Consider the following 144179-nt stretch of genomic DNA (forward strand, 5'->3'; position numbering starts at 1 on the left):
GGCAAGCAAACCTTATCCTACTAATGTCGCCATAGATAAATCTGAGCATCATCAGTCAACTTCATCTATGGCAGGATGCTTCCTGTGGGATCATGAAAGTGCACTCACTTTTAGCATTATATTATATAGAAAAAAGAAAGGAAAGAGATACATAATGTGTGCTCTCACCCTGCATATAGGTTATAGAAAAAGCTAACAGGAACTAGGCTAGAAAGTTTCCTCCCTGCTGGCTAGCTTTCATCCAACCAGATGGTCCTATGCAGACTACTGGGGGAGTAAAAGCATCCATGCTCTTAGCCAGCTGTGCACTCCGTTAGCTATAACACTGACCTGCCAGCCAAGATGTGCACACTGGTACCATAGTATCAGGACTGTTACAACAAACCACTTCCCGATTAGATTTGAAGACTGAATCTTTGAAGACTGAATTAATGTCTCATATTGCAAACCTGGTCAAACTCCTGTGACTAAGGATGTGTTAGGCCCTAAGGAAGGACCTGTTACTTCCCCTTAGCTAAATTAACATAGTGTCAAGCCACCTTCTAAGCATCTATACTATTTTTTATATAATTAAATTTATTTATTTTTATTAATTACAGTTTATTCACTTTGTATCCCCCCAGAAGGCCCTCCCTCTTCCCCTCCTGGTCCCATCCTCCCTCCCCCTTCTTCACGCATGCCCCTCCCCAAGTCCACTGATAGTGGAGGTCCTCCTCTCCTCCCTTCTGATCTTAGTCTATCAGATCACATCAGGAATGGCTACATTGTCATCTTCTGTGGCCTGGTAAGGCTGCTCCCCCCTCAGAGGGAGGTGATCAAAGAGCAGGCCAATCAGATTATGTCAGAGGCAGTCCCTCTTTCCATTACTATGTAACTTACTTGGACACTAAGCTGCCATGGACTACATCTGTGCAGGGGTTCTAGGTTAACTCCATGAATAGTCCTTGGTTGGAGTATGAGTCTCTGGGAAGTTCCCTGTGTTCAAATTGTCTGGTTCTGTTGCTCTCCTTGTGTGGTTCCCGTCCTCTCCAGCTCTTACTATTTCCCACTTCTTACATAAGATTCCATGCACTCTGCCCAACAATTGGCCATAAGTCTCAGCGTCTGCTTTGATAGTCTGCAGGGCAGAGCCTTTCAGAGGCCCTCTGTGGCAGGTTCCTAGGTTGTTTCCTGTTTTCTTCTTCTTCTTTTGTCCAACCTCTTTGCCTTTCAGGATGGGTATTGAGCATTTTAGTCAGGGTCCTCTCTCTTGATTAGTTTTTTTTAGATGTACAGGTTTTAGTAGGTTTATCCTATGTTATATGTCTATATGTGTAGGTATATACTGTGTGTGTTTTTCTGCTTCTGGAACAGCTCACTCAGGATGATCCTTTCCAGTTCCCACCATTTACCTGCAAATTTCATGATTTCCTTATTTTTCATTGTAAGCATCTATACTTTTACCTACAAAGGCTATTCTCAGCCTTAATCCAAGAAACCGCTCTCTGCAGTGATGAGGGACAAATGTCTAGATCCGTGAATGCAGAATATAATAGAGTTATGGACTGAGCCCTAAACAACACATTTTACCACCCATTAAGGCTCAAGGCCATTGCAGAAGAGAGGGCAGAAAAAAATGTAAGAGCTGGAAGATAGTGAAAAGGGTTTCCACATGTCACTTTTTACGCACTACATGGCCTTGGCAATCATGAACTCACGGGAACTGTGCCTACTGGCACTAGGCCCATACAAGTTGAGCCAACCCAACTGTTAGCTATGGTTATGGAAGAGACCCATGGGGCCCTACTACCTACTGCTGAACTATTGGCAACTAACAGTTGCAGGGAGAGAAGGAAATATAGAATCCAGTTGAGTACCTGCTGGTTAGCCCACAAGATTCTAATAAATAGTTTTAACACAAAAGGACATTGCAGCCTGTCCTGATGAGACCTGATAAACTAGGGTCAGATGGAAGGGGAGGGACCTCACCTATCAGAGGACTTAGAGAGGGCATAGGAGGAGATGAGGGAATGAGGGTGGGATTGGGAGGGAATGAGGAAGGGGGCTACAGCTGGGATAGAAAGTGAATAAACTAATTAATATAAAAATTAAAAACACAAAATAAAAAGTTATGAACACAGGAAACAGACATATGGGAAAGAAGAGGAGCTGATTGGAATGAAAGGATGATTGAAAAGGGGGTGGGGTAGAGAGCATAACCAGAATACATCATACATACGTGTGAAACTGACAGTGAACACAACATATTAATGAAAAGAATGTGTCTTCTTTACAAGACTTCTCCAGAAATATTTGATATCACAAAACAGAATCTGAAAACAGCAATAATTTGCTTCGTTTTTTAAGTTAGCAAACCCAGATTTGTTTATTTAAAATGATCAACAACATTGGCAGATATTTAGCTAAATTAACAAAGAGGAAAATAGAGGATTCAGATTTAATTTAAAAAATTAAGAAACTAATAAATTTTTTGAAAGACTGAAAGGATATGATAACACAGCTGCATATGAATTAGATCATGTAAAAGAGATCAATGCATTTCTGGAGAGATACAAACTATGAAAATTATTCTAAACAAAGCAGAATATCTTAGTAGAAAAATATCACACAAAAAAGTTAAATGAACAATTTGACTCACAAAAAAAGAAAGAGCTGAGCCTCTTGGCTTCACAGGTTAATTGCATTACATGTTGTTAAGGAGCTAACATTGGTCTTTGACAAACACTCCTTGAAAGATGGAAGACAAAAGAACACTGCCCAATTCTCTTCAGTATAGCCAAACCAAGCCAAAGATGTCACAACTAAGGGAAACCACAGACCAACTCCCTTATGAACATTAATGCAAACCCCCCCAAAAAAAAACCTACAAAACCAAATCCAGTAACCTCCTAAAAAAGTATTCGGTGTTGTTGCTAGGTGAACCTTATCTCAACCGTGCAGACTTGGTTTGACTCATGAAAAGCTTTCATGTAATATGCCAGTTAAAGCAACAAAGAACTAAAGCACAGTATAGCCCTGTGCCTGCACTCCCCATTCTCATTCCCTTTCCCTCTCTCCATTTACTCTGTGAGAAGCACCATTGCCATTTTCTATGATGTGACATGGGAGAAAAGGATCTCCCCAGAGTTGAGTGCAGTCCATGCTCTGCTCTTGGAACTCCAAAACTGTGAGCTAAATATATCTCTCCATCTTTGCTTTAAAACATATTCATGAAAGAAAAGTATTTCATATAAGACATCCAATTTCAAGTAAAAGTATATCTCAATGACTGGCTTCTTTACCCCCCACCCCTCGAAGGAAGAACAGCCTTGCTAGGCCACAGAGGAGGACATGGCAGCCAGTTCTGAAGATAAGCTAGGGTCAGATGGAAGGGGAGGAGGACCTCCTTTATCAGTGGACTTGGAAAGGGACAAGGAGGAGATGAGGGAGGTAGGGTGGGGTTGGGAGGGAATGAGTGAGGGGGCTACGGCTGGGAAACAAAGTGAATAACCTGTAATTAATATAAAAAAATAAAAATTAATAAAAAAGTATATCTGCACAAAGACCACTCTAAGTCTATCCATAAAATACAAACAGTTCATATTCTTAAACTACAAACAAGATAAAAACAACGTGATAGTATCTTCTATTCAATACTGTGGCAAAGGAAAAAATAAATAGCATTCATGTATAAATGGGAGAAATAAAACTATCTGTATTTACTGATGATAGTCTTTATGAAATCTTAAGGAATTGATGAAGAAAATATATTAATGTAAGCAAATATATTAAAATTGTGATATAAAGTTCAAAATGAAATTAATCTTATTTTTATAGAGTAACAATATAAAATCTGAAAAAGATGTTAGAAAAGCAAACACACTTATAAAACCACTGAATTTAATAAGTTACTTGTATATCTTTAAAAAGAATCCCATGCGGTACAAAGTCCCAATTTATTTCTAATATCAGAGATCAGACCTCTACTCTTGCCTGATGCGTCTAAAACAAAAAGGGGGAACTGTAGAGAGCTGCGGAATGCCGCGCCTTAAAGAAGGACCTGGTTTCTGCCTTCCACCTTCCCGATGGTGAGGATCTGGCTTGCTTCCATGTATGTGGACCTATCTGCATTGCCCATGTGGCACGCTGAGGTTGGCTACCCAGAGGCTATTTAAGCTGTGGGCTGGCTTTCCCCAGGGTCAGATGATTGTTCAAGGTTCCTGAATAAACTGCATTGAGAAAAGAGAAAAAAAAAAAAAAAAGAAAAGAAAAGAATACCATGACAGGTCCACCATAAATCATTACTTAAATAAAGTAATAAAAAATTGAAAAGCATTACATGTTCATAGATTGTAGTATAATATTATGAAAGCACAAACACTTTCAAAATTGATCAATGGATTCATTATAATTCCAATCAATCTGTCAGCTACTTTTTATAAAAACTGTCAGGGTAATTTTAAATTTGACATGGATATAAGGGACCCAAAACAGGAAAACAACAGTCACCTGTAGAAGAAAGCAAAGTTCAGATTTCAATTTCTACTATAACTTTCTATAATCAATGAATGCACTTTGGACACAGTTATAGGCATAGAATTCAGTGGAACCAAATTGTGAGTGCATAAACACTTGTATGTATAGTCAACTGGTTTCCACTGAATACCAAAGAAATTCAATAGATTAGGAAAAACTAGTAAGGGGTAGACCAGAAAGACCTGAGTTTGATTCTGAGTAGTGTATAAATCAGATATTATTTATAGCATATGCCAACAACTCCAACACTCAGGAGGTGGAATCAGGGGAGCAAAAATTTCAAGATCAAACTTACTTAATCGCATAGTGAGTTTGAAGCCAGCCTGGGACAGAGATCCACACCTATAAAACAATGATTACTCAGCAATTAAAAACAAAAAAATCATGAAATTTGCAGGCAAATGGTGAGAACTAAAAAAGATCATCCTGCTCCATCTTTAAGGCGTGGCATTACGCAGCTCTCTACAGTTCCCCCTTTTTGTTTTGGACGCATCAGGCAAGAGTAGAGGTCTGATCTCTGATATTAGAAATAAATTGGGACTTTGTACCGATGTTCATTTAGGTGTCATCCACCCAAAGAGCATCAGACCCATCTGATACCTTTTTCTCAGAGGCGGGACCTGGGGCATCAACCCGCATGCAATCAGACATGCTCTTCTCTGGGTCCAAAGCGGCTGACCCTGAGTGCAGTGCTTAGCCTCGCATCCTGAGCGTATCATTTTAGCTTTTTATGGTATCCAACCATGCTTGGGGAGAATGTCTTGCTTCAATGGCTGTAAAGGCCTGAATGATCATGGCTGCATCACACTGTTGTGAGACTCTAATCTTGCATATATACCACAGGCAAACCAAGGAGACCAACACCAGAAGGCCTGCTAACGCTCCCATGCCCGCCCATTCCTTCAGATGATTTATGGCTGCAATCCATGATGGTAATCCTGTGGCTAGTCCTGCGTCCACTCGGGTAGAATTTGCCGTGACAATGGCCACTCTCAACTCCACATTTGGCTAAGGCCGAGGATCTGGCTTGCTGCCATGTGTGTCGACCTATCTGCATTGCCCACGTGGCACGCTGGGGTTGGCTACCCAGAGGCTATTAAAGCTGCGGGCTGGCTTTCCCCAGGGTCAGATGATTGTTCAAGGTTCCTGAATAAACTGCATTGAAAAAAAAAAAAATGTTGGTAAAATACTTGAATGTTAATGTTTTTCAACTATTTACCTTTTTTCTAGTGTAAATTATATTTTTATAAGTTTACTTGCGTTTTATTATTTTTACTTTATTTTTGTTTAATTTCTAACTTAACTTTTGGTATTATATAAACTAATCTTTTCTTGAAAAAAAAAAAAGATCACCCTGAGTGAGGTATCCCAGAAATAGAAAGACACACATGGTATATACTTAACTCATAAGTGGTTATTAGAAAAATAATATAGGATAAACATACTAAAATCTTTACAACTAAAAAAGTGAAGCAAGGAAGACCCTGGGTAAAATGATCAATCCTCATTCAGAAAGGGAAATGGGATGGACACCAGAAGAGGGATAAAACAGGCAACAGGACAGGAGCCTACTACAGAGGAACTCTGAAAGACTCTACCCAACAGGGTATCGAAGTAGATACTAAAACTCATAGCCAAACTTTGGGCAGAGTACAGGGAATCTTATGAAAGAAGAGACAGTAAGACTTGGAGGGGACAGGAGCTCCACAAGGAAAGCAACAGAACCAAAATATCTAGACACAGGGATCTTTTCTTAGACTGAACTCCAACCAAGAACCATTTGTGGAGATAACCTAAAACCCCTGCACAGATGTAGCCCTTGGCAGCTCGCAGTCTCCAAGTGGATACCCTAATAAGGGGAACAGGGACTGTCTCTGACATGAACTCAGGGACTGGCTCTTTGATCACCTCCACTTGAGGGTGGGAGAATCTTTACCAGGCCACAGAGGAAGGCAATGCAGCCAGTCCTAATGAGACCTGATAGTCTAGGGTCAGATGGAAGGGAAGGAGGACCTCCCCTATCAGTGGACTGGGGGAGGGGCATGGGTGGAGAAGAGAGGAGGATGGAGGGTGGGATAGGGAAGGGACTACAGCTGTGATACAAAATAAATCAATTTTAATGAATTTTAAAAATTAATTAATTTAAAAAACAATGATTTTTTTTTTTAAGAATGAAGTTGCCCAGGCTGAAGTACATAAAACACACACACCATGTTTATGTAAGTAACCTTAATCAAATGCAGTGGGGGGAAAAAACATGTCAATAGGAGCGGACTTGTGTGGAAAAAGAAATTTTGCAGGAGGAGAATGGAAGCTAAGAGAAACTAATGGGGGAAATATAATGAAAACACATAATATCCTATGAAATTGTGAAAGAATAAAAAATTGGTTTTGAAAAGAAGCTGGAGATGTACTTTTCATGGTGAAACTACATCTTTATTGCCATCTTCTTATGCTCTATTTTCAAATAAAAGTTAGAGAAGATCAACAATAAGATGTACATTCTAGCATTAATATTCACCAATTTTATAACTATAAAGGATTGCATAAATTTAAGCCATATTATTATAAAGAATAGAGTTTGATCAGAACTCTGAGCTCATTCTCTCAGTCTTTAGTTTGAGGATCATGCCTCCAAGAGAAGTTGGATATGTAGATCTCAGAAAACATATGTTTAAAAAACAAAAGCCCTCGTCATGATGGACCTAGCTCCTCCATCCCTACCTCAATCACCAAAACCCACTTTTAGGATTCTGAAAATACAGAAATAAAGCTCCTCAGTCTATCAAACACTTCTGCAACTTGTTTATAAAAGCATTGCTGTGACTTCAGAAGGAAGTGATCAAACCAATAGGTGGAATCACAGCAACTAAGTTGTCCAGCTGATCTATCTCAAATGTGAAATTTGTAAGCTCCAATTTCAACAATTGTGTGAATCAGAAGTAAGAACCACAATGAGAGCAGGGAGAAAGCAGTCAGATGTCCACAGGCCAGGTCCAGATATTAATTCTATCTCTCTGGACCCTGAATAAAGGCAAAAGTTTAACCTTCATAGATTAAAATAAACACAAAAACGTGGAGTTTTCAGAGCTTGAAGAGACCTCACACAATATGAAAAGCAACCTCCTTATTTGCTAGAACAGAAAACTTCTGGACAAAGTGAGACAGGGGCAGCTGTGACTCATGTACATAGCTACTTGGCAGTCAGCTGCTTGCATGCAGGCTTTTCGATTCATGGATGTCCATACACCGTCTTTGGCAATCTCAATTCTTCTTCTTTAAAGCAACTGTGAACTGTTTGTGTGCGCAATTTACCCCAAATTTTAATAACTCCACAAAGTGTGCCTCAGGGTGAGCTTGTATGGTATTTAACTTCCTTCAGCAGCAGTGTGCAATACATTTCACAGTTACCCTCGGACCACAATTTGATTTAATGGTATAGAAGCAGACTGGTGGTTTTAAAGACTTAATGCCTGAGATGACAGCAAGAGTCCCTGGGAAATGTCCTTCCTTCCAGAAGCCCAGAACTCCACCTTATCAATGACCTAGAAGTAGTTTTCTCTGTTTTTGCTGTTTCTTCTATTTCTCCTTACTACATTTAAGCACTTTTCCAATTTCCCTAGCGTTCATTCTTTTTCTCTGCTCAAATATACAACACAAAGAATAGGACCAAGTCAGGGATTTGAACAATGAACATTTGTTCTTTCCTTTAAAAAATGATTCTTTCAGCCCCAAATGTGTGAACAAGACACACGTCCTTCCAGTTTTTTTATCAGAGCTATCCTCATTTATTTTAAACTCTCCACAGACTGTATAGACAGGAGAACAAATAGCTAATAACATTCTCTCATGATTTCTGCATTTAAAGCATTCACCAGTGGGAGAGAGGAAGATGGACAGTCTGACAATCTCTCGTAATGGCAGTATTATTGTTGTTTTCCTTTCATTTTCTTTAACAAACTTAAGCTTCGAACTGTTTTGTTTATCACATCAAGTTCTAACCAAAGCATCTGAGCTGGAGTTCATCCAAAATCTATAACTCACCATGTAATGCATAATTTTTCTGTCAGACAGTTGCAAATTTTGACACTTACTTTGCCAGAAAACACAGGTATGGCTATGAAAGAGGCCCCCTCTCGGATTTACAGCTCAGTCTCTTACAGCTCAGTCACTCACCGGTTCCCCGGTCTTCCATTGTCAAAGCTCTGCCACCCACTGCATATTTTCAAGCATATTTCATTGCCCTTTGTTTCTGTTCAAATTTGCTTGAAATCGCCCACTGAAAGGCTTCTTAGTGAGCCCGTTTAATTGTTAATTTATTCTAATCTGTCAAAAAATGAAATGCCATTAACTGCTCCTGACAAAGGAGTTTCATAACAAACATACCTGTCAATAATTTTACAGTTCTCTTAAGATGGAATTGTAGATGTTAGTGGATACTAAGTGTGTAACTTTTTCCTATTTATCCTGTTTGATCTACAAAACACTTTATGCTTTATGCTTATCTGACTCAACATTCTTTGTTTGGGGTGTATAAAAACAGTCACTCACAAAAGCAAAAGGTACATTTTTTTAAACTAAAGAAATATTAAAATTTAAACATTAAAATTATTACCCTAATTTTTTTAAATTTAGATAAATCTGAAATTCAGCATTTCCTGGGTTAAATTAGTGCTCTACTTGAGTATCTGCAATTCAAATAAGTCATCTGAGAAATTGGCCCCATAACCAGTGACGTGCTGCTTAACTGAACAGCTCTCTAAACTATCCTAACAGATTTCCTTCTTTCTTTGTAGAATTATTTCCATCTGGTGCTTAGATATTAAACCTGGAATATGGAAAGGCTCTCCCCTCTCACCCTGTTTGACTTCGAAATGCTGGCACAGAACTTGCATGGTCAATGAATTGAGTGTTAAATTTTGAACTTAACTGTGTAGTCGTAAGATGAAACTTTTAGCAGTAAACAGCTACAGAAGTGAGTTTTTCTATGGACTTCTGAAAGGCTCGCCATTTATACAAGGTCCTTTCAACGTGCTGTGTTTGAAAATAATAACTCAGTTTTTCTTCAAGTAATAAATGTTGAAAAAATGTATGGAGATTGTCATAAGCCATACTGAACATTTTGAAGATGCTTAAATTTGAACATCTAAAACCATAAGGAGCATTTGTACACATGCAGAGGTTTTTATAAATATAAGTGAATAGCTGTTTGCATGCACACGAGAGACACTTGTCACTGATGGGGATTTCTTCCTGGGAACCTTAAGATAACAGTAAATAATGTCCAACTTTAAAGTATGGCAACCTTTTTCATCACATCTTGACTGGAAAGCACAGAGTTACTTCTAAGAAACATAATTGCTTCCAGAAATTTCTAACCCACTAAGAGAATGTTTATATGAAATGAGCAAGAGTCACAAGGAGCGAATAAACCAGTTCCTACGCACATGGCAGCTCAGCCCGGGCACGCACAGGAACTGCAGAAGAGCCATGTGCAGGGCACACACTATGACCAGCTTCTTCCTGCTTGCATTACTCTTGCAGCCTGCACCATCACTTCACCACGCAGCACTGGAGCGCATAGGCCTCCCATAGCAAATGAGTCCAGTTCACTTTCCCAAGTGCTCACACTGGCATCTGTTCTTCCGTCATTTTTTTTCTTCTAGAAGTCCCATCATCCTTTCTTCACATTGTCTCTTATCCAGTTGCTTCCTTTGATCTCTTAATGATGCTGATCTCCCTTGATCTTCTGAAGCAGTCTCATGCTATGAAGCAAAACGGTATACATTCTGCACTTCACAGCTAATGATCAAAAGGGTGCCGAGTTACTGCACAGAACTTGGGACTATTTCTCAGCTCGGCTCCGTCCACATCTAACTTTAAAAAAAAAAAAATGAGGTAGGCTCTATTTTCCCAGAAAGGCTTGGGGTGTTCCATTGTGCCACGTCAGGTTCTTTGTCTCTGAAAATTGGAAAAAGCACTAAGGATCAATAATAAAAGTATAGACTTATTGAAAGTGAGAGTAAAAGTCTGAGTGCAGTCAGTCCACAGGCTGGGAGTGGACTCAGCAAACTAATGCTAATGATCTCAGAGTTCTTTTTCAAACTCTTTGTATGAATGAGGAGATAGAACAGCCCATTCCCAGGATAAGAATAGGATAGACCTTTACCCTGATTGATAGATAGGCTGATATATAACTTTGGTCCAGCTGCTCATGCGTGGGTCATGCACCCCATAACTTTAAGCATCTGTAAGTCCTATCATGTAGACTCATAAGATGGTAGATACAGGCTCTCCCCTGGTAGGTCACATTAAAGTCAGGCCAGCCTTTAATTCATTTGAGCCAAATTCAGATTTAAGCTTGCCTTGTTTATATTTCATTTGGCCATAAAGTTCCTGATCCCCAGATTACCCACAGGAGAAGAGGGGCTGAGTGTTGCCCCCCTAAGATGGGGAAACAAGGAAAGGTGCTCCTGGAGCTGGGCTGTGGCTCTCGTCACCTACCTCAGGTTCATACATACTAGAGAAAGACAGTAAAGCTTATACAACTCCAGCACATTAGTCTTCATTTTGTTAATGTTTAAAGAGATGAAAAGATTAGCCACTGATTTTATCATTATATAATATATACAGCTATCAAATTATTGCAATGTACCCTTTATGTCTGTACAATTGAATCAAGGATTTAAAATCATTTTGATGGCAGAAATCATAGAATCGTGAAAAATGCTCAGAAATGCCTGGGGGAGTCTTTAAGTCGTCTTGGAACAGTTAAAGCCCAGCAAGACCTGGCCACTTGATCCAAAAGTCTCTAGGCACAACAGATCTATTAAAATAAGCGAGAATCTTCCATAAAACTTTAAAATGCCATAGAATAGATTTTTATCATTCCCCACCATGCAAAATGTTACTGTCCAAATTCATAGTATGCAAAGGCTTTCATCCAAAATTTAAGAGAAACAAAGCAGCAATGCCCATTGCAGTTTACAGAAAAATCACAACGTGTGCTTCTGGCTCAAAGCAGCAAACAAAAAGGTCTGTGTTGAGAAGTGATTGATGTAGCTGTTTTGTATCTTTCGTACTCCAGGGCAACAGAAAGAAAGCGAGGAGAATTTAATTTCCTCTGATTAAAAGTTGCATTTTCTTTTCTGTCTCTTTCTTCTTTCTCCCTGCCATCTGCCTTCCACATCCTTCCCCCTCCCTGAGTTTTCTCCATTTGTACCCTGGTGGCAGAGATTCAGAAGAAAGGTGGAGTCTGAACGTTTGGGTGGTCCGAGTAAATCTTTAGTCTTTGGCTAACCTCTCCTTAGACTGGAAAGTGGCCAAGAATTTGCAGTATTAGGGAGAGTCACTTTGAAAGGCTACAGGCATACCTCTGGGGGCATGTCAATGCAGTTTCCCTGGCTTAGTAAAAAAAGTGAACAGCAACTTTCCAGCCAGAACAACTACTTCTCCCCAACTTAAACTGCACCCCTGTATAAGTTATGTATCTTACTAGTTATAATGTTCCTTTATTTCATGGCTTGACTCCTTCTGCTGGCTAAGCCAAGAAACTCGTCATTCTAAAGAAATGACTCCACCCACATGTATTCCCTTTGTTCAGACTCTCTACTCTCTCTTACCCTCACAATGTTTCATTAAGCACAGGCTCAGAACAGATGGGATTTGCTTTTTTGTATCTCAGTATAAATTTAGGAACTATACACAAAAATCTCTCTCCACAGCTCCTCCTTTTTATTATAACATTAAATTAGGTTCAAAAATCATTCTGAAAGAACAGTTGTATTTTTTTTAATTAAAAGGAGAAATAAAATCTCCTTTTTCCATAAGTAGGTTCACAGAGAATGCAGGAGTTGTTCCTCCCAATAATAACTTAACAAAAGAGATTTAAATCCTCTGAATTAGAGTTAGGATTAAAGGAGGGAATCACCTGCATAGTAAGAATACATTATCTCAAAAAGTTAAAGGGGATGTATCTTTCGGTACCTGGCAAAAGCTAATAAATATATCCACAAAGGTAGCAATGATGCTGATATCATTTCAGAGAGAATAACCCAAATTACTGCCAGAAGACAAGGTTCTAAATCCACTTAGGCTCATCGGTGCTGGCCTGGAAATTTCTAACAAAGAACTGCATCAAAGGCAGGTTTAAACATTTTGTGCAAGATTAAACTTGTAAAATTAAATTCAAACTGATGCGATTTTTAAGAGTGACGGATTCCCACTGTTCTAATCTCTCGGCTCTTGAGAAGATTCTCAACTTGTTATATGTCAGGTGGGCTACAAGCAAGAAAATGGATATTAGACACAGAAGACTTACAGTGTATAACTAGTTATTGGTGTGAAGCTCCCTCCAGAAATCCTAGTGCTCAAAAATGTGATAAAAATGGTCCTGTAATATAAACAATACTATATTGTAATAATGCAAATATTTTATCTAGGTTAAAATAATTAAATAAACCTTGTATTTTAAATTTTAAAAAAACTCCAGCAGAAATGATACAGAAAAAAAGGAAACATTTCAAGTTCACATTTGAAGATTTCTTTTTTAATTTATTTATATTTTACTTTTTATTAATTACACTTTATTCACTTTGTATCTGACCTGTAGCTCCTTCCCTCTTCCTCTTCCAATCTCACCATCCTCCTTCTTCTAACAGCTTTAATATGTCTAGTTTTATGTTGAGGTCTTTGATCCACTTGGACTTTAGTCTTGTGCAGGGTGATAAGTATGGATCTATTTTCATTTTTCTACATGTAGACATCCAGTTAGACCAGCACCATTTGTTGAAGATGCTGTCTTTTTTCCATTGAATGGTTTTGGCATCTTTGTCAAAAATCAGGTGTCCATACATGTGAATTGTAGAGGATCGTTTTAGCAATTCTAGGTTTCTTGATATTCCATATGAAGTTGAGAATTTTTCTTTCAAGGTGAAGATTTATTTTATTCTATTTGTTTGTTTGATTATTTGTGTGTGTGTGTGTGCATGTGTGTGTGCACACGTGTGCGAAGGTGCATGTGGAGGTAAGAAGAAGGATTTGGAGTCCCTGGAGCAGAAGACAAGAGTATGTGAGCCACCCACTGGGGTTGCCAGAAGCCAAACTTGGGTGATCCTAAATCTAGCTAGACATCTCTGCAGCCCCTCAAGTTTGCATTTGAAACATCACAGAAAGAAAATCACTTATAGTTTTTAGTGTATTTGCCATATAGCAGAACAGAGCTAAACTGGCTGAGCTACAAAAATGAGCAAGTTCAAGTAATACCCAACTAATGTGTTAAAGAATTACAAACTATTAAATTCCAGATTATACCTACATTTTTGAGTATTTTTATTGGAAATAGATTTTTATATGTTATATTCTAATTACAGTCTTCCCCTTTCCCCCAATTTATACCAGATTCTCCCCATTTTCTCACCCACCCAAAATTACATTCCATCTTTCTTTCTTTCATAAGAATGTAAACAGGCATCTATCATGATAATAACAATAAATAATAATAACAATAAGAGGAGAAGAAAAAGAAGAAGAGAAGGAAGGAGAAGAAGAGGAAGAAGAAATAAAAACAAACAAACCAGAACAGGACAAAACAAACAAACAAAAGAAAAATAGCTAAGGAAAAAGATCAAGAAATACACATGTTCATACCCACAGGATTCCTATAAAAACATAAAATCCAGAGACCATAATGTATACACCAAGGACAAATGACCTGTGTGATGGTTATTCTTGGTTGCCACAGGTGGAATTAGCTAAAAGCCAAGAAGGTAAGTGAACCTATGAGGGATGTTTCTTAATAAAGCATTTCAAGTGGGAAGAGCTACACTTAATCCAGACCTTTCTGAGTTGGGAAGCCCTACCTTAAATCTCTGCCAGACCTTCTGCTGGCAGCCTGTAACATAAAGTACATTAAAGAGAGAAGCTTGTTCTCTCTTTTTTCTGCTTGTTCTTACTCTGGCTATCAAGTCCATTTCTTCACTAGTATTAGAACCTACTTCTTCAGGATTCCACCATATACTCAAGACTAGCTGAGACATCCAGCCTCATAAACTGAACAACTACTTTGGACTTTCTGTTAGAAGATAGCCATTGTTGGACTAGCTGGACCACAGCCTAGTAGCCATTCTAACAAATTCCCTTTATGTATGTATAGGTAGATAATAGAAGATAGGTAGGTAGATAGATAGATAGATAGATAGATCAACAGATTATAGATAAATAAGAAATAATCATTTCTGTTTCTCTAAAGAACCTTGATTAATGCAACATTTAAAGTTAAATGAATAAATAAATTGAACCTCATGGTGGCATAGGGTTGGGGGAGTCTTCCATAGCAGGGAAGTGTGGCAGAGCAGTTCAGTGCATGATGGCAGGGGCTCATCACAGCAGACCCCTAAGCAGAGAGGGAAGCAGGAACCAAAAGTAGATACAAATTAACCTCAAGGGTCCTCTTCTACTGACCCACGTTTAAGGTTCCACAGAAGCCTAACATAGCACTATCAGTTAAGGAGGTAGTATTCAAACCAGGAGCCCCCAGGAGATATTTCAAATTCAAACCATAACATTACGTCCTGAAGGCTTACACCGTTTTCACAATATAAGTTTGTCTGTTCTGCCTGCAGAATGTGCTGGGACTGGAGCCTTGACTAATCATCATCAAAGAGACAAGACAGACTTCATTCATGGGAGCAAATGAAGACAGAGTTCCACAGCCAAACATTAGGCAGTACTCTGGGAGTCCTGCAGAGGAGGCGGGGAGGAGGATTGGAGGAACCAGAGGGACCAGGGACACACAATGAGAACATGGCCTATAGAATCAACTGACCATGATTAAAGAGAACTTGAGAGATCAAGAAACCTGTAGGGGGCTCTGGCCTAAGTCCCCTACATACATGTTATGGCTGCATAGCTTGCTATTCTTGTGGGAATCTTAAGAGTGGGAGTGGAACCTTTGCCTTCTCATGGCACTTGTCTCCCTACTGGGTTGCCTTGTCCAGCCTCGATGGGATGGCATGTCCCAGTCTTATTGTACCTTATTGTGCATTATTTGGTTGATGTCTCTGGGAGGCCTGCTCTTTTCTGAGGGGGGTGTGGAATACGGGAAAGAGGAGAGGTTCTGGGGGCAAGCTGGGAGAAAGGAGGAAGGGGAAATACAATCAGGATGTAACATGTGAGAGAAGAATTTAAAAAAATTAGTGATACTTGTAAGAGCATGAAGAATCTATGAAAAGCATCTTTTTTTTTTTTACATTTAATTAACACTTTCAGAAACATACCAGGACAAAAAAAAATCAACATAAAAACAAAGTCGCTTTCAAGTACAAACAAACAAAAAACCCAACATACAGAAAATTAAGTAACAAGTATTTTGACATAAATTTAACTGTAAGTATTTTAAAGACTTCTACAATGAAAACATAAATCAGTAAAAAAAAAAAAAAAAGCCCTTCAAAGAAACACTAGAAGATGAAAAGGTGTTCCTGTGAATGGATCTGCAGAGTCCTGTAAAGGTGCCATGGTGGCAAAAATAAAAGACAAATATCAAGATTTCAATGGCATTCTTCACATCAACCAAAAAGGAATCATCGGGTTCATGTGGAAACTCAAACAATCCTGAATAAATAGAACAATCCTATAAAACACAGTAATCCTGGAGGTCCCCTACCCTCAAACTATATTAAAAAGCTACAGTAACATAAACTCCATCAAGCTGGTACAAAACAGACATATGTGTCAAAATGTAAAATTAAAGAGTCCAAAACAAGCCAAGTAATTACAGGCATCTGATTCCTGACAGAAATTCCAGAACATACATTGGTGAAAGAAAAAAAAATAATAATGGTCCTAGACATTACTAAGAAGAAAGTTCATAACACTAAGTGCCTTCAGAAAGAAATTTGAGACATATCATACAAGTAACTTAATGGCACACCAGAAAGCCCCCCCCCAAAAAAAAAGGAAGCAGACATGGCCAAGAGGAGTAGATGGTTGTAAATCATCCAACTTAGGGCTGAAATCAATAAATTATAAACAAATAAAACAATTCAAAGAATCAATGAAACCAAGAGCTGACTCTTTGAGAAAATAAAAAAGCTAGACAAACCCTTAGCCAAAATAAGTAAAAGGCAGAGAGAAACTATCCAAATCAGCAAAATCAGAAACAAAAAGGGGGACATAATGACATACACTGAGGAAATTCAAAGAATCATTAGGTCATACTGCAAAAGCCTATAGACCACAAAATTTGTAAATCTACATGAAATGTAGATATACATGAAATGGACAATTTTCTTGATAGATTCCATTTACCAAAGCTAAACCAAGATAAGGTGAATAGAGTAAATAGTCCTATATCCCCCAAAGAAATAGAAGCAGTCATCAAAAGTCTCCCTACAAAAAAAAAAAAGGTCCTGATGGTTTCAGCACAGAATTGAACCCGACCTTCGAACTATTCCACAAAATAGAAACAGAAGAAAAATTACCAACCTCATTCTATGAAGCCACAGTCATCTAGATACCTAAACCAAACAAAGACCCAACAAAAAAGGAGAATTTCAGACCTATCTCTCTTATGAACACTGATACAAAAATACTCAATAAAATACTCTCAAACCTAATCCAAGAACACATAAAAGATATCATCCACCATGACCAAGTAGGCTTGATCTCAGGCATGCAAGGATGATTCAATATATGGAAATCTAGCAATGTAATCCACCACATAAAAAAAAAAAAAAAAACAGAAGAAAAAAAACACATGATCATCTTCTTAGATACCAAAAAAGCATTTGACAACATCCATTCATGTTAAAGTTTTAGAGAGAGCAAACATACAAGGCACATACCTAAACATAGTAAAGGCGATATACAGCAAGCCTATAGCCAACAAAATAACTAAGTGGAGAGAAACTTAAATTAGTCCCACTGAAATCAGGGACAAGGCAAGGCTGCCCACTCTCTTCATATCTCTTCAACATAGTACTTGAAGTCCTAGCCAGAGCAATAAGACAACTAAAGGAGATCAAGGGAACACACATTGGAAGGAAGAAGTCAAAGTATCACTGTTCCCAGATGATATGATAGTGAGTTCTACCAGAGAACTCCTTCAGCTGATAAATACCTTCAGCAAAGTGGCTGGATACAAAATTAACTCAAAACAATCAGAAGCCCTCCTGTACACAAAAGACAAAAGGGTTGAGAAAGAAATTAGGAAAATAACATCCTTCACAATAGCCACAAGTAACATAAAGTACCTTAGTGTGACTCTAACCAAACAAGTAAAAGATGTGTATGAAAAAAAACTTCAAGTCTCTGAAGAAAGAAATCGAAGAAGATATCAGAAGATGTAAAGATCTCCCATGCTCATGGAGGGATAGGATTAACATAGTGAAAATGGCCATCCTGCCAAAAGCAATCTACAGATTCAATGCAATTCCCATCAAAATACCAACACAATTCTTTACAGAACTTGAAAGAAAAATTCTCAATTTCATGTGGAAAAACAAAAAACCCAGAATTGTGAAAACAATCCCGTACAATAACAGATCTTCTGGAGGTATCTCCATCCCTGATCTCAAGTTGTACTTTAGAGCAATAGTAATAAAAAAAATGCATGGTACTGGCCTAGGAACAGAATGGTGGATCAATGGAATCAAATTGAAGACCCAGAAATAAACCCACACATTTATGGATATTTTACAAAGAAGCCAAAACAATACAATGGAAAAAAGATAGCATATTCAACAAATGGTGCTAGTTTAATTGGATGTTTACATGTAGAAAAATGCAAATAGATCCATACTTAGCACCGTGCACAAAACTAAAGTCCAAGTGGATTGAAGACCTCAACATAAAACCAGACACATTAAACCTGTTAGAAGAAAAAGTGGGGAGGAGCCTTGAATTCATTGGCACAGGAGACAACTTCCTGAACAGAACACCAATAGCACAGGCTCTAAGACCAACAATCAATAAATGGGACCTCATGAAACTGAAAAGCTTCTGTAAAGTAAAGGACACTATCATCAGAACAAAACATCAGCCTACATATTGGGAAAGGATCTTCACCAACCCAATATCTGTGGTTTAATATCCACAATATATAAAGAACTAATATCCAGAATATATAAAGAACTTAAGAAGTTAAACAGAAACAAACATAGTAATCCAATTTTAAAATGGGAAACAGAGATAAACAGAGAATTCTCAATATTGAATATTGAGTGGCAGAGAAACACCTAAAGAAATGGTCACAGTCCTTAGTCATCAGGGAAATGCAAATCAAAAAGTCCCTGAGATTTCACCTCACATCTATCAGAATGGCTAAGATCAAAAAATCAAGTGACAACACATGCTGGAGAGGTTGTGGAAAAAGGGGAACCCTCCTCCATTGCTGGTGGGAATGTAAACTTGTACGACCACTTTGGAAATTAATCTGTCACTTTCTCAGAAAATTGGGAATAGTGCTACCTCAAGATCCAGCTATACCACTCCTAGGCATATATCCAAAATATGCTCAAGTATACAACAAGGACAATTGCTCAACCATGTTCATAGCAGCTCTATTTGTAATAGCCAGAAGCTGGAAACAGCCTAGATGTCCCTCAATGGAGAAATGGATAGAGAAAGGGTGGTACATTTACAGAATGCATACTACTCAGCTATTAAAAACAAAGAAATCATGAAATTTGCAAGTAAATGGTGGGAACTAGAAAAGATCATCTTGATTGAGGTATTCCAGAACCAGAAAGACACACATGGAGTATACTCACTCTTAAGTGGAGATTAGCCATATAGTGTAGGATAAACACACTGAAATCTATACTTCTAAAGAAGCTAAAGAACAAGAAAGACCCTAAGGAATATGCTCAATCCTCCTCCTGCTTCCTGTTTTCTCCTTCTTTCAAAGTTCATCCTGTTTGTCTTTCTGAGTGAGGACTGATCATCTTACCTAGGGTCCTCCTCCTTAGCTTCCTTGTTTTTAATTGCTGAATAGTATTCCATTGCATAAATGTACCACAATTTCTGTATCCATTTCTCCATTGAGGGACATCTGGGTTGTTTCCAGTTTCTGGCTATAAAGCTGCTACAAATATGGTTGAGTAAATATCCTTGTGGTGTACTGGCCTCTCATTTCTAAAAAATTAACAAAAAAAGACTCAGGACATTAATGTAAGATCCGAAACTTTGAAAACACTACAGAAAACCATAGAAATAACACTTCAAGATCTAATGTAAGCAAGAATTTTCTGATCCAAAATCAGCTCAGAATTTAAGTGCAAGAATTGGCATCAAAAGAGCAAGAATAGTGCATCAACTTAAAAGGCTTGTGCTCAGCAGAAGAGCAACTAAGAAAGGAAAGTAGCAGAATGAGAGCGAAGATTTGCCAGGGGACTAATATCCAAAATATGCATGTTAAAACTCAAAAAGAAGACAAAAGTAAAATAATCTAATCAATGAGTGGACATTGAATTTGGACAAGACAGAGATCCAACTCTATCTTCTTAGAATGGCTATTGTAAAAACATAACCAACAAATGTAGGTGAGGAGGCATGTGGGGGGTGCCGCCTTTGTTTAATGGTGGTGGGAATGTATATTTATTCAGCTATTATGTAAGTAGGTAAGACTATACTTCAAAGAACCAAAAATATAATTTTCCCATCATTCAATCATAGTACTACCAAGTCAGCTTACTATAGAGATATCTGCCTATCAATGTTTATCAGAGCATTACTAAAATCAACAAACTATGCAGTCAACCAAGTATCCATCTGTGGATGACTGACTAAAAAAAAATGTGGAATATACTTCCAATAGAAATTTATTCATCCAAAAAATAATAATTTATGTCATTTGGAAGAAATAAGTAAAACTAGAGATCACCAACTTAAGTGAAATAAGCCAGACCCACAAAGAAAAGTATCATATGATTCTCTCATATTTGTGATCTACAGAGGAAAAGAAAAAGAATGTGAAAACAAGGCAAGGGGGCACTAAAGATATGAAGGGGAATGGAAAATTGGAAAGCAGCTAAGAAAAATTAAAAGAAGGAATGGATAAGATCGAAATAAAATATATGCATGCACATGAATGCCAGGGTGTAAGTCATTACTTTGCACAATTAAAACTCACTAGCAAACACTTTAGAGAGAAAAAAATGCTACTAGATGAATAAGACACCATTTCCCACTTCTTACATAAGATTCCCTGCACTTTGCCCATCAGTTGGCCTTAAATCTCAGTGTCTGCTTTGATAGTCTGTAGGCAGAGGCTTTCAGAGGCCCTCTGCAGCAGGTTCCTAGGTTGTTTCCTGTTTTCTTCTTCTTCTGATGTCCATCCTCTTTGTCTTTCCGGATGGGGATTGAGCATTTTAATCAGGGTCCGCTCTCTCGATTAGTTTCTTTATATGTTCAGGGTTTTAGTAGGTTTATCCTATGTTTTATGTCTATATGAGTGAGTATGTACCGTGTGTGTCTTTCTGCTTCTGGGACAGATCACTCAGGATGATCCTTTACAAGTCCCACCATTTACCTGCAAATTTCATGATTTCCTTATTTTTCATTGCTGAGTAATACTCCATTGTGTAGATGTACCACAATTTCTGCATCCATTCTTCAGTTGAGGGGCATCTGTGCTGTTTCCAGCTTCTGGCTATTACAAATAAAGCTGCTACAAACATGGTTGAGCAAATGTCTTTATTGTAAGAAGTGGGAAATAGTAAGATCTGGAGAGGACAGGAACCCCACAAGGAGAGCAACAGAACCAGAAAAGTTGAACACAGGGGTCTCCCCAGGGACTCATATTTCAACCAAGTACCAGGCATGGAGATAACCTAGAACCCCTGCACAGATGTAGTCCATGACAGCGTAGTATCCAAGTGGGTTCCATAGTAATGGGAAGAGGGACTGCCTCTGACATAATCTGATAGGCCTGTTCTTTTATCACCTCCCCCTGAGGGAAGAGCAGCCTTACCAGGCCACAGAAGATGACAACACAGGCACTCCTGATGAGATCTGATAGACTAAGATCAGAAGGAAGGAGAGGAGGACCTCCCCTATCAGTGGACTTGGGAGGGGCAATCAAGAAAAAGGAGGAGGGAGGGTGGGGCTGGGAGAGGAGGAGGGAGAGGCTTATGGGGGGATACAAAGTGAATAAACTGTAATTAATAAAAAATAAAAAATAAAAAAGAAGAAGAAGAAGAAGAAGAAGAAGAAGAAGAAGAAGAAGAAGAAGAAGAAGAAGAAGAAGAAGAAGAAGAAGAAGACACCATTGTTAGGTATGGTAGTACTTGCCTTTAATCCCAGCACTTGGGAGACAGAGGCAGGCAGATCTTTCTGAGCTTGAGGCCAGCCTGGCCTACAGAGTAATTTCCAAGACAGCTAGGTCTGTTACACAGAGAAACCGTGTCATGAAAAATAAAAATAAAATAAAATAATACAACCCATATCTTAATTGAAACATTTACAAGTTTTATATCTGATATTTGCCAAAATACATAAAGAACTCAAACACAATAGAAGAAAGCAAACAACCTATTAAAAGATGAAGACAAGAAATTTAGATAAGCATTTAAAAGGACATTAAAAATATGCTTGCTAACTTCAGCTGGAGGTGTAAATAAATAGCATAATAAAGTCCAGTTTTACACCTATTAAAATGACAAACTTGGTATATACTCGCTTATATAGACCTACAAGATATGATAAACATAATGAAATCTACATACCTGAAGAAGATAATCAAGAAAGTGGACATGGGCGAAGATGATCAATCCTCATTTAGAAAGACAAATGGGATGTGCATTGAACGTATGACAGGAGTCAACCACAAAAGTCATCTGAATGACTCTACCTAGCAGTGTTTCAAAGCAGACACTAAGACTCATAACCAAACCCTCAGCAGAGTGCAGGGAATCATATGAAAGAAGGGGAGTTAGTATGATATGGAAAGGATAGGAGCTCTAAAAGTACCAAATATATCTGGGCACAGGGTCTTTTCTGAGACTGACACTCAACCAAGGACCATCTATGGATATAACATAGAACTTCTGCTCGGATATGGCCCGTGGTAGCTCAGTAACCAAGTAGTTTCCCAACGTAAGGGGAACAAGGACTATTTCTAACAGGATCTCAAGGGCAGGCTCTTGACCTCCCCCCCCCCCCCCCGGGGAGGAGCAGTCCTGTTTGGCCACAGAGGAGGACTTTGCAGTCAGCCCTGAAGATACCTGATAAAACAGGGTCAAATGAAAGGGGAGGAGGTCCTCCCCTATCAGTGGACTTGGAAAGGGGCAGGGAGGAGACCAGGGAGGGAGTGTGGGGTTGGGGAGGGAATGAGGGAGCGGGATACAGCTGGGACACAGAGTTAACAAAATGTAACTAAAAAGAAAAAGAAAAATTAAAAAAAAAAAAAGATGACTGCCCAAGTTCTGCATAAAGACACTAGAGCTTTCCTCTGTTGCTGGTGAAGATGTAAAACAATAAAACTTCTCTGAAAGGCATCATAAGCAAATAAAAATGTTCACTCTATATGATCTAGCCATTCTATTGCTAAATGTTTGCCCAAGAGATTTAAAAATATTTTCACACAAAACACTTGCACATGAATGTTCTTAGCAACCTTATTTCTAACAGCCAAAATGAAAAAGAAGAAGAAAACAGCAAGAATGCCCACTGCTGAGATGGACACATAAACCAACATACCCAAATAACTGACTAGTAATCAATAAAAATTAGTGTTCTATTGATAGGTATTACAGAGTGAATCTCAGAGTACTCTGAATAATCAGCCAGACTAAAACAAGTGCATTCTGTGTTTCTAATTCAGGGGCATACAATAACAGAAAGACCAGTGGTGGCATGGACAGTTTCATCACAGTAGCCCTTTTGAAATGAGTGAGAAACCTACTGCAGAGAATTATAATACCAAAAAAATACTAATGTTAGCAATGTATCATAGCACTAAAATTTCTAGTTCATCTAGCCAAAATGAGAGACAAAGAAAAGCCAGAAAAGTGGTAAGACCTTCCCTGGAGAAGTTTGCCAAACGAATTAAAAATGAATGAGATAATCATGAAAGCACCATTTTCCACCTTTAATATAGTGATGGTATTAGGGAAAATCAGTAACTGGTGCAAAAATACCTTTTAACTACATTTTGGTTTGTTTTCCTCTGAACTGAAATATGCCTCCTGGAGAGAGGGGGAATCTTTTTTTTTTTTTCAATGCAGTTTATTCAGGAACCTTGAACAATCATCTGACCCTGGGGAAAGCCAGCCCACAGCTTAAATAGCCTCTGGGTAGCCAACCCCAGCATGCCACGTGGGCAATGCAGATAGGTCCACATACATGGAAGCAAGCCAGATCCTCAGCCTTAGCCAAATGTGGAATTGTTCCTGACAGAGAGCACTCACCATCGGGAAGGTGGAAGGCGGAAACCAGCTCCATCTTTAAGGCATAGCATTCCGCAGCTCTCTACAGTTCCCCCTTTTTGTTTTAGACGCATCAGGCTAGAGTAGAGGTCTGATCTCTGATATTAGAAATAAATTGGGACTTTGTACTGATGTTCATTTAGGTGTCATCCACCCAAAGACCATCAGACCCGTCTGATACCTTTTTCTCAGAGGCGGGACCTGGGGCATCAACCCGCATGCAATCAGAAATGCTCTTCTCTGGGTCAAAAGCGGCTGACCCTGAGTGCAGTGCTTAGCCTCGCATCCTGAGCGTAACATTTTAGCTTTTTATGGTAGCCAACCATTCTTGGGGCAAATGTCCTGCTTCAATGGCTGTAAAGGCCTGAATGGTCATGGCTGCATCACACTGTTGTGAGACTCTAATCTTGCATATATGCCACAGGCAAACCAAGGAGACCAACACCAGAAGGCCTGCTAACGCTCCCATGCCCGCCCATTCCTTCAGGTGATTCATGGCTGCAGCAATCCATGATGATAATCCTGTGGCTAGTCCTGCGTCCACTCTGGTAGAATTTACTGTGACAATGGCCACTCTCAGCTGCTCCATCGTAGTATCGAATTCTCCAGTCCAATTACCTAAAATATAGCTCGACAATTGTTTAGACAGATTTGCAGCACAGGAAAAATTCTCATGTTATATGCTAGTGACTCAAAGTCCAGCATATTTTCATTGACAGCCAAGTTGAGGGGGAATCTTGTAAGACTGTGAAAACCTAATTCTCAGAGAATTAGGAAGCTTGGAAAGCCTTGAGAACTGCCAGACCCCAGGCAAGGTTGTGAAATAGTTGTTAATTTCTCAGAAAATTAGGCTCTCTCTGGAGGAGCGGCCTGCAAGTTGGGCAGAAAGCTCCAGAGATGTAGGTTTTATGAGTCATCACCCATGCTTGGGTGAGATTTTCAGGGATGCAGCTGCCTTGGAGTCATCCATATACCTGTAAATAACCCCAACAACCTCGTTGATTTAGCAAGCTAGGCTTGGGTAGAATGATTTCTCCATCATTGGTGCCTGATCTACAGTGAACAGATTTGTTCACATCTTCCCAGAAAAGTCACAGAACAATTCTGTATTTATTTTTTAAACACATTAAGAACCATTATTCATCTTCAGTGAATATTTATATACATGTATATATATATATATATGCATGTATATATTTGCCATTTCTTGCCCACACCTATCTCCACCCCATTTCTTTTGCATGAACTCAACCTGGTACACTTCTCTTGGAACGCACAGCAGTTCTGTTTAGCATGTATGAAACTATAAAAGGATGGTGGCATTTTCCAGAAAAAAAAAATTTGGTGCAGAGGCGGGGCAAAATGGCAGTGCTGGGAGGACTCTCATTCTGACCAGCAGCACAGCAAGATCGGCACAGTAACCAACAATCAGAACTCGCGGCCATAAAACACAGACGATGTGTTTCCCAGGTGAGAGGATACCCCATGGTAGGGGATTCAATCAGCTTTTAACTCACCCAGCTAAACCACAGAAGAGATCCCGGTTCTGCCAGACACTTGACTGCCAGCCCAGAGCCACACATGAGTGTCTCTCGTCACGGTCCCAGACTGAACCATGCACACCACACTATCAGAGACTGGAATTTTCAGTCGAGAGATAACCCAACGGTACAGGAAACGATTGGGACCGACCTTAGGTCATCCAGACATCCCCTGGAAAAGACTCGGGTTCCGCGGGCACACCAAGAGCCAGCCCGAAGCCAGAGCCGGGGACCCAGGCGCCTGCACAGAGCCCGGCCTGATTCGCTACCTTAGATAGAACTGTGGGCCCCAGGGCACCAGGGCACCAGAGACTCAGTTTCACTGTCGGGTGCAAACCCACAGGGAGGGAAACGGCTGGTCTGATCTCAGAGCACTCAGCTGATACCACCACCCCGAAAAGGTCTTGGGAAAATTACCCAGTTTAGGCAGACACCCAGGCTCCCAAAGGCCAGAAAGGCAGACACAAGCAGTTTCTGCAAGCCAGCTAGCTGACACAGATGGAGCGGTGTGCCCCAGGGCATAAAAAAAGAGACTGGGAGTCCCTGTCTCCAGAGAATCCACAGGGAAGGAAGGAAACTGTACTGACTTAAATCACCCAGTCCTTCCCTGGAAAAAGTCTCGCAGACCTGCGGGGCCAAGCCGCCATCACTCTGCTATGCTCCAGACACAGGCACAAACAGTTACTGACGCCAGATGTCCAACTAAGTCACAGCAGCTGATCATTAAATTTACAGCAAGAAACCCAGAAACAGGGCAGCTGTCTTCAGGACTTCCCTGGGCAAGAGGAGAACACTCTCGACTAACAAAGACCACAGTTACCACTCAGGTCTCTATCCCTGAGGTGAGCAGCAGCAACTCCTAAAAAAAACGCTAGCCATCCAGGGACTATACCCAAAAAGCTGAGAAGACTTCCTTCAGGAAAAACCAGCTTTCTGAAAAGGGGATTCTCTCCACCACAGGATCCCCAGGAACCACCAGAAAATAACCCCAAATGCCTAAGATAGCACAATGGGTAGAGGCCAGCATAAAAGCTCAAGCAACAAAAGACAGAGCAATATGGCATCTCCAGAACCCAGTTACCCAGGGGCAAGTAGCCCTGGACACCCCACCATAACTGAAATCCAAGAAGATGACCTAGCAACTATGCTCATGAAGATGATAACAGAGGAAACAAATAAGATACGTAAAGACATAGAAGAAGATAAACTCAAAAAGAATATTGCCATCTGTAAAAAAATAGAGGAAGTTGCAGCCAAACAGTTTATGGCCTTTAGAAAGGAAATGCTTAAAGCACTGAATGAAATAAAAGGAACAGAGTTGAAGGAACTAAAAGAGAAACAGGAAAGTACAATCAGACAGGTGAAGGAGGTAAACAAAACAACTCAAGACCTGAAGATAGAACTGGAAAAATTAAAGAAAACACAAATGCAGGAAATAATGGAGAGGAAGAATCTAGGAAAGAAAACAGGAACTACAGAGGTAAGCATAACCAACAGACTGCAAGAGATGGAAGAAAGAATCTCAGGTGTGGAAGATACAATGGAAGAAATAGATGTATCTGTCAAAAAAAATGTTAAATCTAAAAAATTCCTGACACAGACCGTCCAAGAAATTCATGACAACATAAAAAGACAAAACCTAAGAATAATAGGAATAGAGGAAAAAGAAGACTCCCTTCTCCAAGGCCCAGAAAATATTTTCAACAAAATCATTGAAGAAAATTTCCCCAAGTTAAAGGAGAGGCCAATAAGAATACATGAGGCCTACAAAACACCCAACAAATTTGACCAGAAAAGAAAATCCTCCTGCCACATAATAATCAAAACAGTAAGTATACAGAACAAAGAAAAAATACTAAAAGCTGCAAGGGAAAAAGGCCAAGTAACATATAATGGCAAACCCATTAGAATCATACCTGACTCTTCAACAGAGACTATGAAAGCCAGAAGGATCTGGTCAGATATCATGCAGACCCTAAGAGAACACAGATGTCAACCCAGGTTACTATACCCTGCAAAGCTCTCAGTCCTCATAGACTGAGAAAACAAGATATTCAATGACAAAAACAAATTTCAACAATACCTACACACAAATCCAGCATTACAGAAGACACTGGAAGGGAAAATACAACCCAAAAGAATTAGCTTCTTTCAAGAAAACACAGGAAATAATTAACCTTACTACAGTAAAACAAAAAGCAACCAAGCACACAACCTGATGACCACAGCCAACAACAAAATCAAGGGATCTAACAGCCACTGGTCATTAATCTCTCTCAACATCAATGGACTCAACTCTCCAATAAAAAGACACAGATTAACAGAATGGATACATAAACAAAACCCAGCAATCTGTTGCATACAAGAAACACACCTAAGGCACAAAGATAGACATTACCTGAGGGTAAAGGGTTGGAAGACAACTTTCCAAGCAAATGGACCCAAAAAGCAAGCAGGAGTAGCCATTCTAATATCTGATAAAATAGACTTTCAACCAAAATTAATAAAAAGAGATGGGAAGGACACTTCATACTCATCAAAGGAAAATTCCACCAGGAAGACATCACAATCCTGAACATCTATGCCCCAAATACAAGAGCACCCACATTTGTTAAAGAAAAATTGATAAAATTTAAACCACATATAGATCCCCACACATTAATAGTGGGAGATTTCAACACCCCACTCTCAACAAAATACAGGTCAACTAAACAGAAATTAAACAAAGAAACAATATCTCTGACAGAGGTCATGAATCAAATGGACCTCACAGACATTTACAGAACTTTACACCCAAACACAAAAGAATTTACCTTCTTCTCAGCACCTCATGGAACCTTCTCCAAAATAGACCACATAGTTGGTCACAAAGCAAGCCTCAACAGATACAAGAAGATTGAAATAATCCCTTGTGTCTTGTCTGATCACCATGGAATAAAGCTGGACCTCAACAATAACAGAAATGGCAAAAAGCCTACACACACATGGAAACTGAACAACTTGTTACTAAATGACAGCTGGGTCAGGGAAGAAATAAAGAAAGAAATTAAAGTCTTTCTAGAAATCAATGAAAATGAAGACACAACATACCCAAACTTATGGGACACAATGAAAGCAGGGCTAAGAGGAAAGTTCATAGCACTAAGTGCCTTCAAGAAGAAATTCGAGACAGCTCATTCAAGCAACTTAATGGCTCACTTAAAAACCCTAGAAAAAGAAGAAGCAGACACACCAAGTAGGAGTAGACAGCTGGAAATAATCAAACTCAGGGCTGAAATCAATCAATTAAAACAAATAAAGCAATTCAAAGAATCAATGAAATCAAGAGCTGGTTCTTTGAGAAAATCAACAAGATTGACAAACTCTTAGCTAAGCTAACTAAAAGGCAGAGAGACACCATCCAAATCAACAAAATCAGAAATGAAAAGGGGGACATAACTACAGACACTGAGGAAATCCAAGCAATCATTAGGACTTACTTCAAAAGTCTATATGCCACAAAATTTGAAAATCTAAATGAAATGAACAATTTTCTTGATTGATTTGACTTGCCAAAGCTGAAACAGGACCAGGTAAATCAATTAAATAGTCCTATATCCCCCAAAGAAATAGAAACGGTCATCAAAAGTCTCCCATCCAAAAAAAGCCCGGGACCAGATGGCTTCAGTGCAGAATTCTACAAGACCTTCAAAGAAGAGCTAACACCAATTCTCTTCTAACTATTACACAAAATAGAAACAGAAGAAACATTACCAAACTCATTCTATGAAGCCGCAGTCACCTTGGTACCTAAACCTCACAAAGACTCAACAAAGAAAGAGAATTTCAAGCCAATCTCCCTTATGAACATTGATGCAAAAATACTTAACAAAATAGTTGCAAACCGAATACAAGAACACATCAAAGATATTATCCACTATGACCAAGTAGGCTTCATCCCATGTATGCAGGGGTGGTTCAATATACGGAAATCCGTCAATGTGATCCACCATATTAACAAACTGAAAGAAAAAAACCACATGATAATCTCCCTAGATGCTGAAAAAGCATTTGACAAAATCCAACATCCATTCATGTTTAAAGTATTGGAGAGATCAGGGATATAAGGCACATATCTAAACATAGTAAAGGTGATATACAGCAAGCCTATAGCCAACATCAAACTGAACGGAGAGAAACTTAAAACAATCCAACTGAAATCAGGGACAAGACAAGGCTGCCCACTCTCTCCATATCTCTTCAACATAGTGCTGGAAGTCCTTGCTAGAGCAATAAGACAGTTGAAGGAGATCAAGGGGATACAGATTGGAAAGGAAGAAGTCAAATTATCACTATTTGCAGATGATATGACAGTATACATGAGTGACCCCAAAAACTCTACCAGGGAAATCCTACAGCTGATAAACACCTTCAGCAAAGTGGCCGGATACAAAATTAACTCAAAAAAATCAGTAGCACTCCTGTAAACAAAGGACAAAAGGGCTGAGAAAGAAATTAAGGAAACAACACCCTTCACAATAGTCACAAATGACATAAAGTACCTTGGTGTAACCCTAACCAGGCAAGTCAAAGACTTCTATGAAAAAAATTTCAAGTCTCTGAAGAAAGAATTACAAGAAGATATGAGAAGATGGAAAGATCTCCCATGCTCATGGCTTGGCAAAATTAACATAGTAAAAATGGCCATCTTACCAAAAGCAATCTACAAATTTAATGCAATTCCCATCAAATTGCCAACACAATTCTTTATAGACTTTGTATGGAATAACAAGAAACCCAGAATTGCTAAAACAATCCTCTACAATAAAAGATCTTCTGGAGGTATCTCCATCCCTGATCTCCAGCTGTACTATAGAGCAACATAGAGCAACAGTTATAAAAACTGCATGGTACTGGCATAGAAACAGAATGGTGATCAATGGAGCCGAACAGAAGACCCAGAAATAAACCCACACACTTATGGACACCTGATTTTTGACAAAGATGCAAAAACCATACAATAGAAAGTAGACAGCATCTTCAACAAATGGTGCTGGTCTAACTGGATGTCTACATGTAGAAAAATGAAAATAGATCCATACTTATCACCCTGCACAAAACTGAAGTCCAAGTGGATCAAAGACCTCAACATAAAACCAGACACATTAAATCGGCTAGAAAAAAAAAATTGGGGAATAACCTAGAACTCATTGGTACAGGAGAGAACTTCCTGAACAGAATACCAACAGCACAGGCTCTAAGAGCAACAATCAATAAATGGGACCTCATGAAACTGAAAAGCTTATGTAAAGCAAAGGACACTGTCATCAAAACAAAGTGACTGCCTATAGATTGGGAAAGAATCTTCGCCAACCCTTTATCTGACAGAGGACTCATATCCAGTATATATAAAGAACTAAAGAAGCTGAAAAGGAGCAAACCAAGTAATCCACTTAAAAAATGGGGAACAGAGCTAAACAGAGAACTTTCTGTAGAGGAATATCGAATGGCAGAGAAGCATTTAAAGAAATGCTCAACCTCATTAGCCATTAGGGAAATGTAAATCAAAACAACCCTGAGATTTCACCTTACACCCATGAGAATGGCCAAGATCAAAAACTCAAGTGACAACACATGTTGGAGAGGTTGTGGAGAAAGGGGAACCCTCCTCCACTGCTGGTGGGAATGTAAACTTGTACAACCATTCTGGAAATCAATCTGGCGCTTTCTCAGACAACTAGGAATAGCGCTTCCTCAAGATCTAGCCATACTACTCCTAGGCATATATCCAAAAGAGGCTCAAGTACACAAAAAGGACCTTTGCTCAACCATGTTTGTAGCAGCTTTATTTGTAATAGCCAGAAGCTTGAAACAGCCCAGATGCCCCTCAACTAAAGAATGAATGCAGAAATGTGGTACATCTATACAATGGAGTATTACTCAGCAATGAAAAATAAGGAAATCATGAAATTTGCAGGTAAATGGTGGGACCTGGAAAGGATCATCCTGAGTGAGTTGTCCCAGAAGCAAAAAGACACACACAATATATACTCATATAAACATACAACATAGGACAAACCCACTAAAATCGGTACATCTAAACAAACTAAGCAAAAGAGAGGACCCTAAGTAAAATGCTCAATCCCCATCCTGAAAGGCAAAGAGGATGGACATCAGAAGAAGAAAACAGGAAACAACCTAGGAACCTGTCACAGAGGACCTCTGAAAGCCTCTGCCCTGCGGACTATCAAAGCAGATGCTGAGCCTGAAGGCCAACTGTCGGGCAGAGTGAATGGAATTTTATGTAAGAAGTGAGAAATAGCAAGAGCTGTAGAGGACAGGAACTCCACAAGGAGAGCAACAGAACAAGAAAATTTGAACACAGGGAACTTCCCAGAGACTCATACTCCAACCAAGGACTATTCATGGAGATAACCCAGAACCCCTGCACAGATGTAGCCCATGGCAGTTCAGTGTCCAAGTGAGTTACATAGTAATGGGAAGAGGGACTGCCTCTGACATAATCTGATTGGCCTGCTCTTTGATCACCTCCCACTGAGGGGGGAGCAGCCTTACCAGGCCACAGAAGATGACAATGCAGCCACTTCTGATGAGAACTGATAGTCTAAGATCAGAAAGGAGGAGAGGAAGACCTCCCCTATCAGTGGACTTGGGGAGGGGCATGCATGCAGAAAGGGGAGGAAGGGTGGGACTGAGAGGGGAGGAGGAAGGGGCTTATGGGGGATACAAAATGAATAATAATAATAATAATAATAATAATAATAATAATTTTAAAAAAATTTTCCATGATGCAAATCAAGGATAAAGAAGTCATTTATAAGTCCTGGTCTTGTGAAAAATAACTTAGATGTCTATTTTAAACCATTTTCACAAACTGAGGCACACACGTATCCACAAGAGACAACAAAGATGCTTTTACACTGTGTTACTGAAGCTTTCGTGCTAACGACAAGGATGGGTATAAAATGTTCTTCAATTTCAACATGTTTTCTAAAATAGCGTGGAAGCAAAGTGGTTAATAACGCTCATCTTTTATTCTTTTTTCTGTCTTGACAGCTGGTATTTCTCTTTTCTATAGAAACAAAACCAAGTTTGAAAAAAGACTCAAACACTGCTGATACAATTTCAGCAGCTAAGTGTGCATTGGACATTTCGCCTCTAGCAATTTCCTTATTATCTTATTCCAGGTAGTGAGGGAGCTACTGCTTCAGACAGCTCCAGGTATACAGAGCGGTGGAATCCCTCCAGTGACTGAAGCAACTCTCAGTATCTTGCTAGGATTTTTAACACATATCTCTTCCTCTCTCCATTAGCTGTAAAATACGTGGGGGAATTATATAAATTGTGGAATGTTCTCATTATCCTAAAATCCATCCATAGCTTTGTAATTAAAGTGTTACACTACTAGAACATTGCACTAGAAATTAAGACAGAAAAGTAAAATGGTGATTTTTAAGCAAGATCGTGATGTCTGTTTTTGACTTGGCATATTGTAATAATTCTGAAGAAAATAAGAGATTCACTGACTTTTGGCATGTTCATTTTATTTTAGTTTGTCTTCTCTTCATGACAGGATATTGGTATATCCTAAGTTTGCCTTTAAACTCATCATGTTGTCAAGAATAACCTTAAACTTGTGACGTTCCTGCTTCCATCCACCAAGAGCTGAGATTACAGGTGTGCAGTAACAGACCCAGCTGGGTTTGTTATTTAATCTATAACAGAAAACAATTTTTAAGGTGTTAAGATTTCTCTTTTCAAGCATGTGAGCAACTTGCTATAGTTTGGATGCTTCTGCACACAGACAGCTGGAATGTCATTCTGCATAACTCTTGCATAAGAGTCCTGTACAATAAAGAATGAGATTCAATTGAATTGGAGATCACAGAAAAATAAACAGAAATATCTATTAAAAAAAAAGATTTCTCTTTTCTTTATTTACCACGTTTATACCAGCTCCTGAATTTTATGACTTCTCAACAAAGGAAGCTATAAATGTTCCCCCTCTTTATCCTGTGGAAGTTACTTTCGCCCACACAGCAAACCACTGTCTGCTCATCCAGAATGACCCCCATTCCTCCCTCAAGTTCTGTATACACTAGAACAAACCACAAAGGCAGTAGAGTATTACACTTATTACCACAGTGGGACTACAAGGGATACACATAGGAGTAGCAGACAAGTGAAGAGACTTAAAGTAGTGAATTCAGTTTTGTGTTTTGTGTCATAGAGTCAGAGTAATGCCATTTTTTTAAAAAAGGGCATAGAACACTGAGGGGTTATTTTTGCCATGAAGCAAATTTATTTGTGCCAGCCTTAGCTCATTGTATTTCTATCCAAAAGTATTTTTCCACTAGCACAGTGGAGTTTTGCCTTATATACAGTTTTGGCCTTTTTGTTCCTCCAATATGGTAACATAGATTTTTAGTGGTATTTTATGTCTATAGAGCTCTGACACTAAAAATACACAGATTCCATAGGCATCTGTGACCTTAGGACATTGAAGGTGTAAGAGTGAGATAGGATTGCCATGAAACTGAGGACAGAGTAATGCTATAAGGTGCACGTTTGTACTGACACGGAGTAAGTCACATTCAGTTCTCAACATTTTCTAAAGAGGGCCTTTACACAGGAGCTAGTGAGATAGTTTAGCATGTAAAGACACTTGCTGCCAAGCCTGATGACCTGAGTTTGATAGCTGGGACCTGCATGGTTGAAACAGAGAACAACCTTCTGTAGGATGTTCTCTGTCCTCCACATAAACACTGTGGCACATACATACGCCTGTGTGTACACACAAACACACATACACACACACACACACACACTCAAAAAAAGGAAGAAAGAAAAGAAGCAAGGAAGGAAAAAGTAGAGGAAAGAAGGAAGGAAGGCAGGAAGGCAGGAAGGCAGGAAGGCAGGAAGGCAGGAAGGAAGGAAGGAAGGAAGGAAGGAAGGAAGGAAGGAAAGAAAGAAAAAGGTGCTAAAAAAATCTTCATTTACATAGGCAAGATTGAGCCAGTCACTGGAGGCCAGGTGAAGCTCAGTCCCCAACTACCTGCTATCCTTTGAGTTCCTGTTAGCAGTGTTCTACTAATCTTCTAAGGTGCCAGGGTGTTAGGCACCATATTATCCTAATTAAAAATACTTCTGCCACTCAAGAAATCCATACCAAGGAGCTAGAACAAAGGCCAGACAAGTTCTTTATTAAGCTACGTGTGCTCAGCTGGTCCTAGCACCTTTTATTAGTTAAAAATCTGTGCCTGTCTCAACCTCTTGCCTACTGTCTGCGCTATGTAATTCCATAAGCTCCAGATCTGGTTCTCATCCTATAAGCTCTGTCTTTCTTGCTGCTCACTTCACAGGTAGGTCATTCTGCCTACTTGTTCACATTACACACCTGTTTACGTCCACAGCTTTGCCCATCCCAGAGCTTTTCATGTTACTTCCTTATCTTTCCTGCAAAGGTACGATTTCTTCCATTTAAAGGATAAAGTTAAATCTTGAGATTAACAAATTAACATCTTATGAAAACAAATTAGCTACAGCTAAACATTCGAATATTAATGGGATCAAGAGAAAAGACATTCAACAGGAATGTGATCTTCCTAGTGTAGGGAAAACTTACCTGGTAAAATAATTGCAAGTATCTAAAACTCCATGCTATTTAATTAGATCCCCCAAATGTTCATAATGAGTAAGTATGTCCTCCTGAGAACAGTGAATAGCTCAAATGGGTGAATTGCTTGCTTCCCAAAGGTTGTTAATTATCAAGATTTACTTCAAAACCTTCACTTTGCTGTATCCACTATTCTTAAAATATTATACTATATACATTTCCCAATCCCAACAAGACCTCATTATTGAAAGATCCACCAAAAATCCAGACTCCAAAGTTTTGTAAATCTCTGACCTTTATTTCTCCAGCCCAAGATATTACTAAGGTTCTTTCAGAATCTACTGTCATTTTCTGTAGATTTCAGCCTGCTTACTCAGTTTATTTCGGTGGCATTTTGAAGAAGGTTAGTATCCATGGAAACCTCATTTCTTCTAGGATTTTTGTAAGGATAAGTTTCCTCATATTGACAGTTTGACCCAGTCTCCCCCCAAAAAAATAGTTTGATATGATATATTGTTGATACTCTGAATAGTAAACTGACCTTTCTGTGACCTCAACAGTCTGTGTCTTCAGGTGAAACTTACAAACAATGTTATAGTCTAATATTTTAGATTGCAAAAAAATAAAACCTTAGATCCTTCATAGTGCTTGACAAGCTGTTATATTAGAAAATAAAAAACACATGTGATAATATTCTTAACTGGCTTTTAAATGAAAGGGCAAAAAGAGAAAATTCGCTTGACAAATATCCAGTAAGCCTTACTGCTACTGGATCAGAAATTTGAGTTTAAGTAGCATCCCACACTTGGGGATTACAATAGAAACATATCTACAAAACATAATCAAAACTTCCATTTGATCTTGGAACTCCCCATGCTAGAACCCTGAGGAAAGAGACATATACTCATGTTGAAAAACACAGGCTTCATTCCATTAGTCTAAGACAGGCAAGAATTTTACATCAATTTTTAGGAAAATAATAATGACATATAATTAAAGTATGCAAAAAACTGTACCAACTGATATCTTACTAAATGTAAGAATATATTTTAAATGACCTTGTTTTTTTCATTTTCTATCCTAAGAAAATGATCTTTATACTGCATTGTCAGAACCTCAGTGTGCAGCAGAGTGGGGAAAGTGAACATGTGTGAGGAAGAAAGTTAAGCATCATAGATGGAAGCTCAGTATAAAAAAAGAAGTAATATTTTTTCCTAGCAGCTGAGCCAAGACATCAAAATCCCAGTCTTGTTATGGTCAGATGAGTCATTTTTCTTTGGAGGTTTGGGCACTCGTAAGTTATCTGTGCTCCAAAGGATACGATACCTAAGTAAAAATGGGCACCACTGATTGGATTCAGTGGGAAAGAGGAAGAGGAAGAAGTGGAGGTGGACATGAATTGGGAGTGGGTATTTGGGGAGGTCTACAAGAGGATTTGGAGGAGGGAAATGAAGAACTGTTTATCATCAAAATGTATTGCATACATACATGAAATTCTCAGAGGATACAAAAAGTGTTATTACAAGTCTTTGCTTTCAACATAGACGAGATAAAACTGAAAGCAGATCTGTCTGGAAAGACTGTGACAGAACTGTGATACAATCCCTCAGAGTTTGGTTCTTCCCTTTATCTCATATAATCATTCAAATTTTCATGTTTTTTTTTTTTCCACCTCTTTTCAGCCAAAGTCTTTCTGGTCTTCAAAATTCTATAACTCTCATCTAATGTGTAATCTTTTCCTAATCCATCACAGTTGTTTGGCTGATTCTTTCAAATTGAAGTATTCTCTCTCCGGGATGGAGGTGAGACATTTCTAAAGCTCCAGATGTAAGTAAACATACAAGACCCAGGAAATAAATAAAACTGAGAAGACTAAGGAAGCCAAAAGAGTCAGAAAACCCCTCCCCACACTATATAAGCAGCAACAATTGAAAAGGAGAGTCTACTATCACCTGTGCTCCCTTGCAAGCTGCAGAGAGCTACAGGGAAGCAGGTCTTAAGGTTTGTCGCCTACAGTGGGTTGGATTTTCAGTGATGCCAGTGCTTTTGAATCCCATATCCTCCTATAAGAAACCCTTAATCTGTGATCCTGTAAGTAAATCCCTGGCTCATTCAGCTAGGTTTTCATGGAATTGTTTCTTTGGTCTGTCACTGGTATTCTATCTTGAGTAAATAAACATCTGCTTACACCTCCCCAGGAAAAGTCACACAACAGTGATTTAGATAACTCTAGTTTATGGGTCCATAACACCATCTAAAAAAAAACTTATAGTATCCACAGTGCATCACATCCCACCTCCCACTCTTAAGCTGAGCAGCTTTCTCAATGACTGACATTTTTTATAAGTACACCATTTTTACTTTGATAACATGTCTATAATAAGTGTTCATTCAAATAAATTTAGGTTATAATTCTAATGACACATTTTTAAGGCCTCACCAATATGGTTATCTTTTGTACTTAGGCTAGATTGCCTGATTTTCTTTTTTAACACAATTCAAGTACTTAAAACTTCCTAAGGAAATCCCACCTTTTTCATGTAAATTCATCCAAAGAACTCTCATTTTACATGTAGACAATTTCTTTGTTTTTCTAAAACATTATTTTTATGGAGATGATTTCTTCCCTTTTTTTTTTCATTATTTAGTTGGAAATGCAAGGATTATTTTGGTCCTGATTTATACTGCCCATTAATTGGCACATTTATCCTAATCCTAGAATAAAAGAATCAAAGAGATATAGCAGTCCTCAGAGACTATAACAAAGAAATCAACAGGCTATCACACTTTCCCTTGTCTTCATGATAATGTGGTTGGCAGAAATCAAAACAATTGCAAGCAATGTGACTTAATGAATCAAAGCAAATTTTTTTGTTTTGCCTTAAAATTGTTGTGTTGAATCCAATGAAGCATCCATTCTGCTGCACACCTGTAATTTCTCCAGTCTATGCAAAGGTGATTGTATGTATAGCATGGTGGTGAGACCTGGTATGGAAACAGGAACTTTGATTCTTGTTCCTTGGTCACATGCAGAAATGTCCTTGATTGCATCATCTCAGGAGGACATAAATGTCAAAAGTGTTTATGGGCTTTCCTTCCTGATCTGATTTCTTGTTATCATTCCCTTTATTACGCTTCTCCTTGTATTCCGTTGGCTGGAAGCTGTCCATGGGTCTGCGACTGAAACTATAGTCCCAGCACTTAGAAAGGAGCTGCATCTGTGTCTCATGAGTTTAAAAACTAGACTGACAAGCTCATCCTCCATCCTCACGCAGAAAAGCCCTAGGAGTCTTTAGACAACATCTTTTTTTTTTTTCCAATGCAGTTTATTCAGGAACCTTGAACAATCATCTGACCCAGGGGAAAGCCAGCCCACAGCTTAAATAGCCTCTGGGTAGCCATCCCCAGCGTGCCACGTGGGCAATGCAGATAGGTCCACATACATGGAAGCAAGCCAGATCCTCAGCCTTAGCCAAATGTGGAATTGTTCATGACAGAGAGCACTCACCATCGGGAAGGTGGAAGGTGGAAACCAGCTCCATCTTTAAGGCGCGGCATTACACAGCTCTCTACAGTTCCCCCTTTTTGTTTTAGACGCATCAGGCAAGAGTAGAGGTCTGATCTCTGATATTAGAAATAAATTGGGACTTTGTACTGATGTTCATTTAGGTGTCATCCACCCAAAGACCATCAGACCCGTCTGATACCTTTTTCTCAGAGGCGGGACCTGGGGCATCAACCCACATGCAATCAGACATGCTCTTCTCTGGGTCGAAAGCAGCTGACCCTGAGTGCAGTGCTTAGCCTCGCATCCTGAGCATAACATTTTAGCTTTTTATGGTAGCCAACCATGCTTGTGGAGACTTAGACAACATCTTTCCATGGTGTCCATTCCTGGTACTTGCCTTAGGTAAGCACAGGTTCTGTTGCTTCTTAAACTCCTGCCAGAGAACTTAGAATATTTTTTTATAAATCTCATTCTATTGGTTGTCTGAGAAACTCAGTCTTCAAGTTTATGAAACAAATGACCTAGAAGCCAATGGCCTGGGATAAATTTCATGGCCATTGGTTTTCCAAGATGCTAGCCTTCCAACTACTGTTCACCTCCTCCATTGTAGCTGAGAACCCCACTCACTTTGCCCCTTTATCAGTGGAAATTCCAATACAGAATAAAGTGAAACCTTAGTACAACTTATCTAGTGATGCACTAAATCTTAAAAGTGTAAACACAAAAGATAAAGCCTAGTGTAGCTATTCTCTGAGAGGCTGTACCCAGAAGGGGATTGAAACAGATGCTGAGACTCACAGCCAAACATTAGGCAAAGTGTGGGGAGCCTTGTGAAAGAATGGGGTTGAGGACAGAAGGACCTAGAGGGGACAGGAACTCCATAAGAAGACCAACAGAGCCAACTAACCAGGGCCCAAGAGGGCTGGAGGAGACTGAAGCCCCAACCAAGGACCATGCATGGACTGGACCAAGGCCTCCTACACATATATACCTGATGAGCAGCTTGGTCTTCATGTGGATTCTCTAATAAAGGGAGTGGGGGCTGTCTCTGACATGGACTCTGTTGCCTGCTTTTTGATCACTTCCTCATGGTGTGGCTGCCTTGCCAGGCCACTGTGGAAGAGGATGCACTCAGTCCTGATTAGACATGATATGCTGGGGTGGATTGGTGGAGAGCTCCCCTTTCCTGTGGAGTAGGGGAGGGGAGATAGGGGAAGAAGGATGGGGGTGGGACGGAAGGAGAGGAGGGAGGAAGCTATAATTGGGATATAAAGTGAATAAACAAATTTATTAAAATCAAACAGTAAAAGATAAGACTTTAGCTTTTATATGGTATGCATATAATCTAACCATTAAATGTTTGATAGCCCTTTTTCTTTGAATATTATTATAACATATACGTGTGTGTACAGATATGTGTATACACAAATTAATACAACCTACAGATCTGTTTTAGTTCTTTGTGTGTTGTGGTTTCACAGTTTCCTGGTATTCTGGCTCTCACAGTCTTTCTCCCTCCTCTTCCATGATGTTTCCTGAGCCATAGATGCAGAAACTGTGATGCATATATATCCATGGAAGTTGAGGTCCCCACAGTCTGTTGATCTACACATTGAGGTTTTCTGTGATGGTCTCAATATGCTATAAAGAGACACTTCATTGATGAAGGATGGTAACTTCATGTAGTAAGGAACTATGCAGCGCTAGCAAAGTAGCAGCCAGAGATTCTTTTCTAAGGACCATGACTTTGCCAGCATCTGGGGAGCTGGTTCTTTGTTGAATGTCAGGCATCACCTCCATCCTGTTAGTGTGCTTTAAGTCAAATTAGAGAGCTATTGGTTGACATCAGCATGTGCAGTCCACTCATTGCATTTTTATGTATATCTTACCATGCTACCAATTTCCTTGGCTCATCAGTATTGCAGTTGAGTAGGAGTATTTAATTGCTTCCCTCTCTTGGTAGGTTGCATAGTATTTTCTGGAACCATGGAAGCTAGATAGTGATTTTTAATCAGATCCAGCTCAAATCATCAGAATCCTATGTCATATGTGTGCACTGTCTTAAACAATAGGGACTCACCCACAAACACTGAGAGGGAACCAAAGGCCACATCTATAATCTATATTGTTTGGGTGTGGCTTGAAACTACACTAACCAATGATCCCAGCACTAGGGTAACAGGCATTCAATCCCTCTGTTTTTCTATGTGGATGCTGAGAATCTCAGCTAATATCCTCATGCTCATACAGCCTTCACTCTTAACCACTAAGCCATCTCCAAGCCCAAATTTTTGTAGAAGAATACAAATGAAGGGAATAAGTGAAGGAAAAGTTACAAGCTATATCTTTACATACAATGGAGAAATAGGTTTAGGTGTACTTAACCACTTCTGGGTGATATATTTGATGCATAATATTAAAAAGCCTACGAGACAGCCTGGGAATCCATTGTCACTTCTCTACAATGGGAAAATTAACAGGAAGGTTTATGGAAATTTGGGGGAAAAAGTATAAAAAATTATTAGGATGGTATCAAGTACCTAGGCAATTTTCTCTGTATTTATCATCCCTTTGTCAAGTCTAATGTTGTTGTAATGACAGTGTAATGGCATGGAGATTTTTAAACAAGTGAGTCTGTGTCTGTTTTCATCTGTCTAAGTACACAGGTACATACTTCCAGTCCTCGTGAATAATTAACTAGTACTTTTTATTTTTATTTTTTATTATTAATTTATTTTTTATTGATTATAATTTATTCCCTCCTCCCCTCCCATCTCCACCCTCCTTCCCCTTTCTCCCCTCTCGCCCCTCCCCTAGTCCACTGGTAGGGGTGGTCCTCTTCCCCTTCCCTCTGACCCTAGTCTATCAGGTCTCATCAGGACTGGCTGCATTGTCCTCCTCTGTGGCCTGGTAAGGTTGATCACCTCAGGAGGAGGTGATCAAAGAGCCAGCCACTGAGTTCATGTCAGAAAGAGCCCCTTTCTAGGGAATCCACTTGGACAATGAGGTGCCATGGGCTATATCTGTGCAGGGGTTTTAGGTTATCTCCATGAATGGTCCTTGGCTGGAGTATCAGTCTCAGAAAAGACCCCTGTGCCCAGATTTTTGGTTCTGTTGCTCTTCTTGTGGAGTTCCTGTCCCCTCTAAGTCTTTCTATCTCCCCCTTCTTTCATAAGATTCCCTGCACTCTGCCCAAAGTTTGGCTATGATTCTCAGCCTCTGCTTTGATACCATACTGGGTAGAGTCTTTCAAAGTTCCTCTGTGGTAGGCGCCTGTCCTGTTCCCTGTTTTCTCCCTCTTCTGATGCAATCCCATTTCCCTTTCTGAATGAAGAATGAGGGTCCTCCTTGCTTAGCTTCTGTAGGTGTACAGATTTTAGTATGTTTATCCTATATTATAGGTCTACTATCCACTTATGAGTATATACCATGTGTGTCTTTCTGCTTCTGGGATACCTCACTCAAGATGATCTTTTCTAGTTCTTACCACTTGCCTGCAAATTTCATGATTTCTTTGTTTGTAATTGCTGAGTAGTATTTCGTTGTGTAAATATACCACAATTTCTGTATCCATTTATCAGTTGAGGGACATCTGGGTTGTTTCCAGTTTCTGGCTATTACAAATAAAACTTCTATGAACATGGTTGAACAAGTGTCCTTGTTGTATACTTGAGCATACTTTGGATATTTTGGATTGGTATAGCTGGATCTTGAGGTAGCACTATTCCTAATTTTCTGAGAAAATGCAAGATTAATTTAGCTAGTATTTTTTAAAGTAGCTTTAAGAAACTTCCTATTCCTCCACATCTTTCTAAGCCCAAATAGGACTATTATATTTGATAATTTGCTCTATACTGTTTACTTCTTCTCTTCTTTCCCCCAGTTAATGGAATGCATAATCCTCCACACATCTGTTTTCAATGAGCAGTCTGACTAAAAATGCCTTCATTTCTCCACTCTCAGTGATCCACTGAAACAGTTCCCTATCCACTCTGGCTTTTAGGTTTTCTTTCATATCTTGTATTCAAGAAAAGATGAAGCTGACTTTTCCATACATGTTGCAAGGGATTTTCCTCCTGTCCCCAAGTTCCTAAGGAATAGTAACTCATGAGACTCAAAATATGTTTAAAAATACCTAGGCCATATACCTAGGATCTTCTCTGACTAGCTCATAACTTAAAAATATTCTATTTATATTAATCTACATTTTGCCATGGAGCTGGTTACCTATGCTCAGGTACCAAGCATCTATCCTCCTTACATCTTGCTAGCTGAATCTTCTGTACCTGGCCCTATCCCAGAATCCCTTTTTCCTATGTCCTACCTCCTTCCTATTTTCTGCCTCAGCTATAGACCATTAGCTTTTTACTGACAGGTGATGCTTTCGTACAGACACAAGAGACTACTACTACATATACATATGAGTTGTTTCTGCTCTAGCCTGAGCACTCATCTCTGGGTATTACTCACTGTTTAGTTTTGGCTGTATACTGTTCCTGGGCAAATCAGTGACTTTTTTGTAGAAGAAAAATTATCTCTAGATAAATAGTTGATTGCTTCTATACAAAGCTTTAAGAACAGCAGCAGTTTTCAAGTGTCTTAAAGTTTAGATTTAGAGTTTATTGTCCAATCTGCACTGTTGTAGATTAAGTTCCAACCCCAGTATTGTAACAACTGAGATGTTAAGAATATGAAAAGTTCTTTTAATTATTAAATATGTGTGTTGTTATTGTTGTTTTATTCATCCTAAATTTCATTTAGCTATATTCAGAAGCCTCTACCAGCCTGAAGACTCATACATTATTCCTGTACTGATTCTAATTTACATACATTATCATTTGGCAGGTAAGATGTATTTTTCATTTCATTGATTACACAACAATTTATATCTTTTATTTATGTTTGTAATGCCAATCATCTGATAGCCTGCCTTCCAGTAGCACAGAAACATGACTAATCACTGTCATAACACTCTTACACAGTCTTTTCAAGTAGCTTTCATTGGCTTTCCTCACCATGAGTGAGGCTGTGGTCATTCAAAACCACCATTCCAATTGGAATTTTAACTGGACTTCCTCAGTTTGAAGTCAGTTGAGAAGTAGAACAACTGGTGAGATGCTCAATGCCTCTTGCTAATAGGAGAAGGAAAGGACAGAATTAAAATGTGGATATCATTTGGTCAGGGCATCTCAAACAGACCCTGGATAACTACAACTCTACATTTTTCAGTTATAATTTTGTCATAGAACTGATGAACATTTTATCAGCTGCTGCCTTATAGAACATTCTCAGGAATGTCTGCAGATATTGGACAAAACAAAGGGAAAAGTGTATTGAAAGTTTAGCTATAAATTATGAACTCAAAATAATACAGTTCATTGACTCCCATAGCAAGGTTTCCTGTTATTCTAGAAACCATAAAGATCAGTGTTTAAAATATATGGATGCAGAAATTGTGGTACATCTATACAATGGAATATTACTCAGCAATGAAAAATAAGGAAATCATGAAATTTGCAGGTAAATGGTGGGATCTGGAAAGGATCATCCTGAGTGAGTTGTCCCAGAAACAAAAAGACACACATGGTATATACTCACTCATATAGACATACAACATAGGACAAACCCACTAAAACCTGTGCATCTAAAGAAACTAAGGAAGAGAGAGGACCCTAACTAAAATGTCCAATCCCCATCCGGAAAGGCATAGAGGATGGACATCAGAAGAAGAAGAAAACAGGAAACAACCTAGGAACCTGTCACAGAGGGCCTCTGAAAGCCTCTGCCCTACAGACTATCAAAGCAGATGCTGAGCCTGATGGGCAAATGTTGGGCAGAGTGAATGGAATTTTAGGTAAGAACTGGGAAATAGTAAGAGCTGGAGAGGACAGGGTCTCCACAAGGAGAGCAACAGAACAAGAAAATTTGAACACAGGGAACTTCCCAGAGACTCATACTCCAACCAAGGACTATTCATAGAGATAACCCAGAACCCCTGCACAGATGTAGCCCAGGGCAGTTCAGAGTCCAATTGGGTTACATAGTAATGTGAAGAGGGACTGCCTCTGACATAATCTGATTGGCCTGTTCTTTGATCACCTCCCTCTGGGGGGGAGCAGCCTTACCAGGCCATAGTAGAGGACAATGCAGCCACTTTTGATGTGAACTGATAGACTAAGATCAGAAAGGAGAGGAGAACCTCCCCTATCAGTGGACTTGGGGAGTGGCATGCATGCAGAGGGAGGAGGGAGAGTGGGATCGGGAGGGGAAGAGGGAGGGGCTTATGGGGGATGCAGAAGGAATAAAGTGTAATTGATGAAAAATTAAAAAAAAAACAAATATATATATATAAATTAACTATCAATATCTATGAAAATCCTTAGATCCTTAGAATAATGTGACATAGAATAAATTATTCCCAGTTGATAAAGATACTTTTTAAGCTTACTTTAGTAATCTTAAAAAATATCATTATGTGAGGCAGAAAGAGGTCTCAGCAGTGAAGAGCACATACTGCTCTTAGAAAAGGCCCAAAGTCAGTTCCCAGCACCTATTGCCAGTGGCTTACAAACACAACTCCAGCTCTAGGGAAATCTGATGCCTCTGGCTTCCATAAGCACCTTAACTCACTTGCACAGATATATACATACATGCACATGAGTGAACACACACACACACACACACACACACCACATGAGAGAGAGGGGATTGATCTAAAATAAATGGAGAGGTAGCCTAGCAATTAAAAGCACTTACTGCACATCTGTTCATTCACTTGTCAGCACCCACATCACAGCTCATACACAACTCCAGATCTAAGAGACCCCTTGGCTTCTGGCCTCTGAGGGCACCCGTACACACGTGGTAAACAGAAACTCGAATATTCTCACACACACATATCAATAAAAATAATAAAATCACCTCTAAAACACAAAGAAGACCATCTTTTTTAAATGTATGCCATTACATCTCATGCTTATTTTTAAAATCTGTTTTCTGCTGTCAGTTTCTCCTGCCAAACTCGTTCATTTCTCTTTTTGAGTTTTGATGAAGTTAAGGCCTCTGTTAGGTCCTGAATCTCAAGTAGTCCCTCCTCTCCCGTTCCCACGATCTCTGTTAGCACACTATCTCACTACCCTCATCATGTAATACTATAGTTACACATTTCTTTTTCCGCCAATTTCACAAGCGTCGACGAATTATTGCTATTGGCATCAATGTTCACATGCATAGTTAGAGGCCCAACATGTGTAGATGATACCTGGAACTCTATTCATAGCCAGCACCTGGGACTTCATGATAAACTGCAAAGGTGTCATTATAGCCTCCATGGTATTCATGGTTTTGTCAAGAGTTTAATCAGAGGCAGGATCAAACTGAAAGACAGTTTGTAAACAGATTTTGTCAGACATCGATCACATTATTTTTAAGCTAAATTTTAAGTTTGTTTTGGTGTGTGTGTGTGTGTGTGTGTGTGTGTGTGTGTGTGTGTGTGGTGTGTCTGTGCGTGGTGTGGAAAATGTGTGGTATGTACTGTGTGGTGTATGTGTGTTTGTATACTGTGCTCTGTGTGCGTGTCGCGCGCGCACGCATGTGGTGTGGTGTGGTATTTTGCTTTGTTTTGTTGGTAAAGCATCTATGACTGAGTTCTCTCATCACCCTATTTTTTCATACTTCTGTTCTGTTCACAAATATTACCTTTGTGATCCTACAATTAACTTTTTTGCCCTGATATTATGGGAGAAATTACATGTATTATGTCTTAGATAGATATTATGCATAAAAGGAGATCATATAACACACATTTTATTATAAATAATAATCATTTCTATTCCTAGACTACTTTCAAAAGGCCATTATCATCCACATAGAAGCCCAAACACCACCTTTGACCCTAGATATCAGTAAACAGTTTCAAGCATGAGTTAATCCACAGTTAAATACCTTTGCCCCACCACTTAAATTATTCCTAATAATAGAGGGTTTAGTTGAATTTGTGAGTTAAAGACTTGTCACAGGTTCGTCTTCTGTAATTACAAGATAAATTTATAGCACCTACACCGAAAAATATCATCTAACTATACAAAAAAGAAATCTCTTTTGAGGTAAAACCAGGGTCAGGGGAGCATGGAGACACACTAGAAATATCAAAGAAACTAACAATTCACCATGGAAGTGGAGGCAAGTAAAATATTTGAGCAAAAACGTAAGTGAGTAAAGGAGACACAGAACATCCTAGTGTTGGCTAGGGTGTAGCTCACTGGTCACACTTGGATTCACTGTCTAGCTCCACAAAAATAGCAATTATACAGTGTGCTTGGGAAATGATTTTAAGTCTTAATCCTTAGCAAAAAGTGTGTGTGTGTTTAGAAAGAGATATATAGGAGGAATAAAATCAACCAATAATATAGTGACCTCTAGCATGGGAAGTTTCATACAGCTTGGGAAGACTCATAACTTTCATCACATTATAAAAGTTAACAGTGTGAGTTAAGCAAAGAGCAGTAGGTAAGCTAAGACAGAATGACAAAGTCAGAATGTGGTTTGGGCAATTTAATTGACTGCAAGGTAGCATCGGTGTTATAATCTAGGGTTTAAACTATGCTCCCTGGATCTGCACCTAGATTTACAGTTATGGAACATTGGTGTAACTAACTCCTAAGCCTCCGTTGCTGGCTGTTGAACAGTTCCTCCAAAATATAATAGCTGCCATAATGTACGGGAAGGTACTTGACAGCACTGTTGCCATACACAAGAAACTGACTAACTGCTAAGTATCGCTCCGTCTGGTAGAGAAATAAGGAGGTAGGAAATACAGATAACTCATTTTCCTGCCTGAATATTGAAGTACATAATGTTAGAAGATAAAGAAGATTTGAAAAATACAGGCATTTATTTTTCTCTCTCTCATAAAACTATCATCTGCCTCTTGTTCTGGTCATATTGTGTGTCCTATGCACAGCAGGAAACTGAGGATGCTAGAAATCTTCTCCTTGATCCTTCAAATCCATTTTCCATCTGCTCCTTGCTTGCATATGTCTATGCACTTTATCAGTGGGTCTGCTCCTTCTTGTTTTTTTATTGGGTACAGCCAATAGGAACACCTAGAAATGATGAAGAACATAAGCAGCATCAGAGAACTTACTTTAGCACCTTGTAGTATTGCTGTGAGTTGGCTACATCCATCAAGAAAAGATGCTTAACTTTCACCTAACAGTCATACTGATTCTAGCTTACATCTTATGCTATTTTATTTTATTTTTGTCACCTTAATATTTTCTCTAGTCAATTCTCTTGAAATTTTCCAAATGAAGTATATCTTTTATGGATCTGCTAAGACCCTTACTGGCACACAGAGAATAACATAATCTAGAATTGAGTGTTCCAAACAGTCAGGAATTAAAGGAACATACTTTGATATACTGAACATAATTCTTTCCTGAGCCCCATGGGAAATTTTCAGCCAATTAAAAATACCCAGGAGAGATAGATGGGATATTATTTATGGCATAAATGCTGCAAAGTAGTAGCTAATGAGAGAAGTGCCTACCCATGGAGGGAGAGGGCAGCCTTATAAGATTATTCCTCTGTTAATCTGGTACAGAAAGGAGAGGCTATTGAAGGGTCCATCAAGTACACAAGTATAACCCACACAATTAGAGCGAGCAATGATTTTACCAAGAGAAACCACAATAGAATCTGGTGAGAGAAATTACACCTAAGTGGAGATTAGCTCATGATATGAATGAAACAGAATTTTTTTTCCAGACAGGGTTTCTCTGTGTAGTTTTTGGCTGTCCTGGAGCTAGCTCTGTAGACCAAATTAGCCCAAACTCAGAAATCCAACTGCATCTGCCCTCCCAAGTGCTGGGATTAAAATTGTGCACCAACAACAACCAGGCATGGACCAGAATATTGTCCAACAGACAGAGTCATATGCCAAACACCAGGCAAGTAGTAATGTCAGCAAGAGAGGGAAGAAGGGTGTCATGGCCAAGATGAGCCTCTTCAAATTACATAAAAGGATAAGACAGAGGATCACCATGGCCAAAGTTGTCCTCTTGTAATGACATAAAAGAAGAGAAATACGATGGCCAATGTGACCCTCTTCCAATGCAGGAAAATGCCATCATGGGTAGGAAAAGGAAGAAGAAAAGGTTCCTTGCAAGGAAGAGGAAAATTTAGCAATGAAGAAAAATAAGATTCAAAGCAAATGATCTGTAATCGACAGTGCTTAAATGGCAAGTTCTGGAGATCACTGGGTATCTGAGAACTTGGTGAAATATAATTAGCTATAAACATCTCGCTTATATTGCATTTCTGCTTCACAATTTGTGACCATTCAAGCCAGTCTTTACCATGTAGATGCTCACATAGAATAGGAGAAGCCTCTGTGCATGAACATGCTCTGAGACTTCAATCCTGTCATTTGAATGGTTTATGTGGAAGCTAATCACTCTATGAACGGGATCTATTTGGGTGTATCTTTATAATACCCATAAGTACCTTCTGGACCAGCAAATCAGCTTCCTGGAGTATTGGCTGCCAATAGATTCAAGCAGAGAGAGTTCTATTCCTGAAATACAAGAGACATGTGACCACATCAATGCCCTTCCCCAGGTCAGTTCCCATCCACTGACTAGTTATCTAGCGGGGCAGGAAGAATGGAGGTAAGATGACTGATTCGCCACTGTCTTCATTGGAAACAATCTTGAGGAACTGCATAAGCTTGGGCAAGCATGTCCAAACTTCTGACATTACAGTGCAACATTGTCATCTCTAAAGTTCATGTTCAAGGACTGAGTTACTAAAAAAAAAAAAAAAGAAAACTTAAGTTTGGCTGCATCTCTTGTTTTCCTTGGCTGTGGCTGCATGCTGCCCACAGGCTACAGTTTGAACACAGCTGATGGCCTACACTGTCTTTCCAATCTCTTCCTGTAGCTAATCCTGTTTCTTTTAAGCCCTTCAACTCTTAATTCATGAGGTGAAGCTACAATAAAACTTCTCCATGTAAAGCTCCATCTCAAAGTCTATTTCCAAGCCCACTAACCCCTAAGGCAGCTGAACTCTAGAATGCCTCTGAGAATGGCGTTCTAGCTAGGATGGAACTGTGGACTTGAGTCATCTGTCGATGGTTAGCACTGAAGAGCCCACCACTGCTTCCAGGTATGTGACATCAGTGCAGCCTGCACTGATGGGAAGGAAATGTGTTGGGGTGGGGGGCCATAATCATAAGGGATAAGCATGAAATGTTCTTGGCTAATGGATGGAACTGGAAATGATCACCCTAAAGTGATCCAAAAGCAGAAAGACACGCATGGTATATACTCACTTATAAGTGAATATTAGCCACATAATATAGGAAAACATACTAAAATCTACAGATCTAAAAAAGCTAAACAACAAGGAGGACCCTAGGGAGAATGCTTAATTCTCATTCAGAAAGGCAAACAGGATAGACACTGGGAATGGTGGAATAGTGAGAACAGGACAGGAGCCTACCACAGACTACCTCTGAAATACTCCACCCAGCAGGGGAAGGAAGCAGATGCAAGGACTCACAGCCAAATTTTGAGAAAAACACAGGGAGTCCTATGGAAGAAGATGGAAAGTCCTAGAGGGGACAGAAGCTCTACAAGGAGAACAACAAATCCAAAAAATCTGCAGAGAGGACCTGCAGAGACTAATGCATCAACCAAAGCTCTTGGGTAAGGGCTATTGATTCACTAGAGAAAGATAAAAATAATCTGGAAATAATTACCAGTTAATAGTCAAGTGTAAAAGCCATAGATATTCTTTGACAGTATGTAAAGACTATCTGCGGACTGAGGGTGCACGTGAGTGGTAGAACGTTTCCTTAGCATGCGCAAGGTCTTGAGCTCCATTTCTAGCACTGAAAAAAAATCACTGCTTTCCCAGAGCTGAATGTCATCAAAGAAAGCAGAGGACTCTTCCCATGACTAGTAAACTATGGGAACCAGGCAATCTGAGATGTCAACACCGGTTATCTGCATTAATAGATCTGAAAGGGGAATTCCTAGGCTTTTCCCTCAAAACCTTGACACCTAGCTTGCTTTGTGAATCTTCTGGGGCCAGCAGCAATGGTTTGCTGCTTCTTTTGGAAGATCAGTGTTATCCTACAGAAACATCTACCTTTCAAGCCACTCCCAGAAGTTTCAGGATCACGCTGATTAGTCAGGAAATTGGAATCATCAGAATTCCCTAGCAGAATGGGGGCACTGAGCAATAAACAGAGGCGCTAGCGTCAAGACTGTAGAACATGCCAATAATCACATTCTCCATACTTCACATTGTAGTAGAATTGGCAGTATCTTGCTCGCTCTCCTGGTCCAGGTGGGATGCTTGGCCTTTGGGTATGAAAGTTCTTTGAGAAAAAGAGCAAATTGGTGTCGGTCGGAATCTACACTTGAGAGTAAGTAGTTAAAATATTGATCAGCCTGAGAAGGGTATGGTAACCCATGGTCAAAGCCCTGGAGAAGAGGAGGAATCACCCACTAGATAAGCCACCAGGACTAGCAGGAATGCAAAACAAGGGTGAAGAGTGTGAGGACAGTTAGAAGCAAAGCAGCCTCCAACCAGCATCGGCATTAGGACTGTCTACAAGTAGATGTGTGATGTAGTGATGCAATGTTGTATTTTCGTTGGACATAATTGCTCTATAATATCGCATGAAGAAATAATTCCCTTGTTGTTTAAAACCTTTAACCTGGACTGGGAGAGGGGCACAGGTGGGGAAGAGGGAATGAGGGTGGGATTGGGAGAGGAGGAAGGAGGAAGCTACAGGAGGGGTACAAAGTGAATAAACTGTAATTAATAAAAATAAATTTAAAAAAAGGAAAAAAACTAAAAAAAAAGACAGGTAAATAAAAGTGCTTTGGGATAGATAGATAGATAGATAGATAGATAGATAGATAGATAGATAGATAGATAGACAGATAAATAGATGAAACCTTTAACCAATATGAAGTCATCCGTGACTAAATGTATGTGACATAGCTGATAAAAAGCTATTTTTTAAAAAATAAAAGCTTATTGTCTACAAAGATATAAAACACATAACTCAAGCTAGTCAGAAACTAAGAAAAAAATCCCTCCCGCTTATTCTTTTTCTCTAAGCATGAAAAAAAACAGAAGATATAGAGATATTGTTGTCTCATAATTTCAAAACATCATGGAAATATTTCCTTAATGTATTATCAAAACTCAGCATTACAAACCTACATCAACATCACCCTGCCAAACAAATAACTCTGCAGCAATTAGACCCAGTTAGATTTTAAAAGGTCCTACAGAGATGCATGCATGGAGGAAATATATCTCTGAAATGAAAGTTCTAAATAAGATAGTCGTTGTCTTTTAAGAACAAAGTTTGAAATGATGCAGTAATCGCAATAATCAGTCACCCACTCTAAAATTATCTGTTGTAATCTCCTCTTCTGCATATGGATAGCTAAATAACAATGTATAAACAAACAACATCAAAGTGCCTTTTTGGCTAACTGCCACCCTGCCATTTCTGAACTGAAGCCAGTTATAATGACATCACTCCAGCTTTGTGTCATTTATTGGCCTTCCTACATATGTTGCTAAAATACATTAAATGTCTTCCCTCCAATTCATCTTTTATCCACTTTGTCTTTCTTTCCTTAAATAATGACATTTCTTGACCTCAACCCACAATTTTGACTGATATTATCACTGATCAATTCATCTACAGAGACAGCCTTGCAGAATCATCTGCTGTTTCATATGCAAATCTGTACAAGAAAAGACTAAATTTATATAACACTAACTACAACTATTTAAAACATAAAAAAGCCTCACTTTCATTTTACAGGTAAGATAGGATGACCTCAAGCTGAGAAATAATTTCTGTGGTACCATAACCATAAAAATATATAGTTAGCAAACCCATCTCCACAGTTGGTTATTTAGTACTCTTCAGTTAAAGTTCTTTAACTTTCAGTTAAAGAAAAATCACTGTGACCACTCAGTTAAAACCATAAGTGATGTCCCATTAGCTAGGCTTTCTAAATACAATTAAAGGCTTGAATATGTTTGACTATCCACAGTAAGAAGGGAAAATTAAGTAATTCTCCATTTGAAATAAAATTGTTTGTTTGAAGTGGTGAAGCTCAAAGCTAGTTTTTCCAAAACTGTGATCCAGTGAATAAATATTCACTACTAATTATTATCAAATAAAATGTGAACTCACTTACTTAATATTGTCTCGTCATCTGCTCATTCACACTTAATAAGTAAAAGTGCATTAAAAATTGCTCAGGCATGAGAGGTGGTTGCTCTTGTTGTTTTTTTTTTTTCCTCTTAAAATTGACTAAAAAAATTACATGTGCATAGTATAGCTTCCACTTCGTAATTTGACGTAAAGTTGCAGGCACTTGACAGTACTTTAGAAAGTGAAAGTTGGTGAAGAGATGCCAGAAAGTATGCACTTCCAGTTCCCACAAGGAAATAGAAAGGAAGTTACACTCAGAAGTACAACAGTGAAGCCATGGGAGGCGTCAAAATTGGTCTAGGTGCATAATTTGTTTAAACACAACCGAGTGGCCTAATTTTCTTTTAAAAATAATACATGGGTTATGAAAACAATGAAAGCTAGAAGAGATAATGATTAGGAGGCAGGTACAAGGAGTCCTAATAGAAAGAATTAACACGATACACAATTGGTAAAGAGTCGGAGCTAATCAGGTACCCAAAGAAATGATTGTCATTTGCTCCAACTGCTGCTCTGTTTACACTCTGTGAGAATTCCCTTACATTACTAATATCCTTTAGTGCATTCTCTAGCTCTCAAGTGTTGGTTTATTTTTTGGTATTTGGTTTTTGATTTTTGGTTTGGTTTTGTTTTGTTGTTTTTCAAAAACACACTTTACAACTTAAGTGATAAACTTGCCAACATACCAAATCCATATCTGATTCAAAATGCCCTCATTCCCTTTAAGCCCTTTGCTTAGCAAGATCGAAGCTTAATCAACAGATGAGTTTTCTTCAACCCCATTTCATATAAAATTCATAAGACTTGGGAGAGGGTCCAGGAAGAAGACTTAGAGATCAATGTGTAGTTCTCTATTCCTTGAAAACATTTGCTGCCACTTACAGTTAACAAATCAGGAACAAGAGGGACACTTACTACTAAACTGTGCAATGGTAACCACCAGAAAATCCAGTGATAACTGCTCATACCATGAAGATGGCTTTTCCCATCCATTGTAAATTATTGTATACCCTATAGCCATATTATCCTGTGCATTATTCATGGTGGGAGTTTGATGGGGCTAAATCTTTATAGGTACTCAGCAGGTAACCACTGTTGCTGTGAGCTTATGCTCACAACAGTGAAGCCATAGGAGGCATGAAAGTCAGCCTACGTACATAATTTGTTTAAAAACAAGAGAACAGCCTAATTTTCTTTTAAAAATTTAATACATGGTTTATGAAGAAAAATGAGGGCTAGGAAGAGATAATGATTAGGAGTCAGGTTCAAGAAGTCTCATCTATAAGTGACTGACTATAGGGCCTTGAATATTCTGTAAGCCTGGTCAAGCACTGACTTCATAACTGGACAAGAAGGTGCTAGAACTCTCTGATTCTAGGTGATCCAGAATGGCAAAGGCTAACAGTAAGTCATTGTCCAAAGTAAACACTGAGCAGAATAGTAATAAGCTTCTCTCATGATAACTGTAGTACAGAAGGGTTTTCCTATCCATTTTTGTGAATCCTAGATTTATCATGTGATTTCATTGTACTGGTTTCATTGGATCCTTTAAATGCAAAAGATCATTTTCAATTCCTGTTTAAAGACAACTGGAATCACTTCAGACTGCATAAGAAAGGTGATATTTAATAGTCTCAACTGCTCCCCATATTTAAAATTGGTCTGTTTCTCTAGCATTCATAGTACATCAGTCTCCCCTCCTCATTTTAAGTGAATTGCTGCCACAAGAGCCTGCCCAGCTGAGCCATTTCCTAATCCTATCAATTCCAGCCAACATTTTCCTTTTCCACCTACATATATTTAGTGCTCAAGTCTAAAACCCAAAGAAACTCTTAAACTATTAAAGTCAGTTTTGTGAAACAGATTTGTCTCAGTATAAAATAAATAATTTAAAGAAATTCCAGTGTACATGAATCAATATTGATCGACATAAGATCAGTGTACATGTCCTTATATTGGCTAATCAAGACTCCAAAATCAAGTTGGTGATTTTATTTTATTTAAGTGATCGATATTATATTCTTTGAATGTTGTTTTTAATGACCAGGTTTAGGTATTGCTTTTTCATTACTTTTCAGTATGGAGTTCATAAGAGTAAAGTAACTACTTTAACAGATATCTATTTGTTATTAGTATTTCACCTGACTTCAGGTTTCCCAGACTTTATTTCTTTAATTTTTTCTTTATTATTATTATGATTCATTCATTTTGTAACCCACTGTAGCCCCTCCCTCATCTCCTCCTGGTCCCATCCACCCTCCCTCTTCTCCCCTTTCCTAGTCCACTGATAGGGAGGTCCTCCTCTCTTATTATCTGACCGTAGCCTATCAGGTCTCATCAGGACTGTCTGGATCCTCTTTCTCTGTAGCCTAGCTAGACAACCTCACCAGGGGGAGATGATCAAAGCCAGCCACTGAGTCCATGTCAGAGACTGCCTCTGTTCCCCTTACTATGGAACCCACATGGAGACTGAGCTGCCCTAGACTACATCTGAGCAAAGAGTCTTAGTCCTTGGTTGATCATCAGTCTCTGAAGAACCCCCTGAGCCCAGATATTTTGGCTCTGTTGGTCTCCTTGTGGAGATCCTGGCCCCTCCAGGTCTTTCTATCTCCCCTTTCTTCAATAAGATTCCCTGCATTCTGCCCAAAGTTTGGCTATAAGACTCAGCATATGCCTCGATACCCTTTTCCCAGACTTTAAATGGCTGAAAAAATAATTCTTGTTCTCTGGATTCTAGATACTCACGGTGTGGGTACCTCGTAAGTAGACCTTCAATAGTTCTTGAACTAAAATAGAGGGGCACTGAGTCTATGAACTAAAGTAGTGATAACTTCATGGTTTGGAAACCTAGAAAGAAAGGAGATATTTCATATTTTTTAAAAATGGATTCCAAGAAAACCCCATATATTTTAAACTAAGTCAATAGATTAAAAAGTGTTCCATTTGGCAGAGATTTGACGTTTAGAAGTAAAAAGCTGCTCTGTGGAGGAAGGTGACAAATCAGTTCTGAGAATTTTTAGAAGTTTTTAGTGAAAAGGAATTGTGGGACATGCAAATAATGATGTCTAGCAGTTGAAGGTGTGGCTGGAGCTTTGGTGCTGCGGAATAGCAAAGCTATGGAGCTGGGAATCATTTGCATGAAGCAATAAAAGCTGCTGCAGTCATGAATGGTGAGAACTGGATAGAAACAGACTGTACATGAGGTGAGATGGTGCTGTGGAAACAGATATGTGGAGTATAGCTGGAAGAAGAGAGGGAAAAAAATGACAGCAGAAGAACAAGACACCAAATGAGTGGTCAAGTAGCCAAGGAACCGAGGTAATGTTAATGACATCAGAAGAAAGCAGTTAGTTAAAACTGTGGTGAACAATCCTGCCCAATGCCAAACAGAGACTGAGAATAAATCATGTAGGAAATCACAGGGTATCAGTTGCCTAGAAAGAAATATCAGCGTTAATTAATTTCAAACTAATAATTATATGTGCACTCTCTTCGTAAGCTGAAAATGGGGCATTAAAATGAGTCTGAGCAAGAGTTGAGTGGCTCCTTTGCTAGACACAGAGTGGAAGTTCCCAGTGGCAATGACTTCTTCTGCATTGTAACCACAAGTTCTTCTGTTGCTATTTAACTTGAATGCCAAAGGTTCCATAAGAGGAAGAATGCACTCTCGAACAAATGAGGCAGAAGAATAGGGCATTTGAACTATTAAACTGTTTCAAGTGCACGTTTCATACCTTGAAAGCAGACTATCTCTGCTTTTGCCCTTATTCCATTGTGTCTTTCCAGTTTCTTTCTTTGAGGACACAAAAACGTGCAGCCCCCCTCTGGGTGCCCTTGGAACACAAAAATGCCCACGTTACTGTGACTGCTAGACAACCTCCCTGCTCAGCATTTGCCACTCAGAACCTTGTAACATTGGACAAAAATTGCTAGCAGAACTATGGGCCACAGCTGCGACAGTTCTAAGGAACATTTGCACTTAACATTCTAGCCAACTAGAAAAATGAGTTAAAATCCAAGCCACATGTTCCTAATGGCCATGACACTCAGTTGAGAATGTACTTAGAAAAAAAACTCACTCCTCAAAATAACTTGTAGGAAACCTCTCATTCAACTTATTCTGAAACTTGAGATCTTGGGTGCTCAAATTTGGTTAAGATCATTCTGTGAATTATATTTTTGCATGTGTATGCGGTCTTTGCATGGTCTTGTGTGTGAGAAAGTATGTGGGCATATGTGTGCTCATACCAGGTGGGGGGCGGGGCAGGTTGCCCTTTAGTGTCTTTGCAATAATCCCCACTTTATTTTCTGAGAGATGGGATCTCTGTCTTGGAATCCTGGGTTCTCTGATTTGCTTGTGCCTCTACCGGCATTATAGGCAGGGACCACACCCACCCAGCTTTTATGTGGTTCTGCAGATCATAAGCCCTGTCCTTCTGCTTGAGAAGTGAATGCTTTATCCACTGAGCCATTCTCACAACTGCCAATTCTGTGATGTTTTAAAGCCACACCATAATGCTACTATTGGAATCCAAGAATCACATTTCTAAAGAGAGTAATCAGGATTTGGAAGATTTTGAAAAATGCAAATTAAAGCTGCTTTGAGATTCCATCTCACCCTCGTCAGAATAGCTATCATCAAGAAAACAAACAACAAATGCTTCTCAAACAGCCTGAAGAGGGTGTGAGCGAAAAGGAATCATCAGTCACCGCTTATAGGAATGTAAGCATGCACAGCCACTATGGACATGAGTGAGGAAGTTCCTCAAAGCGTATATGCTTCAAAGGACTCTAAGCCAGCCTACCACAGAGATAGTTGCACATTCATGTTTATTGTTGAACTATTCACCGCTAAGAACTGGAACCAGCCTGCACGCTGTCAACATAGGACTGGATGAAACAACTGTGGTACACATGCACAGCGGGATTTTACTTTTTTACTGCCTTAAAGAGAAAAATGAAGTCAAGATTTTTGCTGGAAAATGGATGGAAGTAGAGATTATGTTAAGCTAAATTACACAGACACAGAAAGGCAAATACATTCGCTCTCCCTTGAAGAACCTAAATTTACATGTACATATATTGTATGTGAGTGTGTATGTGTGCTTGTGCATGTGCACACATGCATATATGTATGTGAGTCAGGTAAGTAAGAATGGGGAAAAGCAGTCTCTAGGGAGAAGAAGGAGAAAAAGAGATACAATACAAGTAACAAGAGAGCAGATAAGAAAAGTATTTAGGAAGAGTAAGGAGATCAGAGAGAAGGAGGAAATAAGACTATGTAAAGGACAGTAGTAAGGGAGGATGAATAAGAAAAAATATGCAATGGTATCTACCTAATTATCCACCTTGTACACTAACAGAATCACTTGGTTTTTGTTGTTGTTGTTTGGTTTAGTTTTTTGGTTTGGGTTTTTTTTTTTTTTAAGATTGGGAAGATAGGTGGCAGCTTCTATAGTATTTCCTTTTGCATTTCAAAGGATCAGCTAGAAATATCTTGCCAGTTTTTTGTTTTTGTTTTTTTTTTTTTTTTCAGCTATCTCTTCTCTGATAGTAGCCATCAAAGAGAAGCCTTGTCCAGAAGCTCTGAATCACATCTGGCACCTCCTCTTCCCCACAACCGCTGTGTTTTATTCTGGGAAAGTGCTTCAAGTGTCATCTCCATTTTTTTTTTCTAGAATGTAAAAATAGATGTAACTAAAGTTGAGAAAAATCAAGGACGACATTCTTTTTTTTTTAGCTTTTTTTTAATTTTTAGTTTTTTTATCAGTTACATTTTATTAACTCTGTATCCCAGCCTTGTCAAGGATGACATTCTAAAATATATACCTAAGAAATAGTTTATAATAGGTCCTGGGAAAAGAGCCAAGGAGGCCAAAGAAATGCGGATGGCTTTTGAGGGCTACAAAGGTACCGTCAAATCCAGACAGAACAACATTCTACTGTGTTCTTAGGAATTCTTAGTATGTGAGTTTCCACCATAGAAAACCTGTGTCCTAAAAAGTACTCTTAAGTCCAAACTCTCATTTGTGCAGCTCAGAATCTAGTAGGTATTTCTCCGTTGCTAGACTGAACTTAAAGAAAATGATGGCTACATGACCCACAGCTCAGCTCTAGCTACTTAAAAAACGGAATCTGGAATTTGCCATTGCTGATCCGTTTCATCTTCCCCACACTATTGCTTCCTCCACTGCCCACTCTGAAAATGTTAACACACACACAATGCAGTGTAAAAACAGTTCTCAGAACATCCTGAGGCAGACAGCAACTTCGTGTAAATTCAAAGTGAAATAAAAGACATAGAGTCATTGACTTGGTCAGTTTATCAAAAAGAATAATTTCTTGTAAGTTGTGGTTAACATAAGCCTGTTATCACATGTGTCATATCAATTTAAAATCATGGTCATCACTCTAGCTTACTCAGTACCAGGTTTAACTTAGGGCATATAGGTAGTTTTGAATAAAAGTACTAAGGCTCAAAAAAAAAAAAAAGTACTAAGGCTCTAAAAAAATAAATAAATAAGAAAACCAAAGAGATTCATAATGGTATGGAAACAGAAAAAGTACTACATCCAATGGAATAAGATATCACCTTTGGGCTTTGTAAATTCGTGAGGAAATAGTAAATAAATAATGTTCATGGGAACTCTTTCAGCATTAAATAACCAATCTGTTACATTGTGCAGTCACGTGTAGATTCTGTTTCCTGAGTTAAACTAGTCGGGATAGAATCACCATCTGTGTATCCACCCTAAGAACTTTGGGGAGAAGTGGAAAGAGCGCTGTCATTTGAAAATGGAATCTTAATTTATTCCACACAGATTATTTTTCTTCACCTACTGTCTGCAAACTCAATCTAGCATTTTTTTAATCTAATGCAATCACAGTTTGCTAATCTTAACTGAGCCAGTGTTTCACTTCTCAATGAAAGCACCCCAGCCTTGATTCATAAAACCACAAAGTCAAAGGCTGAAAGTTGACTCTTTCACTCCTTAAAAAAAAAAAAGTCTAGTGTCTGTAGGGCACTCTGCCTTTTGTTCCTTGTGTCTCATGACAGAGGACAAAACTGAAACCCAAAGACTCTGAGTGTCCTAACCAAGTTCACAAGTCAGGACAAATCTGTTCTAAAGATGAAAAGAAGTGCTATGAGTTCATTTAAATCCAGTTATTGGTGCAGCTGCATTTCTTCTTTTGAGCTCTTCAGAAAATATGAATGCAGGAAAAGAAACCTCTGTGGTAAACTAGCCATGTGACTCGACTCTTGCTGCAATAACGAATACTGTAATAGCCAGATGAACCCCAAGAATTGCTTCATTTGGAAACATGGCTTAAGTCCTCATCACTGAGGTGTGGATCTACATTCAGGAGCTTAGGGGGGCTCATTAGGGATGCAGAACCTTGAGCCTCACCCCACAGCTCTGAGATTGCTCCTGCCTTCTAACAATGTCCCTCAGGTGATTCCTGCATGTGATAATGTTGGAAACACTGCCCTAAATGAGATTGGAAGAAACTTTGAATCTTAAAAATGTCTGAGCTAAGATGTGGGCTTAAATGACACCAACAGGGTATTATTACTCAAAGTAATTTGGGTGCGGGTATTTTTGTGACTTGTAGAATCCCTTCTAACACAAATGGTCTCCAATTTGTTGTAGATGACAATAGAAAATTTCCATAAGCCAACTTACTATTGCATAAGATGCAAGAATCACAGAAAAACCAGCATGAAGAAATAAAATGTTCTTAAAAGAATTTATGAGACAAGCCATATATAAATTGCTGTCATTTGGAAACAAGCTTGCTCTTCAGCCTAGTATTTCAAGCTTGATTCACATAGAATTTATTTTTATTTAGTGAGAGTTTAAGAGAAATTCTATTGTCCTCTTTCTAGATAAGGAAGGCTCTTAAATACACAATTCTAAGAGATTTCTCTTGGGGCACAAACATTATTTAATAAACATACAACTGTCGACTTATACATACCTCCATTGCTATGTAGGCATGAATAACCATAATTCTGTTCATATAGCCAGCTAATTATTCTCAATTATTATTCTCAACTAATAATCAGCTATTATTCTCAACTAATAATTAGATAACTTGAAGAAGGCTGTATTTGGATTGCCTGGCTGGTCACACAAAAATAATAAAACTAAAACTCTATTAAACAGTAGATTATCCATGAATTTATTAGACAATGCCAAATTGGGCTGCATTAATGAATTCTAACTAGTAACTCACTCCATATCTGAATCTTTTCCTAAGATTCTTGGAAAGTGTTGAGAGAGTGTTATCATTTCTGTTTGATGAGCTTTGCAAAATCTAATATAGTTAGAGAATATATTTCTATTCAATCAAAAGCAACCCTTACGTATATGATAGTATCTTAAATGCAAAATCAAAACCTTGTTTTGGTAAACAAAAAAAGCTTTATAGGTTTAAACAAATAATTGTATTAATTTTACATCCACATTTCCTTTTAGATATGCTCTACTTAACCATCTTTTCAAAAATTACCTACTTCTGGTGACTATTTTGCATCTGTAGCAATATAATTTGGTACATATTTTAAGGTTTTTACATAGAACAAAAATATTACACCCAAAATAGAAAGCAATTTTATATTAGAGTGAAGATCTTTTCTGAGAATTATGACAAAAGTGCTGTGTTGCACATGCCTGAAATTCCCACAACTAATTCTCTACTCTCCATTAGCAAATTGATTTAGAAAATGCATGTATTATTATTATGGCTATTATTACCACTGTTGGAGTACCATAAAAGCTGCATTTTGCCAATTTCTACTGACCTCTGTCATTTGCTCATTTAAAAATCTGTAGTCACTCTAGAAAATATAATTTCACATCACTTTTTAGGCATCTTCCAAATGTTAAATTTGCAAACAGCCCGCCTCAGAACTTCAGGGATGCACACATGGGCTCTGACTGCATTTAAGCCCTTGAGCTTCCAGATTTATTTGATGTATTTAAACTCCTTTATTAAATCAAGAGTCTAAAGGTCGTTAATAACAAACATCTGCTGGCTATTTTCTTCCATTTGTCACACAGATAATATGTAGTATTATTTATTTAGCAGCCCTATATAAGTATCTCCTTTCTAAGGTCCTGAAAAAAAATGATGGTCAGAATTACAGAAAAACTGAGAAACCCAGAACACACTTCTATTAATGGGTTGTTAATAATAATTTAAATGAAGATGGAGGAAAATGAATACCCTTTAGCACTCTCTAGCAATGCTAAGTGAAGTTACCGAGTGGGCTAGGTAGCCAGGAAATGTAAAGGTAAGCAGTAATTGTGAAGAGACTGATAGCTGCCTCTCTGACACTATTTTATGAAAATCCTATGAAAAGGATTTTTTTCTGTTTTTGCTGTGTAAATATTACCTCAAAATGCCGTCACTCTGCTGAATAAGTCCACACAAACATAACGGTGTTTTATGTTGGTGTGTTTAGTTTTGCTGCATTAACTCGAAACTCAAACCACGATTCCCTCAACACATGCTATAAAGTACTATTCACGACTTCACACCATGAGGGACGATATTTTCCTTCATAAATTCCACATAAAATCCGTGGTAAATTTTTAAATAGAAAAATTGTGAAAACCCCAACATAACCACAAATTGCCCTCCATCCCTGGCCCAATAAATTCTAACTTGAGGTTTTTATTTTCTGACAGAAATCCTTTATGTTCTTAAAGGAGAAAGTGGCCTTTAGTTGACATTTGACTGTGGGACTTTCTGTTTTCTAGGTGAGTATGAGTTGACAGCAGCACCACAATTTTTATCCACATAGGGAAATTTGGTGAAGGTGCTTTCATCAGAGGTCATACTTGGAAAACCTAAAGGAAAATTTTAAGATCCAGAGTGGAGACAAACAAGCAACTATAATACACACACATATTTACTGAAGATGTGGTGGATTCTAAAAAATTAATCCAGAAAAAAAAAAAGATAACAAGTATAGTAATTTCCCTTTTAAATGTAACAGTCATGAACTACAGTGTATCAAGACTGGAAACTTGAAACTTGGTTTACATCTGTCTTCATGCTTTAATGTAAGTTGAAGATTTTAGTCATTAATGAAAATTATCATTATTAAAACGTAAAACAAACCAACTTAGCTATAAAAATGTTATATTTTCCCTTATAATAAAATATTAGAAAAATGGATTTTTACGCTCAAGGTTCATTAAAAGAAAGAAAACTATTACTTTACATCATATTCTTGACAATAAAATTCCAACAGAAATTTTAAAAATAGGAGCAGATAGGATTAAAACTTATCTGTTGCAAGTTATATTGGTGGGATCCCCTTGACTGGCTTAAATGTATAAATATATTCATTTTAAAAGACAACTATTTATATCAATTATTGATGTAAATTGAAATTTTGTTTCTACTTAACTAAGCTAAGGTTAATTATCATATTGACAACTGGTTGATAAGGTTTTACATTATGTAGTAACCCTCTAGATCTTTCTCTTTTGTACATTCAGTGATCTCTCTCCTCTCAGTTTTGTAATTATTTTGCATATTCTAGATAAATACTTGCATATGCATACCATGCCCATGTTTAGGAGTGTGCTGTTTTATGCCTCCCAAGATATTATCCAGAAAAGTTCAGAAAACAATGTGTTCAGCTCAGTATTAATCTGTCTTATGCTGCAACCAGGATAAAATTTCTCACACTGCAGACATAAGGGTATAAAGTACCAGAAAACAAAAACTGTACTCAACAACGAAAAAGTGAAGATTTGTCACACACCAGGGATTTCTCCACTGACCAATTAAAGTAAGGAACATATCTTTTCTATAAACAGAGGATGGCCCAAAACAAGGGATTTTTTTTTTTTTTTTTAGTATAATATAAACTAGGAACAGATGAGCATCAGGCAGACTTCTCAGGGATGTTAAACACCCCTAAGGAAGACCAGACAGAGGAGACACACCCGGATACTTTATGTTCTTTAAAAATGTCAGGGCATCTTAAGGACAAACTAACAAGCTTGTCCTCTGGGAATCACAGCAAAGAAGTGATGTATTCAGCAATTTCAGACTCACTTCAAGAAAAGAATCAAAAGGGATATAGAGACCTAGCACATTAAGGTTGGCATTTGTCTCCTTTTACATATGTCACATGATCCCAAAGTTAAGATTTATATATGAAAGAAATACTGGTAGCTAACAAGGAATATGGAGTGGATTTTTCACTCAGTTTCACTCTTGTCAAAAAAGTTCACCATATCTCAGCCTGCCTTAAATTTGCTTTTGAATTATGAGGCAAGCTTAGCTTCTTAAGCACAATTTACTTTTTGTTTGTATGCTAATTATTTAAAAATTAGAAAGAATGTTAAAGGAAACCAACATATGTTAATAAATTGTCTGCTACAGGAAGCTTCCTTTGCCTGTAATGGTTAAAATACTAATAAAGCAAACAACCAGCCATTTAAAGAATAAAACAATAAACATGATAACAGAGTTAAAACATTTTTCTGGTGATGTGGCCTCTCCAAAACTAAAGCTTATTCATTGCAGATATGTTGGAGTCCCTTTCTTAAATAAGCAGCCAATTACCTTGTCCTTGCTTTACCGTCAAACCGAAGAGTAAATTAGAACTTCCTTTATAAATACAATTTTATTTTTCTGGATATGCATGTGTGTAAGTGCGCTACACGTTTACCTAGTAGCCGTGGAAGCCAGAAAAGGGAGTGAGGTACCGAAGAACTGGAGTTATAGATGCTTGCAATTGCCATGTGCTCTGGGAGCTAAACCTGGGTCCTCTGTAAGAACCGCAGGTGCTTTTAACTCCTGAGCCATACCTCCAATCCTGCTATTGTTTCTCTTTGTGGGGAAAAAAAATGGCTTCCCTGAATCAACTAATAGTAAAGTTAACTTACTTAAAAATATCCTTAGTCTTTGCTGATTGCAACAGGTTTGTTAATAGTGTGGGTCATAAGCATTAAGTCAATAGCCAAAAACGTATCTAATATTAAAAATACAATTCAGTTGTCATTTAGGTGTTTTCATTAAATAAACTTCTACAGTAGTAACATGTGCCCATTTTTTTTTTTTTCAGAATAAGTAACTTTAAACTCACATAACCAGAGCTAGTGAAAGCTGGTGGAGGGAAATTTACTACAAACCATCCTTTTACTGGTTCTACAACTCACTTTTTTTGACAATATTAACTCATCATCCTACTAATGAGCATGAGAGTTATAGCTTGTGGGTAACAGTGAGTCAGTGTGGCATGTGACTTCCTTGGGAGTTTGCATTTTAAGAGAACATTGAGGTTAAGGCTAAGTAATAAACTATTAATCATAAATCTCTCTCCTGTGTTCTCAGAAACACAATAAAAGTAAATTACTTCTCAATAAATAAATAAATAAAACACTGATATAATTTCTCTATACACATTCCAAATAACTGGCTTTCGCTACCAAAAAATTGCAGAGCTAAATTTACGGATATTTATTTCTTCGGCTCGTGGGCATATGTTTGCTGTTCCCACTTCTGAACTGTGATAATTCATATGTGTGTGTGTGTGTGTGTGTGTGTGTGTGTGTGTGTGTGTGTGTTGAGGGTGTTAACCTGAATCTGTAGAAGTTTGTTTCTCTCAGGGTAACTCAGCTTTTATCTTCTAAAGTCTTGTCATCACATCGCATCACCTTCATCCTAATGCCCACCAACAGTTTGGAAGCTTCATCTGTCCACATTTAACTTCTATGTGTGCAATTTACTTCTCTCTTGTGTGAATAAAGTTAATTTAAAGTGATACCCATAAAAGTGTGGAATATATCTTCCCTTCGTTTTCCTCAGGGGCTCTGTGTTCTGCTTTGCAGAACCTCCCAGTAAGGGCCTTGTACATTTACATTACCCCTGGGTCCTTAGCTACAAGCCCTCCAGATGACCTAATTTATCTCCTTCTGCATGAAAATTTATCCATAATTTCTGACTTCAGTAATAAAACAGCTTTGGAGCAAAGTTTGGGGTGCTTTTATAAGCTTATGGTGGCTCTCTCTTATGGTTGGCATTGAAAAGCCATAACATAAGCAGCGACTTCAATCTACCCAGGACTGTAAGCTACTTCAGTTAATCAAGAAAATAAAAGTAAACATTACAATGTTAACTAAATTTGCTATAATATATGGACATTCCTACCCCGGAGTTGTCTGTTGAATTCACATTAATTCTATTTGTTTGAAATATTCCTAGAAAAGCAGTCTTAGAGAACAAGCCTAGCCTCATTCATCAAAAAATAAATGAGATACATTTTTTCCTTTCTTGTTTAGTTTTTATATTAAATAAATGTAGAGTATTAGTTGCTCTAAATAGTTCTTAAAGAGCTTCTATACTTCTAATTAAATCCAAAGCATGTCTCTCTTTCTAGAAAAAAAAAAGACATTTGGTAATGACCTAAATCTAAACAAAATGAGAAGAAATTCAGCAACTTAACTCAAGTTAAGCATCACGGATGAGAATCTGCACCTCTCTCAGTCACCCGAAGCTTGACCTGTCTTTTCTATTCAGAAATACTTGCTGCTCTCCTCAGTGCCAAGGCTGTTCATTTTCTTTTCTATCACTTTCAGAAATAATTAGTGTGTTTAAAACTTTCCTACATGACTCGAATTCTCTCTTGTTAGCTTTTAACTTTATGTGATCGTCAACATTCACTCTGCTTTTAGAATGTATTTAAACAACCTGGAGTTCATACTAGGGGTAAAGAGTTCTATTTGTTTTATATTTCTATTACAGAGGATAATAATTCCTCTAGGTTTCTGTTTTGGCAAACAAATATTTCTTTCCACCTTTGGATACATTCAAAGCAAGCTTAATGAATCTTATTCCCTCATTTAAGGTTTTAGGAAATAACTATTATTTAACAGTGATAATTATGGAGACAATTGTTACAATAAATCATCCCAAATTATTTCACTGACAAAGGGGCTTTCTAGGTTAATAATGTAAAAATTTTACTATCCTAAACTGCTTTCTGATTATTCTACTATTATTTAAACAATATATATCAGTAAGACCATAACGTTATTTTATATATCTCCAACTCATTAACATAATAATCATATAAGGAGAAAATAGAAAGAAAAGCATATTATTTTCCTGAATACTCAAATGAAAGTTTCCATATCTATAAAAATAAACTTATTTTATTATGTACTCGCTGCAATTATTTTAGAAGTTCTTACAAATAAAAGGAGCCTTATCATAGCCGAAAAGATTTTTTATAAATATTATGCAATTTGTTCTGAGTGTGTAAAACAATATTTTTTTATTTTTTTTATTTTATTTTTTCTTATCAGTTACATTTTATTAACTCTGTATCCCAGCCGTGTCCCGATCCCTCATTTAAAACAATATTTTTAGTGACATAAAATTAAGAAAATGCAGCTGTATCTTTGAAAAAACACCATTCAATGAAAAACTTTTAGTTCAGTGTAATAAAATTGTCATTTTAAAAATGATTTCTGACTACCCAGTTACTTATCAACTGATTTTCAGATGTTAAACTAAATATAAACTATTTTTTTTGTCCACATTACACTGTCAATAGTATTCAAGGGTTTTTTTAAGTTTATTTAAATTTTACCCAAATAGTCATTGATCACAATGATTAGTCAACATAACTAAAATTCTTGGACTCAAATTATGGAACTAGACAAGCTTTTGAACTCACAATCATCACGTTGACTGAAGAGAGGGCAGTGCAATTTCTTTTTTAACGAAAAACACAGCAAAATAAAGAAAAGAATGTAAACCATAGCACATTCCAAATGTAACTGTGTAACCAGAAGAAGTCACTTGCATACAAAATGTGCTGCTAGACTAAGGCAGACATGCAGAAGTGTCTGTGAAGCAGCTAGGGTTGGATGATAAGAAGAATTGATACATTCTCCTGAAAAATATGTAAGTTTGTCACTAATAATTAAATACATAGAAAGTTTTGCTTGTTTTCCTAATTTTGATGCTTGGAAAAATAATTCCACTACTGCAAATAAAGCATCTTTCTTTCTACTCGTAAAAGTTTGTTAAGACAAACATGACGACCTCTGACACCTGAGGCGTTTCTTTGGCAGCACTGTCTGATGCAGTTTCTCAGATGTCAGCAGATGATCTCAGGAACCTTGAGGGACTTAAACGTGTCAGCGTACCTGTAGGGTTATATAGATGTGCTACCAAAACAAAGAGGACTGATATTGGTACCACTCATGGCAAATAAAAATAGGACTTTAATGCTTTTTATTAAAAGAAAAAATTCCTCTATCAAGTTCACCATCAAGAATTTTCAAACAGACTAAATTATTTCCACAAAATTAAGACCAATATCGGAGCCTGTTTATTAAAACACCTGTTCAATGTGCAATTATTCTTTTCATTTGACATTTTTAAATGGTCTCTTGTATTCCTTTGTGTTTTTAGATGAATTTGTGCACAGTTCGTTGATCAAAAAATAAAAATAAAAAAGTCCTAGAAGAAGAAGGCTTGGCTGCCTGGAGAAGGCAGTGAGCCTTGAATGTACCGTACTGTATCTGGTAATACAAAAGCCATGTGAATAATATTTGGAGATCTAGCACAGCTTAGTGGAAACAATTATAACTACAACCGCTTCGAAGACATTTCCACTTTTAATTCCATTGTTTCGGTGAAATTTCACTGTATCTAAATAAAGGGATGTTGGATAGGCTTTAATCCCCTTAATTATGTATGTTTTCTTCCACTGAATCCTCACAGGAATCACCTAGTGAGATAAACTCGATCATGAATTTCAAAACCTAGAAAGCCTTCTCTCTTTTCAGAATATGCATGATGTTATTATACAGCTCCCCTGAAGCTAACATATTAGAGGCAATCCTATTTCGTGTGGCATCATGGTAAAGCATAAAGTCATATTTTCCCCCATTAAACTATTGATGTCCTCTTGAGCCGCAAAGGTTTGTCAGATCAGCTTTTGAAACGCTTCAAAGACTTTGGTTTGCAAGTCTGTCTGTGTATTCTGCTGGTGGTGTCCTTTAGGCCATCCTACTAAAATGTCATGGAGAGAGCAGAAACGGCATCGCAAACATGCATCCTGTTACCCAGATAAGCTTGAGAGCATTTAGTTTATGTCCTATTCCATCACCTTGTTATCGAGTTGAGATGGGAAAAGCGCTACTGTCTGAATGTTTTCCTCCGCTCTGAAACTGGTGCTAAACTGCTCCGTGTTTGGAATTGGAGCCTAGCGGAAGATGTGCAAGACAAGCGCCACTGTGCGGATGCTGTGGAAGTGGCTGTGCTCCTGCCCAAGTACCACATGAAGATGCCTTAAGAGGCCGCTGACTGGACCACAGATGATGACACATTGACCTTGAACTTACAAATTTGAGGGAAATACACTTCAGCTCTTCATAAACTGTCCAATTTTGACTATGTAGAGATTGCTTTTTGTTTGACTGCTTTCTACACTAGCAGGACTGAAGGGATTTGGTGGGGAAATGCAACCACTGTTTAGGCATTTCTGAAGGGATATTCCACCAGTCATCCACAGACTGTCAGAGCTGGCTGTAGAGTGGGTCCAGGACTCCCTACATCCCTGGACCTGAATATGGACTACAGTGGCAGGAATTGAGCCAAGCATTGGTCATAATACCTGATGCACTCAAGTAGGAAGGGCAGAACAGGTCTCAGCTCCTTTTATGGTGTGACCTGTTGGGACTTCACAAGAAAATAATTCAAAACACACCACACATACACACACACACACACACACACAAATACACGCATGTGCTCACACACTATAAAATAACATCTCTTTCATCTGTCTACTCAGAGAGCAAATATTTACTCAACATTTTGTACTGTTGTATTCAGTACTATTTCTGTTTTATTTTGTTCTCCCTTGTATATCAGTCAGGATTCCCTAGAGGAAGAGGACCTATAGGATGAATATATCTTTACTACATTAGCTTACATTGACTGGTAACTACAGGTGTCTCCACCTGAGATGCTGAAAGCCCAGTAGTTGCTCAGTCCTTGAGATTTAATACCTCAGCATTTAGAGCAATTCCCATCTCTCATTGGAGAGACAAGCAACCTAACAGCTGCTTAGCCTGTGAAGCTGTACCAATCTGATGCCCTGGAGAGCTGTTGGCCCTTAGTCAACACTGGAAGCCTGAGAACTCTGTTGAAGGAACCAGCAGCAACAACAGAGAAGGCTGAGAGGGCAAGAAGAAAGGCCAGTCTGTCAAAAGGAGAAAATCTTCTTTCTTCAGTGTCCTTCTTATCTGAGGTGCTAACAGAAGATGCCACCCACACTTGGGTGCATCTTCCCACCTCAGTTAAGACAATGGGGAGAATTTGTCAACTGAGGTTCCCTATGTAGATTATTCCAGTTCATGGCAAACTGACATGAAAACCAACCATCACTCCTCACTACTGTCTCATAGCTTTTTCCAGTATCTTTCCTATCTTATATTCTTTTATTTTACTCAGCTATTAAAAATGAGAAAATCATGAAATCTGCAGGCAAATGGATAGAACTAGAAAAGTTCATCCTGAGTGAGGTATCCCAGAAGCAGAAAGACACATATGGTATATACTCACTTATAAGTGGATATTAGCCATATAATATAGGATAAACAGAAAAAATGCACAAGAAGAGCAACAGAACCAAAAAAATTGGGCCCAGGTATCTTTTCTGAAGCTGATACCCCAACCAAGAACCATGCATGCACAGATGTAGCCCATGGCAGCTCAGTCTCCAACTGGGTGCCTTAGTAAGGGAAACAGGGGCTGTCTTTGACATGAACTCCATGTCTGGCTCTTTGATCACCTCTTCCAGAAGGAAGAGCAGCCTTACCAGACTACAGAGGAGGACAATGCAGCCAGTCCTGATGAGACCTGATAAGCTAGAGTCAGATGGAAGGGGAAGAGGACCTCCCTTATCAGTGGACTTGGAGAGGGGCATGGAAGGAGATGAGGGAGGAAGGGTGGGATTGGGAAGGGATAAGGGAGGGGGCTACAGCTGGAATACAAAGTGAATAAATTTTAATAAATAAAAAATAAATTTTAAAATATTTTAAATAGCAAAAAAAGGAATAAATAAAAAGAACATACAAAATCTACAGATCTAAAGGCACTAACCAACAAGGAGGACCCTAGGGAAGATGCTTAATTCTCATTTAGAAGGGAAAATAGGATAGACACTGGGAGGGGTAGAATAGAGGAAACAGGATGGGAGCTTACCACAGATGTCCTCTAAAATACCCCGCCCAGCAGGGTATCAAAGCAGATGCAGTTACTCACCGTAGAACTTTGGACAGAGAGCAGGGAGTCTGTGGAAGAAGGGGGATATAAAATGACCAGAAGAAGATAGGAACCCCACAAAGAGACCAACAAAGCCCAAAACAGCTGAGCCCAGTAGGGACTGCAGAGACTCATGCATCAACCTTGCATAGAGAGGATCTTGACCCCCTGCTCTGATGTAGCCCACAGACAGTTCAGTCTCCATGTGGGTTCCCTAGTAAGAGAATAAGACACAGTCTCTGACATGAACTCAGTTGCTCCTTTATCACTTCTCCATGGTGGGATGACCTAGCCAGCCCACAGAGGAAGATGATCCAGAGTACTGATGGGACCCGACAGGCTAGGGTCAGACAGTAGGGGAGGAGGACTTTGTCTATAACTGGACTAAGGGAGAGGGATAGGGGAGAAAGGAGGGAGTGTGGGATTGGGAAAAGATGAGGGAGGGATCTACAACCAAGATGCAAAATGAATAAATTATAAATGTAATAATAATAATTTTAATGGACACATTTACTGTTAATTTATTTTTTAAGAAGAAAAATAAACAAACAATGAATGACTAAAGATTCTGCATGGGAAAGCTTACATGTTTAAAATCTTACTCTCATTATGTAAAGTCATGAATAATCAGTTCAAGACAGTACACAAAAAAAGAAAGAAAGAAAGAAAGAAAGAAATTACCAGACTGTGAAAACTAAGCGAAAGACCTATTAGGCACAGCTGTCCACCTGTTTTCTCATTTCACACTGTAACTGATTGGCCATTCTGCCTATAAATCCCATTGAGCCAGGGCTCCCAGTGAAGGAAAATCAAACACATTCAAATAAGTCCTCCATAGCAGTAAAGCATCTTAATCCACACAGGTCCTGTAATCTATCCTGTCCAGAAATCATAATATATGTGAGAGCTGATCGGAGTTTTTCATTTTAAATGAAAAAATATTTTTCATTTAAAAATTTAATATCAAAGCCTATGGTGATTAAAATATTTACTCCTGCCTGACAAACATAACCTTCTAGCATCTTAATATTCTCAGCATAAATTTTAGGAGGATTTTACAGTAAATTCAACATACTCTTAATTAAAATGTATTTTTGACAGTATAGCACTTAAAAATACAAATATTCCTCTTGTTTTTGCTGAAATTTTCCAGATTGTTGAATCAATATGAATTAAATGTTTTAAAGATACACAATGTTGACCACACACATCTATCACTACGCATATAACTATATATACATACTTATATGCATTGAATACATATATATGTATTCGCAGGCTTTTATGAAATAGTACACATTTTCATATTTATATGAAAACACATTGCTTACAAACAAAACAAGTTAAATTCTATATATGTGGAAAATTATTTTTATTTGGATTATTAATGGTTATGGTTCATATTATTAAACTGTTAACTTTTTTTCAATTGAAAGAAAACCAGAATGACAAAAACAATCCTATACAATAAAAGAACTTCTGAAGGTATCTTCATCCTTGACTTCAAGCTGTACTACATAGCAATACAAATAAAAACTGCATGATATTGGCATAGAAACAGACAGGTTAATCAATGGAATCGAATAGAAAACCCATAAATAAACCCACACACCTATGAACACTTGATTTTTGACAAAGACACCAAAGCTATACAATGGAGAAAAGAAAGTATCTTCAACAAATGGTGCTGGTCTAACTGGATGGCTACATGTAGGAAAATGCAAATAGATCCATATTAATCACCCTGCACAAAACTCAAGTCCAAGTGGATCAAAGACCTCATTATAACATCAGATCCACTAAATCTATTAGAAGAGAAGGTGGGAATCAGCCTTGAACTCATTGGCATAGGAGACAACTTCTTGAACAGAACACCAAGAGCTCAGGCTCTAAGATCAACAATTCATAAATGGCCCCTCATGAAACTGAAAAGCTCTGTAAGGCAAAGGACACTGTCGTCAGAACAAAACAGCAACCTACAGGCCTTCATTTTTTCTATCTCTATTTTTTTATTAATTATTAATCCCATTGTCCTTGCAAATTTGCACATTGTTAGTTATCCTGGATCTTAGCTCTTTCCTTTCTTATCCTAATTGAGAGTACAGTTTTTATTTCCATCTGTTTATCCTACTGTTTTCAAATATCTAGTTTGTTTCTAAAGGAGTGGTTATTGCTGAGCCCTTTCTCTTTTATAAATGGCAGTGGCAATTAAAATTGCTAGAGAAAGTGTCTCAGTAGAAAAACCCCTGTGCAAAACAACAATTCAAATTGCAATGTAGAAAGAAACTCAATAAATGAAGGCAGTATGGTTCTTATAAAAGTCAAAACTCTTCATTGACTCAATTGAAAGATATAAAAATGATTTAAAAATTAGACAAAGAATTTGGCAGTCTAACTTAAAGTTTACAATAACCAATGACCTCAAAAGGAGACAAATAAAATAGATGAATGAAACAAAATAAGTCCAAGACTTCAAAAATCCAAAGACATTCTTCACAATATAATAGCAAACCTAGAGAATTCATAGGGAAGCACAGAAGAGGATGAATAGCCGAAGAAATCCTAAACAAAACAACACTAAACAGAATGATCAGTACTAGTGGTATCATAGTATCTGATTTAAAATTAATATAGAAAACCATGCAAGCAAAATCACCATGCTGCCAGCACAAAAATGGACACACAGAAAAAAAAAATGGATAAAAATAGAAGACGCAGCAATAAGTTCATGCAGCAACAGCCACCTTATATACTCAACAAAGCTTCCAGAAACATATACTGGAGAAAAAACAGCCTCCTCAATAAATGGTGCTGTGAAAACTGTATATTCACATACAGTACAATGTAATTAGATTCCTATCTCTCACCTTGTTTAAAAAAAAATCAATTCAAATTACATTGAGGGCCTTTAGTAAGATCCAAAACTGCTAGGAGAAAACACTGCAATGCATAAATGTAGACAATGACTTCCTGTAAAGGGCTCAAGAAACAACAGCAATGATTAACTAACAGGAGAGCAGCAAATTGAAGTCTGTTCAGCATAATAATAAAGTACCGGAGTAAAGAGAAACCCTACATGATGGAAGAGAAATTTGCTAGCTATGCATCTGAGATGAAATTAATATCCAAGGCATATAAAGAACAAAAAAATAAGCACCAAAATAAGTAATTGGTTCAATGAACAACCAAGATAACTGAACAAATAAATGTACAAATATCCAGGAAATGCACTAAAAAGTACATCTTTAGCCACAAGAAAAATACAAATTAAATTTATACTGAGATTTCATTTCATTCCAGTCAAAATAGGGGCAATCCAGGAAAGAGAGAAAGAAAGAAACAAACAAAGATACAAAGAAACAAAGAAACACAGAGACGAGAATGCAAGAAAGGGAACTTTTATACATTACAGTGGAATGCAAATTAGTGCCTCTATTGTGGAAATCATTACAGAGGTCCCATATAAACTCCTATATTATACTGGAAGACCTCTTCCAGGCTTATGTTTAAGAGACATAATGAGCTTACTAATGAAATAGATACACACCCATGTGTATCATAACTATTTACAATTTCCAACTCAGGAATCAAATGAACAAAGAAAATATGGTTAATACAAGAGTATTATTCAGCCATGAAGAAGATAATTATTTCTCTTGCAGGAAAATGGATGGATTATCATAGTAAACAAAATAAACCAGATTCACAAAAAATATATATTATGTGTTTTCTTTCATGTGTGGAAATTAAACCTATCCCTAAAATAGTAAAGTGATCAAAATACATCCTGACATAGACCTGGTGGTCTCATTGGTGAACCTTCCAGTGAAGAATTAAGATCAATCCTTCTCTATGTTCTTTTCTAATGAGAGACAGGAAGGGAGTAGATCCTGATGGGAGGGAAGGTAATGAGAAACTAGGACTGGTAGGGAAAGGGAAAACTGTATTCAAGATACAATATATGAGAAAAGAATCTATTTCTAATAAAAGGGTAAATATTAAAGAAAAAACTCTGGGAGTAATAGAAAGGGAGAAATGTTGTAATTAAATTACTACGATGGAGAAGCTGAGAGTGGCCATTGTCATGGTAAATTCTACCAGAGTGGACGCAGGACTAGCCACAGGATTATCATCATGGATTGCTGCAGCCATGAATCATCTGAAGGAATGGGCGGGCATGGGAGCGTTAGCAGGCCTTCTGGTGTTGGTCTCCTTGGTTTGCCTGTGGTGTATATGCAAGATTAGAGTCTCACAACAGAGTAATGCAGCCATGACCATTCAGGCCTTTACAGCCATTGAAGCAGGACAATCTCCCCAAGCATGGTTGGATACCATAAAAAGCTAAAATGTTACGCTCAGGATGCGAGGCTAAGCACTGCACTCAGGGTCAGCTGCTTTCGATCCAGAGAAGACCAAGTCTGATTGCATGTGGGTTGATGCCCCAGGTCCCGCCTCTGAGAAAAAGGTATCAGACGGGTCTGATGCTCTTCGGGTGGCTGACACCTCAATGAACATCGGTACAAAGTCCCAATTTATTTCTAATATCAGAGATCAGACCTCTACTCTTGCCTGATGCGTCTGAAACAAAAAGGGGGAACTGTAGAGAGCTGTGTAATGCCACGCCTTAAAGATGGAGCTGGTTTCCGCCTTCCACCTTCCCGATGGTGAGTGCTCTCTGTCACAAACAACTCCACATTTGGCTAAGGCTGAGGATCTGGCTTGCTTCCATGTATGTGGACCTATCTGCATTGCCCACGTGGCACGCTGGGGTTGGCTACCCAGAGGCTATTTAAGCTGTGGGCTGGCTTTCCCCAGGGACAGATGATTGTTCAAGGTTCCTGAATAAACTGCATTGAAAAAAAAATGCATTTTAAAGAAAAAGTCAGTCTTTCCCAAACTTTTCCAAAAAAAAAAAATTTTAAAAGATTAAGGGGCAAAAATAATTCCAGCTCAGTCTATGATGCATTGTTGTGATAACACAGTGAAAGAAAAACATTGAAGAAAAAAAGCAAACAAGAAAACTCCAGACCAAGTCTTAATGAGCATCAATGTAAACTCCCTCAAAAAATATTAACAAACCAAATTCTACATTATATTAAAAAGATTAGCAGAAGGTGGGGTTGATTGCCGGAAATGAGGGTAGTTCCGTGAAAGACAATCAGTCAATTCACACCACATGAGTTGGATGACAGCTCAAAACAAAACCTGTAGTCCTACTCTGTACATGTATGCAAAGGACTTGAAACTGTTCTCCAAGACATACTTGCAGTTACACGTTCACAACAGCATTATTAACGATAGCACATTTCAGAAATAACCAAAAGACCCATCAGAGATATGATGAGAGCCCAGTATGTGAGTATGCGTATGTGTATAATGGAATATTGTGTAGACATTATAATAAATGAATATATAAATAAAATTAAATTAAGGAATATAAAAAAGAGGTGAGATGAGGGTTTAGTCTGTTAGATGTTAAAGGCTCTTTTCTTGTGAATGGGACACACATTTGTTCAGTTACTCAAAAAAAAAAAAAAGAAAGAAAAGAAAAAGAAATCCAGAAAATTGCACCAACAAGGATAAACCTAGGGGATTTTATAAGTAAAATAAACTGAACCTCTAGAAAAAAGAACAGGAAAGTAGTTATCAGGGTTGAGTGGTAGAGGAAATGGGAGTGTTTGTATCAAATAGTTTTTTAAAAAGTCTAAAACAAAAAGGGGGAACTGTAGAGAGCTGTGTAATGCCACGCCTTAAAGATGGAGCTGGTTTCCACCTTCCACCTTCCCGATGGTGAGTGCTCTCTGTCACGAACAATTCCACATTTGGCTAAGGCTGAGGATCTGGCTTGCTTCCATGTATGTGGACCTATCTGCATTGCCCACGTGGCATGCTGGGGTTGGCTACCCAGAGGCTATTTAAGCTGTGGGCTGGCTTTCCCCAGGGTCAGATGATTGTTCAAGGTTCCTGAATAAACTACATTGGAAAAAAAAAAAAAAAGTCTACTATAAGATAAATAAGTCCTGGAAACATTTAAAAATATTAGAGTTAATAATATACCATACATGTGAAACTGATGAAAGAGGGTATTACGTGCTCTCACAACTATCTGTGACAGACACATTAGTTATAGTAACCACCTCCACAAAGCATAGGAATAGCAAAACCCACATTCCAGTGCATGAATAGTGGCATACATCTGTAACCCCAGGCTCTGGGAGATGGAGGCAAGAGGATCAGTAGCCCAAACACAGCCTGGGCCACGGGAGACTAGGTTAAAGCAAAGCAGACTGCCAGGAATGGTGGTAGACGCCTGGAACCCCGCAGCTGGAAGGAGGCAGAGGCAAGTAGATCTCTGTGAGTTTGAGGCCAGCCTGTTCTACACAGCAAGCCTGTATAAAACTTTAAAGGAACTAGGAAAAAGGAAATCGCTCATAACAAATTACCATGTGCCCTTAACTAATATACTTAATAAACCATCAGCTGCTTTCCCCCTAACATTGAACAATGGAAAGACTTCCACTATTGATTTTTCTACTTGCTGACAAAAATAGATTTACAATTCTAACCAATCCAATAAGGCATAAAAATTAGAAAGGAATGATTTTAAACCTTTCATGTTATTAAGAAAGAAGAAATAAATCAGACTTTATTTGCTGATTATATGATCCTGTAGGAGAGAAATGCTTAGTAATGCATTAAAACTATTAAAATAAAATGTTGAAAAATACATGTTCAATAATATCTTATGCTAAAAATGTATTCATGTAACAGCAATAAAATGTAATCCAATATTGAAATTTAGGAAATTCCATTTATATTAACAGAAAAAGGAATGGAACGACTTGGAATTGTTTTACCTCCAATAAGCAACACTTATCTCCCAAAAACTTTGAAGTATGGCTAAGAAAAATTAAACAACAACTAAATAAGTAAAAGGCATTTTTGTGGATGAAGCTACAGTATTAAGATGACAATGCTCTTTAAATTAAACTTTATATTCAACATAATTAGTATAAAATCTCAACACAGTTTTACAGAAACAAAATTACCCTAAGTTTTGTTAGGAACAAAATGGAAATAGAAATCTTTTTCCAAAATTTAGACCAAAAAAAAAAAAAAACCTCTGAAAATTTTTACAAGGCCTTAAAGAGACGGCTCAGTGGTTAAGAGCACTGACTATTCTCCCAAAGGACCTGGGTTCAATTCCCAATACCCCAATGATGATTCACAACCATCTTTAATGCCAGTTCTAGGGGAACAGATGCCCTTTTCTAAATTTCATGGCCACGACACACATGTAGTACACAGACATAACTGCCACAGGAATATAGCAGAATATAAAGGAATGTATAAAAATCAGTAAGAAGGTATCACAATCTGAAAATGAGTAAAAGACACGGAAAATACTAAACCTAAGAAGACACCTAACTGGCAGATAAGCACATGAAAAGATACTCAATGGCATTGACGGTTAGGCCAATGCAAATGAAAGGGCTGCAACAAAAAAGTCAACCATTAATAAACAACAGCAAAAGTACAGATAGACCGGAACCTTCATAAATTAGTATTAGGAATATAAAATGGTGGAACCACTATGAGAAGAAAGCTGAATATGAACTTACCATACAATTCAATAATTTCACTTCCAGAAATTTATCCACAAATAAATGAAAATACACCCACACAAAGTTTATATGTGAATGCTTATAGCAACATTATTCATAGGGGAGGGTACAAATGGAAACAACATTCACACTCATCAGTGTTACACAGATAAAACGAATGTGTAGAGACTAAATGGAGTATTACTGACCAACAAGTGAAACAGGCTACTGATGCACATGCCAGAAATAAACTTCCAAACCACGCTAAGTGTAAGAGGCACAGTAAGTCTCACTCACAAGACATGCCCAGAGAAGATGAATCTGCAAATATGCAAAAGCAAAGCAGGACTGCCTCGCATAGGAGGGCAAGTGAGGTTTTGCTTTGGAAAAAAAAAATTATGTATATACATATTTGTAAAGCAGTGAAAATATTTCCAACTTGGCCTGTAAGAATTATGGCAAAACCATGTATAACTCTACATCACGGAAATTTACATTTATAATGGATGAATATTTTTTCCATGCAACTGGCAATTAATGGGTGGATTTTATGTTGAATAAATTAAAAATTCATTAAAACAATGAAAAAGTGAACATCATAATACCTATGTGTCAAACATAAATTTTACTCAAAAAAGAGTTCTCATGGGCCCCACACAAAAACAATCAACTCCTGTCCTTGTTGTTGTCATTGTTGCTGCTGTGATGAACCTGACCAAAGGAGTTAAAGTGCTTTCCACCAAGTTTGATGACTTGAGTTTTATTCTGGGCACCTACATGGTCGAGGGAGAGAATTGACACCAGCAAAATTGTCCTCTAATGGCCCCATGCATGCATAGCACATACATGACCTTCCCAAATAAAAAAAAATGTAATACATATAAAAATGTATTAAAAATTAAAAGAGAAAAATAGTACACACTAGAGAGCACAAGAATGCATTAAAATATTTCAGAACATTCATGATGACATGCATTCCAGACCAGGAGCTCAGCTGCAGAGAAGCAAGTCCAGATTCTGTCACTAAACAGCTCTAACCAACACTAGAGGGGGGTTGAGAACACATTCCTCCCAAGCCAGGGCAAAGCCGCGTGTGCCAGTTGCAGCTCTTGCAGGCACTGGAGCTGGTGACACAACTAATTCGAAATCTAAATGCAAGACAGGGCCTCTGTTATCCATGTGCCTTTTCTGGATGTCTGTGTGCTTTAAAGAATAATTCAGAGTGAGAAAGTTGTCACAGAAATGCACATTAACAAATATTGGGATTGAAAATTGTGTGGTTGCTTCCTTCAAATTAAAAAAAAAAAAAACAGATCATCTAATCAAAATTTGTATTTGTTTGGGATGGTGTCATACAAGAAACTTTAAGCCTAAAAAAAGGTGAAAGGAGGAGGGTCAATACAGAAGGAGCGATGAGATATGATTAACATCAAGGCTGTTTAATAAAACTTCATAGAATCATATTTACCTAAAGTTACATGTATATGTATGTGTGTGTGTGTATATATATATATATATTCCTGTCCCTCTTACTAGGGAACCCGCTTGGATACTGAACTACCATGGGCTATGACTGAGTAGGGGTTGTAGGTTATATCCATGCATGGTCCTTGGTTGGATAAACAGTCTCGTAGAAGAACCCTGTGCTCAGATATATTTGGACCTTGTGGGGCTTCCTGTCTCCTCTAGGATATACTAATTCCTCCTTCCTTCATATGATTCCCTACACTCTGCCAAAGGCTTGGTTATGGGTCTCAGCCTCTGCTTTGATACACTGTTGGTAGAGTCTTTCAGGTGCCTTCTGTGGTAGGCTACTGTCCTGTTACTTGTTTTCTCCTATTTCCAATGTCCATCCCCTTTGTCTTTCTAGATGAGGATTGATCATCTTATCCCTGGACCTCTTTCTTGTTTATCTTCTTTAGGTGTACCTATTTTAGTATGTTTATCTTATCTTATAGGTCTATATAAGTGAGTGTATACCATGTGTGTCTTTCTGCTTTTGGGATACCTAACTCAGGATGATTTTTTTCTAGATCCCACCATTTGCCTGCAAATTTCATGATTTCCTTGTTTTTAATTGCTGAGTAGTATTCCATTGTGTAAAAGTACCACAATTTTTGTATCCATTCCTCCACTGATGGACATCATGGCCTTGTTGTGTACTTGAATATCTTTTGGATATATGCCTAGGAGTGGAAACCTCTTCTCAAATGGCTGTTCCGAGTAGTCCAAGTAACTCCCAAACCAATATAGATTATCAGTGTAGCCCTTGGTTGCCTCTCCCAGGTTGAGGGTGGGCCATTATTGCTGAAGAAACCTGATGATTTAAGTGGGATCTGACCTTAAAGTCTCTTTGCTGTGGTCTAGCTTTCATGGTTCCAGAAAGTACTATGCAAGTCTCCAGGAGCTGGAAACAATTAAATAGTCCTACCCAGCTGCAACACCTATGAGTCAAAATAATAACTAGCATGGCAAGGTATGTATAAAGGTTCAATTTATACATATAGAACTGGAACTCACATGTCAGTAGCAACCAACAGATGTCTAATGGACTTAAAACTCACTCAACAAGAAGAAAACCTAAAAACTGAACCAGCTTCCTGGAGCTAGTGAGGTCATGCCATGGACCTTAGAAAAGAATCTACTACTACCACTTTGCTACACAAACATAATTCTTTACTACATTATAATTTTATCCTTAGATCCATATATAAATGAAGCTACCACCCCTCATCAAAGAAGCCTCTCCTTACAGCATGTGAAGACCATCACAGAAAACCACAACTGGACACAATGCAAAGATCAACAGATTGTGGGTAGCCAAGCCCCAACAAGTACATGTACATCATAGTTCCTGCATCTAGGGCTCAGGGAACATCACAGTAATAAGGAGAGAAAGATTGTAAGAGGCAAAATAAGAACAAAGTCAGCTGTCAAACAGTGTCTCCTAGAAATGTCTGAATAAACCAGATAAAAACAATGGCAATAACAATGGGTATGTTGATATGGAAGGAGGAAAATTCCACAGGGTCAAACCCCTAGATTAAAAAACAAAAACAAAAACAAAAAAAACCTACCCATTTTTTATTGCTAGAAGAAGGAAAAATAACCTCTCCCAGCGATAATCGCTCTTATTGGTTGCCAGTTTCAGAGTGGTCAACATTGAAACCATATACACACAAAACAAAAAACAAACTCAGTAGATTGTGTATAAAATATATATTATATATAATATATATGTATACATATACGTATATATACACAACATATATTATATGTTATATATTATGTATACACAATCTGCATGCACACATATGTATACATAACAATAATAAGCAAAGAAAAAGATGTTATCAATTTGAGTGTAGGGGCAATGAGAGAGACTTGAGGGCAGGTACCTGGGAGGGGCTAGATGAAGGAAAGAGAGAGAAAGTAAAATAATTCTATTTCAATTTAAAATAAAAATTTTAAAAGAAAGAGTAAAATTCTGAGCTTCCATCCATTACGAGAGTATGTTAGTTATGGATCGCAACTTTTTTCATTGATCAATTGTCGCATTCATCCTTTTGTTCTCTTTTCCTTCTAATGGAATAATTAGACTATTTTACTACAGAAGAGAGGGAAATAAATGAAGCCTGTAACACCTGCAATAGTCCTTTGTCTGTTGATTTCCCAATCTTCATTCAGAATGCCAGGCTCAACTTCCCAGGTAGCTGAGCAATGCCATTACTCTATTGTTAAGTACAGTCACTTTTTCCACAAAGACAAAACCTCATCAAGTATGGCTCAAATTTTTGGAGAAGAAAATCACATGTTTAAACTTGCTAACTGATTTCTCTGATTGATATAGTGGGAAAAAAAAAACTTACTTATTTCAATCCTTCTATTTCCCAAACTTAGTATTGCAAATAAGAGAAATAGCACTGTATATCATCAACCAATTTACTGTATCCTAAGAGAATGGTAGACACACGGATGGGGACCCGTTAGCCAGCACCACACTAGAGTGTCCAAAAGTCACTTCTCATATGAAACCAGCTGCTACAATGTGAAGAAGTGTAGTTCAATGGTGAGCTGCGAGAATGAGCCCACTACCATGCTTCGCTTGATGTAAAATGAGTGCCTGGGCAAAGGCAATGTTGTACGGAATGCAGTAGGGACATGTTCATCAAGTTCATGAATAGTACTTTCCATAGAAGTATTTCAAGAAAAAAAAAAGTGAATGTGTGTTCACTGTAAAACTCTGCTCCTATAGGAACAAATACTAGCCCTCCCATGATACTCTTTAAAGAGTCCTTGTCACCAGGAAACTGAAGTGGCAGTTTCTGGTTTCTTTGGAAACTCAGTTGTGTCATGTGAATATGTTTTTTTTTTTTTTTTTAATCTCAATTGTGGGATCTGGGCATGCCCACCACCCATTGGAAAACAACCCTCGTAAAAAGGCGTGGTGTTTGTCAGCTGAAAATCACATGTTGCTGCTGCTGCTTTGCTATTTGACTAGACTGCTGGTATCCTGACAACTGATTTTGGTAATTCCCAAAGAACCCTTATCAGCAGGAAGTAGATAAAAGAGATCTACAGCCCCTTTTCCTACTAATCTCCTATTTAACGTGGGGGGGGAAGAGATAAAGGCATTTAAGAACTTTAAAAACAATAGGTGTTTGAAAAATATCTAAAACTAAACGAATTTAAAGGAGCTGAAATTCATGTTGCCAGCCCTATATACAATCTCTGCTTGCATCACCATGGTTTCTTTGCTTCTGAGCCCTCCAGCAGAAACGGGAGTAGAAAGGTTAGAAGGTTGACTTGTGTCCAGAAAATAGGTCATTTTTTCCAACTACTATACATGATTTTTCTTTGTGTGAATTGTTCTTTGATGATCATTTACACGGGACACTCACTCTAAGGGAGAACTATTGATGGACTTTTTTCCCTCAACATCTATGTCATTAATTTTTTCAGTCATATATCTTTCAAACCATTAAATTCATCAAGACATTATCTGAAGCCCATGAAATAATGTAGATCTTTATATTCTGTCATTTACCCTTTCTGGAAAGAATGACAAAAGTCTACAAAAATGCTTCAAGCTCTCCAACTGACATTAGTGTCATGGCAGAGTGAGTCTATCATCCTGTATCCATCTTCTCTGGCTGATGTCAGCATAGTGTGAAGAACTGTTTCAATCTGTGATGGAAAATGGAAACGTCCCATTAGTTCACTAGAACTGAGAGTAAGCAGGCACTATAAAAAGAGTTTGCACTGCAGTTATCTGCACAGTTATATATGCAACATCCTTAAACCTTCAGAGTACCTAGTTACCTAGTTAGTCCAAATGTACAACTCTCTGCTGATGGAATGCTACTTACTGTCCATAGTGAATCTATAACTTTTTTTTTTGAGAAATGTCTTGATTATGGGACAAGTTGCCATGAAACCTGAGATTCACATAATAAACTGGCATCCCAGTTTACGGAAACTCAGGTTCCATAATAGCTTACTGGCAATAACTGTGCTATTTCTCAAAAGAACAGTTATCTTTAGGAGAGAGAATAGCTTTGTTTTAAACACTTGAAAGTTGGTATGCTGTAGTTTATCCAGAGGGCTCTGCTAAAGATGCCATAGAACGACCAGACCTCAACTGTCATCACATCTCTGAGAATGTGGTTCCGTGTCTCCAAGGATGCCCAGATGTCACTGTGCTGGAAGTTTCTCCCACAGGAAGGCCCAAGCCTTGTTGGCCTCCAGGTGGAAAGGGGTGAATCGAGAGGTCAACGTTTCTGCCTCTGCCAGGAACACTGGTGTCCAGACTGAGAAGGGTGGAACATGGAACTGAGATCTCTGCCAGATCTCCAGTTCAGCTGAATGTATAGGGCAAAAGATTTCTCCTAAATAAGTGTTACTGCTCTCTTAGCTGAACTGCCAGCACCAGGCCAGGTGACAATGGGGAGCTCACAGCTCTGAAACCAGAGCCAAGCAGCAACAATGGCCCAGACTGATTTAAGCAAGTGGATGGTTGTGTCAGGAACAGCCAACAACACACAGCCAAAGATGAACTGCAGCAGGTGGTGCAGAGAAGGCAGCAGAAACTCAGCACCTCTTGATGAGATACCAGGATGACCAGCAGCTGTGATAGAGACCTGAGCCTGATGGCAGCAGACAAACAAAAGCTTGCCCCCCAAGCCAGCCTGGCTAGGCAGGTAAATTAGAAGTTTCATCAACAAAGTAGCCAGTTTTGGATGGTCAGAGTGAAAGAATGGAGCGAGAGAGTATTTACATCATGAATCAGGGACATTATAACCCTTGGGCAGTGAGGTGGGTTTGGGGGGTGAATGTGTTTGATTGGCTGGGGCTAGGGATGCCAGGGACACTTAATTTACATGCAGCAGCACAGTCCTATCATAAGAGGAACATAGTATTTAATAATCCTGTGGACACTGGGGAATGGAGGAAGACGTCCAGGGACAGTCAGAGGTATGGGAAAAGATCATTGGCTGAAAGCTAAGGTACCAAGCTATCTCATTAGCATGGGGAAGGTATTTCCAGGAATCCCCAGGTACATACATACTGGAGGGTTTTTTATCAGGAAAGGGTTGAGCTTATAATCTCCTTGAGGGCTATGTCACACTCCTTAGAGGATGTGGGGTTTCCCCAGAACTGTAGGAGAGGTGGGAACCCAGCTGTGGAAGGAAGTATGTCATTTAGCATGGAGTTCAGGGGTTTTGCGATAATCCCAAACTTTGACCTTAACAGAAGGGTCCAACACTAGATTTCCACAAGGTGCAGCACTTCCTACACAGTAGTCTAGGCTTGTTATAAGGATTTCTTTTCAAGTTATCTGGCTCATGGATCAGAATAGCATAAATAAATGGGTGTGTTGCCTGGAAAGCCCAGAGGTACTCAGTAAATGTCATTTCTTTTTCTTCAAAGATAGAAGAAATGGCATAAAAAAAAAAAGTCTGACCTTCATTTTGGGACAATATAGAAACATCCCAGAAACTACACCTTTGGAAATTTTACTACGGTTACTCCACTGAATCTTGAAGGATTTGTCTCCTAATCTGTTCCATGTATGACTACCAAAATGTCTAGTCATTACTTGTGGAACTCTTCTGGTAAGGTAGAAGTCTGACTTTTCTAGATAGTCTCAGACCTCCATCTATAATGGTAGACTCCCTTTCTCATTGGGGTATTCTCTTCCCTTGATCTGGGAAACCCCATATTCTGTAAGGAGTATCACACAGCCCTCAGGGAAGATTACAGACCTGACCCTCTCCTGATAAGAAACCTGCTCATTGAGCACCTGGGGATTCCTGAAAATACCCCACCCTATGCTAAGTAGAGCTTAGCTTTCAGCAAATGACCTTCAGTTGTAACTGGAGATTTTCCCTCACCCACATGATAATTAAGTACTGTATTGTCCCTTCTTGTGTTAGGACATTGCTACTCCATGTAAATGAGGTACTGTACCACTATATAAATCAAGTAACCCTAGCACCTCTTGCCCCAGCCAATCAAACATTTACTCCCTGGAAACCCCTTCCACTGTCTAAGGTTTATAACTCCTTGATTCACAAAATAAATCTCTCACTCCACTTCTCCACCATGGCTGTCTGAGAGTCATTATCTATTATGGGGAAGGGTGAGCTCTCCTACTCCCTGGAGACTCACTGCTGTACTTGCTGTGCTTGGCTGCCAGCCAGGCTGTCTGGAGCCTGCCCAAACACAACAAGCTCAATGTTGATGTCTAGTAAAGCACCCGCCAGGCCTGGGCCCACCTTCCAGCCCTCAGGGCCTGAGCCTCACCAGACCTGCCTTCTGGCACACTGGGCCTGAGCATCGCCAGGGCTGTGGTTAGGCTTCAAGCTGACCAGACACAGGCTTTTACCCACACCCCTGCCATCAATACAGCAGGTTGGCCAAAGGACTGTAACACTTCGGTATTATCACAGGCTTCTGGAATATCAGCAATCTCCTTTAAAAGAGCTGACAGTAACACCCAGTGCAGGCTCATTCCCACCTTGCCCAGGGAGACCAGGAGCCTTGCCTAGCAGATCTCGCCCTAAAGTACTCTCTGGCTGGTCCTAAGAGAACCTCTGATCTCATGATCCCTCTCTTCCCTCATCTGGAAGCTGACAGCTGTGTCCCAGACTACTGCTGGATGAAGAAAGACAATTACTACTAGTATGAATACATGGATCTTGTCTCTCAGGATTTGAAAGCTTGGTCCCCAGTGTGGCAATGCTCAGATATAGCAGAGTGTAGTGAGAAGTCATGAAGCCCTTGGGGGGGTGCATTTGCAAAGAAAGTCTTAGCTTAATTTCTCTCTAGATCTCTCTCACACTGTACAATGAGTCTATACTTAACATGTACCCATAACCATGGCATTTGCCACAAGGATCTCATCAGAGCAATCAGAAACTTTTGCCAAGTGTTTCAATCTCTAGAACTGTGCAGTAAAAAAGCTTCTCTTAATCCATGAAGTACCCAGCCTCAAGTATTTTGTTATGTAATAATATTAATTAACACAACTACTTCTGATATGGCTAACGAATTTACATGCTATAGCTAATGCAATTATTTGATATAAGCTCTGTGGAATAAAGAAGTAATCCTACACATCAGATTATTACATAAGATGGATAGCCAAAATGGCCCTGGAAAAGACAAAGAAGGTATACCGCTTTACTGTCAAGACACAGAAGCCAGTTTATGATAGCTTTACTACTAGATCTAAAGAAAAGCTTGTTTGACCAGTTAATAATTGAATATTATTATAATGAAGAGATAGGTTGACTTATTCCAGAAGAAAACAATGTTTGAAATGACAAAGTAAGTTAAAATCAATCCTCGCTTGACTGGGTATGGTCCCTGTCATTCTTAAAGATACAACTATCTGTCTTCTGAACAAGCCACATAGTTGAGTTAATTTATGCATTTTAAGAATTGCCAATCCCATGTCTTCAAGTGTTTCTGAAAATATTAACTTCTGAGTCTTTTCCAGGAATATTTTATAATTCAGGGGTAAACTGTCTTTATGAAATACTAGGTAGACCTAAGATTATCTCCACTAAGGGCTAAAGGCTAGGACATGAGGGTACTAATTCAACCATTTTCTGAATACATGTGTGTTGGGTGTGCACAAAGGAACTGGTAAGTAACTACAGTAAGAGCTCAGACAAGCACTGGGTCCTCATGAAGCCACTTCTGCCCAGAGTAAGTGTCCAAGGCTGGAAAGTGTGGACGGATTTTTTGTTGTTGGTTTGGTTTGGTTTGGTTTGGTTTGGTTTGGTTTGGTTTGGTTTGGTTTGGTTTGGTTTGGTTTGGTTTGGTTTGGTTTGGTCTGGTTCTTGTTCTGTGTTTAATCCTGCCAGGTGTTTGTTCATCATGATCAGTAGTCTTAAGCCTCTCTCAAGAAGGCTTACATTACACTTTTATTTTTAACAAGGTCCTCCTGAGTGTGACAGCCTTCTGCCATTCACGCAAAAGGTCTCAGATCATAAAGTACTTCAATCTGAGAATTGGGTTCAAGATAATCCTTCTCTTATCAGTCACCATTTTTTTAAATACTCTACAGTATAGCCCTCACGGCACTTTAACATCTTACTTAACACTTAACACCATCACATCCTCTGTATCTCTCTGTGGCTACAAGTGTCACCTGAAATCAAATACCTTTCTTTCCTGTTTCTAGTTCAGAACACTCCTCTGCACTGATGTCTACAATTAATGTCTGTAGCTAAGAAGCTACCAAAATATGCCTCAGAGTGAAGTAGCCCCAAATCCACATAGTCTCATGCCTGTAGTTCACATCAAAACCAAGTATGACACACTCAAAGAATCACAATCCTTTCCTAACACTTAGCTCACCCATCACTCATATGCATGGATTTTATCTCCTAAATTTTCTCAGCTCTATCTCCATCTACAGCCATTACCCTTGTCAAACTTTTTTCTTTACCATTCTTATACTTTTATCTGCAAATTCACTTTTTTTTCCTAATTTTTCTCCACACTGTATGCAGAGTTCTTAAGATTAGAAGCTAACCAAAGGCCAAAGGAGATGTATTTATTTGCAGTTCAGGTACCTTGCATAGCATCATTCCTAATTAGAAATTTTTTGTTAGGCTGCCATGTCGGCAGCAGATGATTATTACTGCAAAGACATTTTAAGAGGAAACAATCGTGCTTTGTTCAGAAACCTTGACGAAACAATAAATAATAGGTTAGTCATAGGTACACATTACAGCATCCACTTTAAGATTCACGTGCACACAGAATGCCTCATCCTTTTCCACAGTCCTTGGAATACCAATAACGCTGCACAAAACAAGCCTTTGTCTGATCCTCAGATTCACTGAAGATTAGCTGGCTTAAATATCAGAAAAGAGTTGGATGCCTGAGCCTTTGTTCCGACTGAGAAGCCTTTATTATTAACTCAAAGATACTTCATTGATTTTTTTTCTGCATCATAATTCTTCTAGCTAATATTGACTTACATCTTTGGCTTTATATGCACACTTATATTCAGTTAAATCAATTTCTGGCCAGAGTTTTGTCACATAACATCATCTCTATACATGAGGCTAGTAAACATTGCCTAGCTTTGTGCTCAGGAAGAAAACAATAGAATGAATAAAATGTAGCAATATTGTGAGTACAGTATTAGAAAATTGGGTTTTATTTTTTTGCTATTTTTATATGTAATCAATACATACAATATGATGGCTTGTTATGCATATATACTGTAAGATGATTATTGTAGCCAAGCTCATAATGCAGCTGTGTTTGCATGTGTGTATAATAAAAGGATAGAAAATACATTCTCTTGGCCGATTTTCAATTTATAACATGATGCTCTTATTATTATATTATTAATTAGTGCAGTTCTCGCCCTGGCTCTAGACTTATTCATCCTACATTTCTTTGATCTACTTTCTCCATTTTATTCCTAGCCTGTTCCTTTCATAGCCACTAATTTATACTCTGTTTATCTGTTTGTGACATTAGAGTCTATGGATACTTGAGATCACACAGTATAAAATTCTATCTATAGTATTTTACTTAGCATAATATCCTCTTGCTCTTCCCATGTTGACACAAATGTCACTATGTCTATTTATTAATTATGTAATATTATGTATGCAAGCATATACCACAATTTCTTCATGCATTCATGGAGATTTAGATCACTTCCATGCCTCACTACTGTGAATAATGCTGCAGTAGACAAATGAGGACAGATCCTTCTATGAGATGCTGTTTTCATATTTGGTACAGGGACTGCTGGGTATACAGCAGTTCTTTTTTTCATTTTCTTAGAAAACTCCGTACTGTTTTCCATAATAGATATTCCCACCTGTACTCCTGTGCTGTATACCAACAGTATATAAGTATTCCTTTGCCTCCACATCCTCACCAGTCCTTGCTGGATTTTTATAATTTTTCATATACATATATTCATTTGATACAGTTCTGTGCCTCATAAGAACACTTTCACACAAGTAGACATTTTATGCTACCTTCTCTTATCCCTCTTCTGTCTCCCCCTTTTCTTAACCTCACTGCACTCACATTAGTCTCCTTTGTTCCCACCTTCATTTCACTCCTACTTGTGTGTCAGATATACATAAATAATTTTATACATCTACATAATATTCAGTAACCACAATTTTTTAAATGAGACATTTATTTTTCTGAATCTGACTGAATTTGCTTAATAAGATATGTCCATTTGCATCCATTTCATTGGTGGTACTAGGAATAGAAGGAACATCTTTTTATCTTTTTGACAACAGTCATCCTAACTCCTCATTGTAGTTTTCATTTGCATTTCCCTGTTGAACAATGATGTTAAATACCTGTCATAAATTGGATTGTTCTCTATTATATTTTTTGAATAGATTATTATTGTCATGAAAAAATGCCATGATCAAAAGTCTCCTATGGGAAAAAAGCCTGGAACCAGATGCCTTCACAACTGAATTTATTCAAATATTCAAAAAAATTATCAATTCTCAAGCTTTACAAAATTTAGAATGGGTTATTTTTCCAAACTCAGTTTATGATGATACCATCACTGTGCTACTAAAGCAGAAATCACAAGAAAAGAAAGCTACACACCAATATCTTCAATGACCATTGATGAAACAACTGTCACTAAAATATAATGTCCAGGATATCAAGGTGTTCATGTAGGTACAGTACTGATACTTTTATCTTGGAGGTAACCAACAATCTCAGCAGGAAGGAATTCCTACCACACACTGTAAGTTTAGCCAACTACCTGTATGCATAGACCCTAAAGGACAAAATAGTACTGCCAATTTTCTAAACCAATATAATTTCTCATGGCCCTCTAAACATTTATCCTTATATCCATGAGCAATGTAGCTCTCACCCTTCATCACAGAAGCCTCTTTTTGTAGCAGACAGGGACCATGACAGAAAGACACAACTGGTCAAAATGCAGAGATAGAGTGCCCACACCCCGTTAGTACATTTACAACCCAACTTCTACACTGATGACTCAGGGAACTTCAAGGAAGAGAGGCATAAAGATCAGGGCTTCAAGTTGGAAATTAAAGCATTGAAATGGTATGCTCATTCTGAAACATTCAAGAGAAAATTCATTCTTGCCTCCTATTAGTTTCTGGTATTTGGTGGCAATTCCTGTTCCTCCTTAGTTTGCCAACTCTAGCACTTCTGTGTCTGCTCTAACGTGCCCAGGCAGCACTGTCACCTCACGAGAGTGTTTCCTGTGTTATGAGAACATCCGCCACTTCAGCTGGACTATTTACATCTGCAACAGCCTTTTTACCAAACCATTAATCATTAAGACTTCAACATGCAGGGGATTGAGGGATACTGGGGGTGAGAGACGGCACATTCTTACAATTACACTCATACATAACAAATGGATAAACTCTTGACCAAAAACCAGCTCTCTCAAGTGACAGTCCTGAAAAGTAGACAGAGTAACAAAACATGTAAACAAATCATTTATGGGGAAAGTGTACAGAGAGCTCTCTATATCACTCACTAGAAGGATAAAGAAGAGGTATTTATAAGTTAGGACCTATTTATCATCGCTGGAGAGGATATTCCTTCCCAGGGATATTAACTTCCTTATCCTATAAAGCCTTTTCAGAGGGAACAATCTAAGCTCTGAGTTCACGTGGCTCCTTGGGGCATCAATAGTATCAAAGGAGCGCTCAGGCAAAAGCTAACCTTTGTGGCAAAACTCCATCAGCTTGCAGTGAAACGCTCATCACTTATCTGGAGCCAGTTCTGTCTCCAGGCTCCTATACTTCCTTCAGAATCTTCTAACTCACTCACACCATCATATGCCTCTACTGATTTCTACAATACCATGAAATGTCTGTAAGAATTCCCCACAAAAGCACAAACACTCTGAGATTACACCTACATAAAGTACCTAATGTTATGAAACTCGTGAGAATAAGAAGTAATGTGGTAATTGGTGAGGCTTGAGTTAAAGGGGACAATAAAGAAGTATTTGTTGGTGGGACTAAAGTTTCTATTTAGGAAAGAGCAAAAAATCAGGAGATGGGTGATGGTGATGGTGATGTTGGTCAACAACATAAATTATCATATTCCACTAAAGTATTACTTGAAATAGTTAAAATGGTAAACTTTATTTCATGTGTTTTACTGCAATTCTAGTTGAATTAAGCTTATTTTTTAATTCTTGAGTTCATTTGACATAATTGAAATTTCTAAGGGTGCCAGTGTTATGCCCAAGTCTCACGGACCCCAAAGACCACCAAGGAGCTGATTCTGCTGCAAACACAGTAGGGTCTTTTATTACAAGCTTGAGCTCAAGCCCATACTGTCACTTGTGCAGTGGTGTAGAGTGTAGAGGCCCGGGCTCAGGGGCAGGAGGGTTTTTATTGGGTTATAGTGAGATTTGGGAAATTACAGCTTAGCAGTTACACAATTGGGTGACATTCAGCAAGGGCAAGTTTGTTACAAAGTGATTGTGGCTAATAGCATTGGAGCTATCTATAGACCTCAAGAATGTTTGATATTTTCTGTGCCATGAAAATTCTACCAGTTGGATGGACTGCCCAGCACAGAGGACCCACCCTGAGATAAGATACCTTCCCATTCATGTGGTTACCTCCTGGCTATTCCTTGGGTAGGAAATATTACTGTCTTCTTCCTGGAATTGGTCATTTATGACCTAGTTCCTGGGACTGGTGACTTTTGGGTAGGGGGTCAGGCTTAGTTCTCTCACCAGAGAGATGAATTAGCAGTTAGTCATGCTTACTGTTCTTTGGGAAGACTTGAGTTTGGTTTCTAGTCTCCCTGTGTAACTCTGTCTCTGGTAGCCCTGGTACCTCTGGCTTCAACGGGCAGCTGCAGTCATATGCACATACCCATATACTCATACACACAAACACATATAATTAACTTTCTAAACCTTTCTAAATTAAGTTTTGAAACTTAAGTCACTTCAGTCCTCTCAGTCCTCACTCTATTCCCATTTATAACTTTCTCCTCTTTTCTCATTGTTCTGAGGACAGTAAATTCTGCCTTTTCTATTTCAGACATAAATACTTTATAAGTAACAATGCTTTTAGGTAAGAATAATTCTCATGATTATCACTTAGAAATAAAATTATTTTCTTAATTAACTTTCTGAGTTTGGGGGGCAAAAGTATCTTTTGTTAAAGCACAAGTATGTAAATACATTTTTTTTTCTAGAAGAAATAAGGTAATCTTTCTCCAGTCAGACAGCCTTCAAATTTTGTGTGTTGTCGTAAACTAACTGGACCCTGGTAAGTGCTGCATGTTACACACTAGTATTTCCGCTCACTCTGAGCTAAGCTCTAGCAGAGAGATAAAGGAGGAAATAATAGAATAGACCTCTATCTTCTGCCTTCTGCTTAGAGATCTGAAAACAGCAAACACAAGAGCTGCTGCCCCTCGAATTGAATACCAAACTCCCAAGAGTACAAGCTGTCAGAGTTTCTTCATGTGTTATGGAGATAAGAATTGGCGAGCTTCCATAAGATACATATAAGCTTTTATCTCCTCCCTAGATCAGGTCATGTGACCAATAACTGGATCCTTTCATAGGCTCTTACCATCCTTTTAGTGATGCACTTAGCGACTGAGTTGACTTCCACAAATCTTGTCCCAAATTACTATCCCACTGGGGTTTACTCTGTTGATCCCCAATCACCTAGCACACTTATGCATTTACATTTCATAAAAGCTCAGCTTGCAGGTACCCTAAGAGCCTTTTTCATATATGGATTAGAGTCTTCAAAACCCTTTCCATTCTCAATAACTGAAATAGTTGTCATACCTTAATAATAGCTCCCTCTGTTTCATACTAACGTACTACAATACACCCTTAAAACAAGAATATGCCACAATTGTTCGCAGTTGCTAGATATGCCTTCCTGTTTTTATTGTTATCTATCCATACAGAATTATAAAACCCATTGAATATTAGTTTTAAAAGCAGCTAATGTAACTCTAGGTGTATAGTTGATAGTATAATTGTCTAATATGGGGGAAGCCCTGGATTTAATTCCCAGCACCATGTAAATCATGTATGGTGGTACATACCTCTAATCCTATCACTAAGGAGATAGAGGAAGAATAATCAGAAGTTCAAAGTCACTTTTACTACACAGAAAATTCAAAGCCAACCTAAGAAACATGGGACTTTTGTCTCAAAATTGAAAGTAAATGATTAATGCACAAAATTAAAACTGCTTATTCTGAGAATAAGTCCGGTTTGCGGAGACACATTTTTGAATGTTTGATTGCCTTTAACATTTGGATTGTGGCACAGTTTAAAATATGGAGAGTGCCGTGAAAGAAGTAGCAAAAGCAACCTAAGAGCTAAAAGATGAGGAAGAGTGTAGAGAAACACTAGCTTCTGACTAAGCAAAGCCATTGTACTCATGAACTCGTAGCATTGGTGGGTATCTGCACAAGACCTGAGCAGCTTGGGCCTTTTAGTACTCCGTCATGCATGGAGACAGGTTCTTTAAGTCTCACCTTCAAGGAGGAACTATTGGCAGTTAACAGTTTCAGTAAAGTAGCTATTAGCAATTTGCCTGTGCTCCAGTAAATAACCTCCTACCCCTGATTTTGGAGGTTGATCCAGAACCACCATATATTCAGATCTTAATTGCTTGCCCTCTCTCCCCCCTCCACTTCCACTTCCCACCCCCAGCCTGGACTTCTTTTTGTTTATGCATATTAATTACAGTTTATTCACTTTGTATCCCAGCTGTAGCACCCTCTCTCATTCCCTTCCAATCCCACCCTCCCTTCCTCTTCTTCTCCTATGCCCTTCTCTCAGTCCAATGATAGTGGAGGTCCTCCTTCCCTTCCATTTGACCCTAGTCTACCAGGTGTCATCAGGATTGGTTTCATTGTCTTCCTCTGTGGACTGGTAAGGCTGCTCCCCCCTCAGGTGGAGATGATCAAAGAGCCAGACACTGAGTTCATGTCAGAGACAGTCCCTGTTCTTATTACTGGGGAACTCTCTTGGAGACTGAGCTGCCAATGGCTACATCTGTGCAGGGGTTCTAAGTTATCTCCATTCACGGTCCTTGGTTGGAGTAACAATCTCACAAAAGACCCACATGCCCAGATTTTTTGTTTCTGTAGCTCTCCTTGTGGAGCTCCTGTCCCCTCCAGGTCTTTCTATCTCCCCCTTCTTTCATAAGATTCCCTGTACTCTGCCCAAAGTTTGGCTATGAGTCTCAGCAGAAGCAGAAAGACACACATAGTATATACTTACCTATAAGTGGATATTAGGCATACAATATAGGATAATCATACTAAAATCTGTATAGATAAGGAAGCTAATCAAGAAGGAGGACCCTCAGTAAGATGCTCAATCTTCATTCAGAAAGACAAACAGGACGGACATCGGAAGAGGGAGAAAACAGGAAATAGGACAGGAACCTACCACAGAGGGCTTTGAAAGACTCTAGCCAGCAGAGTATCAAAAGAAAAGTTTTAACTAAATGTAGTTACCTCTACATTGTACTATGCACACTGACAAACAAATGTAAATAATCAAATTGAAAGAAACCTGGAAAACAAATGTATTTATGAAAATAGTAATCTGAAAAGGAACCAATAACTCTAGAATTTGAGATGACAGAATAAGAATTCTGAAACGGTGTTCTCCAATGTTTGCTAAATATTGATTACCTTCATTACCTCCTCAGAAGGATGGAGTATAGGAGGCTGGGAGATCAAAAGAATATCCTTCAATGATACGCATATAAAGCATTCCCAACCCCCTGATAGAGGCCATAGAACTGTACACTGAGCAGTTTCTTGATAGTGTCTACAGCCAGATGCTTTGGTGTTGATTAATATTTGATGATATGTTGTCAGAGGAGAGTGAAAATGGGAGGAGGTATCCTGCATCTCCTTCATGTTTAACAACTATGGACCACAGCTGAGGACCAAGTCTGATGCTGAAGGGAGGCAGTACTTGTCTTTTCTGCTTATTTCCGTATCTAGTCATTTATTTTCCAAGGAGAGTAGCATTCTTTCTTTATCTATACATCATTCTCTCATACAAGGAAAGACAGGAAAGCCCAAGAAATGAAGAATAAAAGTAGAAACAGCCTACAAAACACACACACATACACACACTGCTTTAAACACATTTACATGCATTCTCCTAGAAGTCATTTGATGTAGGGGCTGTTCTTATCCTTGTCTTCATATTAAAACAAAAGCAAAGAGAGGTTAAGTGACTTGATCAAATTGACAGAACTGAAGTAAAGAAATTCATCTGGCCCCAGGATCCACACTCTGAACCGCTACTAACAACAAGTGACCCTGTTTTAGCACAGTGAGGATGTGAGACTTGTGGACACTGAAAGTTGTCTGGGTACAGGCGGAGGAGTGGTATAGCTGGATCTTGGGGTAACACTATTCCTAGTTTTCTGAGCTGTCAGATTGACTTCCAAAGTGGTTGCACAAGTTTACATTCCCACCAGCAATGGAGGAGGATTCCCCTTTCTCCACATCCTCTCCAGCATGTGTTGTCACTTGAGTTCTTGATCTTAGCTATTCTGATGGATGGAAGATGAAATCTCGGGCTCATTTTGATTTGCATTTCCCTGATGACTAAGGACACTGAACATTTATTTAAGTGTTTCTCTGCCATTCAATATTCCTCTATTGAGAATTCTCTGTTTAGCTCTGTATCCCATTTTTAATTGGATTACTTGGATAATTGGTGTTTATCTTCTTGAGTTCTTTATATTTTCTGAATATTAACCCTCTGTCAGATATAGACTTGGTGAAAATCCTTTCCCAGGGTTGTTCTGTTGACAGGGTCTTTTGCTTTACAGAAGCTATTCAGTTTCATGAGTTCCCATTTATTGATTGTTGATCTTAGAGCATATGCTCAACTATACAACAAGGACATTTGCTCAACGATGTTCATAGCAGCTCTATTCATAGTAGCCAGAATCTGGAAACAACCCAGATGTCCCTCAACAGAGTAATGGATAAAGAAATTGTGTGTACATTTACACAATAGAATACTACTAAGCAATTAAAAAAAGGGAAATCATGAAATTTGCAGGTAAATGCTGGGAACTAGAAAAGATCATCCTGAGTGAGGTAACCCAGAAGCAGAAAGACACATATGGTATATACTCACTCATAAGTGGCTATTAGACATATAATATAGGATAAACATACTAGAATCTATAGTCCTAAAGAAGCTAAACAATAAGGAGAACCATAAGGAAGATGCTCAATCATCATTCAGAAGAAAACAACAAGATAGGCAGAGAAGCCATAGAAGAGAGGGAACAGGACAAAAGCCTACCACAGAGGGCCTCTGAAAGAATTTACCCATCAGGATATCAAGGCAGATGTTGAAACTCATAGCTAAACTTTGAGTATAATGCAAGGAAGCTTGAGGAAGAAGGAGGAAAAAGAAAGACCTGGAGGGGACAGGAGCTCCACAAGAAGACCAACAAAGTCAAAAATCCTGGGCCCAGGGGAGACTGCAGAGATTGATGCATCAAACAAAGACCACGCATAGAGAGGACATTGACCTCCCCCCTCCTCCACTCAGATGTAGCCCATGGGCAGCTCAGTCTCCATGTGGGTTCTCTAGTAAGAGGACAAGAGACATGAACTCGGTTACCTGCTCTTTTCTTGGTGGGCAACCTTGCCAGCCAACAGAGGAAGAGGATCCAGACAGTCCTGATGGGACCTGATAGGCTAGGGTGACATAGAAGGGGAGGAAGACCTCCCCTATCACTGGACTATCAGAGAGGCATATGGGGAGAAGAGGAAGGGAGAAGAGGCATATGGGGAGAAGAGGAAGGGAGGACTAGGAGAAGATGAAGGAGGGGATACAGCCGGGATACAAAGTGAATGTATTTTATTATTTTTTTAAAGTTTAAAGTTTTTTAAAGTTTATTATTTTTTAAAGTTTGTTTAAAAATATATTTAAAATGAGGAGGTGGTAGTACACGCCTTTAATTCCAATACTTGGAAGGCAGAGGCAGGTGGATCTCTGTGAGTTTGAAGCCAGCCTGGTCTACAGAGCAAGTTCCAGAACAGCCAAAACTATAGAGAGAAACCATGTCTTGAAATATATATTATATATATATACTACATATATATATATTAAATATATATAGTATATATATTAAATATATAGTATATATATTACATTCAAGTTTTTAGAACAAAACATTAAAATAATAAAGAAAATAAATGTTCACTAATTTTAAAAGATTTAAAACCACAGAGAGATTATTTTCTGATGACAGCAGGCTCAAATTAAGAACAAAGAAAAATACCTATGGTAACCTCAACTCTAACAAAGTTTCAAAAAAGTGTCTTTTAATAACATATAACTCAAAATTAATTTCAATGCACAGTAGAAAATACCAAAAACTGAAAACTAAAGAAAATATAGTGTATAAAATTTGTGTGATACAGAGCACAAAGGATATTGTTCAAGTATATATTACAGTTAGAAAATGTTTAGTAAACTAAGGTTCTAACTTGGTCATGGTGTATAGTCTTTTTGATGTATGTCTGTATTCTTTTTGCAAGTTTTTTGTTCATTTGGGTTTTTTAATTTTTTATTAATTATTTATAACAATTTATTCACTTTGTGTCTCAGCTGTGCCCCCCTCCCTTGTCTCCTCCAGTTCCTCCCTCCCTCTTCTCCTCCTCCTATGCCCCTACCGTGGTCCACTAAAAGGGAGGTCCTCCTCCCCTTCCATTTGACCCTAGCCTATCAGGTCTCATCAGGACTGGCTGCATTGTCTTCCTCTGTGGCCTGGCAAGGCTGCACCCCACAGGGGGAGGTAATCAGAGAGCCTGCCACTGAGTTCATGTCAAAGACAGATCTAACTAAAAAAAGAAAAAAGTCATCTGGGAATTAACCCTTGTATCTAGTGCTAGCAAGAGGGCTCTTCATAAAATGTGTTTATATGCTTAGCAGAAGGAAAAGAAAACTGAAGAGCTGGGAAAGGGAAATAGCTGAGAAAGCAAGGTCTGGAGGAGAAGCAGGAAGTGGCCTCCACAACCCAAAGGAAGGTCTTTTTTTTTTTTTTTTTTCCGGGAAAACGACATTGGGTTAGAATACAGGTGAAGCTCAGGGTTAACAAAGCTGGGTTTGGAGGAGTGTGCTCATAGTGAGAACAAAGGAGGAGTTTGGGGTGATGTGTTTGGAATTCCTACTTGGAGGCTACCAAACATGCTCAGCAGCACCATGAGGAGTTCAGCTCAGTACAAATGCTCTTCCTTCAGAGATACTTAAACTTTCCAAGACAACAGCAAAGCCTGACGTTAGAACAATGAAACACAAAGCCCATGAGCGTAAGACCCCTATACTGCACAGTCAGCTATCCCGGAAGTTGGTCCTGACCACAAGTCAGGAATGAAATGATACTGCATTTTACTTAAAGGAAACGGAATTCAGAATATGTTTCTTCCATATATCCTACTATAGTACAGATTTTTTTTTTAACTAAGGCAACTGAAAAATAGAAGGTTCAGAACAAACCTTTTTAGATCTCCCTGTCTGTCAGAAAAGCAATGTGTGAATTTTCCTTTCGTACAGGAAACATAAAAGTCCATTCATAAATGTGCCACTTTATCCCACACCAGGATGAGGGTGCTATTACCTGAAATCTGCACTGAAAACTTTACTATAAAACCCTCTCAAAGGCTGAACGTTGGTTTCTCCTAAAATTCTTCTATTGGCTGACATTCTCATCCCCAAAATGATGCTACTATAAGTCTGGGTTCTTAGAAAATTGACAGATCATGAATAGAGGTACTACCCTTGGATCCTATGAAACTTGCTCACTGTTTCCTCCATGTGAGAAGACAGCATTTATATACCAAAAAGCAGTGTCTACCCTTTGCACTTGCTGGACTCCAGAACTATGGGAAATAATTTCCATTGTGTAAAATCTGCCCAGTGTTCAATACAGGATGTTGTAGAAGCCTAAATTAATACAACTTTTATCTTCCCTCTATCTATTTACCTACCCACCAGTTAACTTCCCTATGACCCTCTTTCCAACCTTCCTCTAATGACTTCTTCAAAGCTGTCCATGACATGGACATAGCTTTTTAAAAGCCACAAGTCTAATTGCTTTGGGTCTTCATTTCTGCAGCCTACATGCACCTACTTAGTAAACCTCTTCTGCTGATGTGTTCATTGTCAGTGTGGTTGGTTGAGATCCAACTAGTGAGCCTGGGACAGCAGACACTGCCGCTACCTTTCCTCCTCTGACAGCCACAGCCCACACATACGAGATTTTGATTCAGCCATCTTTTCCTAACCAAAGTCCTTCTCCATGAAGAACAGTATAGGGGCCGGTAAGAATGTAGGAATACATCCCCTCTAACTGCATAGAGTTTTCAGCTGTATAAAACAATAATTCCCTTTTATATACCAAACAATGATTAGTCATAAAACATATTGTGTCAACATCATAGCATAGTTTCAAACTGTAGCTTAACTTCAGAAAATTGAGATTAAAATTAGTTTTTTTTTCCATCCCAATGTAAATATCTTCCTCTTTACTATCCCCAAATTAGTGTTTTTCAAAAAAAAAATATTTCAAGCACAAGTCAAAAATACCCACTTTAGAACTGGTGACATAGTCAAATATTTGCTTAAGTACTTAGACAGCCTGATTTGTGAGGCTGGTTGCTCCTGCCTATGAATTCTCAAGATGCTGTGTGTACCTGCTGCTTACATAAAAGATACTTGTGTTGATGAGTTGAAGGCATTTTAAATATGCATGTAGAGGTTCTTGAAGCAGACAGAATGCACCTGAGAAAATGTGTTCAACATAAGTCAACGAAGCTCAGGTGCCGGCTAGTTCTTCCATCCTAAAGATGGATACTATCAAAAATGCACCATTTTCAAAAATCTCAGGGACTATCTAAAGCCCAGATGTTTTGTTGTTTTGCTCACAGCTCATGTAGGATATTCCATTGAGGTAGATTGGGATCAAACTTTAAACCTGATAACTTTGACGACTCAGGTTTGAGGGGTCTCTCAAAATTTCAGAATCTCTGATTCTTAACCTTTGTAATGGAAGTTATCACTCCTGAAATAAAGGAACATAAGGTGGGGCATGGTGTGTGTGTGTGTGTGTGTGTGTGTGTGTGTGTGTGTGTGTGTAAGGACCTAGTCACATTAGTATTCTAAAATTGTTAGAATACATCATCCCTGTGGCAAAAGATGCTGGGAAAGAAAGTTGGTGGCATCCACTAATAGGCCATAAGAAATAGGGGGTTTTCCTGAACAAGTAGTAGGATCACTCATCAATAAAGATGATAAGGGTCCTTTACAAAAATTAAATCTTTTTTTCAGGAGATTCAAAGTTATGTCATTTGGCATATTTGTCTACTTTACCTAAAAATTCTGAGGTTTATCATGTCTGAAAGGATGTGATCATGACAGAGTGGAGAATCTGTCATGTGTAAAATACACACATGAGCACACTTCTTTCAAGTTTCTGTTCCTTAGAATACACCTGTGGGCTCTACAAATCTTCAATATTTTCTCAGAAATAACAGTTATCTTAAACCAAACATCACACTTTCACAGTTGCAGATATAATGTGATGGTTTTCACTGTCTACCCACAAACTTCTCTCACTCACTGATTGCAGTGGGGCCCACTTCCCCATGCTCCTGTCATCATGGAAATGCCAATGCCTTTCACACAGTGACAAAGCCCTACCCCAAAGCTGTCTCCACAGACACTTCTTAATGTCAATGTAGACATCAATTGCACAAGGATCTTTTAATACGTACATTACACTTCAGGACATGAGGGCACACCTGACAGTGCGCTTTCAGCAAGCTCACAGTGATGTCTACTCTGTGTGGCTCATCTTTACCAAACACTGAGAGTAGAAAAGACAGGGTTATCTTCTATAGTGTGAGCTAGAGCATTTCGACCATGGCAGGCCAGCTGGACAGCAGCTAGAAAGCCAAGATAGAGGAGGAGGGAAGTGGAGAAAAGGGTGGAAAGCATATGATGCTATGACAGCTTCAGCCTAGCTGTGCCTGCTACCGCATCACCCCATTACACAGACAAACAAAACCTACTTTTTCTCTAAATAAGGCAATATCCCAAAGAGCACAGATGACGTAAACCATCCTTCAATAGTTAAGCGTCCAGTATCAAAGCTGTCCTGAACAGCAACATTCCACATGACCCCTCCTTTGCAGTTAAGAATTGTAACTAGTGACTGTTTTAAAGAACAGGAACACATGTATAACTTTCGTTTATATTTTTTAAATCCACTTACCTTTCTCTTATAGGTAATGTTAACAGTGTATAATTTGAGGCTTCTCTTTTATCAGTTAAGTGCAAAACAGTAATCATTAACATTTTTTTCAGGGTTTAGTGGGTAAAGAGCTTGCCCTGCAAACATAAGGACCAGAGTTTCAGTACCTGGGACCCACATGGAAGCCAGGCAGGTATAGCAGCCACCTGTAGTCCCATAACTTGGGTAAAAAAAAGGCAGGCATGTCCAGGAAAAGGTGGCTAAGCAGACTAACCAGGATTGCCAGTTCTGGGTTGCATGGGAGACTCTAACTCAAAGGAGTGTGGTAAGTGATCAAGGAAGCTACCTGAAATGAACGTTAGGCCTTCACAGGCATGCACATACATGTTGATCCACAGGCCTGCAGGCATGCACGCATGTACATACACAGAGAGAAAAAGACGGACAGAGAGATCCTTTGACACTCTTCTGGCATTCTGTGCTTGTCTCCTGATCTCGGTAGGAGAAACAAGTATGACTGTGGCCAGAAAAAGTAGCACAGCCTAATTTTAGTGTGTTCTGGGATACAGATGTTTGTAGAGCTAAACTAACCTTCAAAACTGACTGTTTCCAAAATTCCACACCGTTTATGAGGTTCTGTAAGCCACACTTGTTCGTAAAAGTGAAAGCTAGCGGGGAAAATGAAATGATTTTGCAATTTTAGGATTATCCTTTTATTTTCTTCATTCTTTGTCTGTTAGCTCCACCCTCTTCTAATTTGGAGATCATGAATTATTAAGCCATAGAGATGGGTGACAGTTTTGAACACCAGGTGAGCAAACACTTGGAGAAATGTCTTCCTTCCTGATCCGCCCAAAAAGTGCTCGTTGTCATTGCATTAATGGCACACTCCTCAACACACTCCTCAGAGACAAAGCAGAGAAGACACTCTCAGCCTTACCACAAGTACAAACAGTAAATGGCAAATTTATGAAGCCGGATTACTATCCTTTCTGTTACAGCATTTTGCTTTCAGTGCAAATAACAGTTCATTAAAGCCTTTGTTTATTCAGACCAGGATAAGTCAAGATGGCAACAAACTTCAGCCATCACCTGGCCTCACAGGCGTCACTTGCTTCCCCTTCCTGAACTGGTCCTCTGGCAGGGAGGGAAACTCTGCCCAGACCACACTGCGCCTTGTCTGCCCATCCCATGCCATCCTCACAGCCATGCCTACTTGTTCATCTCTCTAATCCCTCCCCTGCCTCTTCTCAAACCCATACCAATAAGGTATCACAGACTCTAGCACAAAGTGTGTTGTGTTGTGTTTTGTTTTGTTGTTTTGCTAGATGGGCAAGAGAGTTGGAACATGATGCACTAAAATTTATAATCAGACGGGGCCCTTGTGCTGAACTTCACTCATTTCTTGCGTCATTATGATGTGGCCTGCTTTGAGAAACTCCATACTTTTTTTTTCCTCATGTGTTGACCTGAAAAGGCTTTGTTTTTCCTATATAAAATAAAACTATCCAATGTTGCTTAATTTGGCTTTAAAAGACAGTGGTTTTATTGTATCTAGCAAGCTGAAAATCCAGAGCCACGATCAAGAATTTAATTGTATCACTGAAATAAAGAACAAGTCCTGTTTAAATACTGTCTCAAAAAGTTGATAATCCTTGGCTTGCAGTTGGTTACTTCAATAACTACCACTAGGGGGTGCTTTGCCTCTTCTGTTTGCACTAAACAGCCTTCTGTAGTGAATAGTCAACCACACGTATGCATTGCCTTAGAATAGCCATAACCCATTGTTCCACGTTTCCATTCCTTGTGTGGAAAATTAACACATTCTCATATTTTATATTAGCCCTCATGTATCTTAAGTCAATAGGGCAAAATAACTTTCCCCCTGTTTAGTTAACCTATCTATACCCAAATAATCACTTCCCTGGATGAATTTTAATTGTTTGGATTTTTTCCCCTCTTTTTTTGTTTTTTTTTTTTAATTTTTCATTAATTACACTTTATTCATTCTGCATCCCCCCATAAGCCCCTCCCTCCTCCCCTCCCAATCCCACCCTCCCTCCTCCCTCTGCTTGCATGCCACTCCCCAAGTCCCCTGATAGGGGAGGTTCTCCTCTCCTTTCTGATCTTAGTCTGTCAGTTCACATCAAAAGTGGCTGCATTGTCCTCTACTATGGCCTGGTAAGGCTGCTCCCCCCCAGAGGGAGGTGATCAAAGAGCAGGGGATTTTTTCCCCTCTTTTCATATTTCCACTGACATAAGAAAAGCATGTGTCAAGTATTAAAAGTAGTAAATTTTTCAAATCCAAAAGCAGTCGTTGTATATGCCTAAAGGCTTTTAAAGTAAAGGCATGTTTAACTTAAATTAATAAAGTTCCCAAGCGTTATACGTGACGCAGTGCACTGTCTTGGAATCTTATACCGCGTTCGTACTTGATCCCTAAATACCCAAGGTTCTATTTGCTAAGGCCTCAAATTTGAACAATGTAAAGAGTATTTAAGTTCCAACCATCCAATGGCTGTTTGAAAACATTATGTACATAAATGGGGGGAGTACTTTATATTTCATTATATCTTACTGCTTCTGTTAATTATATTTAATAACTTACATGAAAGTTCACAGGTGTGGAATCTGAAGGATTTCAGCTGAGTAGCCGAGATTTCTGGAATGGGTGCAGTGAGGATTGAGTGAGGACACACAGCATGTGTCCTGAGACTGAGTACACACTTCAAAAGATAAAGTCAGTCACACGGTCCCTCAGATCTCTGCTAGATGTTGGTAGATTGGATCAGTTCCTTACCATGTGGACTTTTTCTGCAGGTCCTTAGTCATGGCAGCTCCCAGGGAAAAAAGAGAGAAGTGAGGGTTCTAGGGCTTTCTAAGACTTAGACTTGAAAGCAGCATCCCATTATTTCTGTCATATTACATCCCTGAGATGCTGGTCAGTAGGCTGAGCCCACACTCAAGGGGAAAGTTTAAACTCTACCTCTTAAAGGGAAGATTGTCAAAAGAACTTTTGACAATTTTAAAACTTTTCGTACCAGCCAGGCGTGTGCACCTGTCAAACATGATGAGATTAGCAACACCATCACCATTTCCTGCCTCACGTATATTTTCATGTGGTGTCTGCTTCTGACCACAGCAACCGCTGAAAACAGCTTCACAGACGGATGCTTGTAAATGCAATGTGGTGCAATTTGCAATCTCCTCTGAACTTGTAGTTCCCACGGTGGCCAACAGATGGTGCTATTTTCTCTCAAAACAGGTGTAAATAAGCCTTGTTGCTCCCAAAAATTCTTGGTGGAACAACGAAAAACCAAAGGCAAACTGATGTAACAACCTTTTGCTCACAGACAAAAATGAAGGTTGGAAATTAATGAAACATTCTGAGAATAGCAGGGCAGGACACGGAGGGAAGGAGAGTTAGAATGAGCAACAAAAATAAGTTGGCTGTGAAAGCATTGTAATATATTACTTGCATGCTGACTGAGTTGAATGCTACTAATAATAATTTTATTCAAATGAAGCTTCATATTTGCCTTAATTTCTGTTAGATTTTTCTCTTCTAAAACTGAAAACCTTATCCCTATCCCTAGTCAGGATTCCTTTCCCTAGTCAGGATTCCTTTTTTTTTTTTTTTTTTTTTTTTTTTTTTTCTGGGAAGGGGGTTCATTTTGTTTGGTTTTGTAGTAATTGTAAGAACACACAGCGGCAAATTAAAGTAGCATTAAATGAGAGAGAAATAGAAAGACAGACATGAATGAAAAAAATGTTTAAAAAAACATAAATAGATATAGATATATTTAAGAAAAAAAAGAACACTTTCTGGTTATATATGAGAAGGTTGTTTCTTCTATCTATGGAATAGATATTCTAACAGAAGGACCTTTCTTCCACTGCTTCCTATATTCTTTTATTTTTTTTTAAACAGGGTATCAACACATAGTCTATATTGGCCTCAAATTTATAGTCTTTCTGAGTCCTAAATGCTGATCTCAGTGCTAATTTTAACCACAAAACAGCTGAATATGAAGAAAAAGACATTCAAGGAGAAACAAACAAAAAACATAACTACAGCTTTAAAAACTAAGGGGTGGGGCTCTGAGATTGATTTCTGACTGCAAAAATACAAGAAGGGAAAAATCAGTAACAATAAAATTTTCCCTCACTTACAGTTTTCAGAACTTCTCTTTATTTTTCTTCTCAAATATAATGGTATTTTGGTACTGGCCTGGAGTTCCCACCAAACGATCACACAGCTACTACTTCCTTACTCAGAGAAAGTTAATCTTTAATAAGTAGGACAAATATTTGCAGCAGATAAAAAGAAACATGTTTCTTTTTGTACTTTCCCAAAAACCTATTTTACTAAGAAAAATTATTTTACATTATAATCTTACAAATGTAAAAGGAGCAGAGTGATTAAGATTATTTTCCAGAAAATACCAGAAAGTAACAAATTCTTGGTATGGCAAAAATAATTAATAATCTAATAGTAAAATTACTTGGCTGTCCACATTCTCTGCTTTCCTCAGTCCCTGGAACAGACAAAACTGGCTTCTTAGAAGCACGTGGATTCATGCCACTGGAGACAGGAGGAGCTGTCTGCCCTCACAAAGACACAGGGAGCTGAGTTCATGTTGTCACAGACAATGTGGGGCTCCCAACAAACCAGGTCTGCAGGTAGGACTGAAAACTGGGACATTTAATTAGAATTCGAGTGAGCAGACAATCCATACAGTTAGGTGACTTCACATTATAGAGGAAAGCCAGTTTCCTGCTGATAATAGATGTTCAGTGAGTCTGCATTCCAGAGAGTGAATTCTCTAGTGCAGTTCTCCCACTGCACTCTAAGGATGCTTGGCTTCTGCTCTGTCACATGACACTACAGGGACTTCTGGGAAACTCCCTCCCTATGGATATATATTGAGAACATGTGACAAGCGTGTGCCCTCCAGCTCAGTGTCCAAGAGCATTCCCCAGTAATAGGAACAGGGACTGTCTCTGACATAAACTCATGGGCTGGCTCTTTGATCACCTCCTCCTGAGGGAGGAGCAGCCTTACTAGTCTACAGAGAAAGACAAAGAAGCCAGTCCTGATGAGACCTGATAGATTAGGGTCAGATGGAAGGGGAGGACTTACCCTATCATTGGAATGGGGGAGGGGCATAGGAGAAGAAGAGGGAGGGTGGGAGGGTGGAATTGGGAGAGCATAGGGAAGGGGTTTACAGCTGGGATACAAAGTGAATAAACTGTAATTAATTAAAAAAAATAAGTTAAAAAATGTAGAAGAATAAAAGTTGATCATTCTTTCTCAGTATATACCACAAGTCAATTACTGAGGACCAAAGATATCATTGTTAAATCTGAAACTTCTAAAAGAAAAGGTAGGATGTATACTTTAGGACATAAGCTCAGGTATTCAGCTTTCTGAATAAGATGCCAGTTACTGAGAAAATATGAACAAGCAACAAAGAAAACTTCATGAAATTAAAAAGCTTTGTACTGCAAAGAAAACTGTTAATTGGCTGAAGACCAGCCTACAGAATGAGGAAAAAAATGTTTTCCAGCTGTACATTTGACAGGGGATTGGCATCTAGAATATACAAAGAATATATACATATATACATATATATATACACACATATATATCAAGAATACAAACAACCCAATTAAAAAGTCTTTCTCTGAAGAAATACAAATGGTTAAGAAATAAAAAAAGAGAGAGAGAGTGTGCCCTCCTTCTTATGTGTTCTGTGATAATCCTGACATGACACTAGCTAGTGGCCAAATGTATCAAACATGGAACATTTAAGTGTCTCACTCTTTTTTTTTATTCTTCTTCTCCTTTATTAAAGTTTTATTTTTTATATTAATTACAGTTTATTTACTTTGTATCCCAGCTGTAGCCCCCTGCCTTATTCCCTCCCAATCCCACTCTCCCTCCCTCATCTCCTCCCTGCCCCTCTCTAAGTTTACTGATAGGGGAGGTCCTCCTCCCCTTCCATCTGACCCTAGCCTATCAGGTATCTTCAGGACTGGCTGCCATATCCTCCTCTGTGACCTAGCAGGGCTGCTTCTCCCTTGGGGGGCGGGGTGGTGATGCCAAAGAGCTAGACATTGAGTTCATGTCAGAAATAGTCCCTGTTCCCCTTACTAAGGTACCCACTTGGATACTGAGCTACCATGGGCTACATCTGAGCAGGAGTTCTAGGTTATATCCATGCACTGTCCTTGGTTTGAGAATCAGTCTCAGAAAAGACCCCTGTGCCCAGATATATTTGCTCCTTGTGGAGATCCTGTCCCCTCCAGGTCTTTCTATCTCTCCCTTCTTTCATATGATTTCCTGCACTCTCACTCTTTCTAAAATCAACTTATCTTCCAAAACTTTCTAAGTTGTAACAAAAAACAGTTACACTCTTTTTACTCATAGTCCCCAAATGTTAGCCAGTTTTCTGAGTATACTTGATTGTCACTTTGTGCCGCCATTTGTTGTTTGCTGAAGCATTTGTTTTATTTATCTTTGTTGCATGTGTATATGTAGGCACACATGAGAACATATGTTCACATATGTTCGTGTGTGTAGAGAACCTGTATGTACATGTGTTTAGAGGCTAGAGTCTAATGTTAGATATCTCCCTTGCTCTCTCTTCAGATGATCTATTAAGACAGGATCTCTTACATGGACACAAAGCCTTCCCATTCAGCTAATATACCTAGCTGTTCTCTGCCTCTGCTTCCCACATGCTGGGATGGTAGGCAGAATGCCACATCTACCTGGCATTTACTTGGGTGCTTAGCATCTGAACTCTAATCCTCATACATGTGTGGCAAACACTTTACCCACAGAGCCATCTTCGCAGCTCCCTCTGAAACTTTGAAAAGTAGTCTTCAGCCACGAAGCCCTCTCATACAGCATCTAATTCCCCCAAATAAGACAACTTCAGACCTTGCCAACATCCCAAACTGTCTTTCCTTCTTTTCTCCTCCAAGAGTAGATCACGAGCTGATTTGGTTTTTATGTCTCTTCAGAGTGTTCCTGCCAAAGTCACAGTTCTCAGTCTCTGGTGTGTGCTGTAAATAGAATCCGGCTGTCACTCACTGCCCAGGGGGAAGAGAGAATATCAACCCCAGGTTGTAGGCTGGAGAAAAGGTCAAGATTTAAAATACAGTTTCTGTTGAATGAGCATCACTTTCTCACCATGGAAACGTCAAAATCTCCCCCCACCCTGGCCAATGGTGAAACTTCTATCTGTGAAGCTTTGAAGGAGAAGTCTATCACCAAACTTCCCTGACCATAGAACATACATGGAAGATCTACAGAAAATCGTTGCCCAACCTCTGTGTGACTCAGCTCTGAAGGTAGCTACAGCAACGGCAGGGCAAATGCTGGCTGTCAACCTACCCAAAACCCTGTTAACTAGGTTGGGTCTTCGGGAAAGCAGGCATTGTGGTGGGTCAGGTACATGGGAGGATGAGATGATGAAGTCTGCATGTTATAGCAAGAAGTAAGGGACAAGGCACCAAAAGCAGAAAATCGAAAAAGTGGAGGTATGTAATTTTTTAAATACAGGAAAATAACTGGAAGGGATGTATATGGTAAGGTCTCTAGGTACAGTTTTTGAAAATTGAAAAGTTGCAACAATTCACTTGGTTTTTGTCTTAATTTTTCATCATAAAGTAAACATTTTAGCCCTGAATGCAACTATCTTCATAAAAACCAGAATAGAACTGGACTTGTGTTGAAGTCTAAACCAATAAGGAGTTAAAGTAGGAAGTTAAGTCCTGTAGTTGGAGACCAGCTTGGGCAACATAGTAGCATCCTGTCAATAAATACAGAAATTTAAAAAAGAGAAAATGAGTTCTTGAGAATCATAATGATAATATAATGATCATGTTGTATTTTGGGAAAATTCAGCCTACCCCTAAGGACTCTGGGGACTTAATGAAAACACAAGTGCCTCAACTACTGAAAAAGAAAGGCTTCCAGGGGCATAAATCCAGCCCAGAGTTCTTCAGAAAGGTTGTCTACAAGAGCTCCGCCAAACACTGGGATGTGGGTCTGATTGGCTCAACGCTCCAGCATGCACTGGGTGCAGATGATGCCCTTCTCACTAGAGGTGGAAGTTGACCCCATTGCTGGCACACTGTTTTCAGTCATCTCTTGCTTATAGTCTGCGATGTGTTCACAACAGAGGAAGCTTGACTTTGTTCCAGCTTCTAGTTTTTTTCAGGACCTGAGACAGCTGAGTAAAGTGAAAAAGAGGCAAATTTGTATATTTGGCAAAAATACATTCAGTCAGAATATATATATATATATATATACAGATATAGATAGATGTATATATATATATACAGATATAGATAGATGTATATATATATATACAGATATAGATATAGATATTCATATATATCATGCTGATATATATATGTGTGTGTATATTATGGACACATATATATCAATATATCAATACATATGTGTGTGTGCGTATATGAACACTATAAATGACAGCTTCTATAGGGTCACATTAGAGAATCTGTAAGGAAAAGTGGGCATTTCCCTTCCTACTCATATACTTCTATATTTTATTTTAAATTTTTGTAGCACAATTAACCTTTAGATGGAATAAAAAGTTAACTGTGTTATCATAAAACTTGCCTTTCACATTCTTCTTTATGGCTAACTGAATAGCAAAGTGTACTGAGTGATGTTGGCATATTTCATGGCTTCAGTAAGCGGTTTTCATTTTAAAACAAATATGTCCACATTCTCTCCATTTGTAACCTAAAATCATTTCCTCTAACAGAAAGTGCTAATGGAAATACCAAATTCAAACTACGCTGGGCTGGATCTCTTATGGCACACTTTACAATGCTTTTGTCAGTGGAATAGAAGAAGGCAGAGTCTATAAATGAAGAGACTTTAGTGTTTATAAGACTAGGGAAAGGAAAGCAAAATGATAATGCCTTAAAAGAATGTAGTCTGAAGTGAGTTCTTAAGCACTATTATTTTCAAAGCCATGAACTCAGTAGGCTTGAGTTTTCTTAGTTTTTCAATTTGCTGTAGTCATTATTGGGCAAACTAGCAAAGGAAATATAAAAATAAAGGGGGGGAATTCACATGCACACACCTTTTCTTTCATTGTTCCGTTCTGCAGCTTCAATGTCACCCTTGAAGATACCAGCCTTTTCTGAGGGTTCCTGATAGTAGTTGGATTTGCAAAATTTTTTAATATTTTAAATTTTCAATTAGATATAGAGATGCAAAGTAGATGTCTATATAGTTGGCAGCTTCTCATCATTGATTTATCTTTCTCAGAGGCAGGATGTCATTGTTTTGTTTTGTTATGTTTTCAGTTTTCATCAATAGATGCTATTATATTGCATCTTGGTAGATGAATGTTCTTTGTCCCCCAAATCCTCTATTATGAAGATAATTTTTCAACTCCTCTTGAATGCTCTTGACATACAGCTATAAAGATATGATAAGTACAAAAAAAGTGTCAATTGGTCTAGTTCCTAACACTGGTTTCTAAAGGACTCATGTTTTCAAACTGAACTTCATTTAAAATATTTACAAACATAACTACAACTTAAGCATTTGACCTTAGGAATAGAGGAAAACTAAGGTGACTTACAGTTGTCGTAGGAAGCGGGTTTCTGTGAGGGTGACCCCTGAGGAATGAGCATGGAAGGACAGGCAAGCAGAAACACAGAGACCTCTTTTTTTTTTTTTTTTTTTTTTTTTTTTTAACAGAATTTTCTTGTGTAACAGCTTCGGCTGTCCTGAAACCCATTCTGTAGACAGGTTGGCCTCGAACTCACAAAAATCCACCTGCCTCTGCTCAGAGGTGAGTTCCACCACTGCCTGACTAAGATCTGAATTCTTAACTCTGTGAGTAGCTGTCATTCTTCAAATACTTCTCCATTCTATTCCTCTCATTTTATCTGTAGCATAAAAACAAAAACAAACAAAAGCCTTCTTTACAAGGCCTGACTGTGTAAGAACCCCTTTTAAGCAGAGATCTCAACAAATATCATAACCCCATTGCGTCTTATTTCTTGGAAGCAAAGCTAAGTAGATGTGAAGCAACCTTTTTCTCTGCCAGAGCCCAGCCTGCACACTGGCTCCCACAACTCAGAAATTAACCCAGGAAAGTACACCTCATGAGCTTGTGCTGTTGAGTTCAGAATAAATTTTCTATAGTGTCAGATGAACCCTAGGCTTCAGCTTTCACACTGGTGTCTAAATGCTGTAAACTAGCGACATTGTCAAATTAAAGGATGAAATGTCAGCTAGAGCCAGCTGATGGCCCTCTTTGAAATGTGTCTTCTTACAGAGTTAGCATGATAATGGCAATTCACTTGTCTCCATTAGCAGAAGAGCTAATTTCCTATCAAAAAAGGTAGTGAAAATGAGCCATAAACTGCAGGAGATACATGAAAAGCAGAGAGTAATGGTGGTTTATTTTGCTGTTTGTTTTTTCTCACACGGGGTCTCCATCTCCCAGGCTGTCTTCAGCTTCCTGTGTAGCCAATGATGAACTTCTGACCATCCACAAGCCTGAACCACCATGCCTAGTCTATTCAGCTTGGGAATGGATGCATACTAGGGCTTCGTGCATAGTAAGCATGCACTCTACCAGCTGAGCTACATCTTCAGCACAAATGTGGTTTTTCACAAGTTGAAAAATCATAATTCACATTCATCATCTCTTGTCCTTAGGTAGGTCTCAAATGTCATCTATGATAATTACAATTATAATTATAGAACTAAGAATGTCATAGAGGACTTTCAAGCAAAGAAATAACTTATATACATAGAAATTATTGGGTCATGAGCCTTTCTCGAGGAAATACACAGTAGAATCCACTTCTATCCATTCATTTTTTTTTCTTGGTTTACATGTGAAAATGCACATGATCTTTATTGTGATATAAGTTCATATCATTGTATTCTACTGTGTAGGAATTAAGTAATTGGATTTACGTCTATTTTAAGGAATCCTCAAATGAATCAGCCTTTCTGATTTGGAGATAATTTCATGGAGTGGATGGAAAAGGAAAAGCTGGAATCCAAACAGAAGATATAAACAGACTGATGCACTGTTGGTAAGCTTGGGGATAAGGTCAACCCACGACATTCTTGCTGTGTGTTATTCTTAGGTTCTGTGGTGTTATCAGTACTTCAATGACATCCCCCTAAAATCCACAGGGGGGTGATGTCAACTGCATTGAAGTGATTGCTCCCCTTTCTTGAATACCAGAGATGCAGTGCTGTTGTCTGAGAAAAGAGCACTCTGTGTGGAGGACAGCAAGCACCCAAATCAATGGACAATGTAGTTTCCCAGCTTGTCACAGCTGCTTACATCCTATTTGAGGAAATCTCACAAATGGAACTGATTTACCGTAAAATGTGCCTATTTTCCATTTAAGTTTTGTTTGTTGCTTCACTGAGGCACGGAAGTTACTGATGTTACCATGGTCAGCCCTGCAGGGCTATCTTTAGGTCTTGTTAATCTGAAAAATGTACTGTGCATAAGATAAGGCCTTGGAGGGAGAAGTTTTACTCGCATCAGCTGTTTTGCACATTGCTTAAACTAGAGATAGGCACAGTTCCTTGAAGAGAGCAACATTAGTCAGATGCTTGGGGCAACAGTGGGAAATGCAACCCATCCTGACATGTGCTCGTTAGAAACGCTACTGTTGAGACAGGCAGCGCCTTCACATCATGCATAAAAGCTTCAGAGTGCTTAATATTTCTTAACGTCCCAAAGATGCATGTAGTTCACTATATGACCATGATGGAATTTCATCAAATTTCATGATCCTCTTACAGAATGAACACAATGTGAATAACTCAAGGTATTATATTCTTAATGTAATGTGCTCATCCAAGATGAGGTCACAGGTATGTGTACAAGACTGAATGATTCAGGGTAACATCAATGATGATGATAACGGTAGTGGTGGTACAATTCTAATTGATGTGCTGTTATTTACCAGTGTGCCCTCTAATTACCATTTTCTTCAACTGGAAGATGAAGGTAATAGTATTTCTTGGCAGACTTGTTTTGAGGACTCGAAATGATATGTGGATGACCAGAGTGTCAAAAATATGAATCATAAACTCTTAATAATGTGTTCTTGTTATTTTTTATAATCCCCTGTTATTTGTGTAACAGGCTTGAGCTTGAGGAAAGTAGGTTTCATAGAGAAGTCAACCCCTGGTGATAAAATGACTTCATATAACCATCCAACTGATAAACACTTCCTCAATAGAGATTAGATTTCTTGTTCTAAAGTTCCTATTCCAGTTTCCTTGAGGATAACTAGTACAAGAATAACTCGAAAAAATTGCTGAAAAATCAAAGTGGTATTCTCCACAATGAGAAGGATTTATCTGAACCTTTGCAAAAGAGACAATAAAATCTCCCACCTGATGATAATGTGTAATGTCAAAAGGCAATAAGGATTAGAATTGGGATATATAACAAACATTTTTTTTCTCTCTGTACTAGACACTTTGAGTATCTTATTGGTTTATTGGTCAAGGAAAGGTGGTCTTCGTTCAAGAAACATTTGGAGAGCCTATCGACCATCTAGTCTACCCACAAAGGAGCACATTCCACAGTCTGTTTCCAGTTGGATCCACATGGCTCTAAAACATCTGTTAACAAAACATTCTTCCAAGTTGAGAAGGGACAAGCTGACAATGCAAAGCACAAAGGAGAGAAGTAAAAAATGGTTGCTTGTAACGTCCAGTATTATTTCTCATTTTTGCTCAACCATGTCACCTTGTTTCTCTCTCCTCATCCAAAGCACTTAGGCACCCTTGACTAACGTTCAGGTTGCCCTCCCGAGTATCTCTCCTGAGTCTAGAATCCTTTAAAGATTTAAATCTTAAATCTTTTTTAAAGTCCTATTGTTGGGCTTGGCCCACATTGTTTCAAACACACCTATATTTTTAAGTAAGATCCTCTAACCAGTTCATAAACGTGACTCTCTCTTTCACAGTGCGGAGGTATTTTCACCAACAGTTCTATCAGGTGTTAATGTCATTTCTGTCTTTCACTGCGTTTCCTAAAACAAGATGAATATAACTTTGGGGTGGAGATAGTAAACCCAAGGAACAATAATAAGGAACTTATTATCAATGTGGCCTTCATTGTGAGTAACTGAGTCTTGATCTTAATACTAAATGAAGACTCTGCAGAATGTGGTCCCAGGTTGCCCACTTGAGGGAAGACAGAAATTTGTCCAGTCTCCCACTGTCCACTGGTCAAGTGATGTCACATAAAATATTAATATTTTCACCTTTGACATCTGTCACTGCATCCAAATATCTGGACCAACTTCCCGCAGGCATCCCCCACAGCTGGAGTAGAGAAGCCCAGGGCTGATAGCAAGAGATTCATAGTAAAGCTAAGACATGACTGGTAACCATAGCAACCACTAGAATAAGAAAATTCATTCTAAGGGCAATAGAACAGGATCTGGAGAAGACCTTGATATTCATGATTTTTTAATATAGAATCCTCATTAAAAGGACATTTAAATTTTGATTGAACTCACAAGCTGTTAATAATCTTTATCATCTCAATTTTAATATCTGAACCACATTCTGATAAGAGATACAGTTCCCTCAAGGGTTGCTGTGTATTTTCTATGGTTCTCATAGGCACTATTACATCACAGTTTTGGAATTATACATCTTAGATGTGTTTTTTTAAAAATGCTTACTATTCTAGATACTTTGAAAGATGAACAATATTTTTAAAAATAATGGTGTTTTTTTTTTTCTCCCAAAAAGACTTTAAACTACTCAGGGGAGAAAGAAGAAACTAAATAATTTAAGAGTTCTAATAAAGCTAGCCTATTGAGTGGAAACAGTATTGAATATGCAATAGGTTCATAGCAATTAGCAGGTAATAATTAATGCTTTGAAATCCTATTCAGGTGAATAGAAACATGGTAATCAATCTAACAAATGTGAAAATAAACATGGACAGGATTCAATTAACTTTTGCTCCAAAGAAGGAAAGAACTATTTTTCAAACTGTCCCTACCTCTGTCATTTCAATGCTCATCACAGAGTAAAAGGGATATCTTTGAAAGTAGAGTTGTAATTGAGCCCATAAAGTATAATCAAACCCAAAAAGAGCTTCCTAGCTTATAGAAGCTGAATCTAACAAATCCTGTAAGTGTAACTTTTATTTTCCTGATGTAATTAATTGCCATCGCGGAGGCTCACTGCCTCCACCATGTGCTAACCTAGGACTCACCCTGGAAGCCTCTACCCTTCATACAATCTTATCTAGGCCTAGAATGTTTTCAGCCTCTGAGACTTGCTACTGAATAAGGTCTCCCTTTCTAGTTCTTTCTGAACTCTGCCTGACTATTCAACTCAGCTGTCTGATTCAAAACTGCTCTCCAAGCTGACTGATTCAAACTGGCTTCTCTCAGCTTCTGACTGAATTGCTCTGCTTGGCCTCATACTAACTCTGCTTCAGGTTCATTTTCACTCTCTGGCTTGTTCTGTCTTCACCTGTGTCCAATTTGTTCTCTCTCTGCAACCTGTTTCTGTACAACTGTCCTCATGAACTGCCTTCTCCAAGCCGAGTGATTAAACACTTCTATTTCTGCACTGCTCTTAAGTAGACTCCCTTTCCTGTTCTTATGAAAATCCACTGTATCCTACTCAATTCTTTCTCTGATTCCTCCTTTTGTCTGTCTCTCAATTAGACATAACTTTCAAACACTGATGCTTCTTTCTACCAACTAACTTTACCTTCATTGTTTGTGATTAAAGGTGTATACCAAGGAGATAGCTGCATCTCAGCCAGATCACAGGACCTAAAAGGTCTTTGGATATGATCAGAGCATCCATGTTGCTGGATTAAAATTTCTCTACAATACCCAACTAGCAAAAAAAAAAAAAAAGAAAGAAAGATCTTGTTATATTTTGAAATTAAAAGTTAAGCCTTTAATAAAGCATAAAATTTACCACCCACTTATTCAGACTCTTGAAATATCAGGATTTAAAAAAAAAGAAGAAAATTAAAATGTGGTTTTACATTTATATCCTAGGAGCTGTTGAGGTTCAGGAATAGCTGCACAGTGACCACTTACACACCAGACTCAGATAGATGGAGGTTTATTGAATGCTTAGCAATGTCCGACTGATCAAGGACACAGTCTGAATTCGGGCACCAAGACTGTGACACTGAGCTATTCTCAGAGTGTGTTTTTAAAGGAAAAAGACCATAACCAAGCAGGAAGAATCAATTCTATTCCAGGTACATTGTACCTAGGTAACTAGACAAAACATTTTAAGCTGATTGGAATATAGGAATGTGGAGCCTAAGGGCCCTCCAGTTTTCCACCATTCCAGAAGAAAGAACCATGGTGGGTGGGGGGTGGGGTATTACATTTTTATTTAAGGAGAACATACATTTATCATCAATTCAAACATGTCTTGAATTGTAAGTAAACAGCTATTCTTATGTCAGGAAGGCAAAGCCTGAAAACTTGAACTCATTTCATCTTATGATCAAAATGGAGACTAAAGACAAAATGGTATAATTTGCATATCATGAATTTTGTAGACTTGTGGTTTCTCGACCTTGGTCCCAAAAGCTTTTCATTGCAGTAGGTAGTGGTGATAAGTAACGGTGAGCACTCATCTCTAGATTGGATGTCTATATGGAACCACACATGCCATCCCACCCGCCACCTCCCACAGCTTAAGGAACATTCGGGAAGAGGAGACAGAAAGAGTATCAGAGCTAGAGCATAGGGAGGGATGCTGCGAGTGTTGTCCTTTTGTCATGACATAGCAGTTGCACACACAAATTCATTTCATCTGTGATTATCTATACAAGGTCTTCATGAGATAAATCCAGTTTTAAAAAAAAAAATACTCCAGCATGAAGTGGGGAGGAGCACCGAGTCCCCACTGGAGCTGAAGAACTAATGTCAGTTGTTGGTTGCTGGGGGTAAGAAGAGTTGCTTTTCTTTGACCATTGGTGGGGTCCCCATGTCCCAATGGATGACCTCATCTAAGCAGCACTAACTAAACTCAAAGAGCCTGATTTTTTAAATTAACTAGAATATTATTAATTAATAATTAATTATTATTCAATAATAAATAATGGTTAAATAATAAATAATTAACCAATAAATAAATCATTTAAATGGGAACAATAATTGAAAATGATAATAAATAATGATAAATAATTAAGACAATAATTAATGATTAAATAAATTAATTAGAATAAAATTGAATAAAGAAGAAGAACATGAAATAGAAAAAGAGATGTGATGAGAGATCTTAGGAGATGTAGTTGAGGCGGACAATAAGGGATAGGTTGGATCAGAATATGTTTTATAGAATGCTGAGAGCAGGAAAAATGGTCTTCTGTTTGTGGGTGCACATCATGTATGGCATTTTCAAAGTCTAAGTTAAATAAATGCATGAATTAATATTTTAATTTATGAATGAATCTCAGAAAGTGGCAGGTGTACACCGGCAGGCATAATCCCTGCTTCCATTCACATACTGTAAACAAAGACAAAACTCCCTTGGGGAATGCAACCTTGGATGTACTGTAAAGACATATACCAACTGTAGAAAGGCTATGAACAAATGCAAAATGTCCCCATAAAAGTTGTAGAAATGTTTATTTCTCATAATAATAGAGAGTAATATTGAAGAGAAATAGCTGGGGGCATGCAATGAGTCTTAACAGTGGCTTTGCTTACTGATCATTCATTATATTGTACTATTTCATTTTATAAAAATGTCTATGTGTGCCTTTCTATTGTAGACATTACTATTTGTATGTTCCTGGATATACACATTAACGTCCACAGCCAAGACATTTACAGAAACAGTAAGTTAGTGTAGGGGAGCACAGGGAGATGGCGAGGTAGGGAAAGGGCTGACCACGTAAGAGCCTCAGTTTGAATCCCAGCACCCATGGAAAGTTGGCATAGCACCTACAGTGTCACTGCTAAAGAAGCAGAGACAGGCGGGTGCCTGGAGCTTGCTAATGCGCCAGTCTACTGAATGGCTGAGCTCTAGGTTCAGTGAGGAATCTTTTCTCATAAATTAAGATGAAGAGCAACTGAGGAAGACACCAACACTGAACTCTGGCTTCTGCACATACCTTTGTGTGTGTGTGTGCCAACATGTGTGCACACGGAAGAAACAATTATAGAGTGGTTTTGTGCTTTCACAGAATGTGAAGGCTGGCAAGAAGCAGTTGATCTGCTCCCTCGGACCACTTTTACTACTGCTTGGATTAGGTCAGATCCTCAATAGCAAACACCAGGATAATATTAAACATGCAAGAGACTCATTTAAAAAAAAGAAATGGAAGGGAGTTAGAAGAGATAGAACCAGACCTCAGACTACAATGAAGTTCTGCATGCCACCAGTCCACAAACTGTAAAGACCTTAGACAGAGTAATGCAAACAAACAAAATGACACACAGAACCATTGAGGCATGGTTAATATAAATTAAATGGGCACTAGTAAAGATTTATGGCCATTCCAGTGAATGAATCTTTGAATATTTATGAAATGGTCTGGAACACTATTTCCTATATTGAAGACCAAGGGAACTGGATTTCTTACCCACTGCAGTGTGTCTGATAGTGTTGGGACATGTACTAAGTTACATGGACCCCACAAAACTATTGAACTTTTCTACTTAAGGCATCTGGTTTCGTCTTCTGTGAATAACAACTGTAGCATCTGAGAGAAAGGGAGGAAATCTCAACACGTGGACATGTGTTCCTCTTGCTCTAGAGTCAAAACAGTCTAGAGAAATGTGGCTTTTAATTAAAGATATTGAACATGAAGTTGCCAGACAGTAACAGAGGTAAACAAACGTCTAACCAAGCCCCACAGGATGTAATGGTAATAACAGCATGTGAAGAAAATAAGTGGTTCCAACAAAGTTCCCCGGGGCTCCCAAGCCCTTGCTAGACACAGAAAGGGTAAGGTGGGCAGGCGTGTTCATCAGCAGAGAACCGTCTCTGCAACTCTGTGTGCTCTCGGGGTGTTGGCCACACCAAAAATGTATTACGTGGAACGCACTGCCTTTTCTTTAAATTCATTTTATCATGTTCTAGTCAGTGTGCATGTGTGTGGGGGCACAGGCATGCATCCTGGTGCACCCGTAGAGGCCAAAGACAACTTGTGGGAATCCGTCTCTCTCTCCACCATATGAGGCTGAACTTGGGTCATCAGGCTTGGCAGCAAGTGTCATTACCTGCTGAGCCATTTGCTGGCCCCAGAATTTCCTTCCAAGAGTATGGATCAGGGAGCTGGAGAGATGGCTCAGTGGTTAGGAACACATGCTGTTCTTACAAAGCGCCTAGTTTGGTTCTAAACTGCATAAATGCTCATAACTGTAATTCCAGTCAAAGGAACCTCATGGGTACCCAGCACACATGTGTTGTGCATACAGGAAAGCAGAACTCACACATATAAAATTAAAATAAGTAAATATTTTCTTTAAAGGGTACATTATGAAGCTGGGATTGTAGTTCAAGTGTTGTACCCTGATGCCTCTTTATTTATACACCTGGAATCTTTATGTTTTATTTTGTTTTTTGAGATAGGTGTTCTTTGTGTATCCCTGGCTATACAAGAACTCACTATGTAGACCAGGATAGCCTTGAACTAACAGAGAGCCACCTGCCTCTGCCTGCAAAGTGGTGAGATTAAAGATGTGCCCGCACCATTACAGCAGGGTATATGAAATCTTTTTAATCCAGACTATCCTATGCTTTAATGGAAATAAATGTTCACACTTCAGTCTTGAATTCACTACCTGTGCCTCTTTTTCTACACACACACACACAAAGACCTGGTGAAAGAAATTAAAGTGATCAGTTGGAAATTATATCACAGGCATCATATGTTTTAAAGTAACTAGTCAGTTATTTACTCACCCTGACTTCTGTCATTTTTCTTCAAATCATTTTCAGAAGCCGTAGATGCCTCCATTTTAAACATGGTTAGCCGTGTTATAACGAAAATTGTACCATTTCCCTTTTTCAGTAAAATAGGCAAAAACTAATTGAAAAAGTTAGAGTCAGCTCAGGTTAGTCAGAAACTTTTAAAAATTTGTTTGTGTTGGGGGGTGGGGGTGGGGTGCACATAGTTATGCGGGTGCTCTGTTCCACATGCGTGTCTGGAGGCCAGAGGTTGGCATTGGGACCTTCCTCTACTGCTCTCCACCTTGTGTTTTTGAACAGGGTCTCTCTCACTGAGCCTGGAGCCTAGTGTTTTGGGTAGACTGGTAGACTGGCTGGACAAGCAGCTCTGATACCCCCTTACCCGACTGCTGGAGCTATAAACGTACATTGCATGGCTGCATCTGACTTTTATTCAGGCGCTGGGCCTCCAAACTCAGCCCCCTACTTGTACAGCAAATGCTTTACCCACCAAATTATCTTCCATTCCAGGGATTCTTTGGTTGTTATGGATTAAGTACAAGGTCTCAGCCATACTAAACACATACTCTACCGTTAGCCACAATCATAGCCCCTATAAACCAAGAATTCTAGGGAAGAGATTAACTCATTTTTTGACCTTTTTGCCCATTTACATTAAATGGGGAAATCTTTCTCATAAAGACATATGTGAGGAAAATAATGTATATATATGTTGCAAAGTCACTAGACTTGTCTTGTTTGGAGGTAGCATCCCATCTTCCACTGTGGAACGAGAAGGACAACAAGCCCACTCTGCCTACTGTCATCCTCCTATCCTGACACTGCCAGTCACAGAGAGTTAACAGAGGAAAAAGGTGCATGGGCAGGCAAGTATCCGGGGCTCTGCACAGGCAGCTGACGGCTGACCCTTCACTAGGCCAGCTACTTCCCTTCCCATCAGCTGGTGAGTGCAAGTGGCTCCCTATTTTGATTAGACATAGCTCAAGAAATGGCCGTCACTGAGTCTACCAGAACTAATGGAAGAGGTTCCAGACTCCATGAAAACAGAACAGAGAAAGCCATGTCTGTACATATGCACATCGATATGACTATTTATTGGTTAAGGCATGAGAGCTGGAAAAAAAAAATCACAACATCATGAACATCTGGGGAAGGAAAGAAAAGGGTATTACTACACTGTGCTTCTTTGGTACAGAAGCAAAACGCTGAAAGATGAAGGTGGAAAAGGGACTTGACACCAAGCCTGAGTTAAGACCCTAAGACATCATCCTCTGACTTCTATGTGTGCCTTGTCATGCACACGCTTACACACACACACACACACACATGAAATCACCCACAAAGAAATAATAAATGTCATTTAAAAAAACTTAAGATAGCAAAGCAGAAAGTGTGGAAATGAGAATAGCTAGCGAAGGTTTGTTTTGTTGATAATTTCTCTATTCTTTGTGGAACAGTAAACCAGGACATATGGCTAAGAGTGAAAGAATAAATAGAGGTTTGAGGAATGGACTACGTTTTTAGTAGTCACCACCAAGTGAAAATACACACACACACACACACACACACACACACACACACAAAGCTAAATGGCACTTAACTCCAGATGAGTTGCAAACAACAAGCTTAGCAGACTCCATTTAATTATGTGCTTTCCATCCAGCACCCCCCCCATTGTACTAGCTGCAAAAAAACTGTGAGAGAAGACTGCCAGAGGAAGAGGAGGGGTCAGATGAGAGCACACAGAGCAGGGTTAGGGAAGGTCATAGCACGGGTTCTTTCTAGTTCAGGAGAGAAGTGAAATGAGAAGCAACTGAACTAACGTGAAACCAGCAAGAAAACCAATAGGAAGGCCTGATCCGTGTCGCAATTGGTTTTCTTTAGGAAGGAAGTTGAACAAGTAACAGATGTGCCAGGGATTGAGCTTTGTGGTTAGAAAAATGGAGACTCGGGTTTTATAAGAAAGCGGTTTCCCAAATGAGTGGGAGGAGCAATCTTAAAGAAATCAGAGTAGACGTCACTGAATCTAACATAAGGATGCCAAATGTGATTTTCTGATTATACTGAATATATATATATATATAAATGTCAGTTTTCTAAGTGAATAGAAAAGATTGATCTTGGGCCCAAGAGGCTAATAGTAGGAATTGTAGAGGGTCACATAGAATGAGTCAAAAGGGAGGTTTGTGTGACACACACATACAAAAAGAAGTAGAAGAAAAGCACAAAATACTTAAAACTACCGTGCTTTAAGGAAACTTTTTCCTTATCACAACTGGAACTCTGGAAGAGAGGTAAATTTCAGGAGTGAGACTTACAAGGTGAACATCAAATTGTATCATTACATCATTTCTTAGTTCCATCTGCCTTTACACTCAGCCTAGGGCTTCAAATTAACTTGACTTTGGAGTCTTAAACCAACTTCTAGTGGAAGCAGAACCTATGTGTTGGTCTCTGTTCATATGCTGCAAGAGGCAGAGGGGCTTCAAATCTAGCACTTTCAAAAAGATAATTCCCCAAAATGTTCCCAAAAAACCTCTCTTTGTATCTCATTGCAGTTGAGGAATTAGCCCAACTTATGGGCCAATCTCTGGCTACATAAAAAAATAAATAAATAAATAAATAAGCATACAACGTACATAGTCTTTACTTTAGATGAGCCACATCCAACTCTTAAGCTGAGACCATCTCACCATATATGACAACAGTGTGCGTCTCAATAAGAGAGAGTGACCTTATCAAGATTCTATGACTTCCCCAGTTACATTCTTTGTGACTACAAGGTGTCCTTGGCTCTTACAGTTAACACAGTAAGGGATGACTGAGAACAACTGATGACTTCAAGTCTCTAAGTAACCAATGTTTTGCCTTTCTCTTAAGGAATCGGATTTCCTTTGGTACTGCTGAACACACTACTCAGTTCCCAAGGGTTCTGTACTTTCCTCTAAAGCAAAGGACAGAACCTCTGGACTGCAAAGGGTGCTAAGTGCTGCCAGCATATTTCATTTGGTCTTATAAAACTGTAGCAATGTTATCGATTCGCTGCTCAGGCTGCAGAACAGTCCTTATGTTGTTTTCACTAAGGCTACACAGATTCTCCTCTAGACATACATCGTAAATATCTTGTTACAACAGATTTAGACCCTATGTCCTACGCTCTGAAAATAGAAACCAAGAATTGTGCTCAAGTCTAGAAGTTGGAAGTTCTAAGGGTTAAGTTCATAGTTTGATGTAGAGTGCTTGCCTAGCATGTCCATAGCCTTGGGTTCTAAGACACAGTGGAAAAAGGGAGGAATTCAGAGTCCTTACAAACTCCTGTGACAGGCAGAGACAGATTAACCAATAGTAATACAACTATATAAGGCTTTCACTATCCTGCTTAAAAACAGCTGGTGCCTCCCACACAGGACAATTTCCCAACACCTGAGAATTTCAGATAGATTCATGAGCAGGCACAGCCAACCATAATAGCCTCATTGTCCGCATTCCAAATGAATTCTTGACTTCCATGATCATGTCTTTATAACTCTAGGCTTCCAAACATTCTTTCAATTCTACCAAAAATCCCTTCCCCTGTTTTTCCATCATATGGATCCCTGTTCTTCTTTTAGGCTATCAGATATCCCTTCCTGTAAAGCCTTCACAGACAGCCCAAGCACCTGCCTGGTTATTCTCCTCTACTCCTGTGGCACTTTTCTAACTGCCTTCTTTCAGATATGTTTCACATTGTTTTGTACTGTGTGTCTCTGTATGTATCTCTTCTAATTAAAGTACAAAAGCTTCAAGTAATTTTTTTCTTGTCTTAATTTTGGTATCTGAAAATTAAACAGTCTCTCTGTTTGCTAGATAGACTACTTGCCTTTGAAAGAAATGCCCTTAAATTTACAGTTTACTTTATGGAATCACTTTATTCTGCTTTGATGGCTGTCAACTATTTGTGATGGATAAAACTCACTATATGAACACCCTTATCCAAACCCCATAGAAAACGGCAGCCAGATGTTTTAAAAGAAAACTCCAGTTTTAAAATGTCTTAACTTAGTATTTTCAAATGAGAAGTACTAAAGTACATCTTTGTGAATAAATTGTCCTGCTCACCTGCAGAAGAAAAAAATCTGGTGTTGTAGAGCCACATTGCAAGCATATGTGGTTGACTGACATAGACAGGGGGTGGCTTCATGAAGTGAAATAAAGCTGGCCAGCCAGATGAGGTAGAACTATTATGGCTGATTTCAAAATGATAATTTGATTGTAAACTTTTTAAATGCCTGGGCAGTTTTCCTGGAAGCCAACATCATTGGGCATCTTGTTTTGAAAAGAATGGCATAGCCTTCTTATGCAATTGTTTCAATACTGTAACTCATATACAAACTGTAGCCCCAGAAAATTAGTCATTGTGTTTACTTTCATAATGACTAATGTTTCCTCTCATAATGAAATAGAATTTTATACCTTTCTGTATAAGATAAAGAAATGTTAAGCGCTGTTCTAAGTCTGGGAGAACTTTGGGCTTATGACTCCCACAACATACTTCTGGGAACACAGAACTCACTTCTAATGTCAGCCTGCTCCTGCTGGCCTCGCTATTTCTAAATCATACATTCTTTTATGAGAGAGTGGCATGATATTCTGGTTTAGCTGACATGAGAAAGAAATATTAAATGGAAGCTTTTCCCCCCACTGTTATTCCCAATTCAGGTAATGTGTAACTGATAGAATAAAGAGAGGAGAGAAGGCAGAACAAGGTTTCTAAATCTGCGTGATGAGCCAGGCCAGCCTTCTAGCTTATCATTTCCCGCAGGATAGTGTTTACCTCCCAGATATACCCTTGCTAGGCCATGACTCAAAAACATTAATTTACAAAACCAATCTAAATCAACCTCATTCGATCCTTGCCATATTTGGGCCTGGCCCATCCCCCTAGGGTGCATAACCTGGAAACTTTTTCCCCAACATAGTGATGTCACGGCCAGGGAACCATGACAGGTGAAACCTGCTGGGAGTTCATTGAAGTCACTGGTCTCCATTCCTACGATTAATGTTGTCCTCATAAAGTGAGATGGAGATGGACATGCCAGGCATGCAGTGCAGAGGCAGGCAGATCTCTGTGATTTAAGGCTACCTGGTCTATATGATAATCTCCAGATGAGCCGGGAAACATAGTGTGACCTTGTCTCAAAACATAACACCAAATAAGATGAAGCGAGTCCAGTCTTACTGGAGTGAAGTAGCTGTCATCGTGAAAACAGGCCAGCCTATATATTGATATCGTTTGTTTGGAGCTACTTTTTTATCTTTCAATTAATTATTTATTACAATTTATTCACTTTCTATCCAGGCTGTGGTCCCTTCCTTCATCTCCTCCCAACCCCTCCCTCAGAGTTATTTTCTTTTCTGCTTTCCTTCCATGGCATTACAGGGCACTGCCAGAATATAGGTGTTATGCTGTTTGGACTTTCCAGTCAATGATGAGTCAAATAAATTCTTTCCTTGTAAGTTTTCAGCCTTGGGTATAGAGTAGTATATCCAACACCCACACCTCCAAAGTTGGAAGTATTTTTCTCATCTAATAAGAAGATTTAAATAATTTACCCAAAGTCACACTGAAAGATCTGAATCACAAAATAAGAACATAAGATTAAAAGGGAACTGAGAAACATCTAAAAAGTGCAATTTTTTAAAAAAATATGAGAAACATCATTCCCAGGTGCCATTTGAAAACGCTACTACAAAAGTGAAAATAAAGGCAACGTGTATGCAATTAGCTTCACCTAGAACACTTGTAGTATTCTTACAATGTGCCCAGGAGAAACTTGACTAAGCAACAGTTCCTGCTGTGACAAATTGGGATTTGGTGACTGTAAAGGACAGAAACAAAAATTGTATTATAAATTAGGCCCTATGACTTATAGAGCTATGATCCAAGTGTTGTGGGGGCATGAATGACAGAATAAACAATTACACTGAGAAAAGGAAAAACAAGGAAAATGCTGAGAGAATGAGAGAAAAAAATTAAAAAGGCAAAAAATAACTTTCATATAGAACCTCATTGAAGAGCACCTTGGGATATGGAAGAAAATTCTAAGAGATAATGTTGGAAATGCAAATTATGAGAAGGAAGGGCTCTGAGGAGCTAGCCATTTGAGAGATGAATAAGAATGATTCTCTAAACCTCATGGTCTCAATAGACATCAATCAGATTATTTCTTTCAGTATCTAGGGCCTCTTAAAAAAGCTTTTGGCTTATCTTTCTGTAGTTAAGCATTTTAGAAGAGAAAAATAAATAAATACAGTTATTAAATATTGACTCAAATTTGGAACCCAGCGAATTCGACATTGTAAAACATTGTCTCTCCTACTATTGTAGAAGGTGTTTCTTTTCAGGTGGAACCTTGCTTCTCCCCAGCCTACGACAGATACAGAGTTGCTGCACAAAGATGTGTCTTTTAAAAACAGAAGGCATATATAGGCCAGTAAGATGCATGGATAGATTAGAACCCTGGAGCAAAATCCACACAACTTGGGCAATTGCCTCTAAACTGATTTTTGAGAACCAACAGTGTTTCCCAAGAAAGGCATCTGTGTGCCTTTAAGAGCATGACTGAAATTAGAAATTGTTTTTTAGCAGGCAATAAAAATTATAACGTTTCCTGAATTGGGAGAGGCTCTTCATCCAAATACTCCATCAAATTTCTTTTGGAAGAGCATGGAATTTCCATGATCCCACATGGATCCAACAACAGTATGTATACATAACATCATGACTTTACTGATTAAAGAATGAGCCTAGATAACACCTAAAATTGCTTCGTGTCACGTAAGCCAAGCAACTTGAGAATTTCAAAAATATGGATTCAGTTTATTTCATAAAGTACACCAGCTAGCATGGGTGTTCTAGCATCTTTAATGCAGCAGGAGACTTTATGCTCTGCAGAGACTCTCCAAGCACTTCTTCAGGGATTGGTTTTGGCTTGCTTGTTTTGCAGCAAAGCATTCTTCCTGCCTCACCTCCTGCTTCAGTCCTGGGTGTGCTCTGAAGGTTCCACTTCCTGGTACTGCTCCTTTCGTCTTTTCCAGGTGTCCCACTGAGGCCTCAAGACTGTCAATTGCTGTATATGATGGACAAGTTTCCTGCATTCTTTTCCCTTTGCTTTCTACACCATATTGTGTTTCCTTTTTCCTGTTTGTTTTTCTTTTTCTTTTAAAATTCTCTCTCTCTCTCTCTCTCTCTCTCTGTGTGTGTGTGTGTGTGTGTGTGTGTGTGTGTGTGTGTGTGTGTGTTCAGAAGAGGTCATCAGATCCCCAGAAGTTGGAGACACATGCAGGCAGTTATGAACTATACAATATGGGTGCTAGGAACTGAATTTGAGTCCTCTGCAAGAGCAATAAGAACGCTTAACCACTGAGCCACCTCTCCAGCCCCAGGTGTTAAGGTTTCTAACTCTTCTAAGTTACCTTATTATGTAAGTCTCTAAGAAACACACATTGAAACAGGTCTGAAATTATTCACCTATATATTTCCTTTATTTGCCTATTTTGATTTTTTTTTAATTTATTTACTTTACATCCCAAGGGTGCCCCCTCCCTTCTCTCCTCTCATTCCCCTCCTCTTTCTGTCCCTCCCCCTTCCCCTCCTCCTCTTTCTGTCCCTTCCCCTTCCCCTCCTCCTTTTTCCCCTCCCCCAGAAAAGAGGAACTCCCTCCCTCTGTATCAACCCTCCCAAACACATCAAGTCACATCAGGACTAAGCGTATTCTCATCCCCTGAGGCCAGGCAAGGCAGCACTACCAGGGGCAAGTAACCCAAAGAGCAGGCAATATAGTCCTTGTTAGAAACAGCACCCTGCCCACCTCCACTCGCCAGGAGCCCCATACGCCCTTCAGCCACACTACTTAAATATTCCTACCTAAACCCTATTTGATCACAGGCCTAGATCTCAAACTTGGTTTCTGCTTATTATTATCTTTAACAGTATAGTCTATACTCTTTTGAGATCTGTTGATTATCTATCTATCTATCGATCTATCTATCTATCTATCTGTCTCACACACACTCTTTTGGTTGTGAGCCTTAGCTGTCAATAGTTGATTCATCTCTCTAACCTTCTACCTTTTTTTGGAACAAGGTTGCAGGTAACCCATGCTAACCTCAAACTCCCTTTGCTCCTCTTGTCTCCATCATCTGCTCTACCACACCCAGTAGTATGCAGGGCTGCAGATCCAACCCAGAGCTTTAGACGTTCGAATAAAAGAACGTCTACCAAAATGGTCACATTTTGGGCTCCAGAGTCTGCTCATTTTCTTAGCATTGTCCCTAATTGCATGCACTTCGTGCCCTTCCTTAATCAAAATGTGTCTTTGTAAGACTCGCAGAGTATGGTGCTTCCTGTCTTAAATTCCTAAGTCTTTTTTTCTTCTTTTCTCAAATCTGTCCACCTTAACGAGCCCTTCTATTATGGGACTTTATCAGCCTGTAAGCACTCATTCTTGACTGATTATGCATTCCGTGAGATGACAGGAGGCATATTCAGTACCTTTCTGGATGCTTGTCCAACGTGATGACATCAGTAAGGTATGCTTGCTCCTTAGTAATCTTGCCACATTTCTGATACTAGAGATCTTTGGGCAATATTCCTTCTTATATACCATTTTTAGCCTTTGTGACTCACCTGATCCAAGGCTGTTCCCTACAAGGGACTCTAGATACAACACATAGAATGGACCACAAAATAGCCTATCTGTTCTCCCCCTTCTCAGCCCCTCCATTCAGACTCTCCAGCCAACCACACATGACTTTGATTCCCAGATAATCTGATCAGGACCCTCCAGTTGCATGTAGATGAAATTAGATCTTTCTCTCTCACCCTGCATGAAACTCAACTCCAAACAGATCAGAGGTGTCAATATAACTAAGACCTGAAGCCTGAGCTGATAGAGGAGAAAACAGGAAGCTTGAACCCACTGCCACAGAAAAGGACATTCTGAACAAAACTCCAATAGTGCCGGCGTTAAGCTCAACAATTAATAAATAAGCCAAAAAAATTAAATTAAAAGGCTTCTGTACAGCAAAGGACACCATCATTCAAGTCAAGAAAGGAAAAATATTTATCAGCTGTACATCTGACCAGAATTTAGTATCCAGAATATACGAAGAATTACAAAAAACAAAACAAAACAAAACAAAAAACTAAACAGCAGAAAAATGACCAAATTTTTTAAATGGGGCATAGAACTAAATAGGTTTTACAAAATATGAAATACAAATGGATGAGAAATGTTTTTTAAAATGTTAAATACCAGTTGGATATGCCGGCACATTCCTTTAATCCCAGCACTTGAGAGACAGAGGCAGGCTTATTTCTTTGACTTTTGAGACCAGCCCATTCCACATAGCAAGCTCAGGCCAGCTAAGCTACATAGTAAGACTCTGTCTCAAAAAGAAAAAAAAAAAAAATGTTAATATCTTTATCCACTAGGGAAATGCAAATTAAAAGCTTTGACTTTGAGATTTTTATCTTACTGCACACAGAATTTCTAAGATAAAAAGAAGAAAAGAAGGCGGGGTGGGGGGGAGGGTGGGACTGGGAGGGGAGGAGGGAGGGGCTTATGGGGGGGGGATACAAAATGAATAAAGTGTAATTAATAAAAGTTAAAAAAAAAGAAGACAAGGAGGAGAATAAATTCAGGTGTGAGTCCAAACTAGAACAGACATTGTCAAAAATTAGTGTAGAGTTTCCTCAATAAGCTAGAAAAAAAATATAATACAAGTGGTGATTTCAATAAGAATGACCCTCGTAAGCTTATATATTCAAATGCTTGGTCACTAGGGAGTGGAACTATTGGAAAAGATTACAAGGATTAGAAGGTGTGGCCTTGATGGAACAGCAGGTGTGGCCTTGGAAGAGCAAGCGTGGCCTTAAAAGAGTAGCAGGTGTGGCCTTATTGGAAAAGTAGCTGTGACCTTGTTGAAGGGAGTGTGTCACTGACAGTTAGCTTTGAGGTTTCGAAAGCCTATGCCAGACCCAATCTCTCTCTGTGCTTAAGAATAAATACATAGCTCTCAGCTACTGTTCCGGTGCCATGCTTGCTACCATGCTTCCTGTCATGATGATAAAGTAATGCTCTGAAACTATAAGCAAATTAAAAGCTTTCGTTTTTGAGTTGCCATAGTTATGGTGTCTCATCATAGCAATAGAACAGTGACTAAGACAATACATTGCCCAGCTATTCTACAGCTTGGGCATATATCTAACGGACTCTATTCCACTAGAGAGATACCTACTCAGCCATGTTTGTTGCTGCTCTACTCACAATAGCCTAGAAATGACAACAGCCTACACATTCATCAACTGAAGAATAAAGAATAAAATTGTGGTAAATGTATGCAATTAAATATTATTCATCTGTTAAGAAAAATGAAATCATGAAATTCACAGGTAAATGGATGAATCCGGGAAGAAAATCACCCACAATGAGGTAACTAGGACCAGACAGATAGGGAACCCATATTTTCTATACTTTGGGAGGTGTCAATTTGAGTCTTCAGATATATGTGTTCCCCTATCAAAACCTCTTAGAGGTCATGAAATTAGGAAGGGGCTCTGCTGGGGCATTTCAAGGGAGTGGCGGTAGAATGCAATGGTATAAAGGATTAAAGGGAGATAATGGAACAGGAATGGTTAAATGAGGTAGAAGCTGGGATGGTAAGGTATATGTGGGAATATGGGGAGAAACAATTACAGTAAAGACATTTTGGAAAAGTAATATGTAAATCCACTACTATAGAAGCCTCCTAATATATATGCATATATATTATATAAAAGATTTAAGTGGAGTTACCCTATAACGAGGCAACAATGCCCCTAACGGAGACCGCAGGTAATAAATAAGGACACAGTACCAGAAATGGGGTACTTCTTTTGGAGTTGTTGATCAGTGAGGACCCATACACTCATCATCCATAAACATTACAGGCTATTGCAATGTTTTGGGTTACCTTCCAGAACTTGGTAGTAAGACACTATTGCTGAAGACACTAAATACTTGAGTCACAGAACACAGAGAGATCAAGCTACCACTGCCCTGTAAGTTTAATACCTACTGTCTAACTTTCATAGCACTAGAAGGTGCCATGAATGCTACCAAAGAAAAAAGCAATCACCAGCTTTACCGAGCCAGCCTGGCAAGACATGCTCACCAGTTTAATAGTGGCATGAATGTGAGAGTAGCCAACCACTTTCTGATTGGATTTAAGACACAAGTTGAACATAAGTTATCAGTGCCAAGAACCTATGGCTAGATAGGTCATAGGCCCTAATGAAAAACCTAAACTATTACTCTGGAAAATAGGCATATTAGGAAAATAATCGTAGTAACTCATCATTATACCCACAGAGGAGTGCATCTCTCAGTCTTTGTTAGAGAAGCTTCTCCTTGCATTAGACAGCAACTAATCAAAAAGACACAACTGGTAAGCGTGCAGAAAAGAAGAGACTGAGGAATGCTCAGTCCTCTCCTATTGGAGTTCAGAATTATGGTGGAAGAGCTGGTGAAAAAAACATAAGGGCCAGAGGCAGTGAATGACTGCAAGGAAAAAGTGTTTTTCAGACACAGCAGAGCAGTTGCACGTATGAACTCACAATGGTTGTCACAGCATGCAAAAGACCTGTACAAGCTCAATCCAGACAAAATCCCAGTGTGGAGGGGAGATATGGACAGGAAATCCCACCCCTAGCTGAAGAGCTATTGGTAACTGAGAACTGCTGGGAGAGACTTGGTTTTCTTTAATTGTATACTGCCTGGTAGGTCAACCATGCTTCAGTGAAAGACTATCTCTCCTAGAGTACTGGCCAGCACAATTGCACTTGATGGGTTTAAAAGAGAGAACACAGTGCAGGGTGGAGGTGTATTTAGAAGGAATTGTGGGAGGGGAATGACATGATGAAAATATACTCTACAAAACTCTCAGACAAATTAATTTAAAATGAAAGGCGAATCTATTCTTTTAAGAGTATATACATTCAGTTAAACAGAAAGGAATTCATCAGGACACATTTTTTTTTTTACCTCTCAGAAAGACTCTGAAAATCACATTCAGAATGAGCATTACAAAGGGGAGGGCCAATAAAAGCATGTAAAACACTTCTCCTAAAAACCGGAGTTATAATCCTAGAACCCACAAAAAGGAAAAAGGAGAGAACCAACTACATAGAATTATCTTCTGATTTGCATATGTGCACAAAACATGCACAATGATAACAAATATTTATAAATGGGTGGGGAAGGCACCACCACCCAAAACACAGCCAAATCTAGCCAGTAAGCCTGTCCAGGAAGAGTAGCATTGGCAATCTTTACCAAGGCAGGCAGCATGCCAACATCCCAACTTTGCTCACCAGAGGGATCTTTCCATATTCCTAACAAGATGCATTTATCTTACTTTTGACCCCTCATCTGAGAATCACGGTCAGTTGGACACAGGTCAACCTTGCATCTAGGCCCTAGGTTCAAGAGGGTTGGAAACTAGGATGTTAGTAGAATCTATGGTGAAAGCAGCACTCTATGTTCCATAAAGTATCACATGGTTCAGATTTCTCATGTTAACCGAAAATGTCCACTCTGTCCACAATGTCTTGACTTCAGGACCCTATATCACAAAACGCCTAGCTGACCACCTTCCTGCATGCCACAGAACAGCAATTCTCACTTAGGAGAGGTCTTTTCTGTCTTCCTTCCCTGAGCACTGCAGTTGGCACACAGAGAACTTAAGAGACGTAACAGAATATTTTCAAAATTTGAGGACAACACAGCAGCCTCTGCAAACACTGCATCTCCTCCCTCAAGATGTCTGCTGTTTCATCCTGCGACACTCCCTTTTTAAAAATACTTTTCTTTGCAAAACTGTGTTTTCAGTAGTTGCTACAATCATAAAGAACCAAGTAAGAACTCAGGGTGGGATGGGAAGAGGGGGGAGCAGTGTCTGGTCTGAGTCTGAAGAAGGTGACGGTGAGCATTTCCCAACAGGCATGCACAGCCATCAGCACTCAGTCCATTTGAGATGAAACTGTCTATGATTGCTGTCTCCAACTGCAATGTTTGCCTAACAAACAGTGATCTTATTATTGAAGCATAAACAATTAATGTTCTTGGACACCATAAAGTAGACTGTTTGGTTTGGGTTGGGTATTTATATTTGTTTTTATTTTGTTTTCATTTTGTGGGGAGAAAGTAGTTGTCATTGTTATTCTTGTATTGCCAGGAATTATAGCAAGGAAAAAAATTATGAAGACCCAAAAAGAGTGTGGAAATCTTTGTAGTATCACAGTGTCTGCTGCATAAAAGTACAAACGTATTGCTCATCACAGTTGTGCATTGCTCATAAGAAGCCTCCACAGTCCTTTCTCAGAGGAGAGTAACTTGTGAGTGAAGTCAGAGCAATAGCTAAGCTGCAGCCTCCCAGTCGTGTGTCTAGTTGGTGACTGGAATTTCTGTAACAAAGTGAAACAGCTGAAAGAGACTAGGAGGTGAAAGCCTGGAAGAAATGCTTAGGCAAATACTGAAAGCCCTAAGGGACAAGGACAGAGTCAGCAAATCTCCTGGCCATCTACAGAAGGACACATCGGGCCCATTATCAAGGAAAATGACATGATATCACTGTGGAGAAAAAAAAAAATGATGTGTACAAGTGTGAGGCAGGAACATTTGGTAAATTATGCGAAGAAAAATATTTTACAAAAGGGAGTGTCGCGTGGAGAAACAGGAACAAAAAAGAAGCAAAGAAAAAAAAATCCAAGTTCAGAAAGAGCAAGGTCCTTTAATTACATTTCCAAACGGCAATGCCATGTTTAGGGAAGTCACTCAAAAAAGAGTGACAGAACCATGACCTCATACAAGTCATTACACTCATTTCTTCCTTAGAAAATGTGTATCTACATAGCAACCTGCCTTTTGTAATTATTTTGTTGTTCTTGTAGTTCCTGGGAAAAAAAATCATTAAGACATTAATGCCACCATGACCCAAAAAGAGTTTGGGAACCTTTGAAGAAGCACAGCGTCTGTTGGCTGGGCATGGTGGCACACGTCTTTAATCCCAGCATTTAGGAGACAGAGGCAAGAGGATCTCAGTGAGTTGGAGGCCAACCTAGAGTACATAGCAAGCTCCAGGATAGTCTGGAATGCAAAGAGTGACCCATTTGGGATAAAATCAATTATTGTAGTATTTTCAAGTTTTAAATAAGAATTTCTTTTTTCTTAGTAAGATATTGATATGAACCTACATGTGGGTAGATGTGTAAAATTTACACATATGTTTACATTCATGCAGAACTGTAAACATAGACAAGTTGGTTTGTAATATTTTGAGGACCCTATGAAACATTTCTGTTCAAATATTACTTTATCTGAACCATAAAATATAGCAAAACAAAATATCTACTTGTAGATTCACATATTTTAATCAGCATCTTTTTTGTAAATCTCTCTAAAATTGAGGCTCTGATCCTTTTCCAATGGCTGAAGAATTTAAAGAATGCTTTTGAAACTAACTAACTATTACTAAGGTAATATTCAATGTTACCTTTAAAACATTTAAATTAATCTTGAAATGTTTACAACTGCAATTATCTCCATAGAATGTTTTTTCTTCTGTTTTTTTTTTTTTTTTGAAGCTTATAAACCTACAAAAAGCTGCATGAATGAACTGTTTTTCTGACATGAAACGTGATCATTTTTTTTATTTTTCCATCCTCCCTTTCTTTCAAATCACTTAAAAATAGTTGACAGAACTCCCTAAGCACTGCAGTACGAACTTTCTAAAAACAAAAACATGTTATCTTACATTCTCTTGCGTAACCACATTTCTCAACATGCAGAAGACTAACACTGGTACGAGATTGATTTCCAAAGCATTTCCTTCTTCCTGTCCTGTCTAACAAGTGTGTACTCCATCAAAGTCATATTGCCTTTGGGTGCCACGTGTCTTTAGCTTTTTGGTTTTGTTTGTTTGTTTTGTTTTGTTTGTTTTGCTTTGTTTCAGTTCAGAATAGTTTCCCATTCTCTGTTTGTCTTTCATGGCAGTCTCATATTTAGAGAGTAGCAGTCACTTATTTAATAGAATGCTCCTGCCCTGGGTTTGTCTGAACATTACCTCATGCTTTTAGACAGGTTATGCATTTGGGCATGAAGCGTTCAGGAATAACATTGTGTCCTTTTCAGTGCAACCCAAGTGGGGGATCCGGATGTTGATTTGTCCTACTAGTCAGTGATCCTAAGCTTAATCATGTCTTAACTGTGAAAACATCTTGTTCTGCTTTTGTGATTAAATTAGTTCTCTGACACATAGCAACTATATTCATGATTTCCAGAAGCTGGAATCTCTTCAAATGTCATGGATGACTAGATAAGCAAAGTACAAACTGTACACTAGGGTACACTGAGTAGCAAAAAGCAGCAAACTATGGATACCTGTAGTACTGTGGATGAACCTCAAAGCAATTATACTGAGTCTAGAAAGCCAGTTATATGTTGGATGATTACATGTTTACAACATGTATTCTCTGTAAATCATTTTGATCTTACAGATTGACTTTGATTGTAACCCAGCCCACCTTCCCACTAAAGTCTGTTTCCTGGTCCACCAAGATGTAACAAATAGTCATAACACATTCTAGCCACTATGAAGACATGACAAACTGTGTCCCTTCAGATTTTGAGCCAAAAGACATCATTTCTCCCTTATGTTGCTTCTCCTATCTGGTCATACTGATGAGAAAAGTAACTGACAAGATGTTAAAGTCTTATGACTATGACAAGATTGCAAAGAGGAATCTAACTTAACAGAATGGTTCTGTATCGTGATTACAGTGGTTACAATGGTCTACATTTACATATAAAACTAATCACCAAAAATAAGTCAACCTTTATAGTGTATTTCTTTTTATAGACTGTATTTTTTTATGCTTATTTAGTGTCTGTGTGTTTGCATACTTGAGTGCAGTGGCTATGGAAGCGAGAAGAAAGCATCAGATTCCTGGAGTTCAGTTACAAGTGGCTATAACTGCATAGGGATGCTGGGACCCAAACTCCAGTCCTCTGCAAGGCAGTATATACTCTTGGCCACTGAGCTGTCTCTCCAGCCCTTTTGTCTTAGTTACTTTTGTATTATCATGGCAAGACACCATAACCAAGGTAACTTATAAAGGAAAAACATGTAGAGGAATTTTAATCCAGCAACATAGTTTCTCTAGCACAAGGTCACATCCAAAGACTTTCCAAAGGTCTATGTGACTCAGCTGAAATACAGACACTTTCTGGATTATAGTATCATCTGGCTGGAATACAGACATGCCCTTACTATACACCTTTAATCCCAAACAATGAGCATAAGTTTAGTTTATATAACTATAAGGTATGAAGCAGCCATGTTTGAAAATGTTGTGTAAAAGAGGGGTAGAAAAAATGATGGATCAGAGGAAATTTTGACAGATGAGTCAGAGATAGGATACACCCAACTCTCATGAGAACAGGACAGGAAAGAAAGGATACTTAAGAACAGTGCAGGGGTAATTAAAAAAAAAAAAACAGTACAGGGAGAAAGAGGCAGCAGTTTTTACCAGGACAGTTTTACAGAGAGGGGTTGAAAACAGAACAAGCTAGACACAGGTGAAGACAGAACGAGTCAGAAAATGAGAAGGAAACAGAAGATTAGAACCTATTTCCAAAGTTAGTATGAGGCCAGGCAGAGCAATTCAGGCAGAAGTTAAGATACAGCAGTTTGAATCAGTCTGCTTGGAGAGGAGTTTGGGCCAGAACAGCTGAACTGAGCCATCCAGTAAGAGTTCAGAAAAAGCTAGAAAGGGGGAGTTTATTCAGCAGTAAGTCTCAGAGGCTGAAACATTCTAGACCTAAGTTAGCAGATGGAGGCTGGAAGCTGAAATCTTCAAGGTATGGGTTTTAAAAAGATTAGATTGTATGGAGGCTAGAAGCTTCCAGGTCTAGGCCTGGAGATAGATCGCTAAAATATAGAAGGAAACTCTCCGGGCTCAGCCCAAGCACTGTATTCACACAGCTTGGATATGGCGCTCATCTAGTCCCCTCATCTGAGAAAATAAAAACAACTGTTTACTTTGGGGCTCGTAGTTTTAGAAGGCTAGAGTAAATGATCATTATGGTGAGGAGCATGGCAGCAGCAGGTAGGTGTGGCATCTTAATCCACTGCAGGAGAAAGAGAGCTAACTAGGAATGGCACTTTAAAGCCTTCCAACAGCACAAGACCACACCTCCTAATACTTCCCGAACAGTTCAAGCAACTAGGGACCAAACATCCAAATAGATAAGACTATGGGAGCCATTCTCATCCAAACCACCACACTCTTTTCAAATAACATTTTAAATAATAATATCTGTAAGGAATCCTTAGAGACTATGTGAAGTTTCTAATAAACTTACTGCTTGTATATAATCTGAGGGGCCACCTGGGAATGACAGACAACAACTGTGATTCTTTGAATGGAAGCCAGGTGCAGAGAGCTCTTGAAGGGCGGGTGAACCATTCTGAGAAACAAACAGCTGTCAACTATCTACAACCAGCTGTAAACTATAGAGCAAAAGTGATCTGATTTTCAGGTGTAAAAACCCTGTGCTTTGCATGTTCAGGGTCATCTCCTGTCTTTGGAGGGGCAACCCTATCGCGGTAGCAATAAAACTTCTTGCTTTTGAATCGAGCTGTGGTCTGTGAGAGTTCCTGGGAAGGGCACGCTCCTGAGCAGTGAGACTCCAGGTCTTACAAATCCAATCCTTTCATTCTTCACTTGAGTTTATAGCTCTGCTTCTACACAAGCTTGATAGTGACATGCAGATTTTGAAGCTCTTGTTGTATTTTTCTTGTGGTGAATCAATTCCAATCATATAAACCAAAAGATAGATATGACTAGGGACCTCGATTTTTCCCAGATAGGCACACTTGGGGATTCATTAGAAAAATTGTTGATTCTTCTTATTTCATATATGGCACCTAGAAAAATCATGAGGTTCTGGCATGTAGTTTTAATTATTAAATTTTTGGCTTACAAAATTTAGCTACATCAGTTATAAGTACGATATAGGTATTAAAGTACACGTGATATTAAGGAATATACAGTCAGCTCAGGTTAAGACAGAGGCATTAAAGAGCACTCCCTCACTATAGATTGAGACCTTCTTTCTGGTTATCTGTAACACACATGACCTTTGCTTCTGTAACAGCCATTTACTGGCTACAAAACTGAAAAAATCTTTCATATTGTCTATGACTTGGAAGAACTCAGTAAGGATCCTTTACCATATAGTGTAAACATATTGTTAAGAGGATAACATGGTACATTAAAATGATAAGAAGGTATGTTGGGTATTTTTATATCTTTGACACAGCTAAAGTCTTCTAAAAGAAGGGAACCTCAATTAAGAAAATGTCTCCCTTAGCTCAGGTTGTAGGCAGCCCCAAAGGCATTTTCATAAAGTAGCACACACAGTTTTTAATTAATTGATTAATTAATTTTATGTGTATGAGTGTTTTGTTTGCACATGTCTGTGTACCATATGCTTGTTTGGTGTCTGGTCCCTACAAAGGTCAGAAAGGGATGTTAGATTCCCTGGAATTGGAGTTACATACAATCATAGGCTTGCCATGTGGGTGCTGATCTTCTAGAAGAGCAGTCAGGGCTCTTAACTGCTGAGCCATCTTTCCAGACCCAGAATAGCACACTTTTTATTTACTTTCTCTTCCCATTCTTTCACTCCTGCTACCCAAAATCTATGTCAAGTCATTAAGCAATGTAGATAAACTCCCTAGATTCAGATCCTTGCATAGTCTCTCTTTTTCAGAATCTCAAGCTAAGATATACAATAACAGTCATTATTCATCTTTTCTTTAAATAGTAAAACCCAATATTAGCATCCCCGTAAGTGTAGAGGTATAGATTACATTTCCCTTTATTTTTGCCACTAGATATGAGAGTTACTTTGATTTAAAAGACATAAGTGGTCATCTATGCCAACTTTGGGCAGAGTGCAGAAATCTTATGAAGGAAGGCGGAGATAGAAAGACCTAGAGGGGACAGAAGCTCTACAAGGAGACCAACAGAGACAAAAAATCTGGGCCCAGGGGGAGCCTGCAGAGACTGATATATCAACCAGAGACCATGCATGGAGAGGACCTAGACCCCCTGCTCAGATGAGGCCTATGGGTAGCTCAGTCTCCACAGGAGTTTCTTAGAAAGGGGAGCAGGGGTAGTCACTGGCATGAACTTCATTGCCTGCTCTTTGATCACCTGGCCCTGGTGAGGTGGCCTTACTCGGCCTCAGAGAAAGAGGATCCAGACAGTCCTGATGAGACCAGAAAGGCTAAGGTCAGATAGTAAGGGAGGAGGACCTCTCCTATCAGTAGACTAGGGGAGGGACATACTGGCGAAAAAGGGAGGGAGAGTAGGGCAGGAGGAGATGAGGGAGGGGACTACAGCTGGGATACAAAGTGAATAAATTGTAATAAATAACAATAATAATAATAATGAAAATATAAAAACAAATAAATGTACATTTTTATGTTTCTTGTATTCCATTAAAGAGTTCATAATGACCCCTTAATTTTTGGTGATATAGCACATGCTTTTATGGGCTATGATTAGTTAAAAAAAAAAAAGCTGAGAAATATTATGCTATCTCTGACATCTCTGCAAAGAAAATATGTCTCCATCTTTTTCTCATGAGAGAGAAAAAGGTTGGTCTTAAATTCCAACAAATGACAAATAAAAATGAACCTATGAAAAAAGTTTGAATTTATTATGATCAATACTAAATCGATGGGTGAGTGAGAGAGGTAGACAGATTGGAGCAAAGTACAAATCATTGTTATGGACTCAGCTGTATCTTCCTCTCAAATCCTTATAGATGTTCTAACTCCCAGGATCTGGACTTGTGCATGTCAGTCAGGGAAGTTCCTTAAAGAGGGGAGTAGGTTTGAATAAGGCTAATTCATTCTCACCCAGAGTCTCCATGGGTTCCCACACATCCATGAAAAGGACGGCTGTACCTTGTTACAACAGCCTTACAGCCTAACGCAGACCTTTACTTTCAAACGAAGGGCTTGTTATAGCACCCTTGCAAATTCATTGTCATTTTCCTCCATAACCAAGGAAGGGTACAGCCTACCAGACAAATAAGCAAATGAATAAATGAATGGTAATGTCAAAGTGACAGAAAACAATACTATTTTGTTCTACAACAGCATGCCAATCATTAAACAAATATACTTTCCTTCAGTGGGACAGAGGGAGAAGCATGGTGGCCTGACCCAGCTCAGTTACTGTGGCAATAAGAAATAACACCTGCACCCCTGTGAACTAGTTGAATCTTGCTGAATACCACGTGACAGTGGCCTGCATCCATCTGTAGCTGAGTCAAGAAATCCGAAATGACGACGCAGCAGAACGGTCACATGAATTTCAAAAGTGAAGGATTTCTTCAGTGAACCACCTACCTTTTATTCAGAGCAGACCGTGGGCAGCAGTCAGAAGAAGGAAGCTGTTTGAAATTAATGAGCTAATTAGGAGGTTTTCTATATTGCTACACTAAGTACCTCAAACGTCAACTGCTTCAGATAAACTTTTACTTTTGAACATCATACGTGCTGTGTTTTGGATACTGGTCCCATCATTCTAAGTCAGATTGTAACTTCCTCTTGACATATAACTAAGGACAAAGTTTTATTTTCATCTCTTTTTATAAAACATTACCCTTAGATTTCAAGATTATCAGTGGACAATCTGCTTTAAAAATTACCGTTTGAGATCGTGTATCTGTGCAAATCAAAATCACCCAGCTATGGTAGCCCAAACAGAACTCAGAAACAAAAGAATCAAGATCCTGCTGCTGCGCTGGGCATATCCCAGCAGGCAAAAGACAGAGCCAAGTGGATCTCTGTGAGTTCCAGACCAGCTTCATCTACAAAGCAAGTTCCAGGATAGCCAGGGCTACACAGAGAAACCTTGTCTTGAAAAACAAACAAAACACACACACACACACACAAATCTTCTGTTGTTATAAGACAAGGTTCATTCAAAACAAATGTAATGACTACTCTTTAAGTCATAAAGCACACACATGATAATTAAATTTCTTTTTGTATTGGTGTGCTACATGAGAAAAAAAAATCTGCAAATATCATTCAGCTGCTTAAATCCCTAAAAAGGGGGAGACAAGATGCCCAGCAAGTAAAAGCACATACTGTGCAAGCCAGGGGACCTGATTTGAATTCCTGGAACTCATGGCAGCACGGAGAAGTGACTCCTGAAGTCATCCTGTGACCTCTGCACATACTGTGTGGCACACGTGTGTCCATATTCACACACATGATACACCCAAACACACCCACGCAGTGAAACTAATTTTTAGTAACTATGAAAACACATGGATGTTAAACATTCAAAAAGAGGCACAGCAGAATGACCTTATTGTCTCAGTCTGTCCCTTGCTGATCATCACTTTTCTCATTCCACTCCTCTTCCTGTGGTCTTCAATCTGCAGGGTTCTTAATGCTTTCTTCATGTGTGGCTTACTCCCACACACCCTGAAACATTCACCCCTGACCTCTCTCAAAAGCCCCTCCTGCCCTGCTAAGTAAGGCCTGGATAAGTGTAGCTCTTTCATTCAACCCTTATAATAACAACTGGCTTTAATTTTTATATTTATCTTCATTAAATGAGTTCTGGAGAAGGGGCTGTGCTCAAGAAAAGCCCAACCATATGATAGACATTCAGAAATACTGGATAAAGAAGGAAGAAAGGAAAAGGGAGGGATGGGGGTGGGAGAAAACAGGAAGAAAGGAAAGAGGGAAAGAGAAAAGAAAAGGCATGAATGAAGTGTTGATGTTTATACTATGAGTACAAGAGTTGATGTTTATACTGTGACTACAAGAAAATAGTGGCTAGACTATTTTCTCAGAATAGTCTATTCTATTTTCTCAGAATAGTCAGAAATGTTTCTCAGAATTATGCTTAATACCGAGCTTTCTGAAAAACTGAAATTCACATCTATTCTAGTGTGGTGTTTGTTTTGTGATAAAATGCTGACCAGAAGCAACTAGGGGAAGGAAAGGGGTTATTTAGCTTACACCTACTGTATCACCATTGTTGAGGGAAATAAAGAAACTCCAGAAGAAACACATGGAGAGGTGGGAAGCAGGGCAGAGGGCATAGTTGTTTACTGGCTTGCTTTCCAAAGCTTGTTCAGCTCTTTTTCTTATGCAACCTAGGAACCCCTTCCTAGGGGGAGACACCGCCCACAGTGGGCTAGGCTAGTAACACACTTACTTACTTGGCACGGTTGACTGCACATGTATGAAGCCAGGGTTGACCTTCAGTGTATGAACTGGGTGTGGTGGTGCATCCCTGTAATCCCAGCGTAAGGCAGAGAATCAAAAGTGCGAGGTCATCCTTGTCTACAGATCAGCTTTGACGCTTACCTGTACTTTTATGAGACTCTGTCCTAAAAGGGGAAGAGAAAAAAAAAAGTTATCTTTACACCGCGTGAACCAGAGATGTGCTTGGGAAGCAAAGGACCGAAACTCAGAAACTTATA

At 38.8% G+C, this 144179-nt stretch overlaps 2 long non-coding RNA genes across 2 annotated transcripts in view; both read right to left on the bottom strand.

The window, feature by feature from the left end:
- Nucleotides 1–47145: 47145 nt before the first annotated feature.
- LOC132648779 (uncharacterized) lies at nt 47146–106873 on the bottom strand. The gene is made up of 3 exons (XR_009587184.1): nt 106773–106873; nt 49114–49183; nt 47146–47711 (listed from the first exon to the last, which is right to left on the bottom strand). It is a non-coding gene; the product is annotated as an uncharacterized LOC132648779 (long non-coding RNA).
- Nucleotides 106874–141991: 35118 nt separating this feature from the next.
- LOC132648780 (uncharacterized) overlaps nt 141992–144179 on the bottom strand; it is a 3098-nt gene continuing 910 nt past the window's right edge. Inside the window, exons 2-3 of the long non-coding RNA XR_009587186.1 lie at nt 143916–144086; nt 141992–142124 (exon numbers count right to left, since the gene is read on the bottom strand). This is a non-coding gene — a long non-coding RNA (uncharacterized LOC132648780). The remainder of the gene's footprint in view (nt 142125–143915; nt 144087–144179) is intronic.

Source organism: Meriones unguiculatus, chromosome 17 (assembly GCF_030254825.1).
Source record: "Meriones unguiculatus strain TT.TT164.6M chromosome 17, Bangor_MerUng_6.1, whole genome shotgun sequence".
Classification (NCBI taxonomy): Eukaryota; Metazoa; Chordata; class Mammalia; order Rodentia; family Muridae; genus Meriones; species Meriones unguiculatus.